The following is a 144179-nucleotide window of genomic DNA, read 5'->3' as shown; positions in this document are numbered from 1 at the left end:
TACGACCACACTCATATGAAAATATTCACAGTATTAATGGAGAATGCTATAATATATTTGGAGAATCTCCGGAAAAAAAGGATGACTATCTTGTAGCAATAGTCCAATTGGAAGTTTATTGAGTCCTGCTAATTAAAACAATGTCTGACTCGAAATCCCCGCCGCGAGATCATGATGGTGTCTAATATCCACTTGCTAGGAAAACTAACATTAGTACACAATTAATCATTTTAAAACCAAATTTGAAAGCAATTTAATAAGAAATAAAGTTGTAGCAATTCAAAATAGATATAACAACTCCAAACGCCGACTAATCAAAGTCCAGAATCTGGTGTCACAAGTACATGAGCATACTAAAAGTGCTACAACCAAATATCTGAATAAAAATATAACTATTTGAAATGAAATAAATAGTAAAACTAGATAAAGAAAGTGACTTCAGGGCTGCAATCGTCGTGCAACTATACTTCAAGTCTCCATGAAAAGCTAATCCGAGTAAGCCTCCACTAACTGCTGCTGGGACCAATACTAGAATCTGCACAAGAAGTGCAGAAGTATAGTATCAGTACAACCGACCCCATGTACTCCGTAAGTGCCGAGCCTAACCTCCATAAAGTAGTGATAAGGCTATAACAAGGCACCTACTATAAACCTGTGGGAATATGAATGAAATAATAGCAGAAATAGAGGAAACACAAGAAATTAACATAAAACCAGTACCGAAAACACATAACTATGGTCCCCGGAATAACACATATGCTCAACTCCTCAATTCAATATGGATACAATAACAACAGTTAAACACAGTAATAAATATCTTTTTTGTTGTGGCGCGCAACCCGGTCCATAATACGTCTTCTCCATTGCAGCACGCAACACGATACACAAAATATATATTAATAATAAGTCTTCTCTGTTGCGGCGCGTAGCCCGATTCACAAATACATACAATTAGCGTTGCAACGTGCAACCTGATCCCAAACAGTAATATCAATATCCGTTGCGGCATACAAACTAATCCCACATAATAATACCAATTACCATTGTTGTGTGCAACCAGATCCCATACAATAATAATATAAATGAATATCTACAACCAACTACGGTATAACTCAAATAAAACACAATAAAAGAATGTTATAATTAAAGACATAGAGTGGACAAGAGTAGATATCTGTTAATTCACAAGGTCAAAGCAAGCAAGGATGTCAATAAATAAATACACAAATACATCCTAGCTATTTGATAATCCGTCACCACACATATATCAAATAGCAAATAATCCAATCAAGTCCTAAATCAAGCCAAATATAGTTCAAATAATTCAAAATAATCTTTAGAAACTACCCACGAGTGAAAAAGATTCAATCTATAATGAAATTAAAAAAAGTCAACAAATGTTCACCCCGAGCCCGCTTGGTCAAAATCCAAGATTCCGACCAAAATCCGATTATCCATTCACCGTGAGACCGGTTATTTGATTTGTTTCAAAATCTTACCTTAATTTGAGGTCTAAATCTCAATTTTTGCACAATTCCTAATTTCTACCTAAAATCCCTAATTTCTACCATGAAATTCATAGATTAAGGTTAAAAATTAATGTGTTATTATGGAAATAAATCAAAGCTAGTTAAAATTTACTAACCCATGAAGTTGGGATGAAAATCACCTCAAAATCCTCTCTAGTCTAAGCTCTAGCTTTCAAAAATAGTGTTGAATGCAATAATCCGACTTTCAGCTTTTAAAATAGCTGGGCGCCAGGTGTTCTTCGCGTTCGCGAAGCACCTAACGCGTTCAAAAATAGCACTGGCTTAATGGCCTTCATCTTTGTGAAGGATTATTCCCAGCCTGCCTTTGCATTTGCGTTCCCTGGTCCACGTTCACATTGAAGACCCCTGCCATCCCCCCAGGTCATCCCAAAGCTTCACGTTCGCGAGATTCCTGTCGCGTTCGCAGGATTTCTACCGCATTCGTGAAGGGTAATCTCCCTATTTCTTCGCATTCACGAAGATCAACTAGCCCAACCCAAAGTGTTCCCTTCGCGATCGCGAAGCCCTATGCACCAGAAGAAAAACCAACAGTCTTCTAAATCCAAAAATTATCTGAAACTAATTCAAAACTCACCCGAGCCCCCTCGGACTCCAAACCGAACATGCACACAAGTGTAATTACATCATATAAACTTGCTCGCCACTTCAAATCATCAAAAAAACATCAAAAACAAGATTAAACTATCAAAACTCAAGATTTCAACTTGAAAACTCATTTTTCATAATCTTTCACAAAATGCATCGAAACTCGCTAGGGTCACCTTGGACCCCAACCAAATGCGCGTAAAAGTTTAAAAGCATCGTACGAACCTACTAAAATCGTCAAAACACCGATCTGAGGTTGTTTACCAAGAATATTGATCGTGGTCTACTCAAGTTTTTCTTAAAGTCAAAAATCACATATTCTTTAAAACTTCAGGTAAATTATTTCGAAAAATAACACGGGCCACACACGTAAATCAAAAATATCAATTAGAGCTAATAGAGGTCTCAGAACATAGAAATAAAGGATAGTATTCAAAACCACCTATCGGGCCGTCACATTGTTACACCCTATATTTTCGTATGTAAAAATGCGTCGTAAGCAAACTAATGTAGGACAAAAAAATGAGATAATATTTAAAAGTATATAAAGTAAGTTAATCATGTTACCTCTGAGGTTACAAATATTGAAGATCATGAACAACAAGTACAAAGAGGGTTGGACAGTTCAGAAGCTAAAGCAATTAAATAAAATAATGTTTCATCGAAAGTCGACAAGTTGGGAATGTTATAACATGTACCTTTGGGGTGAGACTAGGGTGATTAACATGATAAAGAGATTATGTTATGATTTATATTAGTCGTATTACATCCGTGTGTTATGTTTTTAAGTCAAGCGAGTTGTGGAACAAAAGTCGATGAAAGTCATCACAAGTTACATTCATAAGTTTTACTGAAACTTTGGGTCAAATATAACTGCAATTTTCTCCCAATATACTTAGAGTTATGGTGTGTTCCACACATCAAATTAAAGATCTATGAGTCTATTTTCCAACGCATTAAACCATTTGTCAATACGACATCGGAGTAGAGAGATATGTGCATTTTTGCGATACTGCGCAAGCTGCTAGGTGACAAGTAGGTGTGTCACCTACTTGCTTAAATGAAAGCCCAAAAATGGGCCATTTCGGGTCGTCCAAAGAGGCCTTTTTAAGGGCCTATTTTCTTCATATATTAGACTCAAAATAGAGCATAATAACCATACATAAGCTCTGCAAAGAATCCTCCCAAAAATTTCCCACAAACCCTAATTGATTTTCTCTCCCTTTCAAGTTCCAATTGGAGGTAAAACTTAGAGTTTGAAGAACCAAGATAGGAGCTGAGTTATCCAACAAATAAGGTGAGTTTACTGCTCTCTTTCATCCATTTTTTCTTCTGTAAATTCATGGTAAGTCGTTCTATACTTGTAAGAACTCACGGGATGGTGATCGGAAGCCGTGAGTTCGAGTTATTCACTTGTAGCGGACTGTTTTGTGGACTGTTTTGTGTTGCTGTTGGGCTGCGTGTTTTATTACTATTTTGTGGAGTTTTGGAGGAGGAAGGGGGTTTATAAACACCATATAAATGTAGGGTGGTTGGCTGGTCGTTCGTCATAATATTTTCGGGTCGTTTGACACTACTACAGTGGTCGTTTTGTGTACGAAGAGATTGGGGTGTGTTGGGCTGTTTTGTAGTATTTGATGGTGTATATAGGGCTGGAAAATGATGTATATATGTTGTTATTGTTCTGTCCTTGTATTGTTGGTGTTATCTTGAAGTTGGAGGAAGGGCATATTATAGGGGAGATGCTGCCCGTTTTAATACAAAATAGGTTTGTCGTTCGTTGTGCGATAGTTGTACCTTTCGTAACTTAACGATAGTATTATTATCATTCTTGTAGATTAAGGTGCGAAGAGGTGAGTTCAACTTGGTGATTGAAAAGATTGTGATAAGGTATGTTAAGGCTAAGCCTTCCTTCATTTTGGCATGATCTCGTAGCTACATGTGTTAGTAATGAGACAAAAAGAGAAGTTCATATTCATGAATTTATTCACACTATTCTAGTCTCATAAGTTACAATATTATTCCTTATCGAGACTCTATATTCAATTTTAGTATTGTCTTCTTTCAGTCAAGAGAGCAGCAAGCCTATATATACAGTATTACAGTATTTTCATTACCATCGAGCTATAATCGATGGGCAGGCCCCTATTGGGCAACCTCTGATCAGATGGAAAGTTATATACCGAGCCTACTGTGGCCGAGCGCCTATGAGCGAGCCCAGCATGGCCGAGATACATAGCCTAGTATGGCCGAGCGCCTATGAGCGAGCCTACTATGGCAGAGCAGTTATATATATACCGAGCCTTATAAGGCCGTACAATTATTTTACTTACTATATTGAAGGAGTTGAGTCAGTATCAGCAGGTAAGTATATCTCCAGATCATCTTTGACTCCCAGTTAATTTCAGTTATCATATTATCAGTTCAGTTTCAGATTTCAGTTATTTTATTGCCTTACATACTCGGTACATTATTTCGTACTGACGTCCCTTTTTTGGGGCGCTGCATTTCATGCGTGCAGGTTCAGACAGACAGACGGGTAGACCTCCTCAGTAGGTGTTTTCCGAGTTCCGCCTGATCGGTAAGCTCCACGTCTTTCGGAGTTGCCAGGACTAGAGTTTTGTGTACATCTTATGTATATCTGTATATATGTTATGGGTAGGTCGGGGCCCTGTTCCGATCACAGTACATCTATCAGTAGAGGCTTGTAGGCATATCCTGTTGGTTAGTGCAGTATGTTGGGTTTGTATAAATTGGTGGTTTGTCAGCTGTAGTAGCTATGACGGCCTTGTCGGCCTAGCTTTATATTGATATTTAGTTAGTGCTAGTTTCCATTCAGTTTTATATTTTGCTTCGCAAATTGTCTTGCAAGGTGGCCCCATGGCCAAAGTATGACATTATGTGTTCAGAGTCCCTTAGTCGCAATTTGGTACGCCAGGTTAGGTGAGGCACGGGGTGCTTGTCTCGCTCCTAGGTTCGGGGCGTGACAAACTTGGTATCAGGGCAGTTCTGTCCTAGGGAGTCTACAAGCCGTGTCTAGTAGGGTCTTGTTTATAGATGTGTTGTGCACCACATTATATAAGCAAGGAACTACATGGCATTTAGGAGTTGGTTACACTTCTTTGAAATCTAAATCGTGCTATAGAACTGAGTTATAGGAAATTTGAATTAAACTTATGTGTTGGTGTTTGCATGCACAGATGACGGTGACTAGGAAGACTACGGCTAGCCAGAGGAGAGATACAGTAGTAGGTGAGGGGACCAACAGGGTACCCCCAGTAGATGGGGCCCAGTCTGAGGCTCAAGGGGAGACCCCTACTCAGCCATTACCGGCTCCTCCACCAACTACGGAGATTCCTAGGGAAACCGCACATCCAGTTCCCCCTCCACTTCCATCAGATCAGGACTTAAGGAGTGCGGTGCATTTGTTGACACAGTTGGTAGCTACCCAGCAACATGCTAGGGCATCAGCTAGTGCAGGAACTTCTGAGGGGTCTGGGAGTTCAAGGGTCCGAGAGTTTATTGCTTTGAGTCCCCCAGAGTTCACGGGGACAGATCAGAGGGAGGACCCGCAGGATTTCATAGATCAGCTTCACAGGATCTTTCGTGTTATGCATGCCACGGAGAAAGAGGCAGTTGAGCTAGCAGCTTTTCGACTCCGAGATATAGCCATCCTTTGGTATGAGGGATGGGAGAGGTCCAGGGGACGTGATACACCTCCAGCTATTTGGGAGAATTTTTCAGATGCTTTCCTTGACCAGTACTTACCGCGGGAGATCCGACAGGCTCGAGTCGATCAGTTTCTAGCCCTCAAGCAGGGTAATATGAGTGTTCGAGAGTATAGTCTCCGTTTTGACTCATTGGCCAGATATGCACCATCCATAGTTTCTACTATGCGGGACAGGATTCACAGGTTTATAGCAGGGTTAGCCCCAGAGTTAACCGAGGCATGTGCCACCGCTGCATTGCAGGATAGTATGGATATCTCCCGGATTCAGGCATTCGCCCAGAATATAGAAAGGGGTAGGCGTCGGCAGCAGGGTACAGAGAGGGCTGAGCAAGGGCAACGTAAGAGGATGAGATTTCCCAGGTCTCAGGAGCAATCTCAGGGTAGTTATAGGACCCAGTACTTCGGACGGCCACCTAGGCCTCCGCCACCTCAGTTACAGGGTTACGGGTATGACCGCTATACTCAGTCAGGACCAGGTGAGAGCTCACGGGCGTCGGGTTTGCAGCGACAACGAGGTTCTGCGCAGACATGGTCATTTCCTCCGCGGTGTGACATCTGTGGTAGAGGACACTTGGGTCAATGCCGAGCAGGTTCTGATGCTTGTTATACATGTGGGCGTCCGGGGCATATGATGCGAGATTGCCCAAATAGAGATTCTGGGGGAATGGCACAACCAGCGAGTTCAGCAACAGGATCGTCTATGTCCGTGCATCCTTCAAGGCGTGAGTCTCAGTCTTCGGCTGGTAGAGGTCGAGGCAGAGGTAGAGGTTCCAGTTCAAGTGGTAATCAGAACCGTATCTATGCTTTAGCGGGTCGACAGGACCAGGAGTCTTCACCAGACGTTGTGACAGGTATATTAACCATTTTCTCTCACGATGCTTATGCTTTGATAGACCCAGGATCTACTTTATCGTATATTAACCCATTTGTCGCGAGGAAGTTTGGTATAGTGCCTGAAATACTAAGTGATCCTTTTGCGGTATCTACACCGGTCGGAGAATCGATTATTGCTAGACGGGTTTACCGAGGTTGTACGGTGACAATTTGTAGTCGTCAGACCTCAGCTGACCTAGTTGAGCTAGAGATGATGGACTTTGATGCTATCATGGGCATGGACTGGTTGGCAGCTTGCTATGCCACAGTTGATTGCCGAGCAAAGGTAGCCAAATTTCATTTTCCGGGTGAGCCAGTCCTTGAATGGGTAGGTAATACACCAACACCCAGAGGTAGGTTTATTTCCTATCTGAAGGCGAGGAAAATGATCGCAAAAGGGTGCATTTATCATATTGTGCGAGTTAGAGATGCAGATGCTGAGATACCTACACTTCAGTCTATTCCCATAGTCAAAGAGTATGCAGATGTGTTTCCAGATGAGCTTCCAGGTATTCCTCCAGAGCGAGAGATTGATTTTAGCATCGATTTGCTTCCAGGAACTCAACCAATATCCGTCCGTCCGTATAGAATGGCACCTGCCGAATTGAAGAAGTTGAAGGAGCAGTTAAAAGATTTGCTGGAGAAAGGTTACATTAGGCCCGGTACCTCACCTTGGGGTGCACCGGTACTATTTGTGCGGAAGAAAGACGGCTCGCTGAGGATGTGTATCGATTATAGGCAGTTGAACAAGGTAACTATTAAGAATAAGTATCCACTTCCAAGGATCGATGACTTGTTTGATCAGTTGCAGGGAGCTAGATGCTTTTCCAAGATTGATTTGAGGTCGGGGTACCACCAGGTCAGAGTTCGGGAAAAAGATATTCCGAAGACAGCCTTCAGGACCCGATATGGCCACTTCGAGTTCCTTGTCATGTCCTTCGGGTTGACTAATGCACCCGCTGTATTTATGGACTTGATGAATAGCCTATTCCGGCCATTTTTAGATCTGTTCGTGATAGTATTTATTGATGATATTCTGGTTTATTCCCGTTCAGAGGATGAGCATGCGGACCACCTGCGAGCGGTACTCCAAACCCTCCGTGATCGTAAGTTGTATGCTAAGTTTTCTAAATGTGAGTTCTGGTTGAAGTCTGTAGCATTCTTGGGGCATATTGTATCAGATGAAGGGATAAAGGTGGACACTCAGAAGATTGAGGCCGTGAAATCTTGGCCTAGACCTACCACTCCGACAGAGGTTCGTAGCTTTCTAGGCTTAGCAGGATACTATCGGAGGTTCGTAGAGGGTTTTTCTTCCCTTTCGGCACCATTGACGAAGTTGACACAGAAAGAAACTAAGTTTCAATGGACAGAGGCTTGTGAGCGGAGTTTCCAAGAGCTTAAGAACAAGTTGACCTCAGCTCCAGTTCTAACACTTCCAGAGGGTCTAGAGGGTTATGCCGTGTATTGTGATGCATCAGGTGTCGGGTTAGGATGTGTCCTGATGCAACATGGGAAGGTAATTGCATATGCTTCAAGGCAGTTGAGGAAGCACGAGAGGAATTATCCGACCCACGACCTCGAGTTAGCTGCGGTTGTCCATGCACTTAAGATATGGCGGCATTATTTATATGGTGTTCATGTTGATATATTTACTGATCATAAAAGCCTACAATATATTTTCAAGCAGAAAGAGTTGAATTTGCGACAGAGGCGATGGCTTGAGTTATTGAAAGATTACGATGTTAACATTCTCTACCATCCAGGGAAAGCTAATGTTGTAGCAGATGCCTTAAGTCGCCGATCTATGGGTAGCTTAGCACATGTAGAGCCCGAGAAAAGACAATTAGCTAGAGATATTCATCAATTGGCTTCGTTGGGGGTTCGGTTAGTAGATTTTGAGGATGGTGGAGTTGTAATCCAAAACACTGCAAAATCATCCCTCATAGCTGAAGTCAAGGAAAGGCAGTACGAGGACCCAGAGTTGGTCTAGTTGAGAGAGCGAGTTCCGCAGCAGAAGAAGCCATTGTTAGAGCTCAAGGGAGATGGGGTTCTCAGATACAAGGGTCGTTTGTGTGTTCCAGATGTAGCAGGGCTACGAGACAGGATTATGTCAGAGGCACATTATTCATGGTATTCCATCCACCCTGGATCGACGAAGATGTATCATGACATTAAGGATATGTACTGGTGGAATGATATGAAGAAGAACATTGCTGAGTTTGTCGCCCAATGTACTAGTTGCCAGCAAGTGAAGGTAGAACACCAGAAGCCCGGAGGGCTAATGCAGACTATAGAGATCCCGACATGGAAATGGGAGGCGATAAACATGGACTTTATCATGGGTTTACCTCGTTCTAATCGTAAGTTCGATTCCATATGGGTGATAGTCGATAGGCTCACGAAATCAGCTCACTTCCTACCGGTCAGATCTACATATACAGCAGAAGATTATGCAAAGTTATATATTAAGGAGATAGTGCGGCTACACGGAGTACCAGTTTCTATTATATCTGACCGTGGGGCTCAGTTTACAGCACATTTTTGGAGGTCATTTCAGAGAGGTCTAGGGACTCAGGTGAATCTCAGCACAGCTTTTCATCCACAGACTGATGGACAAGCCGAGCGCACAATTCAGACGCTCGAGGATATGTTACGAGTATGTGTGTTGGATTTTAAAAGAAGTTGGGATGAACATCTACCTCTTATCGAGTTTGCATATAATAACAGTTACCACTCCAGTATCCAGATGGCTCCGTACGAGGCTTTGTATGGGCGTAAGTGCAGATCTCCTATAGGGTGGTTTGATGTTGGAGAATCTGGGTTACATGGGCCAGACCTGGTCAGCAGGCCGTAGAGAAAGTAAAGGTTATCCGGGAACGACTGTTGACAGCTCAGAGTCGTCAGAAGTCATATTTTGACGTGCGGCGACGAGACTTAGAGTTCAGGATTAATGACTGGGTATTCTTAAAGGTATCACCTATGAAGGGCGTGATGAGGTTTGGCAAGAAAGGAAAGCTTAGCCCACGGTATATTGGGCCTTATAGGATCATTCGGAGAGTGGGCCAACTAGCTTATGAGTTAGAGTTGCCCTCAGAATTGGAGTCTGTCCATCCGGTTTTTCACGTATCTATGCTACGGAAGTGCATTGGTGATCCTACCCGAGTGGTGCCCACGGATGATGTACAGATTACAGAGGACTTGTCATACGAGGAAATTCCAGTTGCCATCCTAGACCGACAAATCCGCAATCTACGAAATAAGGAGGTAGCTTCCGTAAAGGTTTTATGGAGGAGCAAGAATGTAGAAGAGATGACGTGGGAATCGGAGGAAGAAATGAAGTCTAAATACCCCCACCTATTTCAAAATGAAGATATGGTTCGAGATGGGACGCTACAACATAGCTCTATGTAGGCTAGCAGGTCATCAGGTAAGCTTTTATTTTTCACTTTCAATATTTATGATTTACGGTCGGTGAGGCAAATTGCTGCTATTTATAAAGATTGGCCATGTGTGGCATGCATAGTATGTTTCTGGCTACGTGCAGGTTGGTTTTAACCTAGTGTACGAAGGATACTCTGGAAAAAGTTTCCAAAGTCTCCAAGAGTAAACATTCGAGGACGAATGTTCCCAAGGGGGAGTGATGTTACACCCTATATTTTCGTATGTAAAAATGCGTCGTAAGCAAACTAATGTAGGACAAAAAAATGAGATAATATTTAAAAGTATATAAAGTAAGTTAATCATGTTACCTCTGAGGTTACAAATATTGAAGATCATGAACAACAAGTACAAAGAGGGTTGGACAGTTCAGAAGCTAAAGCAATTAAATAAAATAATGTTTCATCAAAAGTCGACAAGTTGGGAATGTTATAACATGTACTTTTGGGGTGAGACTAGGGTGATTAACATGATAAAGAGATTATGTTATGATTTATATTAGTCGATCCGTGTGTTATGTTTTTAAGTCAAGCGAGTTGTGGAACAAAAGTCGATGAAAGTCATCACAAGTTACATTCATAAGTTTTATTGAAACTTTGGGTCAAATGTAACTGCAATTTTCTCCCAATATACTTAGAGTTATGGTGTGTTCCACACATCAAATTAAAGATCTATGAGTCTATTTTCCAACGCATTAAACCATTTGTCAATACGACATCGGAGTAGAGAGATATGTGCATTTTTGCGATACTGCGCAAGCTGCTAGGTGACAAGTAGGTGTGTCACCTACTTGCTTAAATGAAAGCCCAAAAATGGGCCATTTCGGGTCGTCCAAAGAGGCCTTTTTAAGGGCCTATTTTCTTCATATATTAGACTCAAAATAGAGCATAATAACCATACATAAGCTCTGCAAAGAATCCTCCCAAAATTTCCCACAAACCCTAATTGATTTTCTCTCCCTTTCAAGTTCCAATTGGAGGTAAAACTTAGAGTTTGAAGAACCAAGATAGGAGCTGAGTTATCCAACAAATAAGGTGAGTTTACTGCTCTCTTTCATCCATTTTTTATTCTGTAAATTCATGGTAAGTCGTTCTATACTTGTAAGAACTCACGGGATGGTGATCGGAAGCCGTGAGTTCGAGTTATTCACTTGTAGCGGACTGTTTTGTGGACTGTTTTGTGTTGCTGTTGGGCTGCGTGTTTTATTACTATTTTGTAGAGTTTTGGAGGAGGAAGGGGGTTTATAAACACCATATAAATGTAGGGTGGTTGGCTGGTCGTTCGTCATAATATTTTCGGGTCGTTTGACACTACTACAGTGGTCGTTTTGTGTACGAAGAGATTGGGGTGTGTTGGGCTGTTTTGTAGTATTTGATGGTGTATATAGGGCTGGAAAATGATGTATATATGTTGTTATTGTTCTGTCCTTGTATTGTTGGTGTTATCTTGAAGTTGGAGGAAGGGCATATTATAGGGGAGATGCTGCCCGTTTTAATACAAAATAGGTTTGTCGTTCGTTGTGCGATAGTTGTACCTTTCGTAACTTAACGATAGTATTATTATCATTCTTGTAGATTAAGGTGCGAAGAGGTGAGTTCAACTTGGTGATTGAAAAGATTGTGATAAGGTATGTTAAGGCTAAGCCTTCCTTCATTTTGGCATGATCTCGTAGCTACATGTGTTAGTAATGAGACAAAAAGAGAAGTTCATATTCATGAATTTATTCACACTATTCTAGTCTCATAAGTTACAATATTATTCCTTATCGAGACTCTATATTCAATTTTAGTATTGTCTTCTTTCAGTCAAGAGAGCAGCAAGCCTATATATACAGTATTACAGTATTTTCATTACCATCGAGCTATAATCGATGGGCAGGCCCCTATTGGGCAACCTCTGATCAGATGGAAAGTTATATACCGAGCCTACTGTGGCCGAGCGCCTATGAGCGAGCCCAGCATGGCCGAGATACGTAGCCTAGTATGGCCGAGCGCCTATGAGCGAGCCTACTATGGCAGAGCAGTTATATATATACCGAGCCTTATAAGGCCGTACAATTATTTTACTTACTATATTGAAGGAGTTGAGTCAGTATCAGTAGGTAAGTATATCTCCAGATCATCTTTGACTCCCAGTTAATTTCAGTTATCATATTATCAGTTCAGTTTCAGATTTCAGTTATTTTATTGCCTTACATACTCGGTACATTATTTCGTACTGACGTCCCTTTTTTGGGGGCGCTGCATTTCATGCGTGCAGGTTCAGACAGACAGACGGGTAGACCTCCTCAGTAGGTGTTTTCCGAGTTCCGCCTGATCGGTAAGCTCCACGTCTTTCGGAGTTGCCAGGACTAGAGTTTTGTGTACATCTTATGTATATCTGTATATATGTTATGGGTAGGTCGGGGCCCTGTTCCGATCACAGTACATCTATCAGTAGAGGCTTGTAGGCATATCCTGTTGGTTAGTGCAGTATGTTGGGTTTGTATAAATTGGTGGTTTGTCAGCTGTAGTAGCTATGACGGCCTTGTCGGCCTAGCTTTATATTGATATTTAGTTAGTGCTAGTTTCCATTCAGTTTTATATTTTGCTTCGCAAATTGTCTTGCAAGGTGGCCCCATGGCCAAAGTATGACATTATGTGTTCAGAGTCCCTTAGTCGCAATTTGGTACGCCAGGTTAGGTGAGGCACGGGGTGCTTGTCTCGCTCCTAGGTTCGGGGCGTGACACACATTCTCCACCTTTAAAAGAAACGTTCTTCCTCGGACGGACATAGAAAATTACAGTGACAGGTAAAAAGGTGGGGGGTAACTACTCCGCATCTCGGACTCAGATTCCCACGTAGCCTCCTCAATCGGATGGCCCCTCCATTGAACTTTCATATAAATAAAACTCTTGGATCTCAACTTTCGAACATGCCGGTCTAGAATAGCCACCAGCTCCTCCACAGAGGCCAAATTCTCATGAAGTTGAACCCTGCTGAAATCCAAAACATATGACATGTCCTCATAGTACTTCCAAAGCATAGAAACATGAAATATCGGATATACCCCTTTTAGGCTAGGAGGAAAATCAAGCATGTAAGAAACATTCCCAACTCTCTACAAGATCTCAAACATGCCAATAAACCTCGGGCTCAACTTGACCTTCTTCCCAACCGCATCACGCCCTTCATAGGAGACACTCGGAGAAGAATCTTCTCACCCACCATGTAACCTACATATCGAACCCTTCGGTCTATATTACTCTTCTACCTAGACTGAGATGTACGAAGTCGCTCCTGAATCAACTTATCCTTCTCCATAACATCACGAACCAAATCAGTGCCCAACAACCTAGCCTCTCCGGGGTCAAACCAACCAATCGACGATTGACACCGCCTCTTATATAAAGCCTCATACAGAGCCATCTGGATACTCAACTGATAGTTGTTGTTGTATGCAAACTCTGCGAGCGGTAGCAACTGATCCCATGAATCCCCAAAATCCATAACACATGCGTGTAACATGTCCTCAAAGATCTGAATAGTGTGCTCGGACATTCCGTTCGTCTAAGGATGAAATGCAGTACTCAGCTTGAACTGCGTGCCCAACTCACGCTCTACGACTTTCCAAAAATAAAATATGAACTACGTGCCTCGGTTAAAAATGAAGGAAATTGGCACACCGTGCATGCAGATAATTTCCCGGATATAAATATGAGCCAACAACTCTGAAGAATAAGAAGTCGCCACCGGAATGAAGTGTGCTGACTTATTGAACTGGTGCACAATAGCCTATAATGCATCATATGTACTCAAGGTCCGTGGTAAGCCTCCCACAAAATCCATAGTGATGTGCTCCTACTTCCACTCTGGTATCTCCAATCTCTCAGTCAATCCACCTGATTTTTGATGTTTACACTTCACCTGTTGACAATTCAAACGCCGAGATACATAAACAACGATGTCTTTCTTCATCCTTTGCCACCAATAGTACTATTTCAAGTCATGGTACATCTTCGTGACACCTGCGTGAATGGAATATCGCGAACTGTGAGCCTCCTCAAGGATCAGATCTCTCAACCCATCAATATTTGAAACATAAATTTGAGCTTGAAGCCGCATAACACCATAAACACCAATCACAAACTCCTTAGTACCACCCCGTTGCATCGTGTCCTTTAATACCAACACGTAAGGATCATGAAACTGGCGAGCCTTGATATGCTCCAAAAATGATAACTGTGCCACAACACAAGCAAGAATGCGGCTAGGCTATGAAACATACGATCTCACAAATTGATTAGCAAAAACCTAATCATCCATGCCTCTCTGCTACCGGTAAATATGCCAATTTGCCCATGCTCTCAACCTTCCTACTCAATGCATCAGCCACTATGTTGGCCTTTTCTGGATGATATAGTATGGTGATATCATAGTCTTTTAGCAACTCTAACCATCTCTACTGCACAAATTGAGGTCTTTTTGCTTGAATATGTGCTGGAGACCTTGATGGTTAGTATAGACCTCACATGGAACGCTGTATAGATAGTGCCTCCAAATCTTTAGTGCGTGAACAATGGTTGCCAATTCTAAATCATACACATGGTAATTCTTCCTCAACTATTTAGATGCGTAGGCAATCACCCTACCATCCTACATCAAAACTGCACCAATCCCAATATGTGATGCATTACAATACACGGTGTAAGATCCCGAACCTGTTGGAAACACCAACAGTGGGGATGTAGTCAATGCAGTCTTGAGCTTTTGAAAGCTCAACGCACACTCATCCGACCATCTGAAAAGTGTACCCTTCTGGGTCAATTTTGTCAATGGAGCTGAGATAGATGAAAACCCCTCCACGAACAGGCGATAATAACCCGTCAAACCCAAGAAACTCCGAATCTATATAGCTGAAGTAGGTCTAGGCCAGTTTTGAACTGCCTCAATCTTCTTGGGATCCACCTTAATGCCTTCAGAAGATACAACATGGCCCAAAGAGGCAACTGAGTCCAACTAGAACTCACACTTAGAAAACTTGGCATATAACTAACGATCCCTTAGAGTCTGAAGTACGATTCGCAGATGCTACTCATGCTCCTCTTGACTGCATGATTAAACCAAAATATCATCAATAAAAATGATCAAAAAATAATCCAGATATGGCTTGAACACCCGCTTAATCAAATCCATAAAGGCTGCTGGAGCATTAGTCAAGCCAAATGCATCACTAAGAACTCATAGTGATCATACCTGTCATGACCCAAAATTCTACTAGTCGTGATGGAACCAAACCCAACCCTCTAGGTAAGCCAGTTTAACAATAATCCAATTCCACGTGAGATCTACTGAGAGAAATAATGATAATATAACGAAACTTTTATAGAAAAAATCCTCAAGGACTGGTAGTACAAATCATGAGCTCCTAAGATTTAGAGTTTACAAGGTTGGTATGAAATAAATACATCATCTGTTCAAAATATACATAAACAGATTATTTTACAAATCTAAAGCTACCATGAACAAGAGGCAGCTACAACCGGAATGCAGGTACATTTTCAATGCCAGCTCCCGCCATACACAGCAACATCAGCTCCAAAATATACACGCAAGGTGCAAAAGTGTAGTATGAGTACAACCAACCCCATGTACTCAAATCCTAACCTTAGTTTGAAAGCATTGATGAGCTTGGACAACAGTCAGAGTCCAACACCCATAGCCAAGAACAATTCGTAACAATATAATGAAAACAGTACAAGTAATACTCAAAAATATGATGCTCAGCTCATTCACAGTTACGGAAAATAGGTATGCTTCTCAGATATAACAGTAAAAACCCCATATCTTTCAGCAAAATCACCAAAATATGAGTATATCAAAAAACTATGATTTTTTCCAAATAGTTTCAATAATAGATAAGATGTTTCATTATCAGACAACATGAGGAAAGTACATCGTTATGACTAAATGTCAATGTGCATGTGAAGTCATGAATGTCACAATACCGTACAACATGAGGAAATGCATCTCTATGCCTATATACCAAATGTAATGCACCACAGTGATAAACTCATGTGCTCATGCTCTTAGAGTAGTCAACCTCACTTAACACGCTCAATCACTCATAACCTCCAAATCACTCAACACTCTCAATCACCCGACACTCGCCCTTAGCACTCAACGGTACCTGCGCTCACTGCTGGTATGTCAGACTCCGGAAGGGCGGGTCCTACCCAAGCGCTAATATAAAACCAATCTGGTCTGCTGCGTCGTGCAGCCCGATCCCATTAAGGCTTGCTGCGGCATGCAGCCCGATCCATATAATAATATTATATATAAAGCCAATATCGTCTGCTACGACGTGCAGTCCGATCTTATAATCATCACTCACAATTAGGCCTTCGGCCTCACTCAGTCATCACTCTCTCTAGTCTCTCGGGTTCACAAATCTCATGCCAATCACCCCAAACAATGATAACATGATGTGACAACAAATGGTAATAGAGACTGAGATATGATATGCAAATGAATGAATATGATCGAGTATGTAATTGATATTTAAGCAAATAACTCAACAATAAAAATGACCTCAGTGGGTCCCAACATAATAAGTATATGGACTGAACATGATTTCTAACATGGATTACCCCCAAATACTCTAACACGTAGGAATTTCATTGATAGAAAAAAGATAGATAACTACACAGTACCACAGAATCAACCGAGTCATAATTCACATGGTGCACGCCCACACGCCCGTTAGCTAGCTTGTGCGTCACCTCAACACCAACACATAACACGTATATTCAGGGATTCATACCCTCGGCACTAAGTTTAGAAGTGTTACTTACCTCGAACAAGCCGAATCCAATACCGAGCAAGCCAAACAATACTCTAGAAATGCCATCCTGCGCGTACCGACCTCTGAACGACTCAAAACTAGCCAAAGCAACTCAAGAACATCAAATAATGCCAAAGAAAACAAACCCAATCGATAAAGGTCGAATCTTTAATCAAATGTCCAATGTCAACCAAAAAGTCAAACCGGGGACCGTACCTCGGAACCCGACAAAACTCACAAAATTCATACAACCCATTCAATTACGAGTCCAACCATACTAGTTTCACTCAAATCTAACTCCGAAGATGTTCAAAATTCAAAAATTCACTTTATGAAATTTTAGACAAATGCTCTTTGAAATTCATAATCCAAATGACAAAAGTGAAGATAGATTCATGAAATATAATCAAACCGAATAGAGAATACTTACCCCAATCTATGTGGTGAAAATCGCTGCGAAAATCGTCTCAATCCGAACTCCATAGCTCCAAATATGTAAAATCGATCGAAACCTCAAAAACAGAATACTTAAAATCACTTGACGAATCAATAAATTGCGTTCAAGGAAATAACATTGCGATCGAGAAGAAGAAAATGCACTTACCCCCGGAAATACTCTACGCTATCGTAGCAAAAGCCTCCCGAAAGCGATACACAAGGCTGATAGAGCTACGAGATTACGGGAACAACATCGCGAACGCGAAGAGGAAACTAGCATCCTGCCAGCCCAACTCTACGAGAACGCGAAGATGACCAGCCCCCAACTCTACGAGAACGCGAAGATGACCAGCCCCCAACTCTACGAGAACGCGTTCATCCTCACGCGAACGTGAAGAACAAATTCAAAACAGATCAAAACACCTTTTAAGATCGTTGTTGGACCTTCGCGATCGCGAAGAACACCAGAAGCAACATGTAACAACAGAAAACCAGCAATGCAAAACCATTTAAAATGATCCAAACCACGTCTGAATCTCACCTGAGCCCCTCAGGACCCCGTCCGAACATAACAACAAGTCCCATAACATAACACGGACCTACTCGAGGCCTTAAATCATGCATAACAAAGCTAAAACCACAAATCGCGACTCAAAACGAACTTAATGAAAATTTGAATTTTCAACTTTCAAAACTCGCACCGAACCATATCAAATCAACTCGGGATGAACTCAAATTTTGCACACAAGTACCGAATGACATATCGAAGCTCATCCAATTCCCGGAACCACAATCCGAACCCGATATCACTAAAGTCAAATCCTGATCAAACTCATAAACATTCCAAAACTTTAAATTTCCAACTTTCGCCAATGACTGCTGAAACCTTCTAGAAATATCCAAATGCAAATCCGGGCATACGCCCAAGTCCAAAATCACCATCCGGACATAACGGAACCATCAAAACTCCGATCCGATTTCAAATACTCAAAAGTCAAACTTAGTCAACTTTTCCAACTTAAAACTTACTAGTTGAGAATCATTCTTTCAAATCAATTCCGAATCACCTGAAAACCAAAACCGACGATTCACACAAGTCATAATACATGATATGAAGCTACTCAAGCCTTCAAATGGCTGAACGGGATGCAGATGCTCAAAACGATCATATGTTTAAGGATGACAACACAACACAACATACTGGGGGTGATCCCACGTCATCCCAACATATATAAGGATGACAACGCAACATAATTGAAGATCTTTAATTTAACCTTAGCTCATAAGCGTTAGAACCCAATTTTCAATATTCGGAATTCCTTACAAGGCTCGAATCTCGCATCTACACACTGTATAAATATGAACAAGCTGTATCAAGCTATAACCATAACCCAAGACGTAATCACATGATATACCACATAACTCGCATACTCGTAGCAATAATTCTCGATCACAGTAGCTGCTCAAAACAAACCCAATACAGTTAATAAACCTCATATCAAGTAAAACCTTCGTACACTGCCGATGATGAAATAAAGATACATAAACTCATAACTACTCATCAGATCAACAAGTCATAGAGCCCTCTCTTGTTCGACAAGAACCAATGCCAAATCCTAAGTCGACTTTCGATATTATTCCTCCATACATTCCTTAATCAAATCCCATAGCATCCATTCTAGGTCCAACGACCTTATCTCATCAATACAACCACTCTACTGACATGCCACACCAATACAACTTTAAGCCACAAACCATGCAATCCGTGCACCGATACACAATAATTCAAATGTACCCAAAAATGTAAAATGACTTAAATGATAGAAACAACCCGCAAGATCAACAAGTACCACCACAAACGAAATGCTATGAACCCATCATGTATAGTAGAACCAAGACACAAGAATCTAACACAAAGGATCATATCCCAACATAACTCTGCTGCAACGCGTGACCCCATCCAACACCGTCCTATGAATTACCTCAAGCCACAATGCTCAAAGTCAACAACCACATGCAATTCAACATCAAGTACACAAAGTGCATAACCATAACTATGGAGAAGCAAATAACACAATATACCATAGCCCGAAAAGACCATGACGAAGGCACAACCAACCATTTCACACCCCAATCACCATCGCTCGAATTCCGCTATAAGGCCCAAATAGAATTGCACCATGTGTGCATATAACCAACAAGTCACACCCTCTCGTAGCATCGAAGAGTAGTATAGAGAACATATCTGACCCGGTGTAGAATACGCATCCTCATTGAACCTACCAATGGGCCCCCAAATCAACTCTGGTCATCCCCAAATGAATACATGGCCCTCCAAAAGTCCACAATGACCTAACCATAGCACGTACCACCATCTAGCCAACTTTGGCCACATCTTCATAGTTTGCAACCCCAAAATAAACTACTTTTGAGGACTCCCAGTCTCCAAATCCATATAACACATGAATCACCACAGACGATACCAACTCCACCACTCGAATGACTAATACATCTCTCATACACAATCGTCCCATGAGAAATACTTCAATAATTCTTCTATGCCACATAGCAAAATCTGAACATCAGCAGTCGATCAACCAGGCAAGTATTGAAATACAAATAAAGCATCCATAAGTCAAAACATAGTGCGCCTTCTGAAATGCGCATCCTTCTCAGGTAATACCAAGTAGTAATAGAATTCATCCAATCATCTGAAACCGACCATGCTGTTAAAATTCCTGACCTCCCCTCCAAAACTGAACCGCCACCTTCTACATGAAGATCTCAATCCCACACGATGCACCGCGTCTATCATGCCATCATATGAAAACACGAGAACCTCATTGTTAACTCTGAGAAACAAGAAGAATACATACTCAATTATCTAGGAACCTTTCACTTGATACCATCCAGGAGAAAATCACAATACGCAACATGTTCCTCATATCGGTAGGAAATATCCATCTCAAACCGAGGTAGAAACCATCAGAACTGAATCTCTCTAACTCAACCAAGCCACGCAGATTGCCAATCCCAAGAGTATTTCCACAAAACACTTGTAGAGACTCACCACATCATAAGTACCCAAAGAACTGATCATATCCATTACTGTGCTGATCCAACCTACTACCAAGCTGTCCTATTTCTCCGAGTTCCTTCTGAATTACCCTCAAGCTGGCACTTCTCCTTACTATAACACCAGAATCCTTACCTAAAGCTCACCACAAGATATCCTAGCATAAAACCATACCGTCCTAGGGCCCATAAGCCGTTGTATTCCCTCTTAAGCACCCCAAAAGTACAACAATCGAGACACTCACTCTGAAGAGACATTCTGTGAATCTAAAGTTGTTTCCTTCACCTTCCTAATACTGAAATGTAGAATCCATAATGATATAGAAATACCGCGAGTCTTGACACCATCCAATGTAAACCTCAAATTCTAGCCATTTACAAATCGAAATAATTCTCAACTGCTACATATAAATCTTGAATCCATTAGAACCTTTTCGAGAGTCATCCACTCCTCTCAAATCTCAATTGCCCGCCCAAATGGGCCGAACGACGTGTGGCCCATTAGCATAACAACACCCAAAGAAGTAACCCCGCCTTAAGGCAACCGAGCAAATTCCTACTCCATGCGCACTACATCCTTCACGAATAACAACGTAATCATTCCATAATTTCAATATACCTATAAAGTGTAATACATCATGCATCCAAAAATTCTTTACTCAAGTCATACTCGATCTCAATCTCCGTAAGTCATAACTGATCCATAAGTATGCCTCAAACCGAAACCAATACAACACATAACCATGCATCAAATCGTCGTGCTCAAAGCTATAGATCAAAATATTCGATAACTCTTAATGCCCATATTCTATTACTGCCATAATACCATAGTGAGATTCAACTAAATCCTTCATAAGCTCATGTAATGCAAACCATATAATACCTCAAATCCTCTGCTAAGCCTGCATTCATCCTCGTGACAGTCAGGTCAACATTCTCAACCGATCCAAACTCAAATCGCAACACATATAACCCACTGGTAGAAAAGAAACCCTCCACACAACATCATAAGGATCACACATCCGTAGATTACCCCGCAGGTGACAACCCACCTGCTTAGCCTCAACTGACATCTCTCTATACCCTTTCACAGCCACAATTACTATGCAATTACTTAATCTCCCTGAGTCTGAACTCATCAACAAGACATGAGAATCTACCTCGTTACACAATCGAAATATCATGAAAGAATCCCTCAAAACTCTCATAACTCCAGGTTGTTAACACATCCACATAAATCGAGCACCCAATAGTCCTTTTAACATCTTAAGCAAACTCTTCTCGTCACATTCAAACCATCCAAACACATCCCGTAAACGCATCATACTCATCATGTAATCATCCACACCGAGCCGTAAATTCCACTCATAGGGACTACCAGACATATAAGTCCAAAAGTAGATGCTCACATAACTGAAATTATTGAGTCTAAGCTGCGGTCTAAACCTGGCCTCAAGCCCTCCAGACTGTCCCATCACCAAAATAGAGAAAACACATCTCCTACCTCATCCATGGAATCCACAAGCCGTCGATGTACAACTGATATTGAGCGCTCACATGCGCTCACATGCGCATATAAGTGAGTGGAAGGAATTCAAAGAGATATGCTTCAAGCTGAATCAATACCGCATGATAAGGAAAGAAAGATGGGAAGTTTATCCTAAATGCCATGTAGCCTATCGAAGAAAGGTATGGACATCATCGTACCAATCCGTAAAACTCTACTAGACACCTGTTCATGACTCATACAACCTATGAACCTAGAGCTCTAATACAAACTTGTCATGACCCAAAATCCTACTAGTCGTGATGGCACCTAACCCAACCCGCTAGGTAAGCCAACTTCAGAAGATATCTACTGAGAGAAATAATGATAATATAACTGAACATTTATACAAATAATCCCCAAGGACTAGTAGTACAAATTACGAGCTCCTAAGATTTAGATTTTATAAGGCTGTTATGTAATAAATACATCATCTATTCGAAATGTATATAAACAGATTATTTTATATATCTAAAGCTACCATGAATAAGAGGCAGCTACAACCAGAATGTAGGTACATCTTCAATGCCAGCTCCCACCATAAACAGCAACATCATCTCCAAAATCTTCACACAAGGTGCAGAAGTGTAGTATGAGTACAACGGACCACATGTACTCAATAAGTAACAAACCTAACCTTAGGTTGAAAGCATTGGCAAACTTGGACAACAGTCAAAGTCCAACACCAATAGACAATAAAAATATTTTATAATATAATGAAAACAGTACAAGTAATACTCAAAGGTATGATTCCCAGCTCGTTCACAGTTACGAAAAATAGGCATGCTTCTCAGATAGAAAACTATGATTTTTTCAAAAAGTTTCAACAACAGATAAGATGTTTCATTATCAGATAGTATGAGAAAAGTAATGTAGAGATTGTTGCAAAAGTAATGAGGTTACTCATGCAAAAGTAATGGAGTTACTGGAAAGTTGCACATTCTTGGAAGTTACTCATGTAACTGTAGAGATTGTTGCAAAAGTGTATTACTTCCTATTGAGTGAAGGGGTGGAAGAGATCGCCTTCTATCAGCCTTGGTTTATGCAATTCTTGAGGTACATAGATTGCCTTTACTATTAAGGTTTTTTGATTGGATTTTAACTGAGGTGGTTAGATACTCACAATATCCGTTCAGTTGTACTGAGAGCCCTTCATACTTGACAGTTTACATAAGTCGAGCAAACTTGTGCTCAAGTCCTAGCCTCTGTTCTTTTTCTGGTGGATCAATACTATTGTCAACTCATTTTTTATTTGAAGGAATGTCTATGGAGGGAGAGTTAACTTTTATTCTCTGGTGCATTTCAAACTATTTGTACCTTGAGGGTGAAGTGTGTATGTTATTTGTTGGTTCAAGTACACTTAGCTTAGTGACAGTTCTGTTGTTTTTCCAGCCAGTTATTGGTGATCTGCTTCCAGAATATGCAGTGATTCTCAAAGTTTTAGCTCTAATTTTGCTAAAAATGTCATTAGAGCCGGGAGAAGAACATAACAGGAACGAGATGAGCATTTTCTTCTGTGATCCTGGTGGAGGAGATATTAATGCCAGTATTTTGTCCAAGGAAGACAGATCTTGTTCTAGCGCTAGCTATTTTCAACCTATAGATACATTGGTCTTTTATGTTTCGAAGCAGATCTTTTCAGCAGAGTCTTTGAATGATCTTTCTGCGACACACATTGGTCTTAAACCTATATTTAAAACTTCATGGGAAGTTCCATGGATAGCACCAACTATTCTATCAGTCATCTTGGCAGCTATACACAAAACCTATTACTATATGCTTGAATTTTTGCACAAGATTCAAGTTGCACTACTCTCATCCATTGGTAAGAAACATTTTGGCACCATAAGCATTGTGAGACCAACTGGACAAGAATGTGAGAATTTGCTATACTTTGGCGAAGTTGATAACTTAACGGTGGAGCTGGTGCATTCTACAGGAGGAAATAGTGGAACCTGTTTTATTCATCATCATGGAGGAGACATTTGTGGTACATCAGTGAGGTTCTTCAAAAACAATTAGTTATCACAATAGATACTTGTGATTTAATGATAGCATTCTTGGTTATACTCCCGCTGCATATAAAATGTGTTTTAGAATTAAGAGTCGATGGAGCATTGATGAAAATGGAGCCTATAGAGGAAATTTAGTTTCTACCAATGGGCAATTTTCAAAGTCAAGCACATTGTGGGTGTTGATTTATTAGTCCTTTAAGAATTAAAATTATTAGTGAACTCCTTTTGTTAGTCTTCTTTATATTCACTAGTAGGGTATTGTAAGAAATGTCTTGAATGAAAATCTGAATTTTATCTTTTAATTTCTTTTCCCTTTCTCTTAATTTCTCTTTCCTGTTTTAATGGTGAATTCATCGTGGGATTCTCTACAATTGGACGTTTCTCGGACCCGATTCCACATTGCTTATTCACTAATACTCCCATCCGCAAAATTCCTACAAAGCACATAGAATGGAATAGCAAACCCATTTCTTCCACGCTCCAATTTCCGAGAAGCTTTCATGGAGTTACCAAAATTAATATTTCCATATCCATTCACATGATTCATATAATCCATTCGAGGTTTATGATGGTGAGACTGGGCAATATATTTCAACTGAACCTAGTGTAATCAGCAATGAACAGTCTGATTTCGATGAAATCCTCTCGTTGGTGTGAGAGAACATTCGTTGGTTAGAGAAATTTCATAGTGAGTGTGAAGTCTATCGACAATGGACTGCCACTTCTCTGGATTCCCCTAATATCGAGTTTAATGGTGGTTCCCCTAACATTCCACTTTTCCTATGAAGTAAACCAGATAAACATCTCTAGACTTATTTCCCTTGCGCAAAGGAGAAATAATCTTTCCTATTTTCTCATCAAAGGGAAACATATCATCACTTAGCATCTTCTCGAGAAAAATAGAAGCCTAGTCATAAATTGAATGCCTATAAGGATCTAATTTTGAAAACATAGAAATCAATTCATTGAAAATTTTAATACTTAAGATCTCATTATCCTACACCAAATTCCAAAAAGCATAAGCATCCCCACATTCCACACAAATTGCGGTAACCAAAAACTCTATTGCTCCCATCGTCCATGAAAACTGGGGTTTCATCAAGACCCATCCGAATAAGGAAATTTCCCTAGGAACATAAGGTGTCTCCATCACTCTTAACAAGCTTCTCATTCAAATACAACATGATTTCCTCCGAACTAGACTGTCTAGATCTATGAACAATACAATTACTCTGCAACAGGGACCAAATACTCTCCAATTTCTCCAAATTTACTTCCATTACTTCCTCCTCTTTTTTATCATCTTCCACTACAACCTCGTTGTCTCGAAAATCATAACTATTGTCAGTTGCAATGTTATCCTCAATTTGATCAAAGACAGAGGAACTTCCATTGGAAAACAACGAAATGGCATGCCAACAAACCCAATAGAGACATCTCTCCTACTTTTAAAGGTTTTCTCATCTTCATGTTTTCCAGAATCCACCATTTCAAAGATGAATGAAGGATTGAGATATTGATAATCATCCCCTGAGAATGAAATGCTTGGCCTACAAATGACCATTGTTAGAATTGAGAATAATGTCATATGGAACTTGAAACATTGCAATCCCATCCCAATTGTAACCAAGTGACAATACAGTGGGATTAAACGGAAAAAACTAAAAATGTTACTAATCAAATTTTCTGTCAACTTAGTGTTAACCTCAGATTCATCGCTAGGCTTTAGCATGTTATTTAGGCATAGAGAACCTATTTTCTCACTGCTCTCTTCTTCCATTTCTTTCATGGACTGAAGTTCACCCAAAAATTATGTTTCTTCCTGTTGGAGAAATTCATCAAACACCTCATCCATGTTATTTTCTGAATTTTCCTTGATCTCATATTTTTATACCTTACCTTAACCATCTATTTGGCATAAAGAAAAATCACCAAAAATAATTTTAGATCCTATCAATGGTGAGGGGTTAGGCTTGATCCTGACCTTATATATTAATACCCAAAAATGAAATACATGATCAAGACGACTAAAGTGCCTAACCTCTTCAAAATATTTAAGACAATGGACAAGCCTATTGCTATATGTCTTTGTAACTAACCAAGGCCTATACTTGGTATATTCACAAAAATTACAAGCATAAGGCTTTCAGTAGTTTATGAGAATGATCATTGTTAAGCAGACAAAAAGTAAAAAATAGCTTATACATTTGATACCAGATCAGATAGCTTTATATATTTGATGTTGACCTAAGTGGTTTTGGTTTTGATGATTGACAAAGAAACACATATATGAACCAGGTCCATGGATAGTGTACACAGGTCACGGTCAGATTCAAGCACAAGACATGCACGTGAAGGAGATAAGTATAAGTAGTTATATCTGATATTCCTTGAACAAAAAAGGTAGAATAATTGATAAAGAGAAGGACTCCTTACTTGAAAAGAACTCTATCCAAGATAAGGAAAGAGTTAGAGATTGAAGTTAACTAGAAATCTTCCACCAAGGAAGAGCAAAGCATTAGAACTCTAGTTAATCCTAATCCTACTAACTCTATATATTTCAGTTTGTTCTCTTTTACAGGTGATGCACAAACTCTGAAGTTAAGCAAGAATTAAGAGCAAAATAGCAAGGCATTTTGCAAGCTATTCATGTGTGTTTCAAGTGTGTGAACCTGGAGCTACATGAACCAGAAAGAAGAACTAATTCCATGTGTTTATCTTTTATTCTAGTTCAATTGTAATAGGGCTTTTGAGTTGTACCTTTTAATCTTTTATTAGAAGTATTTGTACTAGGTACTTTGAGTTGTATTATTCAAGTTAGAGTTAACTTGAAGTTGTCGCAACATCCTGTGTCTAGTTGCTACAAGGCTTAGAGGTAATCCTTAAGTTTACAACAGGTTTATAGACATTATTGTTTTGGCTCAAAGTTCTAGTAAAGTTTTGGAAAAAATCTTACGGGGAATCTAACACTCCGTAAATATGAATTTGTTGTGGATGCATTAAATGAGTGTTAATGTGACCTTATAATATGTGAAGTTCTATCGGGATGAGTATGGGTGGAAATAGTTATTTTGGAAACAAGACCGAGAGTGAGGTGCATAAAATTCAATTCAATTAACTAAGTATATAGGAGGTCCGTCTTACAGCCTTAGACAATGCAAGTCCACGAAAATTCACAGCCTTAGATAGTGCAAGGCCGTGAAAACTCACGACCATAGATAGTGCAAGGCATTATTAAGGGCTTTAACCTCAGCGCCCCTAACAGTGCAAGGCACTGTCCATGGTATTAACCTTAGCGCCCCTGACAATGCAAGGCACTATAGTTTTGGTCCCTCTGATGGCGCCTTGCACAGTTATTTTGGCGCCACTGATGATGCCCCATGCCAACGATATTTATCCGAGCTACTTTTATTTCCTCCTCAATTTTTGGAATGCGTACACTTATTTAACCATACCTTTTTCCCTACAATCCCAAACACGTACATTTGCTCTAGAAAGGGGAACTCTCAAGAACCCAACTTTTCCAAGGTCCCTACATCATTCAAGATAAATTCTAACGATGATTCTAAGTTAATTTCAATTCCCCAACACTTTATTAACATGGGTAAATCCTTCAAATCATTAGATATTCGATCGAGACTTCATTGTTGAGAAACGAAACCTTAGAACTCGAATTCTAGAGGATTGAACATCAAAAAGGTAATATTTCTACTCCCTAATCATTTTATGAATTGATGAGTTCTTAGGAGAATAGTAATTGGGTTTGATAAAGAGAACCACATGAACTATGCTAGAGTTTTGGGTTATTGACTTATGATTGTTGTAAACATTTGGGTGATGAAAAATGGTGTTAATTACATATATTTGGGATTATACAATCACCTAGAAGTAGTAGAATGAGAACTTGGTGAAGAAAAGACCAGTTACTAAGGGCTATAAGGCTTTACACCCATAAGATGTTTAATAAAATGTCTAAGTGACTAAACAATGAGCATTTATGCTAATATTGGTTCCTCTTGATATATGTTTCCATAGATTATCGTTGAAAGAGGTGACGAATATTGTGATACACTTAAAAAGGACCAGAGTCAAGGTATGTGAGGCTAACTCTCTATGTTTGGGAATGTTAATGATTCTCCCTACACTATGTTTCTTTCACGATGTTACTAATTCCCTCGGAAATATAGTTAAGCCTAGTTCCTTGAATAGTTGTAGAACTTCTATTCTCTAGCTTCGTAACTCGTTCATGACTTTCATTCTGAATGCTATATGAGCTTAGTGCAAAATCAACATAGACATGGTTTTGATGCCCATAAGTCTTAGTCTAGATTACTCAGCATGTCATAAATAGTTGAAATTTCAATTTCATAATCAATTCATGAATACATGTCTCAGTCTAGTCCTACTCAGTATTCTAGTATCATGTAACTTAGAATGATTCAGTATTTCAATATCATGTATTGTAGTATGATTCTCAGTTCATGATTTTAAATCCTTGAATGTTGAACACCTGTATTGGGTCTGAGGCCGCAGTTTATGCTTTATGCATCTTTGGACATGGGGTCGTAGTTATGTATACGTATACTTGGGCCTGAGGCTGCAACTTGTGCACATAAACATGTGGTTCATTATTCAGAAGAGGAAGTATTCATAACCTTACTTCCTTTGTTTAGTTCAGTTATCAGTTATCATTTATAATTTCAGTTTCAATTCCAGCAGTTATCATTTCAGTTATCAGCTCAGTTTCAGTTTCATCATTTATAATTCATTCTTTTAGTTTCTTTACATACCAGTGAAATTCATATTAACTGACGTCCCTTTTTTTCCCGGGGCCTGCATCTCACAATGCAGGTAATGATTTATATGTTGACGATTCAGAGCGCTAGGATTCTCGTAACAGCTATTTGGTGACCCCCTGTTCTTTCGGGGCATTATCATCACTTTGCAGTCTTTCATTATATATAGATAGTCAGTGTTTTCAATACTTCATTAGAGGCTTTATAAACTAGAGTAAAAATTAGACAGAGTCACAGACTTTTCATGTTAAGCGATGTTGCTACATATATGTTTCAGACTTATATTAGTATTTTCGCACTTGATTTATATCATTCAGACTTTCAGTATATCAGCATGTGTTAGTTTATCTTCTGCTGCATTCAGTATGTTATAATATCACATGTTGATTTAGCCAGTCGATTGGTTCGCTCGGTCACATGTAGTCAGGCACCGAGTGTTGTGTTACGTCCAGACCTACGTTCGGGGCGTGCCAAAGCTTGGTATCGGAGCGATATGTTCAAGTTTCCTAGAAAGTCTATGAAGCCGTGTCCATTGGAGTTTCCCTTATATGCATGTGCCAGTCACACATACAAAGGGTTAACTACCAATACATTCAGTGTTGTCTCATTTCTTTCTATTCTAGATCGTGCTATTAAAATTAGAGCAATAGGTAACCTTCTCTTTCTATAGAATTCCATATGTATTGAATGCCTAAGCGACATGCAGGAAAAACCTAAGGTCCTAGAGATGATGATTTCCCACCGGTGTATAATTTTGGAGTACAGGTTGGTAACAAATGAGATTTGAGAGGATGTTGAAAGTGGGATACAATCGATAGTAGTACAAATTAGAGCATAATCTTATTAGAAAGTACGAAAACAATTATCATGCTTTATGGTTATCAGTTTACCTCAATTACCAATTATACAATCTTTGGTTAGCAGGTTTATGGTTATTCAGTATGCCAGTTATTAGTTATTCAGTTACTAGATCTCCAATTTTTAGTGTATCCAAATTCTGGTGACTTCTAAGTATACGATGATGCCTATGGGTGATAAAAGAAAATGTAAGTAATAATTATTATAGCAAAATCTTCGCGTGTTTTAGGTCCAGATTAAGACCCAAGACTCGTTGAATGGTGCAAAAAGTTATTTATCAGATGATGGTATACTCTGAAGGACAAGTTTGTGTATGGTAGTGTATCCGTATGTGTTTCACCTCACAGAACAATTTCGTTTTAATTCTTAAAAATAGATCCATAGGTTGGATGATGATAGTTTAGATGTCAGACCGTACGGTGTAACATGTTATAAATTTGACCGCAACCAGCATAGACTTGGTCACTATAGTTTTGGACAGAAAAGTGCCGAAGGGCAAAATACCTAGGAGTCAGAAACGTTTGATATTACCAAAGATGTGTTTTTCGTACGATTTATGCATATGACTAAGAAGATATGATGTATGGAATGAGAACCGAGAGCAACTGATATTGAATTTTGGGAAATGATTTTAAGTTTTTCAAATTTATTAATTAGAACTAGAAATTATCACATTAGTAAGTTACTATAAGAAGCAGCTATTATTATGAGATAAAAGATATGACAGTTCCCCCTTATGTTATATGATTGAGTATTTACCCTGGATGATTATAGACTGATATAATTTTGAATTGTATAGAAAGTTTGGGGTTAGATATTCCAATTTCGTTTATGACGGTGTGATCCATGTACATAGTTTTAAAAAAAAGAGATAGTAGGCAACCGTAGAATAGGGTCGGATGGTGCGGGATGTTAGGAATAACCTTGTGCTTAACGTTAGTTATTCAAAGCAGAACAAGAAAAATATGATGCTAGAAGGTGGTTAGTAAAAGAATAGTAAGTAAGGTTTGAGTAGATACAATGAATTAACAATTTCAGCAGAGCTAGTAGAGGTACGATTTTATTTACTTAGCTAGACTAACAGTAGTGAGTGGGTAACAGTTTGAAAACCGAACACATGTTAGAACCCAACGAGTTTAATTTAAACCCAAAGTACAGTGACATTGGAAGGAAAAAAAATCAGCTAGGCAGTAAGAGAGCAAACTACAGAAGAATAGCCTTTAAGAATTATTGAAAAGGGTGTTTCCCCAGGATTGACTGTGTAAGCAAGGTTAAATCATTAAGATTGTGTACGATAGTTGTGAATAAATTAGCTTTTTATTTATGTAAGTAATTTAGTTTTTTCCTTGTAAGAAAGACTGCTTAGGAGTAAGTTGGAAAATGAGTCATCATTAACGTAAAGTGCAAAGAATTACAGAAAATAAGAAAAGTTGTTCAGATCCCAAAAAAAAGAAGGATCCGCAAGTACAAGACATTTACCTTTGGTCTAAGGTGGAGATGTGCAAATCATCATTAAGTCCAGTTGGAGATTTGAAACCCGAATAGTTAGCATGGGATATGAAAAAAAATCAGTTCGGTAATGAGGGAAAATGATATAATTACCACAAGAAATGTGTCTAGAGTGTGTAAAAAATACAAAGTGAGTACAATGATCACCGAGCTTAGTTATTTATTATAAAGTGATCACAATAAATCTATGAAATCATGCCCAGTTATGTATTACGAGGGTAGTGCCATTGCACGAGAGTGTAATATTTAAACTACTAGTCAAAGACTTAGCTCACAACAATACTATAAGTATTTTGAGGAATTGACTTAAAAAGATAATCAATTATGGGAAGTATAGCTCATGATTAGGGCATACAAGAGAACGATGGTGAAAGAAGTTCACTGCTTAGTCAAGCTAGGAGTTTGACTTTTCGACTCCAAAGGTGGCAGAGTTGTTGTCCAGAACTGGACTTGTTCCTTCTTAGTAGCCTAAGTGAAGGATATTTATTGGTGGAACGACATGAAAAAGAACGTTGCAGATTTTGTGGCCAAGTGTCAGAATTTTCAGCAAGTGAAAGTCAAGCAACAGAAAGCCCAGTGTTTTACCACAACATACACATATTCTTTAGTGGAGATTATAAATATTGACTTTATAACAGGATTATCTCACTCATTTTGAAATCATGATTTGATTAGGTGATTGTAGATCGACTTACCAAGTCATAGAACTTCTTGCTAATAAATACCATAGATTCAACAGAAGATTATGCCAAGTTCTACATTCAGGAGACCGTCTGATTACACGCGACTCTATTGTCCATCATTTTCAGATCGTGGTGCTCAGTTTACAATGAATTTCTAGAAGTCCTTTTAGGAAGGATTAGGTACAAGAGTAAACCTCAACACAAATTTTTATCCTCAGGCAGATGGTCAGGGAGAGTGCACTATTCAGACACTTGAGGATATGTCCTTGATTTTAAAGGTATTTGGGATGATCACATACCTGTCATTGAGTTTACTTATAATAACAACCACCATTGTAGTATGAAAATGACACTGTACGAAGCTCTGTATGGGCGAAAGTGTAGATCGCCAATTGGTTGGTTTGAACTTGGCGAGGCAGAGATGTTGGGCCTAAATTTGGTCAATTTGGATATGGAGAAAGTAAGTTGATTGAAGATCATTTGAATACAGCTCAGAGTCGCCAAAAGTCCTATTTGGACGTGCAGTGTAGAGACCGAGTGTTTCAAGTTGATGATTAGGTGTTTCTGAAAGGTCACCTAAGAAGGGTGTTGTATGATTTGGGAATAAAAGAAAGCTCAAACCCAGACACATCGGGATGTATAGGATCCTACAAAGGGTCAGGCAAGTAGCTTATGAGTTAGAGTTGCCACCAGAATTGGCATATGTACACCTAGTATTTCATGTTGTCATGTTATAACATTCATGACAGTTCAGTACTAAGATACTAATGTTAGTTTAGTACTCATTCATGCCAGCTTATTACTCATATATTGATGTCAGTTTAGTGCTCAGATATTCATGTCAGTTCAATACTCAAATATCTGTGCCAGTTCAGTATTCATATATCCATGTTTGTTTAGTATTCATGTATATGTTTCATGTTATGTATATTATGATGCCCTGTGAGGCTTGTGTTATGCTCTGTTTTCTAGCATGTGTTTTGGAAAAATATTGAAGGTAACCAAGATTCTCATTCAGACCATGTATTATAATATCCATGTCATTCAGTATTCAATCAATTCAGTAGTCATTCAGTCTAGTACCTATTCAGTTCAGTATCTCAGCAGTTCAGTAATCATGTATTCATTCAGTTTAGTATGCACGTGTTCATGACATTTCAGTGTTCACATGTTTCCATCTATCATGTTTAAGGTCCAAAGTTAGCCGTAGTTAAAATTAGGACAATCATTCGAGGACAAATGATCCCAAGGGGGAGATAATGTAACACTCTGTAAATCTGAATTAGTTGTGGATGCATTAAATGAGTGTTAATGTAACCTTTTAACATGTGACGTCCTATCGGGATGAGTATAGGTGGAAACAGTTATTTTGGAATCAAGACCGAGAGTGAGGTGCATAAAATTTAATTGAATCAACTAAGTTTATAGGAGGTCCGTCTTACAGCCTTAGACAATATAAGTCCACGAAAATTCACAACCTTAGATATTGCAAGGCCATGAAAACTCACGGCCATAGACAGTGCAAGGGATTGTCCAGGGTATTAACCTCAATGCCCCTGACAGTGCAAGGCACTGTCCGGGGTATTAAACTTAGCACCCTTGATAGTTCAAGGCAATGTAGTTTTGGCACCTCTGATGGCGCCTTGCACAGTTATTTTGGTGCCCCAGATGATGCCCCGCGCCGACGATGTTTATCTAAGCTACTTTTATTTATTCCTCAATTATTGGGACGCGTACACTTATTTAAACCCTACCTCGTTCCCTACAACCCCAAACAACATTTTGCTCTAGAAAAGGGAGCTGTCAAGAACCCAACTTACCCAAGGTCCCTCCATCATCCAAGGTAAGTTCTAACGATGATTCTAAGTTAATTTCAATTCTCTAACACCTTATTAATATGGGAAAATCCTTCAAATCATTAGATATTCGATCGAGACATCATTATTGAGAAAAGAAACCTTAGAACTCGAATTCTAGAGGATTGAGTGTCAAAGAGGTAATATTTCTATTCCCTAATCATTTTAAGAATTGATGAGTTCTTGGGATAATATTAAATGGATTTTATACAGAGAACCATTTGAACTATGCTAGGGTTTTGGGTTGTTGACTTATGATTCTTGTAAATATTTGGGTGATGAGAAATGGTGTTAGTTACATCTATTTGGGATTGTACAATCACCTAGAAGTAGTAGAATGAGAACTTGGTGAAGAAAAGACCAATTACTAAGGGCTATGAGGCTTTACGCCCATACGATGTTTGATAAAATGCCTAAGTGACTAAAACATGAGAATTATTGCTAATATTGGTTCCTCTTGATATATGTTGCCATATATTATCGTTCAAAAAGGTGACGAACATTGTGATACACTTAAAAAGGACCAGAGTCAAGGTATGTGAGGCTAACTCTCTATGTTTGGAAATGTAAATGATTCTCCCTACACTATATTTTACGATGTTACTAATTGCCTCAGAAATATAGTTAAACCTAGTTCCTTGGATAGTTGCAGAACTTCTATTCTCTAGCTTTGTAACTCGTTCATGACTTTCATTCTGAATGTTGTGAGCTTATTGCGTAATCAATGTAGACTTAGGTTTGATGCCCATGATTCTCGGTCTAGATTACTTAGCATGTCATAAACAGTTGAAGTTTCAATTTCATAATCAATTCATGAATACATGTCTCAGTCTAGTCCCATTCAGTATTCCAGTATCATGTAACTTAGAATGATTCAGTATTTTAATATCATGTATTGCAGAATGATTCTCAGTTCATGATTTTAAATCTTTGAATGTTGAACACCTGTATTGGGTTTCAGGACGCAGTTTATGCTTTATGCATCTTTGGCCGTGAGGCCGCGGTTTATGATTTATGCATCTTTGGCCCTGAGGCCGTAGTTTATGCTTTATGCATCTTTGGCCCTGAGGCCGTAATTATGTATATGTATACTTAGACTTGAGGCCGTAACTTGTACACATATATATTGGGCCCGAGGCTGCAGTATAATATTCAGATAAACAGGTGGTTTATTATTTAGAAGAGGGAGTATTCATATCCTTACTTCCTTTGTTTAGTTCAGTTATCAGTTATCAGTTATTAGTTATCAGTTATAATTTCAGTTTCAATTCCAGTAGTTATCATTTCAGTTATCAGATCTCAGTTATCAGCTCAGTTTCACTTTCATCATTTATAATTCATTTTTTTAGTTTCTTTACATACCAGTGTAAATCAAATGTACTGACTTTCTTTTTTTCTGGGGCCTGCATCTCACGATGTAGGTAATGATTTACAGGTTGACGATTCAGAGCGCTAGGATTCTCGTAACAGCTATTTGGTGAGCCCATATTCTTTCGGGTCATTATCATCACTTTGCAATCTTTCAGTATATACCGATAGTCAGTGTTTTCAGTACTTCATTAGAGGCTTCATAGACTAGAGTGACGGTTAGACAGATTCACATGCTTTTCTTGTTAAGCAATGTTGCTACATATATGTTTCAGACTTATATTAGTGTTTCCGCACTTGATTTATATCATTTAGGCTTTCAGTATATCAGCATGTATTAGTTTTTCTTCCGCATTCAGTATGTTATGATATCACATGTTAATTCAGCCAGCCAGTTGGTTCGCTCGGTCACATGTAGTCAGGCACCGAGTGTCGTGTTACGTCCAAGCCCAGGTTCGGGGAGTGACAAAGAAGCAAGTTGTGATTTTTTTACCTTTTGAGCTGGGTGTTTTTCACGTAAAAATACTTGCGTTCTTTACTTTCTGCATTTCTTATTCCACAACCGTAGTATAAGGAACTCGTAGAAGAACCAGGTCCTTATATAATCACTGCACACAAAAAATTAGATACCAGATAAATCACTCCCCGTCTTGTGTGGTATTGAAGTATAAAATATCAATTGGTATCAGAGTAGGTTATCCTTGAATAGGCTAACACCTTAGGAAAAGATCAAGATGAGTGCACCACCTAGAAATTAGGAAGGGTAATCCACTGCTAGGCCACCACTCTTCAATGGCCAGTACTACTCTTGGTGGAAGACAAGGATGAAAACAGTACAAGTGATACTCAAAGATATGATGCTCAGCTCATTCACAGTTATGAATAATAGGCATGCTTCTCAGATGTAACAGTAAAAAACCCAAATCTTTCAACGAAATCACCAAAATATGAGTATATCGGAAAACCATGATTTTTTCCAAAAGCTTTCAACAACATATAAGATGTTTCATTATCAGATAGCATGAGCAAAGTACATCTTTATGGCTACATGTCAATGTGCATGTGAAGTCATGAATTTCACAATATCGTACAACATGAGGAAATGCATCTCTATGCCTACAAGCCAAGTATCCATGTCAAATGTAATGCACCACTGTGTTAAACTCATGTGCTCATGCTCCCAGAGTAGTCAACCTCACTCAGCATGCTCAATCACTCAGCACCTCCCAATCACTCAACACTCTCAATCACTCGGTACTCATACTCAGTGCTTAATGGTACTTGTGCTCACTATAGCGGCGAAAATATTTCGGAACAAACAGGGCTATCATAGAGTGGTTTGATGTATATGATATCCCTTTACATTTTAAAATCTATAAATATCCTTAACATCTCTGCATCACAAATCACTTGAGCAAGAAAAAACCACTTCAGCACAACAATGGCTTCCTAGAATACTTTCCCAAATGTTGCTCTTTTCCTTTGCCTTAACCTTATCTTGTTTTCCATGGTTTCTAGGTGTGGTACTTGCCTAAACCTAAGCCAAAACCAAAGACTTCATGTGCTCCTCCTCCTTCTTCAGAAATAGCTACATGCCCTATTGATACCCTTAAACTTGGAGTGTGTGTTGATGTTCTTGGATTGATGAATGTTGTTATTGGCTCACCCCCAGTCACTCCTTGCTGCAGCCTTCTCTCTGGACTTGCTAATTTTGAAGCTGCTCTTTGCCTTTTCACTGCTATTATGGCTAACATTTTGGGAATTAACCTTAATGTTCCTATTTCATTTAGTTTTCTTCTTAATGCTTGTGCTAAAGAGGCTCCTTCTGGCTTCCAGTGCTCTTAATTACTTTCCCTTAATTATTACTCAAGATTGTTAAAGTCTGACTTACGTTTAATTTCCTTATATTTTCTTGGAGGGCTTTTATTCTCTTTTATTTATTTTTTTATCCTGTTATTTCGGGGTTCTGGAGATACTTTGGGATGGAATTTGAAGATATATATTGTACCTATGTATTGGTAAAATGGTAAGCCTTTCACTTGCCATTTTCAAGTTCCTTAATTATGTTGATATGGCATTTTCAAGTTTATGTTCTACGGTTCTTATTGTTACCAAGTGTTCTTTGAGTTGAGAGTTTGCTTTACATTTTTTAATTCTATTTCCCCACCTTTTCTATTATATATTGTTGACTTTGTGGAAGATATTATTTTAATTGCTTATCAAGAATTGTGGCAGAATGAATGAGTTATCTCAATCATATTTCGGTTTCAAGCTCTAAAAAGCTCTTAGTAGGAAGTGTTTCCCCTTTGTGCATATTGCATAACACGATCTGGAACATTAGCAGATAAAAAACAAAATAACATTATCATACTGCATTAGGTAACATTTTTTGGTTGTGATTATCCCTTATGAGTACAAACTGAACCCATGTACTCAATAAGTAACAAACCTAACCTTAGGTTGAAAACAGTGACGAGCTTGGAAATGGTAAGAGTCCAACACCAATAGCTAAGAATAATTCGTAACAATATAATGAAAACTGAGTCCAACACCAATAGCTAAGAATAATTCGTAACAATATAATGAAAATTGTACAAGTAATACTCAAGAATCTAATGCTCAGCTCGTTCACAGTTGCGGAAAATAGGTATGCTTCTCAGATATAACAGTAAAAAACCCATATCTTTCACCAAAATCACCAAAATATGAGTATATCGGAAAATTGTGATTTTTTCCAAAACTTTCAACAACAAATAAGATGTTTCATTATCAGGTAACATGAGGAAAGTACATCCCTATTCCTACCTGTCAATGTGCATGTGAAGTTATGAATATCACAATACCATACAACATGAGGAAATGCATCTCTATTCCTACATGCCAATGTATGCATGTCAAATGTAATGCACCACATTGATAAAATCATGTGCTCATGCTCCCAGAGTAGTCAACCTCATTCAGCACGCTCAATCACTCAGCACCTCCCAATCACTCAACACTCTCAATCACTCGGCTCTCGCACTCAACAGTACCTACGCTCACTGCTGGTATGTTAGACTCCGAAAGGGCGGATCCTGCCTAAGCGCTAATATAAAATCAATCTAGCCTGCTGTGGTGTTCAGCTCGATCCCTTAACAATAATGCCTATAAGGCATGCTGCAGCATGTAGCCAGATCCATATAATAATATTATATATATATCCAATATCGCTTTCTACGGTGTGAAACTCAATCCCATAATCATCACTCACAATCAGGCCCTCGGCCTCACTCAGTCATCAATCTCTCGAGTCTCTCGGGCTTACGCATTGTAGCGACCCAACCGATTGTTTTGAGTGTTGTAGCCCCGTTCCCCCATTTAATGCTTATTCTATGCTCAATTTTTATATGTGACTTTCCGGGGTAGTTGGTTTGGTTTCGGGGACGCTTCGGAATGAGTTGGGACATTTAGTCCCAAGGTTGGAAGTTTAAGTTGAACGGTTGACCGAATATTCATTTGCATGTAAAAGACTTCAGAATAAAGTTTTGATGGTTCCAATAGTTGCGTAGGGTGATTTTAGACTTGGGAGTGTGTCCGGATAGTGATTTGGAGGTCCGTAGTTGATTTTGACTTGAATTAGTTAAAATTTGAAAAATGGAAGTTTGGAGAGTTTAGAGGTTTGACCGACAGTTGACTTTGTGGTGAATGGGCTTGGATATTGGTTCTGAAAGTTGGAATAGGTCTGTTGTGTCATTTATGACTTGTATGAAAATGTGAGCACAATCGGAGTTGCATTGATAGGTTTCAGCATCGATTGTAAAAGTTGGAATTTTTAGTTTTCATTAGGCTTGAATTTGTGCTCGATTCGTGTTTTTGATATTGTTTGATGTGATTTGAGGCCTCGACTAAGTTTGTATCATGTTTTAGGACTTATTTTTGTATATTTGGTTGAGGTCCCAGGGGCCTCGGGTGGATTTTGGATGATTAACAGATCAAATTTTAAACTTAAGGTAAGGCTGAGCAGTCCTGGACTGGTGTGATCGCACATGCGAAGGTCTTGGTCACAGGTGCGAGGCTACAGGTGCGTGGATGGCATCGCTGAAGCGAGTTTGGCTGGGCTGCTGACGGGTCGCAGGTGCGAGGGAAATGCCGTATATTCGAGCCTGCAGATGCGTGTTAGGTTTCGTAGAAGCGGAGGGTGAGCTGGAAATGATAGTTCGCAGAAGCGAACCTTTTTGCGCAGGAGCGAACCTTGTTTTGCAGGAGCGAGCCTGCAAATGCAGGATTAGGGCCGCATAAGGGATGGAGTGGAGTTTTAAGTGAGTTTCGCAGATGCAGCGATTTGACCGCAGAAGTGAAGAAAGGGCCACAGCTGCGAAAAGCACTGGGTAGAATATATGTCGAAGGGTTCCGAGGTTTTTATCATTTTTTGACTTTGCAAACTCGGATTAAGGCAATTATTGAGAGGGGTTTCGAGTGATTTCTTGAGGTAATCCACTTTTGATCATTGTTATCAATAATATTGTTTACCTATTGAATTTCTCACCTAGTTTATATTTTTTTAGGTGGAATTTTGGGAGTTTTGGGCTAGGGATTTTAGAGTTAAATTTGGAGAATTGAGTGACGATATGGTGTCGGAATTTGGTTAATTTTGTATGGTTTGACTCGTGGTTGAATGGGCTTTTGGATTTTGTAACTTGTATTGAATTCCAAGATGTGGGCCCGGGGGTTAGCTTTTGAGTTGACTTTTTGACTTTTGATTAAGAACTTAGCATTTTCATATTGAACTGATTCCAATAGCTTGAGGGTATGAATCCCTGAAATTTCGTGCTATGTGATTGGTGTTGAGGTGACGCGCATGCTAGGTGATGGGAATGTGGACGCGCACTATAGTAATTGTGATTCAGTCGATTCGGTGGAATAATGTAATTATCTTATCTGAATATTATTATTGTACTATATGTGTTAGAGCACTTGAGCTGTGATTTATGTTAGAAAGCATGGTTAGGCTATGTATTGGTGCTATTGGGACCCACAGTGATCGTACTTTACTGTTGAGTTATTTGCTAAATTTCAGTTATGTACTCAGTCGCATTCATCATTCCATATCATATCTCGGTCTCTGTTAACATACATTGTCAAATCATGTATCATCGATTTGGGCTGCTTGGCATGAGTGTTATGAGCCCGATAGACTGGAGAGATTGATAACTGAGTGAGACCGAGGGCCTGTTTGTGACTGATATTGATAGGATCGGGTTGCACGCTGCAGTGGTTAATATTGACTCATGATGGGATCGGGCTATACACCGCAACAGGTATTATTGATTCACAATGGGATCGACCTGCGAGCCTCAACAGGTTTTATTAGTGCTTGGGAAGGATCCGCCCCTTCGAAGTCTGTACACCCACAGTGAGCGCAATTTCTATTGATTCATGATGGGATCGAGCTGCACTCTGCAGTGAGTATCATAGAGTGCTGAGAGATTGAGTGTGATGAGTGAGAATTGAGACAGTCAGGTTGAGTACTCTAAGAGTGTGAGTACGCGAGGCTTTCATTGTGTTGCATCACATACGATATGCATATTGGCATGTAGATATAGAGATGTCATATTCCTCATATCATTTAGACTTGGAATATTTTATCTATGTTGAGCTTAACTGTTAAACCTGGAAATATGTCTACATTCCTGTACTGGTACGTGCAGATTATGAGTTCTCTTTCAGATATTATTGTTATATTTTCTGTCATTTCCGTACTGCTTAATTCTGTATACGGTCTGTATTGTTTGAGCTCGTAACTGTTGTCAGCCCAAAGGTTAGACTTGTTACTTATTGAGTTGGTTGTACTCACTCTACACTCTGCACTTCCTGTGCAGATCCGGGTATTTTTGGACACGGTGGTTGCTGATTTCTGGAGCTTCTTCAGTCAGAGATTATCGAGGTAGCTGCCTTGACGTCCGTAGACCTTGAACCTCCTCCTTTATCTTTTAGTTTTGTTTATATTGCTCTACTTTCCTAGATAGTGTTTCATTTGTTAGAACGTGTTATTATATAGATGCTCATGTACTCCGTGACACCCGGATCTTTTGGGGAATTATGTATTGAGCTGTTTCGTTGTCATCTAGTTTTTATGAGATTTTTTCTTACGTAAATCTATTTCAGTATATTTTGAATTTAAGATGTTGGTATGTGTGAGTTGTTGGCTTGTCTAGTATCATGATAGGCGCCATCACGGCACATGTGATTTGGGGGTCACAAGTTGGTATTAGAGCCTAAGTTACATAGGTCTCATAAGTCATGAGCAGGTTTAGTAGAGTCTTGCGGTTCGGTATGGAGACGTCTGTAATTATCTTCAAGAGACTGCTGAATCCTTAGGAAAACTTCACATTCTTGTATTCTTGTCGTGCAAATTTGTTGGTTCCAGAAACTAAACTTTTGTTATTATATTCTATCAATAAATGGTGCGGACACGTGCTACCGAATCGGGCGAACAGCCACCAGTACCACCATCTAGGGCTACAAGAGGTCGGGGCTGCAATAGAGGCCGAGGTGCAGCTCGTACAATGACTAGAGCAGCACATGTAGACCCACAAGTTGCTCCAACTCAGGAGCAAATTCCAGATGTGGTTGAGCCGGTGGGACCAGCTCAGGTACCAGCTGTGCCTATTATGATTCTAGGCCTCCAGGAGGCTTTGGCCCAATTATTGACTGTTTGCACTAGCCTTGCTCAAGCGGTTTCAGTTCAGGCTGCATCAGCCACTTCTCAGGTCAGGGGAAGTGCTCATACTTCCACCGCCCGTACCCCAGAACAGGTGGTGCAGGCACTACAGATATCAGGGGCACTACCAGCCCAGCCGGTTTTAGTTGCTCAGGCTCAAGTAGGTCCCGTTATGAATGATGATGAGCATAAGAGACTAGAGAGATTTGGGAGGCTCAAGCCTCTATCATTTAGCAGAGCCGATTGACAGGATGCTCAAGACTTCTTGGATAGGTTCCAGCGGATTCTTCACACAGCGGATATTCTGGAGACTGGTAGAGTCTCTTTTACTACTTTTCAGCTATAGGGGGCTGCCTTCAGATGGTAGGAGGCATATGAGAGGAGCAGGCTAGTCGGTGATACACCACTTTCATGGCATGAGTTATCCATTCTCTCTTTGGAGAAGTTTGTGCCACCAACCCGCAGGGAAGAGCTACGTAGGCAGTTTGAGCAACTACGCCGGGAGGGCATGTTTGTGACCCAGTACGAGATGAGATATTTTGAGTTGGACCGTCACGCAGTTTGGTTAGTTCCCACTGAGAGGGAGAAGATTGGGAGGTTCATTGATGGCCTTAGATATCAGTTGCATTTTGTTATGACTGGGGAGAATGTATCAGGTGCTAGGTTCGATGAGGTGGTTGATATTGCTCGACGGATAGAGTTGGTCCGTAGTCAGGATCGTGAGGAGAGGGAGGCCAAGAGGCCTCGTGGTTTGGGTGGTTTCAGCGGTGTTTCTTCTGGGGGTCAGTCCCACCACAGCAGGGGTCATCCTTATAGGCCCTCTTAGATGGCTCATCCAGTTCCTCGTGGTGCATCAGCTAGCCATCGTTCATACAGTGTTCGCTCGGGGCAGTCATCCCTAAGTGCACTCCCAGCTCAGAGTTCATCCCGTGCTCCTTCAGTTCAGGGTTCATCTGCACCAGGTTCTTCTGGTAGTTATTCTGGTTCTCGGGGTCTGCTTCAGTAGTTTTCGCCATTGTCAAAGCGGGGTTATTTTGAGCGTGGAGAGTTTGGTCATGTGAAGAGGCATTGTCCCCGCCTTTCGGGAGGTCCAGTTCAGAAGAGGAGTCATGTTGCAACTTCTGCACTAGTTACTTCACCACCCGCTCAGCCAGCTCGAGGTGGGGCTCAGGTAACTAGAGGTCGCCCTAGAGGGGGAGGCCGATCAGTTGGGTGTCAGGCTCGATACTATGCTATTCCTGCTAGTCCAGAGGTTGTTGCTTCAGACACAGTGATCACAGGTATTGTCTCAGTATGTCACAGGGATGCTTCTATATTATTTGACCTTGGTTCCACTTATTCGTATGTATCATCATTTTTTGCTCGTTATTTGGATATGCCTCGTGAGTCCTTAGTTTCACTTGTTTATGTATCTATGCCGGTGGGTGATACTATTGTTGTATACCGTGTATATAGGTCGTGTGTAGTGACTATTGGGGGATTAGAGACTAGAGTTGATCTCTTTTTGCTTACTTTGGTCGATTTTGACGTGATTTTGGGTATGGATTAGTTGTCTCCATGTCATGCTATTCTGGATTGTCACGCTAAGACTGTAGTGTTGGCGATGTCGGGGTTGCCAAGGATCGAGTGGAGAGGTTCTCTAGATTATGTTCCTAGCAAGGTGATTTCAAATTTGAAGGCCCAACGTGTGGTTGTGAAGGGGTGTCTGTCATATTTGGCCTTTGTGAGGTATCTTGGTGCTGATACTCCCACTATTGATTCTGTTTTGATGGTGCGAGACTTCTCGGATATGTTTCCAGCAGACCTACCAGGCATGCAACCCGATAGGGATATTGAATTTAGTATTGACCTAGTGCCGGACACTCAACCCATTTCTATTTCTCTGTACCGTATGGCACCAACAGAGTTGGAGGAATTGAAAGAACAACTTCAGGAGCTTCTTGATAAGGGAATTATTAGGCCTAGTATGTCGCCTTGGGGTTCACCGATTCTTGTGAAGAAGAAGAAGGATGGTACTATACGGATGTGCATCGACTATAGGCAATTTAATGAAGTTAAGATCAAGAACAAGTATCCTTTACCGCGCATTGATGATCTATTTGACCAGCTTCAGGGAGCGAGGGTGTTCTCTAATATTGATTTGTGATCTGGGTATCACTAGTTGAAGATTCGGGACCCAGATATTCTAAATACGACATTCAGGACCCGCTATGGTCATTATGAGTTCCTCATGATGTCTTTGGGGCTGACCAATGCCCCAGCAAAATTCATGCATCTGATGAACAATATATTTTAGCCATATCTTGATTCGTTTGTCATAGTATTCATTGATGATATACTGGTGTACTCACGTAGCTGGGAGGAGCATGCCCAGCATTTGAGGATTATACTACAGCGGTTGAGAGAGGAGAAGCTTTATGCCAAGTTCTTCAAGTGTGAGTTTTGGCTTAGTTCGGTGGTGTTCTTGGGGAATGTGGTGTCGAGTGAGGGGATTAAGGTGGATCCAAAGAAGATACAGGCGGTTCATAATTGGCCCAGACCGTCTTCAGCTACTGAGATTTGGAGATTTCTCGGTTTGGCTGGATTTTACTATCGCTTTGTAGCGGGTTTATCGTCCATTGCAGCGCCTTTGACCAGATTGACCCAAAAGGGTGCTCCATTCAGGTGGTCGGATGAGTGTGAGGAGAGCTTTCAGAAGCTCAAGACCACCTTGACCACATCTCTAATTCTAGTTTTGCCTTCAGCATCAGGCTCTTATACAATGTATTGTGATGCTTCTCGGATTGGTATTAGGTGTGTCTTGATGCAGGAGTATAGAGTGATTGCTTATGCTTCGCGCCAATTGAATCCCCATTAGAAGAACTACCATGTTCATGATTTGGAGTTAGCAGTCATCGTTCATGCATTGAAGATTTGGAGGCACTATCTCTATGGTATGTCTTGTGAGGTATTTAAGGATCATCGGTGTCTCCAGCACTTATTCAAACAAAAGGATCTAAATTTGAGACAGCGGAGATGGTTGGAGCTGCAAAAGGACTATGATATTACCATTCTGGATCATCCAGGGAAGGCCAATGTGATGGCCGATGCCTTGAGTAGAAAGGCATGAGTATGGGTAGCCTTGTATTTATTCCTGTTGGTGAGAGACCTCTTGTAGCTGATGTTCAGGACTTGGCCAACCAGTTCGTGAGATTAGATGTTTCGGAGCCGAGTCGGGTTCTATCTTGTATGGTTTCTCAATCTTTCTTATATGATCACATCAGAGAGTGCCAGTATGATGATTCCCATTTACTTGTCCTTAAGGATACGGTTCAGGACGGTGATTCCAAGGAGGTTACTATTGGGGATGATGGGGTGTTGCAGATGCAGTGTCAGATTTGTGTGTCCGATGTGGATGGGCTATGTGATTTAATTCTTGAGGAGACACACAGGTCGTGGTATTTCATTCATCCGTGTGCCGCAAAGATGTAACAGGACTTAAGACAACACTATTGGTGGAGGAGAATGAAGAAAGACATAGTAAGGTTTGTAGCTCGGTGCCTAAATTGTCAGCAGGTGAAGTACGAGCATCAGAGACTGGGCGGATTGCTTCAGAGGCTTGAGATTCCGGAATGGAAATGAAAGTGTATCACCATGGATTTTGTAGTTGGGCTCCCACGGACTTCGAGGAAGTTTGATGCTATTTGGGTGATTGTGGATCGGTTGACCAACTTTGCGCATTACATTCCAGTTGGGACTACTTATTCTTCAGAGCGGTTGGCTGAGATTTACATCCGCGAGATTGTTCGCCTTCACGGTGTGCCAGTGTCCATAATTTTAGATCGGGGCATGTAGTTTACATCGCAATTTTGGAGAGCAGTGTAATGAGAGTTGGGCACACAAGATGAGTTGAGTACAACATTCCACCCTCAGACGGATAGACAGTCCGAGCACACTATTCAAATATTGGAGGATATGCTACACGCTTGTGTCATAGATTTTGTGGGTTCTGGGGATCAGTTTCTGCCGCTTGCAGAGTTTACCTACAACAACAGCTACTAATCAAGCATTCAGATGGCTCCATATGAGGCTTTGTATGGGAGGCGGTGTCGGTCTACGGTGGGTTAGTTTGAGCCGGGTAGGTTAGGCTATTGGGTACTGACTTAGTTCAGGATTCTTTGGAAAATGTTAAGTTGATTCAGGATCGGCTTCGCACGGCGTAGTCTAGACAGAAGAGCTACGCCAATCGGAAGGTTCGTGATGTTGCATACATGGTTGGGGAGAAGGTACTGCTCTGCGGTACATTGGTCTGTTTGGGGTGTTTAAGAGGATTGGAGAGGTGGCTTACAAGCTTGCCTTGCAGCCTAGTATGTCGAGTGTTCATCCAGTGTTTCATATTTCCATGCTCCGGAAGTATGTCGGCAATACGTCTCATGTTTTGGATTTCAGCACGGTTCAGTTGGATGGTGATTTGACTTATAATTTCATTTTGGAACAGCAGGTTCGAAAGTTAAGGTCAAAGAACATAGCTTCAGTAAATGTGTTGTGGAGAGTTCAGCTAGTCGAGGAGGCTACTTGGGAGACCGAGCGGGAGATGCGGAGCAGATATCCACACCTATTTAAACTCCAAGTATGATTCTAGACCCGTTCGAGGACGAACGTTTATTTAAGAGGGGGAGGATGTAACGATCTGGCCGGTCATTTTGTGTGATGTAGCCTCGTTCCCCCATTTACTGCTTATTCTATGCTCAAGTTTTGATATGTGACTTGCCAAGGTAGTTGGTTTGGTTCCGAGGATGCTTCGGAATGAGTTGGGACACTTAGTCCCAAGGTTAGAAGCTTAAGTGGAAAAGGTTAACCGGATGTTGACTTCCATGTAAATGACTTCGGAATAGAGTTTTGATAGTTCTGATAGCTCTGTAGGGTAATTTTGGACTTAGGAGTGTGTCTGTATAGTGATTTGGAGGTCCGTAGTAGATTTTGTTTTGAATTAGCTTGAATTGGCGAAAGTTGGAAAAATGGAAGTTTGGAGAGTTGAGAGGTTTAATCGAGAACTGACTTGTGGTTAACATGCTTAGATTTTGGTTTCGGAAGTTGGAATAGGTCTGTTGTGTCATTTATGACTTGTGTACAAAATTTGAGGTCAATCGGAGTTGAATTGATGGGTTTCAGCATCGATTGTAGAAGTTGGAATTTCTTAGTTTTCGTTAGGCTTGAATTGGGGTGTGATTCATGTTTTGGATGTTGTTTGATGTGATTTGAGGCCTCAACTAAGTTCATATCGTATTTTAGGAATTGTTGGTATATTTGGTTGAGGTCCCGGGGGCCTCGGGTGGATTTCAGATAGTTAACGGATCAAATTTTAAACTTAAGCCAAGGCTGAGTAGTCCTGGACTGGTGTGATCGCACCTGCAAAGGTCTAGTCGCAGGTATGAGGCCGCAGGTGTGTGGATGGAATCGCAGAAGCGAGTTTGGCAGGGCTGCTGATGGGTCGCGGGTGCGAGGGAAATGCCGCATCTGCGAGCCCGCAGATGCGTGTTTGGTTCCGCAGAAGCGGAGGGTGAGCTGGAAATGGTAGTTCGCATAAGCGAACCTTGTTGCGCAGGAACGAGCCCGCAGATGCATGATTTGGGGCCGCATAATCGATGGAGCTGAGTTTTACATGAGTTCTACAGATGCGGAGATTTGACCGCAGAAGCGGTATCGCAGAAGCGAAGAAAGAGCCGCAAGTGCGAAATGCATTGGGCAAAATATAGGTCGAAGGGTTCCGAGGTTTTTATCATTTTCAGACTTTGCAAACTCCGATTAAGGCGCTTTTTGAGAGGGGTTTCAAGTGATTTATTGAGGTAAGCCACTTTTGATCACTTTTATGCAATAATATTGTTTACCCATGGAATTTTCCATCTAGTTTGTATGTTTTTGGGGTGGAGTTTTGGGAGTTTTGGATTAGGGATTGGAGAGTAAAATTTGGGGAATTGAGTGACGATTTGGTGTCGAAATTTGGTAAATTTGGTATGATTAGACTCGTGATTGGATGGGCTTTCAGATTTTTTAACTTTTATTGGATTCTGAATGTGGGCCAGGGGGTTGACTTTTGAGTTGACTTTTTGACTTTTGATTAAGAACTTAGCATTTTCATATGGAATTGATTCCTATAGCTTGAGTTGATTGTAGCAAATTATTTATGGCTATATTCGAGGCGTTCCGAGGCCGATTCACGAGGCAAAGGCTTGTTGGAGTAGAGATTTGCACTATTTGAGGTAAGTAACACTTCTAAACTTGGTTCTGAGGGTATAAATGCCTGAAATTTCATTCTATGTGATTGGTGTTGACGTGACGTGCATGCTAGGTGACAGACGTGTGGGAATGCACCGTAGTTATTGTGATTCAGTCGATCCCGTGGAATTGTGTAATTATCTTATCTGAATATTATTACTGTACTCTATTTGTTAGAGCACTTGAGCTGTGATTTATGCTAGAAAGCATGTTTAGGCTATGCAATGGTGCTAATTGAACCCACAGTGGTCGTTCTTTGTTGTTGAGTTATTTGTTAAACTTCAGTTATATACTCAGTCGCATTCATTATTTCATATCATATCTCAATCTCTGTTAACATACATTGTCACATCATGTATCATCGATTTGGGCTGCTTGGCGTGAGTATTATAAGCCCCAGAGACTGAAGAGATTGATGACTGAGTGAGGCCAAAGGCCTGTTTGTGAGTGATATTGATGGGATCGGGCTGTACGCCGCAGTGGTTTCTATTGACTCATGATGGGATTGGGTTGCACGACACAACAGGTAATATTGATTCACGATGGGATCAGGTTGCATGCCGCATCAGGTTTTATTAGCGCTTGGGCAGGATCCGCCCCTCCGGAGTCTGCACACCAATAGTGAGCGCAGTTTTTATTGATTCATGATGGGATCAGGCTGCACGCCGCAGCGAGTATCGTACAGTGCTGAGAGATTGAGTGTGATGAGTGAGAATTGAGACAGTATGGTTAAGTACTCTAAGAGTGTGAGTACGCGAGGCTTTCATTGTGTTGCATCACATACGCTATGCATATTGGCATGTATATATAGAGATGTCATATTCCTCATATCATTCAGACTTGACATATTTTTATATGTGTTGAGCTTAACTGTTAAACCTGGAAACATGTCTACATTCTTGTACTGGTACCTGCAGATTATGAGTTCTCTTTGAGATATTATTGTTATATTTTCTGTCATTTCCGTACTGCTTAATTCTGTATATGGAGTGTATTGTTCGAGCTCGTCACTGCTGTCAGCCCAAAGGTTAGACTTGTTACTTATTGAGTTGGTTGTACTCACGCTACAATTTGCACTTCGGTGCAGATCCAGGTATTTTTGGACACGGTGGTTGCTGATTTCTGGAGCTTCTTCAGTCGGAGATTATCGAGGTATCTACCATGACGTCCGCAGACCTTGAACCTCCTCATTTATCTTTTAGTTTTGTTTATATTGTTCTACTTTCCTAGACAGTGTTTTATTTGTCAGACCGTGTTATTTTATAGATGCTCATGTACTCCGTGATACCCGAATTTTTTGGGGAATTATGTATTGAGTTGTGACGTTTTCATTCAATTTTTATGAGATTTTTACTTACCTAAACCTGTTTCAGTATATTTTGAATTTAAGATGTTGGTATCTGTGAGTTGTCGACTTACCTAGTATCATGATAGGTGCCATCACAACACTTGTGATTTGGGGGTCGTGACACAAATCTCATACCAATCAGCCAAAATAATGATAACATGATATGACAACAAATGATAACAGAGACTGGGATATGATGTGCAAATGAATGAATTTGACTGAGTATGTAATTACAATTTAAGCAAATAACTCAACAGCAGAAATGACCTCAATGGGTCCCAAAAGAATAAGTATATAGCCTGAACATGATTTCTAACATGGATCGCCGCCCAATTACTCTAACATATAGGAATTTCATGGATAGAAACAAGATAGATAACTACACAGTACAACAGAATCAACCGAGTCATAATTCACACGGTGCACGCACACACGCCCATCACCTAGCATGTGCGTCACCTCAACACCAACACATAACACGTATATTCAGGGATTCATACCCTCAGCACCAAGTTTAGAAGTGTTTCTTACCTCGAACAAGCCGAATCCAATACCGAGCAAACCAAACAGTACACTAAATCCCGTGCGTACCACCTCTGAACGGTTCAAAACTAGCCAAAAGCAACTCAAGAACATCATAATGCCAAAGAAAATAAACCCAATCGATAAAGGTCGAATCTTTAAACAAAATCCCAAAGTCAACCAAAAAGTCAAACCTGAGCCCGCACTCCGGGACCAGACAAAACTCACAAAATCCGAAAACCCATTCAGTTACGAGTCCAACCATACTAGTTTCACTCAAATCCGATTTTGTATCGATGTTCAAAACTCAAAAATTCACTTTATGAAATTTTAGACAAAACCCCCCCAAATTTCTATTTGAAATTCATAATCTAAATGCCAAAAACGAAGATAGATTCATCAAATATAATCAAAACCGAGTAGAGAACACTTACCCCAATCCATGTGGTGAAAATCGCCTAGAAATTCGTCTTAATCTGAGCTGTATAGCTCCAAATATGTAAAAATGGCCAAAACCCCCGAAAATAGAGTACTTAAAATCACTGGACGAATCAATGAATCACGATCGCGGAAATAACACTGCGATCGCGAAGAAGAAAATGCACTCCCCCCTGAAATACTTTACGCGATCGCATCAAAATCCTCGTGAACGCGATACACAAGGCTGACAGAACTATGCGATCATGGGAACAATGTCGCGAATGCGAAGAAGAAACCAGCATCCTACCCAGCTCAGTCCAATCACTACGAACGCGTAAAAGCAGATGCAAACGCTATGAAGACCGGCCCCCAACTCTTCGCGAACGCGTTGATACACATGTGAATGCGAATAACAAATAGACAGCAAACCGAAACACCTTTCACGATCGAGGCTTGACCTTCGCGATCGCGAAGAACACCAGAAGCAACAAATAACAACAGAAAACCAGCAATGCGAAACCATTCGAAATGTTCTAAACTACGTCTGAAACTAACCCGATCCCCTCGGGACCCCATCCGAACATACCAACAAGTCTCATAACATAACACAGACCTATTCAAGGCCTTAAATCATGCATAACAACATCAAAACCACAAATCACACCTCAAATCAAACTTAATGAACTTTTGAACTTTCAACTTTCAAAACTCGCGTCGAACCATATCAAATCAACTCGGAATGAACTCAAATTTTGCACACAAGTCCCAAATGACATAACGAAGCTCTTCCAATTCCCAGAACCATATTCTGAACCCGATATTACCAAAGTCAACTCCCAGTCAAACTTATGAACATTTCAAACCTTCAAATTTTTAACTTTCGCCAATGAATGCCAAAACCTTCTAGAAATATCCAAATACAAATCCGGACATACTCCCAAGTCCAAAATAACCATTCGAACCTAATAAACCCATCAAAACTCTGATCTGAGGTCAAATACTCAAAAGTCAAACTTGGTCAACTCTTCCAACTTAAACCTTCCTAGTTGAGAATCACTCTTCCAAATCAATTCGAATCACCTGAAAACTAAAACCGACAATTCACACAAGTCATAATACATCATAGGAAGTTACTCAAGACTTTAATGGTTAAACGGAACGCAAATGCTCAAAATGACCGGTCGGGTCGTTATAATACCGAGTTCAAAAAGTTATCTTAAGGACATCTAATGCCCTAATCTTGAACTCATGGTAGCCAGATCTCAAGTCAATCTTGGAAAACACCTTGGCACCCAGAAACTGGTAAAATAAGTCATCAATCCTCGGCAAAGGATACTTGTTCTTGATAGTAACTTTGTTCAACTGCTGATAATCTATACACATCCTCATTGTCACATCCTACTTCATCACAAATAACACTGATGCACCCCAAGGAGGGATACTGACAAGCATAAAACACACACTTAAATTCTGCTCGCTAATCAAATATAGTATAGTATATCGTATCCACTGGGGTTGGATTTAAATGGTATTCTCGTAATTTCTAGCTTGATTGATATCCTAGATGATCAACAATTGAGATTTATAATATTTCTAACTATAATTAACTAAGAATCTAAAGCTATTGACTAATGACAAGCGAAGCAAGGAATAAGCAAAGAAGGTTATCAGTGGGAGAAAATAAGGTTTTCATAGGATAGGTGCAAGATAATTATTTGGGATCTAACTCTAGATAATTCACTTCTAATGTTCAAGTGAGTCTCTCGAATTAACTTTGTTATTAGTTCAAACGTTCAGCAAAACTCCTCTCTCGATTAAGTCTTAATCTCACGAGATGAACTAAGTTAAGAACTGTGAAGATATGAAAGAATACGTAGTGGATTGGTCTTTAGGAAAACCTCTTTCGATTATTCTCCTAGCTAGGTTTAATCCATGATTCAACTAGCCTCCTTCGATTACTTAGAAGAATCTATAAACTCAACAAATAATACAATGCAAAGATATTACAAGTTAGGCCTCTCTCGATTACATGAACAAGTGAATATCGATGCAACAATTAAATCATCCAAAACTGCTTCAATACATAAAACTAGAGTTATAATCCACAAACAATCATCAATACACATCAAACCCTAAAGGGAACTACTCCATAAATATGGAGAAATTCATCACAAATATAAGTAAAGTATAGGAAAGCATAAATTTGATCCAAACTTGGGTCTTGGGTGAGGAAGGAATGATAAAAGCCTTGTGCTTGTGTTCTTCCAACTCCTCCTTAGCGTCCTTAGGTCTAAAGTATGTCAAAAGTTCATAAAATAATATTTTTCCATGTATTTGTACCAAGTAGGGTCGGACCCAGATGAAATCACCCTTTCCTAGCCGAAATAGGAAAATCACTCTAGGAAAAATTCACAGGCGCGACGCATGGGGCGACGTGCCATGCCACGCGCTAATGGGACTTATCAAGGAGCTCACACTTTTCATCAGGCTGCCAAAACACAATGCTATGATGCACCACGTGCTTCCCCGCGTGTCGCAATAGTGCAAATTCCTCAGAGTATTGCTTTTTGCTTGATTTTTGATGTCCAGACGTAATACTCGACCCCCGAACACAATTCTGGCTTAATCCCTTGGGCATTTACTCAGACTTTAGAGCTCCAAATAGCTCGAATTAGTTCCACAACATCTACATAGCTCAAAATTATTCCTACAAGGCATAAAACACAAAATAAGGGCAAAACACTACTAATTAAAGCTCAACACAAGTAAAGTGCAGTGAATTAGAGTGCAATAAGCGACTAAAACACACAATTATAGCCTACCATCAACACCCCACACTTAAACCATTGCTCGCTCTCGAGAAATCAAACTACACATCACATAGACACCACCTTTTTAAATAACTCTCCTAACTCATCACACCAAGAATATTTAAAACAACTTAAGCACAATAACGTAATATCCTCGCCTCAAGATTTGACTCAAAGCACCATGCATTTTTCACCACCTGCTCACTTACTCTAACACAGAGGTCAACGACATTACCTTTCCTTCATGAATAAAGTGCCCTCACACAACAATAGAGAGTAGTTCCACACATAATAAAATTTAAGCACAATTAGGAACTCAAAATAGAAATAATTTGCTCACTCTCAAAAACAATATTCATGTGCCACAAAAGACGTACCATAGGCTTGCCCGTAGTGTACTCCTCTACTAACTGAGCTCATTCAGTCAATGATCAAGTATGACTTTATTTGGTTGTAATGTAGGCTGCATGACGGGTAGGATACATTTAGATATAAGAGTGACTACACCTCCCTAAACACTTTAATACATACAATTTACCGTTCAAAACCCCACACTTATGTCAAACCATAACTCCACCTTCACAACAATATACATAAACTCCCTGCTTCTTTAAGCACAAATACATCAAGAATTACCACTACAAGGGGGTGGTTTTTAACAACAATACAACTACTTTTTCTTTTCTTTTCTTTTTTACTTCACGTGGCTCTTACTTTTTCAAAACAATGCACCTTTCTCTTTATTTCATTAGTTCCACTCAAAAGCCAAACCAACACCCCACACTTCAACTTTTACAAAGTTCATAACAACTTCAAGTGCTCGCTGGAGGTAAAAGGCTCAAATAGAAGGTCAATTCAAACAAATGGGTAAGGCTTGTAATATGGTTGACAAAGAAACAGGATTACCTGCTTAAAGGGGTTAACTAAGATACATAATAATTAGGTGGGTAAAAGCATATAACTGGCTCAACAAAGAAACGCCTATATCACTTCCAAGACAGAATAAACTATTATTCTGCTTCGCAAACACACGGGAAAAGTTCTATACATCAAATACAATGCACATAATAACACAAAACCTCACACACACATGGCACATAACTCACTCAGGATCAGACTATCAAGACACTCTAGTAAAAGCAGTTAAGCCAAGTTAAAATCATACAATTTAAGGTACTTATACAAGAGTCAAAAACTGAGCCTAAGCGTCACAACTAAAGCACTTACTATTCTCAAGGTATAATAAAGTTAAGAGATATTGCCTTCAATTCAAATCACAGCACAAGGTTTCCTACTCCTGAAGAAAAATAAAAACTACTACTAACTACACCTAGTTCAAATAAAACCCTTGGAAAAGAACCGCAGCACGAAGAAAAACCAAGGGGGACTTGTTACACTACCTAACAAAATAAATTTGTTTTGTCTTTTTCCTTCGACATTAATCCCTCAAGAAACCTGTCGATGATATCCATCGTCGGGAAAAATCGAAAACTTTACAAATTTTATGTTTTTTCAAATTTTTTTGTAACTACTAAAACTAACAAAAAAGAAAACTAATAAACATACATACATACATACAAATATCCCCCACCCCACACTTTAAGTTGTGGCATGTCCCCATGACACACAATTAAAAAGCATAAGGTAAAGAAAACTTCCCTGAACATCTAGTCAGGTTCTGAGTCGAAGTCGGGCTCCATTCCTTGCGCCAGAACTAATGCACACATCCATACAGACAAAGTCTTATCCTTCTTTGGGTACACCCCACACTTATCATTCTCTCTCCCCGTAGCCTTCTCTTTCGAGCCCTTTACTTTCCACTCAACACTTGTAGCTGGTTTGTCTTTTTGTGCCTCCTTTTCTAGGATGAGGGGGACCTCTTTATTTTCCTCCATATTCACCACTATAAAATCCATAGGAAATACTAACTTATCCACCCAAACTAACACATCTTCCACTATCCCCTCGGGTATTATAGTCGTTTGGTCTGTCAGCTGCAAAGATATGGGTGCAGACCTTATCTCTCCAATCTCCTTCTCCAGTTTCCTGTAGATAGATAAAGGCATTAAATTAATTGAGGCGCCAGAATCACATAAAGACTTATCAAAATTAATAGTTCCTAACGATCAAATTATAGTAAAATTCTCTGGATCTCCACACTTTTGTGGAAACATATTTTGCAATATCGCACTGCAATGCTCTGTGAGCTTCACCACTGAAGTCTCCTCTCTTTTTCTCTTCTTTGTAAGGATATATTTCAAAAATTTGGCATAAGCAGGCATCTATGAGAGCACTTCTATGAATGGTAAGTTTACATGAACCTATTTTAGCACATCCAAAAATCTCCCAAACTGCTTGTCCATCTTTTCTCTACTTTGCTTTTGGGGGAAAGGTAGAGCAGGCATATGCTTGCTCTCGTCAGATTCCTCCCTTCTCAATTTTTCTTCCTTCTTCTTTTTCTCAGCTACCTTCTCACTTTTGTTCTTCTTATTATCATCATTTTTTAGTTACTCCACACTTTCTTTTTCAAGTTTCACATCTTTATGGATCGGGGTGGAGTCTTTCAACACTTGCCCACTTCTCAATGTTACAGCATTCTCTATTTCTTTGGGATTTCTTTCGGTATCAGCAGGGAGAATTCCTGGAATCCTCTTAGATAATAGAGTCGTCAGCTGCCCAACCTGTCTTTCCAGGTTTCAAAAACCAGTGCCCAGTTCTTTGATAGCTGCTCCATGTTCCCGTATAGTTGAGCTATGAGTTTCAAGCCTCTCATCAGTTTTTAGAATGAAAGCCTTCATGAGATCATCTATGGCATACTGAATGGGCTGTTGAGGCTGATATTGCTGCCTCTGTTGATTCATAAAGCCAGGAGCTCCTTGTCCCTGGGGTATGGGGTTGTTTTATTGCCATGCATTCATAGTACCCCCAGGTGAACTCAATGAAAGACCCGAGTACCTCTGACTCATTGCATTAAAATTATAATTTCCCACAATATTTACTTCCTCAGTTGAGGCTTGACACTCATGAGTAGGGTGTCTTCTTACACATATATCACATGTTGCGTGAGGATCATTTTGTATTGAGACCAAGGTCAGCTTTCATATTTCATTAGCCATAGCATCAAGTTGTACCTGCACAGATGTATTTGTATCAACTTGGTGAACACCAGTTGATCTTCGTCTTTCAGCACTCTCAAAGAGCCACTGATTAGCATCTTCAGATAATTCATCAAGAATTGTAACTATCTCCTCTGGAGTCTTCTCATCAAAGTGCCTCCAACTGCATTGCTCAATGTTCTAAACGAGGTCGATGTCAATCCTTCCCAAAAGTCCTGGAGTTGCATCCAGAGTTCAATTCCGCTATGTTGATACTTTCTAACTATCTCCTTAAACCTCTCCCATGCTTCACAAACAGTTTCAGTCTCTTTCTGACAGAAGTTATGGATTTCTCTTCTAATCTTTCCCGTCTTAGCTGAGGAGAAATATTTATCAAGGAATTTTCTGGTCATCTCCTCCCAAGTTCTAATCGATCCACTAGGAAAACTTTGAAGCCACTCATTCACATCATCTTTAAGTGAAAAGGGGAATGCCCTTAAGTACACTGCATCTTGTAACACCCCATTGTAATCAAAGGTGTTCATAATCTCCTTGAAATCCATTAGATGTGTGTTTGGATTTTCGTTGGCTTCCCTATGAAGACACAACAATTCTGAAGGGTTTGAAGCAACCCTTACTTCAACTCAAAATTGTTTGCTGCAGTTGGAGGTGGTCTAACACTTGATAGTCCTTGATTGTAGACCGGTCTAGCATAATATCCAAGTGTTCTCCCAGGACCGAGAGCTATATTTCCGAACTGGTCTGCAACCAAGGGTTGATTTTGAGCAATTCTTCAACCCATCTCTTCTTCATAGATAATTTGTGCATCTCTAATAGATGCTTCATCAGCATCCCATGCAGCTTTTTCTCATCGTTAGGCAGCCTCTCTTGCAGCCAAATCTACATTATCATCACCGTTTCCAGCCATAGTTTCTTTGGTTGAGGACTGCCCAACATTTCCTAATTTCTCAGTGAAATCTTTTTCCTTCCTCAATTGTCGCAATTTTGTTTCTAACTCTGGCTCGTATGGTAGCACTTCTTTCACAGAAACTCGAGTAATGCACCTGTAACATGCGCAAAGTCAAAGAACACCAAACGTAAAAAGGGAAAAATAAAAAGAAAAAGAAAAAATTCCTAAATTAGCACTTCAAACTATTTCAAACATTATTGATTGCCAATCCCCGTTAACGACCCCAAAATTTGACAAGCGCAAAACACATACTTAAATTCTGCTCGTTAATCAAATATAGTATAGTATAATATCGTATCCTGTGTGACAAGAGAGTGCCACCGATACTCAAAGGTAAGTTTTATAAAACGGTGGTTAGACCGGCCATGATGTATGGGGCTGAGTGTTGGCCCGTTAAGAACTCACATATCCAGAAGATGAAAGTAGCAGAAATAAGGATATTGCGGTGGATGTGTGGGCACACTAGGATAGATAAGATTAGGAATGATTATATCCGGGAAAAGGTGCATATGGCTCCCATTAATGACAAGATGCGGGAAGCGAGGCTTAGATGGTTCGGACATGTTCAGAGGAGAAGCCAAGATGCTCCGGTACGGAGGTGTGAGCAGCTGGTTGTGGATGGCACAAGAAGAGGTAGAGGGCGACCTAAAAAGTATTGGGGAGAGCTGATCAGGCAGGATATGGTGAGGCTCCAGATTTTCGAGGACATGACACTTGATAGGAAGATGTGGAGGTCGAGTATTAGGGTTGTAGGTTAGGAGGTAGTTGAGTCCTGCCTTACTTCATACCATTGTAGGACTAGCCATGTAGGGTTTTTGTCTAATATAGCTATTGGCAATGTTGTGGCTTACTATTTAGCTTTTCAGTGCATGTCCTATTACTAGCTATCGCTTTTGATTTGCATCTTTCAACTAGATTTCATGGTGTTCCTATCTTTCTTATGATTGTTGTGGTGATACTAATATTTACTAATATTGTCTCCCTTTGTTTTGCATCTTTCTTCTAGATTTCATGGCGTTCCTATTTATCCTATGATTGTTGTTGTGATACTAATATTGTTTCCTTTTTGTCATTTTGTCTTTTTATTTTTTTTGAGCCGAGGGTCTTTCGGAAATAGCCTCTCTACTCCTTCGGGTAGGGGTAAGGTCTGTGTACACACTACCCTCCCCAGACCCCATTAGTGGGATTTTACTGGGTTGTTGTTATTGTTGTTGTATAATATCGTATCCACAGGGATTAGATTTAAACAGTATCCGCGTAGTTTCTAGCTTGATTGTTATCTAAGATGATCAACAGTTGAGATTTATAATATTTCTAACTAAAATTAACTAAGAATCTAAAGCTATTGACTAATGACAATCAAAACAAGGAATAAGTAAAGAAGGTTATCAGTGAGAGAAAATAGGGTTTTGATAGGATAGGTGCAAGATAATTGTTTGGGATCTAACTCTAGATAATTCACTTCTAATGTTCAAGTTAGTCTCTCAAATTCACTTGGTTATTAGTTCAGACGTTCAGCAACAACTCCTCTCTCGATTAAGTCTCAACCTCACGAGATGAACTAAGTTAAGAACTGTGAAGATATGCAAGAATACGTAGTGGATTGGTCTTTAGGAAAAACTCTTTCGATTATTCTCTTAGCTAGGTTTAATCCATGATTCAACTAGTCTCCTTAGATTACTTAGAAGAATCTATGAACTCAACAAATAATACAATGCAAAGATATCACAAGTTAGGCCTCTCTCGATTACATGAACAAGTGAATATAGATGCAACAATTAAATCATCCAAAATTGCTTCAATACGTAAAACTAGATTTATAATCCACAAACAATCATCATTACACCAAATCCATCAAACCCTAAAGGGAACTACTCAATAGACATGGAGAAAATCATCACAAATATAATTAAAGTATAGGAAAGCATAAATTCGATTCCAAATTTGGGTCTTGAGTGAGGAAGGAATGATAAAATCCTGGTCTTTGTGTTCTTCCAACTCCTCCTTAGCGTACTTAGGTCTAAAGTATGTCAAATGTCAATAAAATAACGTTTTTCCATGTATTTATACCAAGCAGGGTCAGGCCCAGACAAAATCACCCTTTTCTAGCCGAAATAGGAAAATCACTCTAGGAAAAATACACAGGCGCGCCGCATGGGGCAACGCGCCATGCCACGCGCTAGTGGGACTTATCAGGTAGCTCACACTTTTCATCAGGCTGCCAAAACACACTGTTGCGGTGCGCCACGCACCGCAACAGTGCAAATTCCTCAGAGTATTTCTTTTTGCTTGATTTTTGATGTCCAGACGTAATCCTCGATCCCCGAACACGATTCTGGCTTAATACCTTGGGCTTTTACTCAGACTTCAAATCTCCAAATAGATCAAATTAGCTCCACAACATCTACATAGATCGAAATCATTCCTACAAGGCATAAAACATACAATAAGTTCAAAACACTACCAACTAAAGCTCAACACAAGTAAAGTGTAGTGAATTATAGTGCAATAAGCGACTAAAACACGCAATTATAGCCTATCATCAGACACGCAATCTAATGAATCCCTTATCAAGCAAACACTTCAACTGCTCCTTCAATTCTTTCAACTCAACTGGGACCATACAGTTTGTTACGATAGAAATGGGCTGAGTGCCCGGAACCAAGTCAATGCAAAAATCAATATCTTTGTCGTGTGGCATCCCCGATAAATCTGTAGGAAACACCTCTGGGAAGTTGTGCACAACTGATACTGAATTCATGGAAGGAACCTCCACACTAGGATCACAGATATAGGCCAAATATGCCAGATACCCCTTCTCGAACATACACTGAGCCTTCACATATGAAATGACCCTACTAGTAGAATGGCCAGGAGTCCCTCTCCACTCTAATCGAGGCAACCCCGGCATGGCCAATGTCACAATCTTGGAGTGACAGTCCAAAATGGCATGATAAGGTGACAATCAATCCATGCCTAAGATCACGTCAAAATCCACCATGTCAAGAAGTAGAAGGTCTACCCTAGTATCATAGCTCCTGATAGTGACCTAACAAGCACGATATACCCGGTCTATCATAATAGAATCTCCCACAGGCATAGACACATAAATATGAGCACTTAAAGAATCACGAGACCAATTAAAATATGAAGCAAAATAGGATGACACATATGAATAAGTAAAACCTGGATCAAATAAACTAAGGCATCTCTATGGCAAATCGTAACATTACTTGTGATGACCGCATCAGATGACTCTGCCTCAAGTATAGCTGGAAATGCATAGAAACGGGGTTAAGCCCTACCAGCTAGACCTATACCTCTCGAACGACATCTCTCTCGCTTGCCACCACCTCTAATGGTCTGACTACCACCCCGGGCTGCATGTTCCCCCCTCTAGCTGGCTGAGCAAGTGCGGTGGAGTAACTATTGTCGGAACCATGGCACAAAAAACCTGTTGTGGCACGCTGCACTAATGTCCGGGACAGTACCTCCTGATATGACCCATACCGCCACACTCAAAGCACTTTCTCGACTGCTGTGGCTGCTAAATTTGAGACTAACTCTGATGGCCCGGATAACTACTGTCATAGCTCTGAAATAGTGGTGTATTGATGAGAGTTGGAGGTGCATTGTAGGCTAGCTGCTCAGGACGAGACCCATAAGAACCACACTGCCTGAAGCACTTTGTGATGCCTGAAGTGCTAACTTGACCAACCTGATAGAATGGCCTCTACTAAAAGAACTTGTCGCCATTGAAACAACCGAAATGGTGAGGCCTCTTCTCAGAGGTCTCCTCTCTGCCCTGACCATGAACTCTCTCGATCCGTCTAGCAATTTTTACAACCCGTTGGAAAGAAATATCATCCTCTATCTCTCTGGCCATCTGTAGCCTGATACCAAAAGTAAGGCCATCAAAAAATCTCTTCACCCTCTCCCTCTTAGTAGGAATCAAGACAACTGCATGGCGAGATAAATCCACAAATTTGGTCTCATACTGGGTAATAGTCATGCTACCTTACTAAAGGCGCTCAAACTGGCTGCAGTACTCCTCTCTCAAAGTAAAAGGAATAAACTTCTCAAAAAATAGCTTTGAGAACTGATCCCAAGTGAGTGGAGGTGCTACATTTGACTGAGTTGCTGCTACAAATACTAATGGAGTTGGTCAAAGATCAGATGTTATTAAGGCCCAACATGTACCAACTGTTTCTGGTGTTGCAACAGTTCCAGTGACTATTGCACTTGCTAGAGTTTCTAAGGAGTTGAAGGCTGATTCAAATACTGTGTTTGATAGTGATTTACCTGGGGTTAAAAAGGGACCAGGTACATCACAAAAACATGATGAATATGGGCAGCAAGAAGGTAATGAATAGGGGAAAACTGATGTCCTGCTGATAACTGATGGGAAGGAGAATAGAGCTGGGCAGGTACCTCATTCTTCAGGCAAAGTTGGTATAGACCCAGCAAAAAAAACTAAAATTTCTGAGGGGAAAAAGGAGACTGCTAATGAGCGAGAATTTTCATGTAATACTGAGATTGCAGTAGCTATGAATAAGGTTTCGCAAGTGTTGGAGGGGGAAAAACAGACTGCTATAGCTGCTAAAGATAATACTGCATTATTTGATCTAGTTCAAAAGAAAGCAGCATTGGTATCTACTGTTGTGCAAGTTGGGCAGTTTAATTCACCAGGCACAACTGGACATTTTTTTTATACCAAGTCAGTTACACTGGACACGGGAGATACTCAAAAGCCTGATTTCCAAACAATGCAAAAATCAAATGCTCTTCTGAGAGATGAAAGAACTGTTGTTCATATAGATGTTATGGAATGGGAGTATGCAGTTTCTACAGATCCTAAGGAAGTGATTACTAAGGATTTTCTTTCAAAACTGGAGACTACTTTCTCACAGAAAACAGCAGGTGTGCATGCAACCACTGGGGTTGTGAATCCTACTGTAAATTTGAGTGTTAAGGTATCGAGGTATGCAGCTTCAACAGGCACTAAGTTGGGGAATGCAGAGACTAAACAACTTTAAGGTTCAGCTGGAATTGTCCAGGCAGCAAATGGGGAATTTAAACATACTGTTTCTGTGAAACAAAGTGTGAATCAACATACTCCTACGCAAGCTCATTCATTGGGTACAAGTGCAGGGCAGGTTCTTGATAATATAGTGCACTCAACTAATGCTCCAAGAAAATCAAATACAAAGGGTAACAACTGCACAGGGGTGACTAGATCACCTAGCAAGAAGCAATCTCCAGTCATTCAAAATAAGATTGTACCGTAAACAACAATTGGGATTTCGAATTTTTTCGACACTTTAACAAACGAGCATTCTATAAATGGGTCACACAATGAGGAGCAACAGATTGATGATGAGATAAAATAAATCATGGATACAGAAGGCACTACAGCGAGTGAAAATAAGAAGAAAATTTTAAAGGGCATAGGTTCACGACTTGAGATCGTATCTGTTAATAATCGCACGTGTGAGGCAAGTCAAGAACATGCTGCAGTTACTCCTACAATGCAAATTTCCAATCAGGAGCTGGCTAAAATGGTAATGGATGCACATGCAGCTATGATAATGAACACAACTACAAAGATTAATGCACCTCTGGTCACACTGAATACTTCAGTCTTTGAGATACCATCCCAATCGATGGAATCTTTTGGTGAACATGCTGATGATTCTAGACTGCAGCTAATCTCAACGGGTAATAACCAACAGTCAAATACAGGTATGATCTCACTCTCTCAAGCATCAACAAATGATATAACAGGCTATAAGGAGCAACAAGGAGAGACGAGTGCACTGACAGCTAATAAAAAGATTTGGGATAACCAAGTTGAGGAGGAGGAACACGATTCTGCAGAAATGTATTTAGGTACTAACGAATATGCAGCAGCATTATTACCTGCCACCCCACGATCAAAGGAAGCATCAGAAAAGGTACAAAAAGAGCAGGTTTCTAACTCAATATCAACTGCACCAAAGAGTAGAGGTTTGAGTCCAAACACTATTGTATTTGTACCTTCGGGATAGCAACATAAGACAAATAATTCAGTAGATTCAAAGGAGATCTAAATTTCATCCTCGAACATGGCAGCAGCTACTGGAATCAGCACTTCAATAACTGCAACATACAATTTGACACCAACAAATATCATTCACGCTCTTGTTTCACTTGACATGGAAACATTGAGAGGTCTTGATAATCAGAGGAAAGATCAAATAGCATTGTCGAATGAGTACAGACATATTGACGATTTTGGGATGCATATGGGTCAAGATGTTTATGAAGAAGGAGAAGAGGATGCACTACTGGATGCCACCTTCAACATTATAGCTAGGGAGGGAGATCTTTCACCAAGACATGTGCAAAGCGGATCCAACAAATACAAGAAGAAGGCACCATACAGGCAACATAGTTGGGACGGCAAAGCAATACAAGAGGTTATCATTAGGAAACCTCCAATGAGAAATGCAAAGCAAAAGGCAGTTGTACCTACAACCTCTACAAGGTCAAATAGGTCAAAGAGAAAATGATAAAGTTTGAAGAATTTTTGAAGACGGTGGAAGAGGGAGCCAATGAGCTACAAATTGAATAGTTCACAAGGTTGAAGAAAGAGGGGCAAGACTCAATTTTTAACATTGTTTTACTTTATCACTTTTTAAGTATTATCAATTGTAATATCATCACAGAGTATGTTATAAACTTTGTGATGATCATAGAGTACCTAGTTCTTTCCAGTTCATTTTTTCTTCATGCTTGTTAGTAGATGAGGTTTATTATGCCTCAATAGGATTTGTAAGGTAAGGTCTAGCACAGTATGTGTGAGCTATATTGCTATGCCTTTGGGAAGATCCAAGCGGCTGTGAGGTCATATGCCCTCGTGAGACTTTTGCCAGCAGCTACACCATGATCCTCTACATGAGGCTGTCATCTTAAGGCAAAAAAAAGCGCAGATGAGTGATTATATAGCCAAGGCATAGAGGCAACACTACTATATCTTTTGCCCCCCTTACTTGTACTCTTAAGTTGTGGTTTTTATTTTCTTTTGTTATTAATAAAATAGCTACTAGGCAACCCGCCTAGTAGTATATTTTCCAAAACAAAAAGTGAGTGGAGGTGAACCTACTGGTCTGCCTCAAACATAGCAGTGCCACCATCTCTTGGCGGAACCGTGCATCTGAAACACTGTGAAGTCAACTCCATTGGGCTCCACAATACCCATGTTGCGCAATACCTCATGGCAACGATCTATGAAATCTTGTGGGTCCTCAAAAGGTATGCCACCAAAGCGAACATGAAATAACTTAGTGAACTCGTCCAACCTCTTCAGGCCCTCAGACGACATATCGGTCCTTTCCATGGACTGAGTAGCAATGACAGGCTGAACTACTCCAACTACTGGGGAGGTCTAATATATGGAAGCCATCTACACCCGAGTGTGAGTAGTGGGAGTTTGGGCTCCTCCCCTAGCCTGAGAGACAATGGGGGTCATAGAAAATACTTCGGCATGTGCCACACTCTCCATAAGTCCGACCAGGTGGACTAAAGTGTACAGAAATATGGGAGACGTTATGAACCCCTCGAGAACCTGAGCTGATCTAACTGGTGCAATGTGAACAGGGACCTCCTCCTCCTGCTCAATCTGAGGCTCTTTAATAGGAGTTGCGGTGCGCGCTCTAGGCTGAACTCTACCTCTACCTCGGCCTCGGCCCCGACCCCTACCCCTGGTAGTGGTTGCAACTTGGGGCTCCGGCTCCTGATCCATTATGGATGTTGTAATTGTCCTTGCCATTTGTGTAAGAAAGAGTAGAATAATTCAAATCAATGATAGAATAAAATTGCACTATAGAGAAGGAAAGAAGTGAAATTTTCCTAAATCCCTATAGCCTCTAGAAGATAAGTACAGATGTGTCTGTACCGATCCTCCAGACTCTACTAAGCTTGCTCATGAATCGTGAAACCTAGGCAACTTAGTACTCTGATAGCAGCTTGTCATGATTCCACGGTGGAGATTTCGGGTCATGACAAATAATTATGGTAAAAGTTTGAGGATTGAATATCCGAAAACTTATAAATGTTTCTCAAGTATTGAAGCAAAGAGTGTCTGGTATAAGATTTTAATTATTTTCAAGGTTATCTTATATTTTATGATGCACAAAACAAATCAGTATAAGCTTGTTCTAGAGAATATTAGACTTTTTGAAATTGCAAAATACGCAAATAATTGTTTTTTGAAAGAAACATAATTGTCAATGAAGAAGACTTACTCTTAGGAAAGAGAACAAACGTTTCCGTACCGATCCACCAGACTCTACTAGACTTGCTCATGACTCGTTAGACCCAAATAAAACTAGAGCTCTGATACCAAGTTGTCATGACCCAAAACTCACTATAGGCCGTGATGGCACCCAACGTCGCCGTTATGCAAGACAATGGTGAACTACCAACTTAATTATGCATTTTATTACTTTCGAAATCGTGAATTTTATTAGACAAGGAAATCAACGCATTAAAATCATGAAAACTTACTGTTTAAATATGAATGATATTGGTTTTCAGGTTATTCTGGATTGATTTAGAAGAATAAATATCATTGTTGAAGCTTTAAGTTGAATAATTGACCAAGTTTGACTTTTTAGCATTTGAGCTCGGATTGGAGTTTTGATGGCTCTGTTAGGTCCGAATGGTGATTTTGGACTTGGGCGTATGCCCGAAATGGTTCTATAAGGATTCGGCACTAATTGGCGAAAGTTAAAAATTTGAAGGGTTGAAAAGTTTATAAGTTTGACCGGAAGTTGACTTTGAGGATATCGAATTCGGATTGTGGTTCCGGGAATTGAAATAGCTTTGTTATATTATTTGGGACTTGTATGCAAAAATTTGGGTTAATTATGGGTTGATTTTATATGTTTCGGCACAAGTTTTGGAAGTTGAAAGTCCAAAGTTCAGTTAAGTTCGAATTGAGGTGCGATACGTCGTTTCGATGTTGTTATGTGTGATTTGATGCCTCGAGTAAGTCCATGTTATATTATGGGACTTGTTAGTATGTTCGGACGGGGTTTCGAGGGGCTCGGGTGAGTTTCAAATAGGTTTGGGTTGTGTTGCGCTCGTTTTTTATGTTTCGACGTCGTTTCTTCAAGCATAAATGGTACCACATTAAGCAAATGAGCTCCAAATTTTGTTTTGATTGAAGCATTAGATCTGTATCGTAATTTTGGAACTATAGCAGCTGGAATCATCATGTTTCGACATTGTATGAGGAATGTATAGTCATTTTACTGAGAAGTGGGTTGCCAGATTTTTCAGATTAATTACGAAATTGCCACTGAATTCGTATTTAAAAATCTGCACTATTTGTAAATATTAAAACCAACATATCTCCTTCATTATAAGGTCAAATTGAGTGATTCAAAAGTCGAACTTGACTGGAATTTCACAAGGAATCCATTGGAGGCATCAAAAGTAAATTTTGGGATTGTTTGGCATGAGAAACGAGATAGAACAGCTGGACGGAAGCATATAAATCAAGGGTTTGTTTATTTTGTCATATTTTGAGTTGGGGAGCTCGGATTTGGACGATTTTTGAAGTTCTTTTCACCACATGGATTGGGATAAGTGTTCTCTACTCATTTTATTATATTTCATGAATCTATCTTCGTTTTTGGTAATTGGTTGATGATTTCAAAAGTGAAATTTGGGGGGTTTTGTCTAAAATTTCATAAAGTGAATTTTTGAGTTTTGAACATCGATTTGGAGTCGGATTTGAGTGAAACTAGTATGGTTGGACTCGTAATTAAATGGGTTATCAGATTTTATAAGTTTCGTCGAGCTCCGAGGCACGGGCCTAGGTTGGACATTTTGGTTGATTTTGGGCTTTTGAGTAAATATTCGACCTTTATCAATTGGAATTGTTTCCTTAGGCTTTATTTAATGTATTTGATTTGCTTTTGGCTAGTTTCGAGCCATTCGGAGGTCAGCACGCACAAGATGACATTTTTGGAACATCGTTTGGCTTGCTCGGTGTTGAATTTGACTTGTTCGAGGTAAGTAACACTTCTGAACTTGGCGGTGAGGGTATGAACCCCGAATATACGTGATATGTGTTTGGTGTTGAGGTGATGCACATGCTAGGTGGTAGGCGTGTGGGCGTACACCGTATGAATTGTGACTTGGTTATTTCTGTGGTACTGTGTAGTCACCTAATCTTATTTGTATCCATGAAATCTTTACGTGCTAGAGTAATTGAGCTGTGATCCGTGTTACAAATCATGTCTAGGCTATATGTTTATCCTGTTTGGACCCACTGGGGTCATTTTTGTTGTTGAGCTATCTGTTTATATTGACATTTCATACTCAGTCATACGCATTCATCTACATATCATATCTCAGTCTATGTTACCATTCTTTGATACATCACATCATTTTTTAGGGGCTGATCTTTCATGACATTGCGAGCCCGAGAGACTGGAGAGATTGGTGACTGAATGAGGCTGAGGGCCTGATTGTGAGGATATTGATGGGATCGGGCTGCACATCGCAGCAATTATTATTGATTAATTCCATGGTTGGCCTATTTTAGCGCTTGGGCCAAATGAGCCCCTCCGAAGTCTGTACACACCCCCAGTGAGCGTAGGTACCTACTGAGTGCGAGTGTCGAGCACGAGTGCCAAGTGATTGGGAGGACTAAGTGGTTGTGAGGACTGAGTGACTGTGAGGACTGAGTGACTGGGAAGACTGAGTGAATTGATACTCTGAGAGTATGCATATGGTTTTATCACTGAGTTATATCGCAATCGACATGCACACTTGACATACAAGCATAGAGATGAATTTTTCTCATGTTGTACAGTATCACGTCATTCATGACTTCTCATACATATTGACATGTAGACATAGAGATGTATTTTACTCATGCCATTTGAAAATGAAATATTTACTTGTTGAAAGCTTTGGGAAGAATTACAGTTTTTCAAACTTACTCATACTTTTGGTGTTTTCGATGAAAGATTTGGGATTTACTGTTTTACTTGAAAAATATGCCTATTTTTTCATAAATGTGAATGAGTCGAGCATCATATCTTTGAGTTACTTCGTGTACCTTTTTTTGTTATATTGTTATGCACTGTTGCTAGTCATTAGAGTTGGACTTTGACCCTTGCCCCAGCTCGTCACTACTTCCAACATAAGGTTAGTTTTGTTACTTATTGAGTATATGGGGTCGATTGTATTCATACTATACTTATGCACCTTACGTGCAGATTTGGATGCTAACGTTACTGTGTATGACGGGAGCTAGCATTGAAGACGTACATGCATTCCGGTAACAGCTGCCTCTTGTTCATGGTAACTCTAGACTTATGAAAAATCTGTTTATGTATAATTCGAACATATGATGCATTTATTTTACACTAGCTTTATAAACTCTAAATCTTAGAAGCTCATGATTTGTGATACATGTCCTTGGGAAAAGTATAAGATTCAGATATTTTCTTTTATTTATTTGTCTCATTAAATTTCATTGGAATTGGTTTATTGTCAACTGGCTTACCTAGCGGGTTGGGTTAGGTGTCATCACGACTAGTTAGATTTTGGGTCATGACACAAGTGCATGAGTATTAACTAAGGAGTACGATAATAATACAACATCTGTCCATAATGTAAATAAGACAGGATAGAGTAAATAGTACGATGGAGACTCAGCGGGCTGCGATACGTAGCCTGAAATGTAGCTCACCATAAAGTCTCCTCAGTAGCTGCACCTACGCACCAAGATAACCATCAATTGAACTTGTCAGATCCAACAGATTTAGTGCAGAAGTGTAGCCTAACCCCGGAGAAGTAGTGACATGGGGTCGACATCGATACTTACTAGAGGTCCAATAAAGCAATATAATAAATCATAAGCAGTTATGAAGCACACGGTAATATGGGGGTAAATCTGTAAGTTAGATAATCTTCCAAAACTTTCTTTTAAAGGTATGAACTTCTCAGTCTTATATTCTATCTCAACATCTCAGATTTATCAAGTGGCAGTATCAAACGGATAAGAAATACCATATAAAATGCTAGGCATCAGAGGAAGGATAACCTTATGAATATTCGGACTGTCAGCGAAATAACACACGATTATGCCGAGGTCATTCGGCACGATCCAGAATAATGTGTACATTGCCGAGGGTCGAGCGGCACGAACCATAGATGCATCTATTATACTGCCGAGGCGTTCGGCCCGCTCCACAAGAAAGGAAGAAAATTATCGAATTATGAGACACATGCTTACAATACAGTACATGACCACAAAGTTAATATAACCTTTACCGTTTCTCAAATAACTTGCCAACTCCGCTCGAAAAGTCAATAAAGTCAACCCTCGGGCCCACATGCCCGGATTCTTAAAATATTCGAAGATAAACTTTACCCATGACGCCACGAACTCAAATATATTATTTATTCAAAATTCCATGTCCAATTTTGTGGTCAAAATTCAAAAATATTAATTTCTAGGTTTTCTATCAAAATCCCACAAATTCTACTAATTTCCATGTTTAAATCCATATATAAACCATGTATTTAACTCATAATATGCGGAAATTACTTACCTTGACATGGATGACGAAAATCTTCCCTCCAAGAGCTCCAAAAATATCCCAACCAAATAAAAATGTGAGAGAAATGGGCTAAGTCTCGGAATAAAACCAGCGACTTTCGTACCAGCGGACCCTTAGCTGCACCTGCGGCTCTGCACTTGCAAAAAAATTCTATCCCAGGTGCGGTTCTCCCTAAGCCCAGGCAAATCCACTTCTGTGGACCAAATTTCTCTCCTGCGTGACCGCTTTTGCGGTCCAACCCTTGCTCCTAGGCACTCATATATGCAAAGCTCTTCTGCTTTTGCGACTCCACCCTTGCCCAGCTCCTCTCCGCTTCTGCGATCACTTCTCCGCATCTGCAACTTCACATTTGCGGAATTTCCTCGCACCTGCGCCCCCAGGTCCCTTCAACCAAAATTGCACCTTCAATGGCCCCTACGCACCTGCGTGACCGCACATGCGACCACTTCCCACGCAGGTACGATTGCACCAGATCTCAACTGCCTCAACACTTCTTCCAAGTCCAAACTTGATCCGTTTTCAATCCGATTCGCACCCGGGGCCCCCGGGACTCCATCCAGCCATACCAACGCATCCCAAAATATGACACGAACTTAGTTGAAATCTCAAATTACGCCAACAGCATTAAAACTATGAATCGACGATCGAAACCCTTCTTTAATCTTTCAAACATTCAAACTTTATCGAACGTATCCGAATTATGCTTAAACATCCCGAAATAATGCCAAATTTTGCGTGCAAGTCACAAATCACGATACAAACCTATTCCAAGGCTCGAAACTTCAAACAGACATTGATAACACCAAAATTCATTCTAAATCAAACTCAAGAAATTCTTAAACTTTCAAAATGCCAACCTTCCATAATAGACACTGAAATGCTCCCGGACCACCCAACACTCAACCCGAATATACGCCCAAGTCCGAAATCATCATACGAACCTATTGGAAGTTTCAAATCCAGATTCCGAGGTTGTTTACTCAAAAGTCAAACCTTAGTCAACTCTTCTAACTTAAAGCTTCCGAATTTAGTATTTTCCTTCCGAAACCACTCCGAACTTCCCAAAATTCAATTCCGGCCACGCATATAAGTCGTAAAATGTGAAGTGAAGCAACTCGAGACCTCAAACTATCGAACGACATGCTAGAGCTCAAAACAACCGGTCGGGTCGTTACATTCTCCACCACTTAAACATGTGTTTGTCCTCGAACGTGCTAAGAACTGCTCCGGAGTTGTCCCAAAATCACTGTTCAACACCTTGTGCATCTACGTGTGCCACCACAACCCAGTTGAGTATATTAGCTCGAGCCAGACTAAAGATCCTCCTTTTTATTTAGTCAATAAGCCTTAGAACCAAATTTCGACCTCTGAGTTTCTCTACAAGACCCGATTCTAACATACGGGCACCGTATCAATCTCCACAAACCCACATATGATCATGCACCCATGCTGACATCACATAACGCACCACATACTCATTTTCCCAAGGCAACCTCCTCCAGCTCAACAGTTGCAAATTCACGAACCTGACGCCCGTAGTATACCTCATAACATATATAAAACCGGTTTCAATCCTCACAATACTGCAACGATGAAAGAGATGCGCAGGAACTCATAACCACCCATCAAATCAATAACTCACGGAGTTTCTCCGCTCGACAAGAACTGTTACCTTATTCTGAACCGAATAGTGACATTTTCTCTTTAATACACCTTGCATAAATCTGATTGCACCGATTTTAGGTCCAATAACCTTGTCTCACCCAGTACAAGCGGCTCGGGCAATAAGCTACCTCGAACACCGACCAAGATCTCATATGAAGCCATCAATGCGCCAACAAGCTACAACTGGAATATGACACATAAGGAAGAACAAACTCTGTAAAGGAACTACCCAGCCGCGTAATAAATAACACAGCCGAAAAGATGCTATAAACCTTTCTTAGAGAATGAGAAACAAAATATACAAGAATGGATATAGGGAACCGTACTCAACATCTCACTGTTACGGCATGCAATCCGATCCAGTTATGATATTGTTGCGACCTGCAACCTGATCCAAACATGACTGTTGCGGTGTGCAACCCGATCCACACAACATACCTGTGGCGGCGTGCCACCCGATCTAAATAACGTATCTGTGGCGGCATGCCACCCGATCCAAACATAACAATTAGTAAGGAAACACCCAACAAGCCGTAATGCTTATACTTATGAAATACCCGAATATCAACCACAAGCACGCCAAGTTCATAATACAATACATAGGGCGACGGATAGCGCCATACGCTACAAAACCCAAGCACGACTAAGGCGCAATAGATGACATGTATCTCGAGAATCATCTTGCTTATATAACACCACAAGCTATAGGGGATCACAACACATGTGCGAATAATCAAGTCGTCTCATAACCCACATGGCATAATAGAGTATTACATGGAATAGCTAACTACGGGAATAACATCCAATGCTCGAAAACTCCTCCTTAAACAATGCTATGCCGAATGAACACATCCGACCTGATATAGAGCACACATTCACATTAGACCCACTAACAGACCCCAAGCTGATTTCGATCATCCCATACTGGGCCAACAACCCTTCAAGGATCCACAATGGCCCTATTCATGACACATAAGGACAACCGTCAAGTCCGGAACAAACTCACACAGTCCATAACCAAAGGAATAGAGCGCCTCCCGATCATAACCTCTCCCATTGGCGAGAGTACCAAAATCTACATACCTGATTTAAATCTCTAACAATCGAATGACTAACACGTCACATTTATACGATCATCTAATGGGATATACCTCCACAACATTCCACACCATGTAGTAAAATCTGAACATCAATGGCCATCGACCATGGTACATCTATAGTGCTAGTCAAGTAGCCGCATTTCAATACCCAACACTTCTTTCCCAACCAGACCATCCTCAGACTGCCCGAAAATAATGCCAGCATACTCTGAACATCTTAAATCTTCACCCGCTCCTTCGAGCTCGTGACATTCTTATCAATACCAAAACTCGACTTTGGTCTTCAATCTCTAAATTTCCATACCGCCTGCTGCACTTACCATGCCGGTACACGAGAGTACCAGAATTTCATCATAACTCCTTAACCACCAAAAGAATAAACACTTCATCACCTAGAAACTTTTCACTTTACTCATTTTTGAAGAACTATTGCAACACGCGACTGAATTCTCAAAACCGTAGAAAATACAAACCTTATATCATGGTCTAAACCGCCAAAACTCTTCCGGAAATCCATTTACACAACAAGGCCATTTGAATCAAATACCTCCCAAATCAGTCAAATTATGGTGGATGTCAAGCCCGCAGGTACAACTACAAACCACCTGTATAACTTAACACGCCGAAGGAACTGACCATTGCCACAATCATGTTGATTCAACCATTACTAACCGACCTAACTTCCTTCAATTTACTCTTGACTTGCCTTAGAAATAATAATAGCTCCATTCAAGAACATAACGAAACTCAACAATACTCCTTTCGAGTGACCCAATCCACGAGACCACATCATCTCAATACCCATGAACCATCTCATAGCTCCTCATGCGCATAATAGCATCTCCAACTGGTACACCCATTCTGAAAGATCCTCTACGAATCCGAAGTTTTTCTCTCCCATTTCTACAATACTGCACCGCAGACCCGATGATAACATAGAACACTCCAAGTCCCTTTCATAACCCACTGCAAAAACTCGATCCTTAACCACACAACGGACCTAAAATCCTTAGGCACTACACTTAGTTCTTGAACCCACTATAACCGTTGTTGAGAGTCACCCACTTTGACCCAGTCCCGAATATAATCAAACTCAAACACGTTGTTAGCACATGAACACTCCCAAAGAAGCTATTAGTAATCTGAAATTAGAATATCATATGGATATTGCTTTTGTCTTAATAACCATGTATATTATAATTCGCCATGGTTAGATATGTAGAGATAAATAAAAATAGACAATTAGGTTATTCAGTTAGGTATTAGTTATAATTGCCGAAAAAGATATAGTGATGCTTAAAATATTAATAATTTGTAGTAAATTCTTTGGGTGTCCTAAAACTAAAGATATGGTACCGAAATTCTAGAAAAATATTTATATAAGGTAAAACTTTTAATAAATTGTAAATTCTTAAATATTAGGATTTTTTTAACATATTAATAATTTAATAAATAAAATTTTATTTGATCTCAAAGTCCTAAATATTAGAAATATAACTTCAATTGCAATTATGTCCAATGTGATGAACTATCGAAATGCCATTCGCCTTTTTTGCCCTTTAAAAAATCGATTTTACATTATAAAAAATAGTAATTTAATTATTCTAATATTTACGATTTTAAAATCAACTAAAATCTTGCATATTAAATAATTACCTTTTTTGGAACTATTATGTAGGAAAACTGAATATTTTGAACTTAAATATCAATTAAAATTTTACCTTATAGAGCTATTAGATAAATATAGTAATTAAGTAATATATAAAAGCCTAACCTAGAAACTTCCGTTAACCTATACTTTCTTTATGGTGTGAAATTGAACGGTAAATAAAGAGTTGAAATAAAAAAAATTAAATTGATATTGATTTTGTTTATTATAGGTCCTGTATAATTTTTCTTCCTTTAGTTTTTGGAGTATCTTTACCATGAATCCATCATAACTAAGAATAAGTTGATCAAAAGTTCTATGAAAAGACTTTTTTGTGGAGTAAGTACGTAATAAATAATAGTAATTGACATTGAGTGTATTAAAAATAAAAGTATTTTCATCTATTACTCATTATAAATATATTATCTATTACTCTTAATCTACTAGAGAAGGCACGGGCCCAGTATAGGCTAACTATTCCATAAGTGTTTTGAGGTACTACTTTAATAATTCAATTTAAACTACTAACTTGTCTTTCTGTTCATAATGTGCAACATAGACATCATTCAAATTGAAATCAAAACAGGAAACAAAAGAACCTTCCAGTATAACATGTGCAGAACATGCATCTTCTGCACATACGCAATTAGGTCATAAGAATTAGTTCCGATCGAGTTGTGTTCTACAAAAGAATTGCCAAATATCAAACATACACTACAGGACATGCAAACGAGTTGGACCTTGAATTACAACATTGTGGCCATGGCCGATTGTTTGGTACCAAAAAAGTTAACATGGAAGACTCTCCATATCTTCAAGCACATCGATGTGTAAGATCAATTGGTATAATGGGAAGGAGTATCTTGGTTGTAGAATGGAGTCTTGTAATTGATTGATTTAGAAACATCCAAGTCTTGTAATTGCAGGGTTGAGCAACATCCGCCATCTCCGATCCACTCCTGGTTGCGCTAAAGTGGCTAACTGTACAACACGTTTAGGAATAACACACCACAACCAGTTTCTCTATCCTGGAGAGAGAAAGAAACCACGGTAGAATATGTACCCTTAAACATTGCAAGGAACTTGTTAATACAGAATAATATAAGAACTTTCTCAGCTATATGTGGACTATGGTTGTCACATTATATGAGATAGCGGTCATCGAGGATAAAGTTACTCACCTACTGAAAACGTAAATGCAAGTAGTAATATATTCCTCTATGTATTCGTACAAATAATCTCTTCTAACTATTTTAACCTTGTCATATATTGTTGATAACCTCATAATATTAAGGTCATAACCACACTCTATCTTAATAAACGACCACCTTTATAGTCATCAAAAAGCAGTTGAGGAAAAGCTGTATATCACCCTTAAGAAAAGGTAATAACATCAATCTCACAGTAAGAATTATGTTAAAAAAGATTATAGAACATTATCATCATCAATATAGTAATTCAAATGAATGCAGGAAAGATAGTAACACTTAAAACAAAACTATAAACAATTGTTAACTTAAAAATGTTGCTTCATGTTATTTCAAAGAGATAATCAACTCTTGAATAGACATTAGTTAAAGTAGACAACTAAAACATAACAGGCACCAATATTATGGATTGGCAAAGGCAGCGAGGAGCTTCAGTATTAGCAAGCCCTGAAAGTAAATAGTGATATTTTCAAATTACTCTAAGAAGCTAACTATCACACAAGGAAAAGAATGAGCAGAAAAAACATGAAAGATTTAATGAGTCAATGTCAAATTGGACAGGTTTTCGCTACATCTTTGATGAGTTTGTGACTCCAAGTTCTCTTTCTTGAATCAGTTACTCTTGCTCTCACTTTTAGCAAATATTGAAACTCAATGACATCGCTTCCAGGACCCCAACTTTGACTCTTAAGAAGAGGTATAAAGGAACATGAAGAGTCTTGAGAAAGGACAAATGAACATGACACAAGGACAAACGAACATGACACCCTTGATTTTTGCATCAAAATCCGCACCCAATACATCCACAACTCAAAGGTATCCACCCCAAGTACCAAGATAAAATAGAATCACATACAGTGACATCAAGTCCTTACAGTCAGATTCGCATCAATGGCTAAGATTGCCACACCAATTAGGTATTTAGCTTTTTTTTTTTCTTCACCAGATACATTTTTGTATTGTTCTTTATAGCCCGTTTGGCCAAAAAATCAGCTTATTTTGATAAGTGCTTTTTCTCAAAAGTGCTTTTTCAAAAGTACTTTTGATGAGAATCAGTTTGTGTTTGGCTAATTAATTTAAAACGTACTTCTAAGCAGCAATTAGTGTTTGACCAAGCTTTTAAAAAATGATTCTAAGTGTATTTTTCTCAAAAGTGCTTCTCAAAAAAGTGTTTTTGGGAAGAAGCTACTTTTTTCTGCGTCTCCAAAACTGCTTCTACTTCTCCTCGAAAGCACTTTTTTTTTTCCTAAAAGCTTGGCCAAACACTTCAAATTTAGAAAAATAATACTTTTTTTGAAGAAAAAAAATGTTTTTGAACTTGGAGAAGCTTGGCCAAACATGCTATTAGACTTGTAAGTGTTCACGGATAGTTCTGCTGCATCTTCAAGTAATACAGGTGAAATTGGAGTTATGAGTTCCTTGTTGGTTGTAAAGATATTGAAACATATATTATATCCTGAAAAGTAGGTAGATTCATTTCATCAACATTTTATGCGATGAGATGCACATATATATTGAGGATTTAGATATCATTAAATACTAAATGGTTTACTTTATTTGAGTGAAGCTGCATTCTCTCTGATCTTTAAATAGTGTAGGACATATCACCATATAGATCATGAAATGCATAAAAAACTTTGTGAATGGATGAAGACTAATGTAGTGAAAACTTAAAGCCCTCTCCAATCTATATTTTTCACTCAAAAACATCATGATTCAGGATTCGAAGTAGAGCGTTGTAAATATCCTTTATTTTGAGTAATCAAGTGCACCAATACCTTATCCTTTAAAAAAAAAAAACAGTTTCAACTAGTAGTTAACCTCTTTTTATATACCTGAATAAACTGCTTGACATAAGTCTCACGCCTTGCACTATTCCTTTCTCTAATTAGTTTGGTATATCATAACAACTCTGGGACGGTTTTAAACCACTACACAATGTCATAATCATAATTGAAAAAGTTCTAGAAAAATAAAATATCAGAAGTGGAACTAATGTCAGACCACCTTTTTTAAGCATTAACATCACTTGTCTTAACTCCTCATCAGAAAAGAGATTTCACTCAATAGCACATATGAAATACGGAAAAATTAAAGCATATAACAAGTTGCTCTCCTTCTCCTCTAGTACACTTGTTTTCATGCCTATCCTTTTATCCCCAAGAGTTATGATCTCCATGCTGCAAGACACTAAAACTTAAGACACCATCCTAAGAACGTAGCTCCAATTTTCTAAACGATTATTTGATTTCTATATGTAAAAAAAACCAGAAGAACTAAAACAAATATGGTTATAACCATTGAAAAATATGTACTCAAGTTTATTTTGTATGAAAACTAATTAATGTAAGAGAATATTATCGTTTTGCTTAAATTCTATCAGAGAATGTCAACTATAGATGCAAAAGTACCTGGCATCCAATTTCTTTACGCTATTCTATATGAAAACTCATGAATTTAAGAGGTGATTGTTCATTAAATTCTATCAGAGAACATCAACTGTTGATGCCAAAAGAATTCAGCATATTGCATACGACATCTTAGTTCCTCATTGACCTTTGTTTTATTACTTTTTTCGCAAGATAATACAAATATTTTTCACAGAAACTATATTGAACATGAAAATGTGCATATAACATGTTTAGGGACGGAAATGTAATGTAAGTAATTTTCCGCGAGAAAGCAGTAAAGACCAAAAATCACAATAGCTAGCAATTTTTTTTTTATCGAAACACAAGACATGATTTCTTTTACAGTTGTGATTATAATAGTGTAATATCAGTAGAGATGAATTTAAACAGTGAAATTTTTTCTTCTCGAAGTTCATCAACTACATATCTTCTATGATGTCCAATTTCAAATGCAGTGACCTAAAAAGTTTCATTTACCGGTAAAATCATTAATGTTTTATCAGGCATTTCATCAAACATCTTAGAGTCATCTGTATCATGTCAAGTAATTAAGAAAGAAAAAGATTAGATAACTGGAAATTTAAAGCAATAATAAAATAAAATTAGACATTAGGACAGAAACTATCACTAACTATAACATTTACACATACAGAACACCATGAAAGTATGCCTACCGATACTGAAGTGTGCTTACTCGTATTGTCAAGACTTAATCTTCTAGCGACAAATTTGATGCTTCAAAGCACTGAAGGAGAAAGAGAATCGTAATTTCAGAAATGAATAAACATTAAAAGATATGCATGTGCCGGTTAGATAAAATTATTGACATATGTAAATCTAGCAAAAATCTACCATCAAATAAGTGCAATAAAAGCAAATGATTAATTAGACAAAAAACTTGCCAGAACTTCGAACCGAAACGATAAAAAATAAGCCAAAAGGGAGAATCTTTGAAGAAATACACAAAATAGAAAAGCTTTGAGAGAAATTTAGTGAAGACCACAAAGATGCAGAAGGAATTCGAAGAAAATTGAAAATAGGTAAGAAGGTTCAAGAGAGATGAGCAAGCAGCATAACTGTGTAAAAAAAGTGGGTGAATCTTTCTGAGTGGAATATACGTGTGATTGAGAGGTGTGTCTTTCTGACTGAGTGGAGTACAATTCACAATAGCATTTTGTATCACTTCTATGTGCAGTGTTCGTCCATCTTACTCACTTATATATAGTAGACTAGATGGTCTGTACCCGTGCACAGCCACATGCCTAACAACACTGCAGAAAATAGGTTCCACACTAAGAAAGATAATTTCATACTACTCCCAAAAAAAAATACTGTCGACTAAATATTATACTCCAAAGTTTCAATTTATGTGAACTTATTTCCTTTTTAGTTCGTGCTAAAAAGAATGACCACTTTCCCTGTTTGGAAACAATTTACCTTTATGCAATGATTTATAGCCACACAAAATATATGTGCTTCATTTTACACCACAAATTCAAAAGTCTTATTTCTTTTCTTAAACTCCGTGCCCAATCAAATAGGTTCACATAAATTGAAACGGAGAGAGTAACAAAATATGCAATATTCATTTGTTCAAGACACACTAGACCTATTGAAATGCCACCATCAAAGGCATATTCTAAATCAGCTGAATTATGTATCTTCTTATATGTAATTTATAGCTAGCTAAGTTGCTCGGACACGGGTGTAGGTGTCCGACATAGGTGCGGATCTAGAGGTCTGATCCTTCGAGATGTAAATTCTAAGATTCGTGGATACGGATCCTAGAACGGATACGGGTGTAAGGATCCGGCTAAAAATAATTCAAAAAATAAAAATATAAAAAATATTTATAAATTATGATAAATTTTGGAGAATACTTATGTATAGCTTGTAAAAGTATGAATTTCGTTTTTATTCTCAAGTTGTAGATAATAAAAGGATTGATTTCCTTGATAAGGTATGCTATTTTATTTAAATTTATCCTAATTTTGGTTTTGATTTCGGGAATTAAATTGTATATCGTCTCAAATTTTTTCATCCGTCGTGGTCAAAGTATCCAAAATCATTTGACCAGATCCGGTACGGATCCCATACCCACACACATACTAGTGTCGTGTCGACACGGGCACGGCACCTAAACTGCCATGTCGGAGCAACTTAGATAGCTAGGCAGTGAAATAATATTTTACAGCCTTGGAAGACCTATTTAGGCATATGAACCTTAAACCTATTTCAATGGAGAAGACTATCGTCATTGTTTTTGGTATTTGTGTAAAATTGAAAAGTGATAATCACTAAATTTAAAATTTAAAATTTGCAATAGAAGCAAAGATAAATATATTCACTATCATTATCACAACCATACTCACATATACCGTGACTTAGGAGAGATCAAGTAGTGGTGTTTCTATTTCTATCATCTGGCCCTACTCTACGAATGGGCATAATTGCTTTCTATGTTGAATGAAGACTTCAAGGTTACACTAGAAATTTCTAGGTAGATTCAATCTTCTGCAAAAACTACTTCAATTGCTTTATTTCTATTACATAAACAGTGAGTTATCATATTTGAATCGAATAATTTATAGTAAAAAGATCAAAATGTTAACAATAATAAATAGGCTAAGCATACTTACAAGCAACGACCACTCTCATCATGACCAGTTAGAAGATGAGATACACCAAAAAGGTTTGAAATGCATAAAGCAGATGAAGGAACATTCAAAATAGAAATTTTGAGTTGTATTTAAACACATGTTAAAGGATAAAATCGAGATAAGCATATTGCCAACGACAAGCCTATCCCTTTTGTTTTTCCAAAAAAAGCTTACTAATCTTGTTGTTTCATTTCCTTGGATCTCTTTCATTATTCGTTATATTATTTGCCTACATTGTCTTATTACATTGTTGTTGCTATTGTTTCTCTATTGCTCTATTTTTTTTACGTTCTTGAGTCGAGGGTCTTTCGGAAACAGCCTATCTACCTTCATAGATAGGGGTAAGGTCTGCGTACACACCCCCCTCCCCAAACCCCACTTGGGAATTCCACTGGAATTGTTGTTGTTGTTGAAAGCTTACTAATGACAAACTATGTGAATGCCTGGGTTAAAGATGCTGCAAACTGATGTCTCTTGATATGTCCATATTATTGTCCTTAGTGGTGCTTCAGGGAGAGTTCTTAATTTAAATTTTACTGCTTTTGAGGCTAGTGGAAAATTTTTCACATGCTGTGCAAGAGTTTTAAAAATGATAATTATCACTTATCAAATGCCATCAGTTCTTGTTTGATCCTTAACTATATGAAATGAAGTGTGTGTATATACCGAAAACTAATTAGGGAAAAAAGATTTGATATTTTGGATCAATTCAAAATACCATAATAAACATATCCCCTCACAACTTAAGAAAAATAAAAGAGTGAAGCACAAAAAAGGAAAATGGAGAAACAAAACTCACATGCAGATATCCTCTCATCGAACAAATCAACACTCAAGGAACTAAATCAGCGAAGAGAGCTTACCAATTAATACAATCTCAGCACACCAGGTAGATCGGCAATCGGAGCAGCATCGCGGACTGACAATCTAGCTAAAGAAGATATTATCGTGTGACAGAAGCATTAATTTGAGAGCTATTGTTGAAATGTGGGACCAATTGGGCCATAAATCACTTTTGGGACAGGGAACCAGCCCCCAAAGAAAAAAGAGAGACGATACATATACATTGAGATGGATCAACAACGCAATATTATAGGGCACCGCTATTTTTATTTCTAAAGTAAGAAATAACGACACCACCACTCTTCTATCAATTTCTAAATTGATTCTCAAATAAAAATTCAGTGCACTTTTATCAACTCTCAATGCAATTCTAATCTGCAAAAAGCAAACCAGTAAAAGTAAGTGGTTTTTACTCCCATATGGTCTAAATACTTCTTTTCTTATTGTTTTCTTCAATCCTCTATTTTCTCTCTTTGTGCTAGAATAAGTACAACTATAGATTTGTTGTCTAACATAAATATTCCACAGCATTCACCCACGAATCAAAGAAGGCAAATAACTTTAATCCCTTCCTGATCATGTATAGTCCAATCGGTCGACCTCCATTCAGTATCTCATCTTATTTTTTTGGATGCTGTCGTAGGCAAAAAACAATGACAAAATAGGTAGTAAATTTTCCTCTTCCATTGTTGTCTTATAGAAACAGAGTAAGAGAGTCAGACGCTTAGAAGGTTTAAAATGAAGTTTCATATAGATACCCTAAGCCCTGGATTTCTTTCGGCATTCTAAAGATGCCAAGTGAATGTAGAAATTCAAAAGTTCTAAAAGATGGATCGCCACTCTTTGTTCCGAGTTGGCTGATTTTGGTGTTATAAATATAGTTTATTGTATAATATGTGGTATAATTTGAAAAGTGTTTATGAAGCTGGTAAGATGATAGAGCCCGTAGTATTGTATGTAATAGCAGAAGGAATTGTACTCTAGCTAGCTTGTTGGACATATTGTAGTTTGTAATTAAAAGATTTACCCTTGTAATCACAAGAAATATAAGGAAAAAATATGATCAAAGTATAGAATCAGATCTGCTTAGCACACTTATCCTGAAACAAAAAGAACTCAACTTAGTAAAAAATTTGATTCATATCTGCTCAAGCTCAACTTGAAATTAAACTTTCCTAAAGTAGGATTAGGATTGTTCTCCACATCACGTGATTTAAAAAAGAATATCTTAATTTTTCAAATACTTCATTGGTCACTTTTCCCAAACAAAGTTTTTTACATACATAAGTATGTAAAAGACAAAAGTGAAGGAACACATAAGTATTTCTCTTGGCTATACATTAAACTATATAATAAACATTAGTATGCTAATTTCAATACTGTTGAAGAAGCCTTGCAAAACATTGAATTATGATAGCCTAATATACAATTATTTCATGTTAGTACCGTGAGCATGTAATTTTTACCCTACCAAAATATTTCTACAAAATTAATAAATAAATTATTCATATTTATTTTTTTAGATTTATTTTTTTTAGAATTTTTGTTAATTATTTGAAATTATTTGTATTTAGTTGCATTTCTCATGCATTTTTAGCATTTTTTGAAATCATAGAAAACAACAAAAATATTTGAATCCTCATCATATAGCATTATTAGGTTTTAATTGAATTTAGTATTTAATTACATGATTTGATCATATTATTAGAAGAAAATCACAAAAATAGTTTATTTTTAACATTTTTAGTTTTAGTGTTAAAATTAGTAATTTTTCATTTTAATAATTGAAGATTAACTAATTGTGTAAATAATACAAATAGATAGTTGGTTTAATTTTACAAATTAAGATAATTTAGCACTTAATTTAGGAATTGTTTAAATTAAACAGATTTATAAAAGTTAATTAAACAAAATGGGGTTTAATTAGCCTAAAATCGGATTGGGCCAGTGTAAAAACCAGCCCAATCCCCAAAATCTAGCCCAAATCACCCGAGCCCAATACCCAGAATCTGCCCAGCCCCACACTAATCCAAACGACGCCGTTTAAATGCCAGGCGATACTGGCCGTTGATTTTCAAAAGATCCAACGACTCGCAACTTGCCTGCCACTTAATATATAAGTGTCCAAACCCTCTCCTACCCCCTCATTTCGTCCCTCCCCCCTCTACATCTCTCTCTAACCCCCTAGAGACGACCCCGTCTCTCACCTCTCTCTAACCAAACCCTAGCCGCCCCAATATGCTCCTCCCACGCCGCCGCAGGAAATCGCCCTACGGCGGCGGTGGACTTCCAAAACCACCCAAACTTACCCTATACACTCTCCTCACCTCCCTGAACCTCACTTTACCAGCCAAAATCCCCACCAATAATCATAGATCTTAGATTTAGGGTCTCCGAAACCCTAGATTTATTTTTCAAAACCCTATATCCAACCTAGTCCGTTTAATAATCCTCCTGCCAAGATCTCCCGTCAAGGATCTCAGATCCCAGATGGGAGTCTTGGCATGAGGGTTTTTAGCGGCTAGATCTATTTTTTTGGTATACTTTATGATTATTTCCTGTTTTTCATCTTTATATTTTGTGTCGATTACTGTTCTTCTTTCTTTATTTTATTTATTTATTACTGTCTGATATTCTGTTTAAATCGTTTAATTAAAACAAACTTATATATATATATATATATATATATATATATATATATATATATATATATATATATATATATATATATATATATATCAGTACTTAGATATATTCTGTTTTCCTTATATTATTACGCGTTTTATTCTGTGTTGTTACTGTTTTGTATCCTTTTTTGCTTTCTGTTTTTTTATTATTTATTTTTTATCTTTATTAGTTCTGAGTTTATTTTTAGTATTACTGCTGTGTTATTTATTTTTATTAAATTAATTTTCGTTCTTTTTTATTTATTTTTACTGTTATTTGGTTTGGTTAAGAACTGGCCTCACTGAAGTGGCCCGTTCTACTTGGCTCATAAATTGGGCCTGTCTGAATAGACAGGCCAATATCTTTGTAAAAAGCTTAAGAGCCCAAAGTCCTTAGGCCCAGAGTTACCTGACTCAGGCCCAGAACCAGATACCAATCTGGTTCTGAGATAATTCCAAGAACCTTTAAGGGTTAGTTTTGGAATCCTAATTCTGAAAATTATTTAGAAAATACTAGAAACTTATAGAATATGGACAACTGTCCCAATGTTGAGTAGGAAAATATGGATAAGATCCAACAATATCCAGAAATTGGACACTTGTCCATTTTCTGAGATAAGGAAGTTACTAGAAATTGGACATATGTCCATTTCTGTTAAGAAAGATGTCATTTTCCTAATTTATGGGAATTTTGGAAGATTCTTTTGTACCCTAATTCTGATCCCTTTTCACTCCCTCACTCTATAAATACACTCCTCTTTTTTCATTAGATATATATGAATACACATTTTGAGAGACTGAAATAGCTACACACACATATAGACAGATATAGACCTAGATCCGAATACACTTACATACACAAAAACAAAACAAAAAAATAGTTTCTACATTGCCTTAAGATTTTTTTCTTTCAAAAAAGAAAAACTTCTGAAAATCAATCTTGATCTTTCAGAATCAAAAAATACATTCCTTTTTTTCTATTTTTGAAATCTGGACGTCTTTCTTATTCTACTGGATTTTATTGCGGTTGCTTTGCTTCAAGCTTTGTTCAGAGACTTATTTTCCTGTTTGTTTTGTTTCTCTTGCTGCTATCAAGGTACTTTCTTAACAATGTAGAAATTTCCATTTTTGTTATTATTATGTTTCCTTTGCTGTTTATCAAAGTGTGTGGTTGGTTTGAATGTGAGTTTGTGCTTAAGCTAAGTTATTACATAAATCATGTTAGTAAAAGTTGTATGGTTAGAGATTGTGTGTAAATTCATTTAGAGTTAATTATTTACAACGTTTTAGGCAGTTTAAGGTATATTAGTTGTAATGTCAAAGTGCTCTGAAAAATTATAAAACTTGTTTAAAGCTTCATGTATTTATAAGACCTGTATGTTTGTATGCAATAGTATCACATAAATCATTTCTAGAAAATTTGATAGAATAATAATAGGCAGCTTGTTTATCATTGTCCAGTTAATAAAAAATGTAATAATTTAATTTTACTGCATTTCCTTGTGCGATAAATTAGTTTAATAGACTATTCGTTTTATCATACTGTTTAAAACAATTAAATACAACAACTCAAAATTTATTAATTTTGGGTCATAAAACTAGGCTTTTACAAGCCAACTAAGTAGCAGGCCCTAATACAGTTTCAGGCCCAAACCAATTGGGTCCATGGAACTGTATCTTAGGTTTCAGTCATTAAATTAAGCAAACAACTTGATTAGAAACGTTCACTTTAAATTTTTAAATGCAAATAAGTTTTAAACTGAGGCAATCAGTAGGAAAAATTATTCAAATTTAGTTTTTGATTCACGTTCTCAGTCCCCTTTAATCTTTTGCTTTAAAAGATAAACAAAGTATGGGCAAAATTTTATAATTGTTATTTCAGATTTTAATCTCAAACTCATTCACACAAATATGCACTGGGCCAGAATCACTTGGACTCATTATCATCAGGTCCAAATCTTTTTTTAAGTAATTTTATTTATTTGTCCACAAATGGATATTGGGCCAGAGTCATTCAGACTCATTATTAGGCTCAAACCTTCTTGAATTAAATGTGTTTAATTGATTGAATGCTTAATAACATTGTACTAGGCCAGAGTCATTTGGACTCCTTGATCATTAGGCCCAAAATCATTTGTTTTGGACTGAATTCATTTAGCTGCCTTAAAATATGCATTGGGCCAGAGTCAATTAAACTCAAGCAGGCCCAAATCCTTTTCAAACTGAATTCTTTAGCTAAATTCAATAACGGATAATATATGTATTGGGCTAGAGTTCATTTGGACTTAGCCCTTGTCAGGCCCCAAGCACTTTTAAATCTGGGCATGTTTAGAGTTAATAAATAAACTGCCCCAATTGATTCAAACAAATATATCACCTAGTATTGAACCTTTATACTTAGCCATATGACATAGAGTATTTAGTTTAGAGACATAAGCATAACTTAAGGTATTTATAATCAACTTAATTATTACAATTATGTACACGCACGCATGACATAATTGTGATGCCAAAAACAAACCAAGGTACATGTTCGTGTGACCATGGTCAAACAATTTTTGTAAATAAAACGCCTTAATTAAACACTTGTAGAAATGCTTTAGGCGCGGATTTTAAACTACTATCGTGAATTGTGTACATGTCCCGTGACGTGATCCCGATATCCAAAATTAAATCGAGGTATGCGTTCGCGCAACTTCGGCCAAACAATCTTAAATTAATAACGCGCAATTAATTGTGTACACGTTTGCGTGACATGATTTTAGTGCCCCCAACAAAGCGGATTTACACACATGTAGTCTGTTTCAAAGATTAAATCCATAAACGCCAAAATTAAGAGCAATAAAAGGTAAAATGCACTTAGGTTTAAAATACATAATTAAACAAATTAATTAAGCCAGGTATATGATTGTAAAGAGACCGTGTTAAAATCACGAAATAAGGGAGTGCCTCACACCTTCTCTCGGGTTAACAGAATTCCTTGCCCGATCTTCTGTGTTCGCAGACTAATAATGGAGTCAATCTTCCTCGATTTGGGATTTAAAATAAATTGGTGACTTGGGACACCATAAATTATTCCAAGTGGCGACTCTGCAATTAAATAAATAATCCCATTTCGATTAATGTCACTTCAATTGAAAAAACTCCCTTACCCCATATTTCCCTCGGGAAAAAGGAGGTGTGACAGCTCTGGCGACTTGCTGGGGATCGAACCCAAAATCTCTGGTTCAGGGTTCAGAATTCGAGCTTGTAATGTAATCTGTATTTGGCTTTATTGTTTGTTGATATTACTGTTTTTGTGGGCCTAATGTGCTAATTGCCTCTCATTTACTGCTTTGATTATTTGAACTGTATAAACTGTCTTCTTACGCCTCCCTTCCGAGTCTTCTAAAAATATGGTGCACACGTACGCGTGGCCCACTTTTCTGTTAGAAGTCATACCAAATAGAACGAGGATGGATCAACCACTAGGCCGGGTACACTTTCGTGCTCCCGGTACGTCGCTTCCACCTCGACTCAGGTTGTCCGCTTGGGTAAGCCATGTCTTGAACACACCCCAGGTTTAAACCTAGAATAGCATAGCCTCATGCCGGATCCCTAGTAAGAACGTAATGATGTCAAAACTAGCCGAATTATGCGGGTCTGATTCTCACCGGATGTGAGATACATAGGCAAACCTCATCGGTGCCGACCCCAATTTTTCTAATCAAATAAATAAAGTATATCCATTGATCAAAAAATAAAACCGACCCAGCTTCGGTTAAGTCCTGCATCATTTTTACCGGAATAGCCTTAGAATACCTTTAAATTATCATAGGGCTATTTTCGCTAAGAACGGACGTGTCTGTCAATAAATCATCACTTTTCCTAGAAAAGTGCCTTACTTTGGCCTCAAAACTTTTTTTCAAAAGTATGAAGGGGCCACTATTGCAAAATGACCATTTTGGTCGAGGTTGCACAAATATCCACCTTTACTTCTACTGGTCTTGTCTTTCAAAATTAGAGTCAACCTTAACCCTACCCGCTCACAGGTACAAAATGAATACCGTCCAGAATCCACCATTGAATGCCGTAGAGCAAGTTCCGCTACAGCTCCAAATGTGGTGGTATGATTTAGACAAATAGGGTCAAGACTGGGTAGTCGAACATCTCGGTGCTCTGACCGATATCATGAAAGTTAAGCCACGAAATGATCTAATCAAGGCTTTAGTGACCTTTTGGGATCCTATCCGTAATGTCTTCCGCTTCTCAGACTTCGAGCTCACTCCCACCTTGGAGGAAATAACGGGGTATACAGGTTTTGGTCGGGGTCTGAGAAATCAACAGCTCATATTCCCGAGGCCCATGTCAGTGCGCCGTTTCTTTAATATCATGAACATCAGTAAGCAAATAAGAAAGAATCGTGTGAACGAGGGCAGCTGCTCATTCTACTTCCTATACTGCCGGTATGGGCATCCAGAGGGATTTGAAACGCATAAAAAAGGTTTGAACAACAAACAAAGCAAAGATACTTGGAAAGTTCACCGTCGTTTTGCCTTCATCGTGGCATTTCTGGGTGTCATAGTCTTCCCAAATGAAAAGGGGATAGTTGATATTCGTATGGCTAGAATTGCACAAGTCCTAACTGACAAGGGAGATCACACACTCGCTCCACTAATATTGTCGAATTTCTATCGGGCATTGACGCGGTGTAAGTCGGGGGCGACATTCTTCGAAGGTTGCAACATTCTTCTACAAATTTGGTTAATTGAACATCTTTGCCATCATTCGAAATTTATGAACTACGGTCCAAGCAAGAGCAACTTCATTGAAAACTATGAAGAAAGAGTGAAAGACTACAAGTCCCCGGAAGGGGTTGAATCTTGGATCGCCCACTTGAGAGCTTTAAAGGCAAATCAGATTGAGTGGACTTTAGGATGGCTCCCGGTGAGGGAAGTTATATATATGTCAGCCACAAAGAATTATTTACTATTGATGGGCTTGCGAAGTGTCCAACCATATACACCCCATTGGGAAGATATCAAGTAGTACCTAAGGATGAAGAGTTGAGTGTCCAAGTTATTGAGTTACATCCCGAAGCTCCACTTCCCGAAGCTTTAATTCAACAAATCTGGAATGGGTGCCGATACTTGAATTGATACTCAAGTACCCGATCTTGCCAGAGGCGAAGTAGATCCGGGCTATGCCACATGGTTCGAGAAAAGGAATTGCATTGATGAGGAACCAGAGCCCGAGCCAGAAAGGCCTGCCAAAAGGCCTCATGTTCAAGCTTTTGATGACAAGATCCAAGAACGGTTGGCCTGGGGAGAAAAAGAAAGAAATATCAAGCCACTATCCATGCCTTGGAGGAAAAATTGAGAAACCTCGCATTTGACAATGGTTTGCAGGCGCAGGTAGCTGAAGGTGAAAAGAGAAAGTTAACTCGAGAGAATGAGGCGCTCCGAGCCCAACTCCGAAATATGAGGATAGCCGCCGAAACGCCTGTAAGAAGCGAGAGAGATGAAAAGATCATCAACAACTTAAGAATGAAGGTCCATGACTATGCAGCTGACTTGATAAAAATCGAAAAGGATTTGCTAGATGCTCAAACAAAACTAACTAAGGGAGCAGAAGAACATGCCCACCATTTGAGACAGAAATACTGGGGTAGAAAGTTTCGTTCGTTTGTTTTGATTCCTGAGCAGGTTATACCTTAAAGTACTGGGTTCGAGACGACCAAAAGAAGACGTCTCAATCCAGAATAAAAAAAAGAAGAAAAAGAAAAACCCACGTACATAAGCGGAGAAGATATGGGCTGCTCAAGACGAGATTGAAGTCCCAAGTTTTGCATGTCCCATCTTGATCTGAAAAGATGAAGAAGATTGAACCAACACCTACAGCTAACAAGCATCAAGATTCAGATCAGAGTCTGCATAAAGAGCCACCCAAGACTCAAGACCAAGCTTCGAAAAATTTACAAATAGGAATCTTGTAACTCGTATCTGATAGGCTTAGTTAGTTTTCTTCATTTTTTACTTTGGTGTAATACGGAGTTCAGCAACAGTAACAGCAGCAACAAAGTGAAATCACAATTTTCCAGTAATCCCAGCTAACAAAACCTCTAGAACTACACTGACCTTATTCTTTTATAGCCAAGGATATGTAGGCAACCTTTGAAGCAAGGTTCGGTCAAATATTTTCAAAACGCTTCCCATGAAGTATCAAAACGGGTAAAATTGGTCCATGACTGCTCACTTTGTCTTTGCCCGAAAACTCTTCGTTTCCGAGCAAAGAGGGGCAGCTGTGAGCATGTAATTTTTACCGTACCAAAATATTCCTACAAAATTAATAAATAAATTATTTTTTATTTTTTAGATTTCTTAAGGATTTTTGTTAATTATTTGCATTTAGTTGCATTTCTCATGCATTTTTAGCATTTTTTCAAACCATAGAAAACAACAAAAAAATTTAAATCCTCATCATATAGCATTATTAGGTTTTAATTGAATTTAGTACTTAATTACATAATTTGATTATATTATTAGAAGAAAATCACAAAAATGGTTTATTTTTAATATTTTTAGTTTAAGTGTTAAAATTAGTAATTTTTCCTTTTAATAATTGAAGATTAACTAATTATGTAAATAATACAAATAGATAGTTGGTTTAATTTTACAAATTAAGATAATTTAGGATTTGTTTAGATTAAATAGATTTTTAAAAGTTAATTAAACAAAATGGGGTTTAATTAGCCTAAAATCGGACTGGGCCAATGTAAAAATCAGCCCAATCCCCAAAATCTAGTCCAAAACACCCGAGCCCAATGCCTAGAATCCGCCCAGCCCCACACTAATCCAAACGGCGTCGTTTAAATGCCAGGCGATCCTGGCCGTTGATCTTCACAAGATCTAACGGCTCGGAACTCGCTTGTCATTTTGTATATAAATGTCTAAATGACTCCTACACCCCCTCATTTCGTCCCTCCCTTCTCTCACATCTCTCTCTAACCCTAGAGACGACCCCGTCTCTCACCTCTCTCTAACCAAACCCTAGCCGCCCCAATATGCTCCTCCCACGCCGCCGCCGAAAATTGCCCTACGGCGGCGATGGACCTCCAAAGCCACCTAAACTTACCCTATACACTCTCCTCACCTCCCTGAACCTCACTTTACCAGCCAAATCCCCAAAAACCCCACCAATAATCATAGATCTTAGATCTAGGGTCTCCGAAACCCTAAATTTATTTTTCAAAACCCTAAATCCAACCTAATCCGTTTAATCCTCCTGCCAAGATCTCTCGTCATGGATCTCAGATCCCAAATGGGAGTCTTGGCATGAGGGTTTTTAGCAGCTAGATCTATTTTTTGGGTATATTTTATGTTATTTCCTATTTTTCATCTTTATATTTTGTGTCGATTACTGTTCTTCTTTCTTTATTTTATTTATTTATTACTGTCTGATATTCTGTTTAAATCGTTTAATTAAACAATTTTAAATATATATATATATATATATATATATATATATATATATATATATATATATAAATCCAAAAAGTTTTTCTTTATTTCCAAAATTTTTATATTATTACGCGTTTTATTCTGTGTTGTTACTGTTTTTTTATCCTTTTTTGCTTTCTATTTTTTTTATTATTTATTTTTTATCTTTATTAGTTCTGAGTTTATTTTTAGTATTACTGCTTTGTTATTTATTTTGTTAAATTAATTGCCGTTCTTTTTTTTATTTATTTTTACTGTTGTTTGGTTTGGTTAAGAGGTGAGCCTCAATGAAGTGGCCCATTCTACTTAGCTCATAAATTGGGCCTGTCTGAATAGACATGCCCATAGCTTTGTAAAAAGCTTAAGAGCCCAAAGTCCTTAGGCCTAGAGTCACCTGACTCAGGCCCAGAACCAGATAGAACCAATCTGGTTCTGAGATAATTCCAAGACCCTTAATGGTCAGTTTTGAAATCCTAATTCTGAAAATTATTCAGAAAATACTAGAAACTTCTAGAATAGGGACAACTGTCCCAATGCTGAGTAGGAAAATAGGTATAAGATCCAAAAATATTCAGAAATTGGACACTTGTCCATTTTCTGAGATAAGTAAGGTACTAGAAATTGAACATCTGTCCATTTCTGTTAAGAAAGATGTCATTTCCCTAATTTATGGGAATTATGGCAGATTCTTTTGTACCCTAATTCTGATCCCTTTTCACTCCCTCACTCTATAAATACACTCCTCTTTTTTCATTTTATATATATATATATATATATATATATATATATATATATATATATATATATATATATATATATATATATATATATATATATATATATATATGAATACACATTTTGAGAGACTGAAATAGCTACACACACATATAGACAGATATAGACCTAGATCTGAATACACTTACATACACAAAAACAAAACAAAAAAATGTTTCTACATTTCCTTAAGATTTTTTCTCTTTCAAAAAGGAAAAACTTCTGAAAATCATTCTTGATCTTTCAGAATCAAAAACTACATTCCTTTCTTCTTATTTTTGAAATCTGGTCGTCTTTCTTATTCTACTGGGTTTCATTGCGGTTGCTTTGCTTCAAGCTTTGTTCAGAGACTTATTTTCATGTTTGTTTTGTTTCTCTTGCTGCTATCAAGGTACTTTCTAAACAATGTAGAAATTTCCATTTTTTGTTATTATTATGTTTCCTTTGCTGTTTATCAAAGTTTGTGGTTGGTTTGAATGTGACTTTGTGCTTAAGTTAAGTTATTACATAAATCATGTTAGTAAAAGTCAGTGTTGTAAATAGAGAATGCTACGTCGCTAATAGCGTGTGACGAAGCGGCGCGAGGCAGTAGCGTTATTTTGGTCTGTTGCGGTGCGATTCTGAAAAAGCGTATGCCTCTGCCTGTGTAGCGAGAGGCGTAGCGTAGCGACGCTATTTGGAGAAAAAGAAGTAAAAGGCAGCGATAGTGTAAAATACAAATATTAGGGCTTGGATTTTAACTTCTTCTCCTTCAGCGAATACAACTAAGCAACTTCAAAAATTAGGGCTTGGGATTCATCTTCTCCATAATCAAACATCAGCATAGTAAACCAGGTATGTTACTTTCTTTTCTTTTCTTCTTCTCCTTTCTTTTTCTTCTCCTTTCCTTCGACAGTCGGCACTTCGATTGGTCTTTCTTTCTTTCTTCCCTTCCTCTTTCTTCTTCTCTCATTTTTTTTTGGGGTCTGTTTTTCGACAGCAGAGGCGGTAGCAGTAGTCTCTTTTTAGGCTCTGTTTTTTTTGCTATATTTTTTCAATTATAAACTTAGTCTTATAGAGTAGAATTAATTGCATATTGACTTGATAATTTTTTTTCTATAAAACAGCATTGAAAAAGCGTCATCCGATAGTAATAAACGAAATAATATAGCTTGGAATTATGCTATAAAAGGCTCATCAAGATCCGCAATTAAATATTTGTGTTGTGAATAAACATATCATGGTGGAATAACTCGTCATAAGTAACATTTGATAGGTGGATTTAAAAATATAGTACAATGTCCTCTTTGTCCTCCCGAGGTTAGGGAGGAAGTAAAAGCATTTGTTGATAAGAAAAATGTGACAAAAACTCAAATGAATTAAGAAGCATCGGTGAATCTAATTGATGAAGATGATGAAATGGGACCCTCCCCCCCCAAAAAAAAAAAAAACTCAAAAGATATCTTCAAATAGTTCTAGTGGGTCATCCACGGCACGTACTGTGACAAAAGGTCCTCTCAATCTTTATTTTTCGGCAAAACAACAAGAAAAGGGAAAAGGTGATTCTAGTTCAGGTTTAGAAGCCAAGAAGATTTTGAGGGATCGCGCTGTAAGTGCCTTTGCAGTATGGATGTACGATGCAGGGCTTCCTTTCAATTGTGTTAACTACAAAACTTTTGATAAATTCAGTGAGGTCGTAGGACAATATGGCCCATGAATAAAGCCTCCTAGCTATCATGAAGTTAGAGTAACTCATCTTTAAAAAGAGGTGAAGAAGATAGACAAAATTATTGAGGAGCATAAAGTGGAATGGAACAAGTTTGGATATTCCATTATGATGGATAAATGGACAGCGCGGAATGCGAAAATGATCATAAATGTGTTGGTGAACTCTCCAAAAGGGAGTATTTTTCTTGAATCTTATGATGCTAGCAACTCTTCTATGGATGGAAGCAAAATGTATAGCTTGTTTAGAAAGACTATTGATAAAATTGGAAAGAAAAATGTTGTACAAGTTGTTACCGATAATGCTAGTGAGAATGTTAGTGCGGGTAAGATGATGGAAGCTATGTATCCACACATTTATTGGACTCCATGTGCTGCCCATTATATCAACTTGATGTTTGGTGACATATTCAAGGAAAACTCATATGCTTCAGGTAACTTTAATATAGTTATCTTTAAAGCTTTAACTTTATTGATAGTTTTATACTTATGTCCTATTAAGTATTAACTATAAAATTATTATTGTTACTTTTATAGTTTTCACTAAGGCCGTCAAGATATATTCTTATATCAGTCAGAGGCCGTTGTTGTTGAATTTGATGAGAAAATTCACAAATAAAAGAAATTTGGTGAGACCGGTCAAGACTAGATTTGCAACGGCTTTCTTAACTTTGCATAGTTTTTACTTGCAAAAGAAAAACTTGAGAAACCTAGTTCTTTCAAATGGATGGAAAGATAATAGATATGCAAAGTAAGCTACGGGGAAAGAAGTTGCCAAAGTTCTTATTTCTCCATCATTTTGGAATGACGTTGTTCGGGCTCTTAAAGTTGGTGGTCCTTTGATTAGGGTGCTTCGTATGGTGGATGGAGAGAGAAAACCACCAATGTGCTATCTTTATGAAGCTATGGATAGAGCCAAAGAGACTATTGAAGCGTCATTTGAGGGAGATGTTATGAAATATGAGAAATATTTTGAGATTATTGATAGCAGGTGGTCGAATCAACTCCATCGACCTTTGCATGCAGCAGGCCATCTTCTGAACCCAGGATTATTTTACAAGAACACTAGAGATGACACTTTGGATTCAAAGGTTTGGGTTAGATACCATCAATGTCTTGAGAAGTTGGTCCCTGATTCAGCGATTTGTAGATCAAATAAGGAAGAAATTTGATAGGTACTCACAAGCAGATGGCCTTTTTGGTTTACAGGCGGCCATTAGAGCCAGAGACATAAGGTCGCCAGGTAACTAACTTTAATATAGATATCCTTATAGCTTTAATTTAATTTATTTGATTTATACTTATTAACTTTTAAAATATTTTTCTATAGTTGAATGATGGATGAAATTTGGACATCAAACTCCAAACTTGCAAAAGTTTGCCATCAAAATACTAAGCCTAACTTGTAGTGCATCCGGATGCGAGAGAAATTAGAGCGTATTTGAGCATGTAAGAAGCAGACTTATTATATTAAAATATTCTATATTGTATTATTATTAGTATCTATTAATTAATCTAAATAATTTATGTGCAGATTCACTCCAAGAAAAGGAATAGGCTTGAGTTATCGCATCTCAATGATCTAGTGTATATTAAATACAATAGAACATTGAGGCGACGTTATGAAGCTCGCGATACCATTGATCCAATTTTGTTGGATAACATTGACGAGGCAAATGAATGGTTAACTGGAGCCCCCCAAAATCATAAAGAAGAACAAGTGTATGTAGGAGATGATCTTGATTGGGGTACTGTTTCTATGGCGGCTGGAGTTGAGGAGAATATCTATGGTCTTAGAGGGAGTTCTTCAAGTTCAGATTACAAGGGAAAATGAGTAGCAAGTTCAAACCGGTCCCTAAATAATGAAAACTCCGAGGATGAAGAAGATGATAGCCAATATAATGCTAACATTCATGAAGTTCTAGAATTTGAAAATCTTGAAGAAGAATAGATGTTGCGTGTTTTACACTTTAGACTTTAGTTTATGAATCTACTATGACTATCTGTTGAGTTTAACTTTTGAATTGATATATTTATTAATATATATAATATTTTATGTTTTTGTATAAATTGTCGCTTCACATCAAAAAGGCGAGCGCTTCGCTGCACGCCTCTCGCCTCAGTGAAGCGGACCCTCGTCGCTATTTGCCGCCGCACGCTATCCAAAACACTGGCAAAAATTGTATGGTTAGATATTGTGTGTAAATTCATTTAGAGTTAATTATTTACAATGTTAGAGGTGAAGCCAGCTGTATTACAGAAAAGGACTATTACTGATACCAAAGTGCCCTTAAACAATAAACGTATTACTAAAGTTCCCTTCGTCGTACGAGAAGAGTATAAATCACCCGATTACCATAATGCCCCCAGAAAATAAATTAATTACAGAAATACCCTTCGTCGTACCAGAAAAGTTTCACTTATTATATAGTTAAAAGTTAAAATTACTGAATATTTTTTCATCTGGTTTTGAATACTCTCTTTTTTTAACTTTATTTTATTTTATATTATTTTTCTCAGTTTTATTTAACAATCTAAGCTTGCTATTAATATTTATCATTTTCAGAAACTTATATGACTGAAACATATTTTATTTATTTTTATTATGTAATTTTAAAAAAATATGTGCTCAGAGACTAATAATTTTATTTCAACTAAATTTTGTACATTAAATCCTTCTTTGAATTATATAAGATTCTATGTTAAATATCTTGTATAATATCAGTCGATATTCCTTCAATTTTTCTTATTCTCAATTATAGATTTATAAATCGAACATAGAATTAAAACTAATTAATTTTGTATAATATAATTATTTTAGTGTAATAAAATAGAAAATATAGATAAAGACTTTTTGTGAAAAATTATGTTTCATTCTCTGGTTATATACAAATACAAATACTACTAAATACTATTATTAAATATACCTTATCCCAATGTTCATAATTATTAATCTCTTCAACTCAATTTCAAATTTTAAAAATACTATCGAATGACAGTTAATAATTGCACGCAACATATACAAAATTTAATAATATTTATATAATTTTTTAAAAATTTATAATACGCACAAAGCGCATATCCTAAGACTAATATAGATTACAACAACAACAACAACAACAACCCAATATAATCCCACTAGTGGGGTCTGGGGAGGGTAGTGTGTACGCAGACCTTACCCCTACCCTGGGGTAGAGAGACTGTTTCCAAATGACCCTCGGCATCCTTCCCTCCAAGAACTCCTCACCTTGCTCTTGGGGTGACTCGAACTCACAACCTCTTGGTTGGAAGTGGAGGGTGCTTACCATCAGAGCAACCCACCTTGTGACTCGAACTCACAACCTCTAGATTAAAATCATGAAACCCTTTAGCAAAGTATCGTTCATCCTTTTTATCCCTTAAAAATAAAATTTACATTTGATAAATTTGTAATTAATTCATTCCCTAATATTTAGGATTTTGAAAGCAATTAAAATTTTACTTATTAAATTATTCCTTATTTGAGTATATTAGGACTTTAAAATCAACTACTAAAACTTTTACCTTACATAAACTGCTTTTTCATTGTCTCTAATCACGAAATACATGTTGATGCTATATAAATTTTCATTACTAAATTCTTCATTATTTAAAATAAAATTTAAAACACGATAGATAAAGCAACCAATCTATTAATATATAAAAGGAGAAACAAATCCATGATATTATGGCAAGTGTCAAAACGAAATATCAACACGTGTCATGTTTTAGGACAAAACTCCAATAAATTTGGAGATTCAAAAAGAAAAAAAATACAAATTTAAATAATTAACCAATTTAGTTATTCAACATCATGGAGTTCCACATTTTTGGACAGATACTTTTTAAAACTGAAAACTACAAAAATATAATTACTCCAATTCTAAAAAATAAACTCCCACGTTTTTTCATTAGTTTTTTAGTTAGTTTATTATAAACCTAAAAATTCGTCAATTTTTTTTTGGCATAGAATTTTACATAGAAATATTAATTTGAACAACACTCCACGGTCGTCTACTCAAAACAATGGACTCCCACATTTTTTTATTAGTTTTTTATTTAATTTGTTATAAACCTGAAAATTCGGATACAAAAATTTTACAGAGAATTTTACATAAAAATAGGAATATATTAATATATAAAAGGAGAAGCAAATTAATGATATTATGGCAAGTGTCAAAACGAAATATCAATACGTGTCATGTTTTAAGACAAATATTTTTAATAAATTTGGAGATTCAAAAAGAAAAAAATATAAAATTTAAATAATTAACCAATTCAGTAATTCAACATCATGGAGTCCCACGTTTTTGGACAGATACTTTTTTAAAACTGAAAACTACAAAAATATAATTACTCCAATTCTAAAAAATAAACTCCCACGTTTTTTCATTAGTTTTTTTAGTTAGTTTATTATAAACCTAAAAATTCGTCAATTGTTTTTTTGGCATAGAATTTTACATAGAAATAGTAATTAAATAAACACTTCAGGACCGTCTATTCAAAACAATGGACTCCCATATTTTTTCGTTAGTTTTTTATTTAATTTGTTATAAAACTGAAAATTCGGATACAAAAATGTTTACAGAGAATTTTACATAGAAATAGGAAGAAAGGAAAAAAAAAAAACATCCACGATGTCTTCCCAAAATGTGGGCATAAAAAACGTTGGTAAAATTTTTGAAACCTTCCGTAGTTAACTACAATACGGAATCCCATATTTTTTGGGCAGTTAATTTAAATTATTTATTAAACCAAAGAATTAAAAAACTAACTTGAACTGACTCCTTCTCTCATCTTTTCGGATACAAGGTTACCCTATAAGTAAATTAGAAGTGAATAGATTTGTACTCCAAACATGTAAGATCGATTCTTTGGGATTATATCGATTGACTTACGCTTTTAATTTTTTTTAATTCTCATTAATAGTTGATGATTAATATAAAAGGAGAAGCAAATCCATAATATTATGGCAAGTGTCAAAACGAAATATCAACACGTGTCATGTTTTAGGACAAAATTCCAATAAATTTGGAGATTCAAAAAGAAAAAAATACAAAATTTAAATAATTAACCAATTTAGTTATTCAACATCATGGAGTCCCATGTTTTTGGACATATACTTTTTAAAACTGAAAACTACAAAAATATAATTACTCCAATTCTAAAAAATAAACTCCCACGTTTTTTCATTAGTTTTTTAGTTAGTTTATTATAAACCTAAAAATTCGTCAATATTTGTTTGGCATAGAATTTTACATAGAAATAGTAATTAAAAAAACACTCCACGACCGTCTATTCAAAACAATGGACTTTCACATTTTTTCATTAGTTTTTTATTTAATTTGTCATAAACCTAAAAATTCGAATACAAAATTTTTTACAGAGAATTTTACATATAAATAGGAAGAAAGGAAAGAAAAAACATCCACGATGTCTTCCCAAAATGTGGGCATAAAAAACGTTGGTAAAAGTTTTGAAACATTCCGCATTTAACTACAATATGGAATCCAATGTTTTTTGGGCAGTTAATTTAAATTATTTATTAAACCAGAGAATTAAAATACTAACTTGAACTGACTCCTTCTCTCATCTTTTCTGATACAAGGTTACCCTGTAATTAAATTAGAAGTGAAGAGATTTGTACTCCAAACATGTAAGATCGATTCTTTGGGATTATATCGATTGACTTACTCTTTTAATTTTTTTTTTAATTCTCATTAATAGTTGATGATTTTTAGCAAAATCACATTTTATGTTAAAATATTACATACAAAACACGTTTTAGACAGTTAATTTAATTATTTATTAAACCTGAAAATTAAAATAAAATTACCATAGAAAAGCTGTTGGTAAAATTTTTAAACCTTCGGCAGTTAACTAGAACATGGAATCCCACATTTTTTGAGCAGTTAATTTAAATTTTTTGGTGTACTTCATCTAGATGTTACAATTTTCGAAAATAGATTTAAAAAAATTATTCATGTGTTAAAATGAAAATATTACTTCTCTAAAATGGACTTAAAATACAAAAACCCCAAATATAAACCTTAAAAAGAGGCACCGCATATATGCCCTGTTATCGTCAACTACTCTATCTTTTCTACCAAATTCAGTTCCTCAACCCCAAAGTTCCACCAATCTCAATGGCTGCCAATTTCCGTAACATGTGTCCAAGGTTATCATCCTTCTAGGTTTATCTACACTAACTTGTCGATTGGTAGGATGTATAAGAATAGTGCGGAATAAGGTGTATTAGTAATGCATAGATTAATAATGCATGTGTTAGTAATGCAACTATTAGTTATGCAGATATTATTTTTTATCTACTGTTTGGTGTGGTGTATTAAAATTATAATGCATTGTATAATTATTAAGAAAAATAGTTGTTTACAAAAATTTCCTCCATATTCTCAAGCTTTAAGGGACTTTAAGGATAATTTTATCTTTAACCAACCTAATGCATGCATTAGTAGCCTTGGTATTACTAATGCCATGGTTTTCTATGCATTACTTATACATAGGATAATACCAAGTATGATGTATAACTAATACAAGTGTATTAGTTATACACATGTTGAAAAAATGTACCAAATAAGGTATTAGTAATGCATAAAGCTAATGCTTGCATTATTTTTTATAATACCTCCTACCAAACCACCCCTAAGAGAAAATAGTGGTGTTCTTATGTAATGACCCAACCGGTCATTTTTAACTTTTAGAATCCCGTTCCCTAAAATAAAACTTTATGTAGGTGCTTGTAATGATTTATGACTTGCGGGGATGGTTGGTTCGGGATTTAGAAGTGTTTGGGGTGAAACCAGAACACTTGGTTTCTTAAGTTGGCCTTAAAGTGCTAAGTTTGATTTCGGTCAACATTTTGAGAAAACGATCCCGGAATAGAATTTTGATGATTCCAACAGCTCTGTATGGTGATTTTGGACTTAGGAGCGTGTTCAGAATTTTATTTGGAAGTCCGTAGTTAAATTAGGCTTGAAATGGCTAAAAACAAGAATTTAAGTTTGGAAGTTTGACCGATGAGTTGACTTTTTGATACCGGAGTCGGAATCCAGTTCCGAAAATTTTTATAGCTCCGTTATGTAATTTATGACTTGTGTGTAAAATTTGAGGTCAATCGGAATTGATTTGATAGGTTCCGACATTGAATTTAGAAGTTGAAAACTCTTAGTTTCATTAAGCTTGAATTGGGGTATGATTCATGGTTTTAGCGTTGTTTGATGTGATTTAGAGGTTTGACTAAGTTCGTATGATGTTTTAGGACTTGTTGGTATATTTGGTTGAGGTCCCGAGGGTCTCGGGGGAGTTTCATATGGTTAACAGATCAAAAATTTGAGTTAAAAAGATGCTGCAATTTTTCCTCTTCTGTTGGACATTTTGGGCTGTGATCGAGCCCAGATATCGAGCCGGATATCGAGCCCAGGGTTGACGAGGTACAGGCTCGAGCTAGTGTATCGAAGCCATGATCGAAGGTCCAACTCGAGGGCCATGATCGAAGGTCCAACTCGAGGGCCATGATCGAAGGCCCATGCTCGATGCCCTAATCGAAGGCATGCTCGATGCCTTAATCGAAGGCCCAACCTCGATGTCCTGATCAAAGGCCCAACCTCGATGCCCTGATCGAGGCCATGACCGAGGTCCAGGCTCGAGCCTGTGATCGAAGCCGCGATCGAGGCCCAGTTCGAGGACCAGTTCCGAAGGCTGCTGGGCAGTTTTATAAAAAGAGGGCATTCGTCCCATTTGCCATTTTTGACGAACTTGAGCTTGAGCAGAGACGACTTTTGGCAGATTTTCAAGGGCAAACATTGGGGTAAGTGATTCTAACTCAGATTTGGTTTACATAGACAAGTATATCATTATTTTCACCATAAATTAGTGTTTTGAGATTGAAATTTGGAAAAAGTTTAGAAATCTCATAAAAATGAAAATTTGAGATTTCGGTATCGATTCGGAGTCGGATTTGAGTGAAACTGGTATGGTTGGATTCGTAGTTGAATGGGTTATCGGATTTCATAACTTTCGCCGGATTCCGAGATGTGGGCCCCGCGGGCGAATTTTTAATTAATTTCAGGATTTTTATTAAAAATGTAGTATTTCCTTATAGAATTTATTTCCTATAATTTTTAGTGATTGTATCGAATTATTTTGGCTAGATTCGAGCCAGACAGAATTGGATAATCGTGGAAAAGGCAAAATTTTGGATTAAATTGGAGCAAGACGAGGTAAGTCTCTTGTCTAATCTTGTGAGAGAAAAATTACCTCATAGGTGATTAAGATTAAATAATTGTTGCTAATTGTGGGGGCTACGTATGTACGAGGTGACGAGAGTCCGTGCGTAGCTACTATTAATGCTAAAGTCCGGATAGTTTAGGATTCAAAGCATGTATTACTTGTGTAAATTGTATTCTTTGATTAATTAATATTAATTGATATATATGAATATATTGTGAATTGTTTGATAAAGATATTAAAGGATGGAAATCTCATAGGCTTGATTTTCTATTTAAATCAATTAATTGTCAAAAGAAATTGTTCTCCTCCCAAATTTATCTTATAATAAACATACTGTCCTTCCGGAGGCACATAAGAAAATGTCCTCCTTTCTTGTGGAGCGGGCCGAACGCCTCAGCAGGATAGATGCATCTATGGATCGCGCCGCACGTCCCTCGGCAGTGTACACGACACTCTGGATCGGGTCGTACGTCCTCGGTAGAAATCGTGCTTAATAATAATAATTACACGATACTTTAATAATTTATTTTAGCTTGTGAAGCTAATTAATAAATTGAAAAATCCTTGAAATTTAATGAATTATTATTCTTGTTTTGTTTAGGAATTAATTGTTACTCCTGTAAATGAGATTTAATTGATAAATTGGAATTTATTTGAATTGAAGGAATTTGATTATTTTCGCTGATTAAATAAATTATTGTAAATTCTGTAAATCATGCTGATTTAAATATTCTAGTTATATTTCAGTTATTATTATTGACCCATAATGAGTGTCAAAGTCGGTCATCTCGTCTCTACCACTTCGAGATTAGGCTTGATACTTACTGGGTACACGTTGTTTACGTACTCATACTACACTTGCTGCACTTTTTGTGCAGGATCTGAGACAGGTACTAGTGGAGGACCTATCATCACATACCCACGTCATCCCGAGGCATAGTGGTGAGCTGCCTTTCTGAGCCGTTCTGCAGCTACCAGTGTCTCTTCTTATATTTATATTCTGTCTATTTCATTTCAGACAGTATTTGGAGTTTTGTATAATCTACTAGATGCTCATACACTTGTGACACCGGGTCTTGGCACACACATTGGTAGAAGTTGGTATTTTATTATTTTCTTGGAATAAAAGTTTAACCAATATACGATTGACTTATTAGTTGGCTTGCCTAGCTGTAGTGTTGGGCGCCATCATGACCTATAGGTGAAATTGGGTCGTGACAATATGGTATCAGAGCACTAGGTTCACGTAGGTCTCACAAGTTATGAGCAGACCTAATAGAGTCTTGCGGATCAGTACGGAGACGTCTGTACTTATCTTCGAGAGGCTATATGGTGTTAGAAAACTACGTTTCTTCATATTCCATCGTGCAATTGATGTAGTACTAAATATCCTTCTCTTATTCTCTCACAGATGGTGAGAACGCACTCTAATGAGGTTTCAGACCAGGGAAGAGCTACTCCCCCAGTTGCTAGAGGCTGAGGGAGGGCTCCAGCCCGTGGTAGAGGGCGAGGACGTCCCAGGACTATTCCAGTTATGCCGCGAGTGGATCCAGCAGAGAATCCCATTATTGAGGAGCAGAGTGAGGTGCCTGTGGCAGAGCCAGCTCCGGTGGACTTCACATCTGCACCGGGATTTCAGGATGTCATGGGTCGTATGCTGCGATTCATGGACAATATGACTCAGGCTGGTTTATTTCTGGCAGACCCAACCATATTTCAGGAGGGCGGGGGAGCACAGACCCCTACCGCGCAGGCTCATGGACAGGCAACTGTTGTATATCAGACCCAGGGTGCACTACCCGTGGGTAGAGTCCAGCCAGTGGCAGCAGCTACACCTGAGCCCAGGCCAGCTGTAGCCGCCGATCCTCAGAAACTATTGGACAAATGAACTAGACTACATCCTCCTGTCTTCGGGGGTGAGCGACATGAGGATCCACATGATTTCGTTGATCGTTGCAAGGATAGACTGTACAACATGAGGATATTGGAATCCCATGGGGTTGATTTCGCTACTTTTCAGCTAGAGGGTAGAGCCCGTAGATGGTGGCAGTCTTATGCTCTTGGTAGACCAGCAGATTCTCCTCCCATGACTTGGGACAGGTTCACCCGTATCTTCTTGGACAGGTATATTCCACCCTCCCAGAGGGAAGAGTTGCGGTTTCAGTTTGAGCAGCTCCAGCAGGGTCAGATATCAGTGACTGATTATGAGGCGAGGTTTTCTGAATTATCTCGCCATGCACTAATGATACTCCCTACTGAGGCGGAGAGAGTGCGAAGGTTTGTAGCCGGTTTACATACTGGTATTCAGGCTACTATGGCTCGAGAGGTTGAGATGGGTACTTCTTATGAGCGAGTTGTGGAGATAGCCCGGAGGATTGAGGGTGTACGTCAGCGGAGCCGAGAGCAGATTATGAGAGATAAGCGGTTCAAGTACTCTGGAGAGTTCAGAGGTGCTCTGTTCGGGGGCAGAGGTCAGTTCGTGAGGGGGCAGTCCAGCAGACCCCCATATCCAGTACCACTACCTCCCCGAGGTGCTCCAGTACGACCTTATTTCAGTGCTATACCAGAGAGTTCTTATCGCCCACCAGCTATTCAGGGTTCTTTATGTGGGTATTCAGGTCCCCAGGGCCAGACACTTAGTCAGCAGCCCATCGCACCGGAGAGTTGTTACGAGTGCGGGGATCCCAGTCACATGCGGAGGTTTTGCCCCAGGCTTCGGGGTAGACCAGTACAGCAGGGTCAGCAGCCTATGCTTACCGGACCAGTTGCTCCACCAGTAGTCCGACCACCCAGAGGTAGAGGATAGGTGGGTAGGGGCCGTCCTAGAGGTGGAGGTCATCCAGGCGGAGGCCAGACAGTTGGTGCTCCAGCTCGGTTCTATGCTTTTCCGGCTAGACCAGATGCAGAGGCCTTAGATGCCGTGATTACATGTATTATTTCTGTTTGTGGCAAAGATGCCTCAGTATTATTTGATCCAGGATCTACGTATTCATATGTGTCATCTCTATTTGCTCCACTCCTAGTCTTTCTCGTGAGTCCTTGAGTACTCCTGTTTATGTGTCCACTCCTGTGGGTTATTCTGTTGTTGTGAACTAGATATACCGGTCCTGTATTATTATATTCTGTGGTTATGAAACTAGATCAGATCTCCTATTGCTTGAGATGACCGATTTTGAAATTATTCTGGGTATGGACTGGTTATCTCCATATCATGCTATTCTAGATTGTCATGCCAAGACTGTTACCTTGGCTATTCCAGCATTGCCTAAGCTGGAGTGGAAGGGTTCACCTGTTAGTTCATTTAATCGAGTTATTTCTTTTATAAAGGCTCAACACATGGTTGAGAAGGGTTGTTTGGCTTATCTAGCCTATGTTCGGGATACTACTGTAGAGACTCCAACTATTGATTCAGTGCCTGTAGTTCGGGAGTTCCCCGATGTGTTTCCGTCAGATCTTCTAGGTATGCCACCTAATCGTGATATTGATTTTTGTATTGACTTGGCTTCAGATACCCAGCCTATATCTATCCCACCGTATCGCATGGCTCTGAAAGAATTGAAAGAATTGAAAGAACAACTTGAAGAGTTACTAGCCAAATGGGTTGTCAGACCGAGTGTATCGCCTTGGGGTGCACCAGTATTGTTTGTGAAAAAGAAGGATGGAACAATGCGGATATGTATTGATTATCGCCAATTGAACAAAGTCACTATTAAGAACAAGTACCCGTTACCACGTATTGATGATCTATTTGACCAGTTGCATGGTGCTAGGGTATTCTCTAAGATCGACTTGAAGTCGGGGTACCATCAGTTGAAGATTCGGAATTCGGATGTTCCGAAGACTGCTTTCCGTACTAGATATAGTCATTATGAGTTTCTGGTAATGTCTTTTGGTTTAACTAATGCCCTGGCAGCATTTATGGATCTGATGAACAGGGTATTCAGGCCATATATTAACTCATTTGTCATTGTCTTCATTGATGACATTTTGATCTACTCACATAGTAAGGAGGAGCATGAGCAGCATATGAGAGTAGTGCTTCAGACATTACGGGAACAAAAGCTATATGCTAAGTTCTCTAAATGTGAGTTTTGGCTAGAGTCTGTAGCATTTTTGGGACATATCGTATCGGGCTAAGGTATTAAAGTTGATCCCAAAAAGATTGAGGCAAGTCAGAATTGGCATCGTCCCACTTCGGCGACGGAGATCAGGATTTTTCTGGGTTTGGTAGGTTATTATCGTCGGTTCGTGGAAGTTTTTTCATCTATTGCAGCACCTTTGACCAAATTAACCCAAAAGGGTGCTCCATTCCGATGGTCCGATGATTGTGAGGTGAGCTTTCATAAGCTCAAGACATCATTGACTACAACACCAGTGTTAGTGTTGCCTTCTGGTTCGGGGATGTATACAGTGTATTGCGACGCTTCGCGTGTTGGCTTGGGTTGTGTATTGATGCAAGAAGGGCAAGTTATTGCATATGCTTCACGCCAGCTGAAGCCCCACAAAAAGAATTATCTGGTACATGATTTGAAGTTAGCTGCGATTGTTCACGCTCTTAAGATTTGGAGGCATTATCGTTATGGGGTTTCTTGTGAAATTTACACTGATCATCGCAGTTTGCAGTATTTGTTCAAGTAGAGGGACCTAAATTTGAGACAGCGCAAATGGCTGGAGTTACTAAAAGATTATGATATTACTATTTTGTATCATCCGGGCAAAGCAAATGTGGTTGCAGATGCCTTGAGCAGAAAGGCAGAGAGTATGGGTAGTTTGTCTTTCATTTCAGCAGAGGAAAGGCCATTAGCCTTAGATATTCAGTCCTTGGCTAACAGACTTGTGAGGTTGGACATTTCAGAGCCCAGCCGAGTTCTTGCATGTGTTGTGGCCCAATCTTCACTATTTGAGCAGATCAAGGCTCGCCAGTATGATGACCCACACTTGGTGGTTCTTCGTGAAACGGTAGTACGAGGTGGTGCTAAGGAAGTCACTATTGGTGCAGATGGTGTTCTATGACTCCAGGATCATCTGTGTGTTCCTAATGTGGATGAACTGAGGAAAACGATCCTGGAGGAGGCACACAGTTCTCGATATTCTATTCATCCAGGTGCTACGAAGATGTATCGTGACTTGAGGCAGCATTATTGGTGGCGACGAATGAAAAAGGACATAGTTGAGTATGTAGCTCGGTGTCTAAATTGCCAGCAAGTTAAATATGAGCACTAGAGGCCAGGTGGCCTACTTCAGCAGATGACTATACCAGAGTGGAAATGGGAACGAATTACTATGGATTTTGTAGTTGGGTTGCCGCGGACCTTGAGGAAGTTTGATGCAGTTTGGGTGATTGTTGACAGGTTGACTAAGTCGGCACATTTTATTCCTGTTGTGACTACGTATACTTCAGAGAGGTTGGCTCAGATTTATATTCAGGAGATAGTTCGGTTGCACGGTGTGCCAATTTCCATCATATCAGATAGAGGTCCTCAGTTTACTTCACATTTCTGGAGAGCAGTACAGAGTGAGTTGGGGACCCGTGTAGAGCTCAGCACAGCCTTTCATCCGCAGACCGATGGATAGTCAGAGAGGACAATTCAGATTTTGGAGGATAAGCTCAGGGCATATGTGATCGACTTTAGAGGTAAGTGGGATCGTCTCCTGCCTTTGGCCGAGTTTGCTTATAATAACAGTTACCAATCCAACATCGAGATGGCTCCATTTGAGGCTTTATATGGTCGGCGATGTCGTTCACCTATCGGATGGTTTGAGCCAGGTGAGGCTAAGTTATATGGTACTGATTTGGTAAGGGATGCCTTGGAAAAGGTAAAGTTGATTCAGGAGTGACTTCGTACAGCATAGTCCAGACAAAAGAGTTACGCGGATCAGAAAGCGCGTGATATATCATATATGGTAGGTGAAAAAGTTCTCTTGAAGGTTTCGCCGATGAAGGGAATTATGAGATTCGGGAAGAAGGGCAAGTTGAGCCCAAGGTTTATATGCCCATTTGAGGTGTTGAAACGAGTTGGGGAGGTTGCTTATGAGCTTTCATTGCCTCCCAGCCTATCGGGAGTTCATACGGTTTTTCACGTATCTATGCTCCGGAAGTATCATGCCGACCTATCACATGTGTTAGACTTTAGCACAGTTCAGCTAGATAATAGCTTGGGTTATGAAGAGGAGCCAATTGCCATTGTTGATAAACAGGTTCGCTAGTTGAGGTCCAAGAGGATTTCTGTAGTAAAAGTCCAGTGGAGGGGCCAACCAGTCGAGGAAGCGACTTGGGAGGCCAAGGAAAACATGCGGAGCAGATATCCGGACTTATTCAGCACTTCAGGTACAATTCTAAACTCGTTCGAGGACGAACGTTTGTTTAAGAGGTGGAGAATGTAATGACCCAACTAGTCATTTTTAACTTTTAGAACCCCGTTCCCTAAAATAAAACTTCCTGTAGGTGCTTGTAATGATTTATGACTTGCGGGGATGGTTGGTTCGGGATTTGGAAGTGTTTGGGGTAAAACCAGAACACTTGGTTCCTTAAGTTGGCCTTAAAGTGCTAAGTTTGACTTCGGTCAACATTTTGAGAAAACGACCCCGGGCTTGGGTTGATGGAGTAACGAGACTTGGTATTTCGAACGTGGTGGAATTTTCGTTTGTGATGTGCTGCCATCATCTTTGTTTGAACGCATTAAGGTTCAACGGTGTTATTGCCTTTTTGATTTGTCTCTGGGGCAGGGTGTTGTGAAATGGTGTCTGAAAAACGGTTGTCAGAGATGGTGGTGTATGGCAATTTCAGAATCGAATTGGTGTTTCTAATGCCGATGGATCGAGAAAGATGACCTTCAAGGAGGCTTAGAGTTGGTAGCAATTTATTAGTTTAGGTGCTACATGGATGAATCTTAGTTTGAGGTAGGAATTGGGTATCGAAGGATGAGGAAGGACATGGTGAGAGGTGTCTCGCGGTGGTTGAATTACTAACGGTTCAAAGTATGAAGAGCAGAGGTCGAGGAGTTGCTTAAGGGAGGTGGTTTGATCGAAGTGGGAGTGGCAGAGTAGCATATGGATTCGGTGGCAGGAAAGCCACTTGCCTTGAGAAAGTTTAGGGCGATTTGGGAGATGGTGCATGAGTATTGGGACGATGTGGTCTCGTGATTCGGGCCACTCGGGATGAGTGCGGATGTAGTTCGTTATGTTTCGAATGAAGCTATTAATATTTCTAAGGCAAGTGAGAGTAAATTGGAAGAAGTTGGGTCGGTTAGTAATGGTTGAATCAGCAGGATCATGGCAATGATCAGTTCCTTCGGCGTGTGAGGTTATACATATGGTTCGTGGTTGTACGTGCGGACTTGACAACCACTATAACTTGATTGATTTGGGATGTATTTGATTCAAATGGCCTTGTTGTGTAAATGGATTTCGGAAGATTAGACCATGACTTGAGGTTTGTATTTTCTGCAGTTATGGAAATTGGAGGTTGAGGATCAAGGTTACGGTTCAGTTTTGAGGAGAGTGTCCCGAGCTCGGAGGAGTTGGGAAAAGGATTCAGAAGTTCAGAGTAAGCCCGTGTTACCTTAGTGTCACCTGAGAATGGTGTCCTATGTAAGAGGCTTTGGGGTATTGATTTGCGGATTCTTGATTCGCTTTACAGAATTGGTACGATTGGTAGTATAGAGTGCAGACTTTGCTACCTAGTGCGGAAGGTCGTGGGAGTGTATCCCACGGGGAAATTTGTCTAAGTGTGACATGTTAGTCATTTGGTTGTTAAGGATTGAAACCAAGTATGTAGATTATGGTACGGTCGCTAATGTGGGAGTTTATGCCTGAACGACACTCTATTCGGTTGGTTGTGAACTGTGGAAGTTTGTTCTGGATTGGACGCCTATTCGTGTGTGTCATGAATAAGGCCATTGTGGATCCTTGCAAAGTTATTGGCCCAATATGGTGTGATAAGAATCGGTTTGAGGTCCGGTGGTGGGTCTAATGTGAAGGTGCGCTCTACGTCAGGTCGTATGTGTTCATTCGTCATAGCATAGCTTACGGAGGAGTCGTCGAGCGCTGGATGTTATTCCTGTCATCAGCTATTCCGTGTATTAATCTATTGTGCCATGTGGGTTATGAAATGGCTTGATTTTTCACACATGTGTTGGGGTCCCGTGTAGCTTGTGGTGTTATATGATCAGGATGGCTCTCGAGATGCAGGTCATTTATTGCACCTTAGTCATGCTTGGGTTTTGTAGCATATGGCGCTATCCGTCTCCCCAGGGTTATACTTTTGCACTTGGCGTGCTTGTGGCCGATATTCGGGTATTTCGTAGGTATGATCATTAGGGATTGATGGGTATTCCCTTATTTATGGTTATGTGTGGATCGGGTGGCACGCCGCCTTGGGTATGTTGTTGGATCGGGTTGCACGCCGCAACGGTATCATGTATAGATCGGGTTGCATGCCGCAACAGTGAGATGTTGAGAACGATTCCCTACATCTATTCTTGTATATTTTGATTCTCATTCTCTGAGAAGGGTTCATAGCGTTTATTCGACCATTTTATTCGTTATGCGGGCTGGGTAATTCTTTTACAGAGTTCGTTCTTCCTTATGTGTCTTATTCAGGTTGTAGCTTGTTGGTGCATTGATGGCATCATATGAAATCTTTGATAGTGTTTGAGGTGGCTTATTGCCTTAGCAACTTGTACTGGAGAAGATGACGTTATTGGACCTGGGATCGGTGCGATCGGAGTTATGTAGGGAATATTAAAGAGAAAATATCGTTATTCAGTTCAGAATGAGGTAATGGTTCTTGTCAGGAGGAAAGACTTAGAGATTTGTTGATTCGGCAGGTGGTTATGAGTTTCTACACATCTCTTCCGTCGTGGCAGTATTGCGAGAGTTGGAACAGGGCTTATATGTGTCATGAGGTATACTACGGGCTTCGGGTCAATGGAATTTCAGCTGTTGTGCTTGGAGGAGGTTTCCTTAGGAAAATAAGTTATGCAGTGCATTGTGTGATGTCATCATGGGTCCATGATCATGTTTTGGTACAATGTGTAGTGATTGATACGATGTTCGTATGTTAGAATAAGGTTTTGTAGAGAAATTCAGAGGTTAGAATTTGGTTCTAAGGCTCATTGACTAAATAAAAGGGGAGAATATTCAGTCTAACTCGAGCTGATGTGCTCAACTGGGTTGTGGTGGCATGGATAGGTGCACGATATGTTAAACAATGACTGTGGACAACTCCGAAGTAGTTCTTGGCATGTTTGAGGACGAATGTATGTTTAAGCAGGGGAGAATGTAATGAACCGACCAGTCGTTTTGAGATCTAACGTGTCGTCCGACGGTTTGAGGCCTTGAGTAGCTTCACCTCATATTTTATGACTTGTACTCGTGGTCGGAATTGAATTTTGTTAAGTTCAGAGTTCATTCGGAAGGAAAATTCTAATTTTGGAAGCTTTAAGTTGGAAGAGTTGACCAAGTTTTGACGTTTGAATAAATGATGACAGAATCGGTATTTGAAGGTTCTAACAGGTTCGTATGATGATTTCGGACTTGGGTGTATGTTCGGGTTGAGTATTGGGTGGTCCGAGAGCATTTCAATCCTTCTATATCATCCGGGGAAGGCTAATATTGTGGCGGATGCTCTTAGCCGGAAATCTATGGGTAGGTTAGCACACTTGAAGGCATATCAAAGGCCATTGGCCAAGGAAGTTCACCGATTGGCTAGTTTTGGAGTTCGTCTTGTGGACCTTAGTGAAGGTAGGGTGATTGTGCAAAATAGGGATGAATCATCACTTGTTGTAGAAATCAAGGAGAAGCAATACAACGATCCATTGTTGGCACAATTGAAAGAGGGGATTCATAAACATAAGACCATGGCCTTTTATCTTGGCATGGGTGATGATACACTAAGGTACCAAGGGCGTCTATGTGTTCCAAATGTAGATGGTCTCAGGGAGAGCATCGTGACCGAGGCTCACACTGATAGGTATTCCATGCACCCGGGCTCTACAAAAATGTATCATGATCTTAAGAAATTCTATTGGTGGAATGATATGAAGAGGAATGTAGGGGACTTTGTGGCGAGATGTCCAAATTGTCTGCAAGTGAAGGTCGAACACCAAAGGCCTGGTGGGTTGGCACAGTACATAGAAATTCCAATATGGAAGTGGGAAATGATTAATATGGACTTTGTGGTAGGACAACCTCGCACTCCTCGTAAGTTTGACTCGATTTGGGTGATTGTGGTTCGACTCACGAAATCAACACACTTCTTGCCGATTAAGGCTACCGACACAGCAGAACAGTATGCTCAGTTATATATCAAAGAAATGGTCAGGTTGCATGGCACTCCAGTTTCTATCATTTCTGATCGTGGGGCACAGTTCACGGCTAAAGTTTGGAAGAACGTTCAGCAAGGTTTGAGTACTCAGGTGAATCTTAGTACATCCTTCCATCCACAGACCGACGGGTAGGTAGAGTGGACTATTCAGATGCTTGAGGATATGTTGCGCTCTTGTGTTCTTGACTTCAAAGGTAGTTGGGATGACCATTTGCCACTCATAGAATTTGCTTACAACAATAGTTATCATGCTAGCATTCAGATGGCACCGTTCGAGGCTTTATATGCTAGGCGATATAGATCTCTCATTGGGTGGTTCGGGATTGGGAAGCAGAGTTGATAGGGCCAGACCTAGTGCATCAGGCTATGGAAAAAGTTAAGATCATTAAGGAGCGGTTGAAGACTGCTCAGAATCGTCAGAAGTCCTATTCGAATGTTCGTCGTAGGGATTTGGAGTTCAAAGAAGATGATTGGGTATTCTTTAAGGTTTCCCCCATGAAGGGTGTAATGATATTTGGTAAGAAAGGGGAATTGAGTTCGTGGTATGTCGGACCGGATAGAATCATTCAAATGATCGGTGAGGTGGCGTCCAAGCTTGAGCTACCACCTGAGATATCATTAGTTCACCCGGTATTTCATGTGTCTATGTTGAAGAAAGCAGTTGGAGACCCAACACTCATTGTTCCAGTTGAGACTATTGAGGTTAATGAAGAATTGTCTTATGAAGAGATTCCCGTTTCTATGGGAGGCCATCTGGGAGGTCGAGGAAGAAATGAAGAAGAAGTATCCTTATTTGTTTGAATAGCCATATATTTATAAAGTTGTGTTCTATGAAAATGCTAAGAGTTACCTTCTATGAATTATGTATCATTTGTACAGTTGATATTACGGGTGTTCCTTTTCTGGTAATATATTGCTTATGAGGCCACAGTTGTTGTTGTTTTTATTTTATATTACGTCATCGGATTATGTATATATTGTTAGGATTGGTTTCTGGTATTCCACTCCTGGGGTGACATTGGCTCTCTGGCCAGTTCTTACCTTTTTCTTAGGTGCCATGTACTGAAAATTAGAGCAACGCACGAGTTAAAGAAGGAATAATCTTACAATCAGCTTTATCACACGTTCGAGAACATAAAAAAAGGGTATTATTCTGAAATGCCCAAGTAGCATCCTAATTATAGATGTTGTCAACAACATATCGATAAGAAGGACTCTACTAGACACGGCTCCGAGATATCCCAGGACACTTTAAAACCTTAGGCTCTGATGCCAAGTTTGTCACGCCCCGAACTCGGAGAGTGCGACCGGCACTCAACCGAGTGAATCCAGTCAAGCAAGCCTGTTAGATACTTTCTACCCAAACTCACTTATGAATAAAGAGAATACATATTTTCGTTGATTAGACCATAAAGAGATCATGTATACAATACTAAATTATTACCATTAGTTACTTCATTTTAAAGTCTCAAATTTCACACACATTTTTCATGGTCTGAAATGGAACAAGTAATTCAAACACAAAATAACATTGTTTAACTTCCACAACACCAATATACAACCCACACTATGTCTACGGAGCCTCTTTATAGATACAGAACAGTACTATGATAATGCCGGCAATAAGGCCCCGGCTATACCTCAAACACAATACACAAGGAACAAAAGATACATGACCCCGAAATGAAGTGGGGCTCACCAAGTCAGCTGGGAAGAGGGTGTACCGCTATCATTGATCAATGTCTCCTATTGTGGAATCACCTGCATCTATTGAAGCTGCAGTGCCCCCAGCAAAAGGGACGTTATTACATATGGAATAGTACTAGTATGAATGACAAAACACCCTCTCAATAAAATGAGCAATAATACAAGTAAGAATAATATCAGTGGAAGCCACAACAACATCAAACCTCAAATTAGGATCAAGATAGTGTTCAAATAAATTTTCATATCTTAAGTTGGGAGATCTTTAGTACCAATATACTACCGTTCACAATACCAATATTCACAATATCAATACCATCGTACTTTTAACACAGAGTCCGATAACAACCCGATGGGCTAGGCCGTCTCATCCAAGACATCAACCACAATTACAATTTCAATTACAATTTTCAGCACAATCACCACCATGTGTGCGACATCGCGTCCGATCATGACACGGTCGGCTAGGTCGTCTCATTCGAGGCATCACCCATTTTATACCAGTCATCTCATTTCATACTTCTTTCACATCTTTTCATTTCATTTGCACTAGTGGCCCCAATTATAAAATCATTCTTGGCATGCCGGTCGTATTTAGTAGTTCATGCTCATCATTTTTACTTTCAAACATCACCATAATAATCAACAACAAGTAATTTCAAATCAAGGTTTTCAGTACACATGTGAGCAATTAAGAGTCTTAGACACAGAGATTTTTTACAAAATTTGGCATAATAGCTTTCGTTTGAACTTGACTTGAAGTCAGAACATCCTTAATGCACAACCCATACTTTGAAAATATTCTCAAATGCTAACATAACATGATAAAAGAATTTGGTATACATATTGATTATATATCTTTCAACACAAATTTATTCAGAATAGCCAATTTTATAATGAACACCTCGGGACTTACATAAATTACATGAATACCGTGGGATTCAATTATAGGAGAGGAGTTTAGCCAACATACCTAGATTTGAGCTTTTCTTAAATTACTACAACGTTCCGAAAATCCTAGAAATCCCAATCTATTTTGAGACATAACAAAATTGAATACAAATTAGGAAGATATTCATGGTTTTAGCTCATTTGAGCATTTTATCAAACAATAGGTGCACAAATTAGGCTACAAGATTCTTCTACAAGATTTCCTTCATTTCACAACCCAATCTTTACTTATTTGAGCTCAAAAATATTCCCACAAACCTTATTGGTACATGCATGTATACATAATACTCTCATACCCAAGAATCGTACTCCCAATCACCCATCATTTACCCCAAACTCGATATTGAAGAACTGGGGGAAGAAGTTCTTACCTCTTTGAAGCCCTAGTAAGATCCTTACGAAATCTTCAAGCCTTGAGCAAGAATTGATGAACAAATGGCTAGGTCTCCTCTTTATCTCTCTAAGATACTCTCACCTCTCTCTAAAAATATCAGATGAAACCCTTAAAAATGACCCCCAGAGGCTATTTATCAAAATGTGGTCGGGTTACAAAAAATCAGAAAAATGAAGCTCTGAAACACAATATGCGGTCGCATAGTGATCGCGGAATGGATATGTGGTCCACATATCGGCCGCACAATTTGGTGCCCCTGAATTGGAAAATACTAGTTGGGTCTGCGTCGGTTCTCCGGCCCGCAGACATGTTCTGTGGTCGCATAATGCACCACAGACCTTCCTCCAAGCTTACCGTGTCACTGCTTCACTCTGCGGCCATTCTGCGGTCCGCAGAGTGATTCTGCGGTCCGCAGAGTGATTCTGCGGCCGCATAGTGGGCCACAGATATGTCTTTTTCTGCAAAAAATTTTACTTTACTCCCCAGTGCATTGTTCAACCCAAAAAGTCTGAGCCTTCTACAATCCTCAAACACGTAAGCCTACTTTGGCACCATGAAACCTTAAATTCCTTTGCGAACTTTTACGGGGCCATACATTCTCCCCCACTTATGATTATTCATCCTCGAATGAGGGTCAAAATCCGTCATTAGCATTCAATGTGACTTAGCTGCTGTAACACTCACCTACAGTTCCAAATTTTTGACTAACTCCCTAAATTTCCAAAACTTTCGCCAGAGCCTCCCCTGTAACTGGGCCTATCTACCCCAAGTAGTGGTCTAAACCACCATAACCCTTCCGGGATCCATCTACACATAACATGCCATAATAACTCAAATGCCTCCAAGTAAAATCAATTACGGTGGCCGTCAAACCTTGCGCGTACCGCCACAACCACCTATAAAACTTAACACGATGAAGGAACTGATCATTGCCGCATTATGCCGATTCAACCATTGCTAACCGATCCGACTTCTTCTAATTTACTCCGGACTTGCCTTAGGAATAATAATAGCTCCATTCAAAACATGACGAACCCAATTCGCACTCATCCAGAAGGACCCTATTTCACAAGACCACGTTGTCTCAAAACGCACAAACCATCTCATACCCTCCTTGTGCGCACATTCGCATCTTCAACTGGTACACCCATTCTGATATTTCCTTTATGAATCCAAAGTTATTTTCTCCCATTCCTACAGTGCTACACCACAGACCAATGATAACATAGAACACTCCAAGCCCCTTTTCGTAATCCGCTGCAATGCTCGATACTTAACCATACTACGGACTCGAAATCCTAAGGCACCACACTTTAAATTATTTTCTGAATCCACTAGGACCGTTGTTGAGAGTCACCCACTCTGACTTGTTCACAAATGTGATAAAATTCCAAGGCTCTGCTAGCACATGAACGCCCTCTCAAACAAGCACCCGGCTGAATCACCTTTCTTGTACATCACATCTACACGAAGCATAAATCCCGAGTGTTCCCAAAGCCTGAACATGAATCGATAAGGCCAATTATAGCACATATTCCTCAAATCCTTTGCTCAAATCACCACTGATGTTCTCTTTCCTTTAGTCATAACAACCCACTAATATGCTGATAACCAGAAACCTCACAAGTAGACAACCATGCAATCCAATCGTAGCCGGAGGGGCACTCCCACTTAGCTTGAAGCTATAATTACATAACCCCGGAACCGACCAAAATTCCTTCTTCCTCATTAACACGATCTCACACAATCGGCCCACCAAATTCCTCGGAATCTTCATATTAAACATTTCATGAACATTCTGAATCACTAGCCACATTCACATATTCAACCTTTTACTGGATAGCCAGTAAAATTCTTCGTAGAAGCTCATCAACACCACACAACCACTAGCCTGCTCACATGAGATAACCCACCTGTGGAAAGTCCATACCGACACCTTCCAATGACGATGCACCGAGTACAATTACCACGAAACCAATAAACCATCCTGAGCTCGTGCTCATTCACCAGCTGTACAAGTCCATTCACTCCTCATGGACATCAACTAAAGGTACGATAATACATTCCACTCCAAAGTCATGTTGTATCCTTCTTCATATCAAGCAACTCCTTTCCGTCGTATCAAACCTTCATACGTATAGTAGCCAATATTCAAAATTAAGCCGGTAGACCTAGTCACTATCCACCATGAATCTCCAAGTCACTCTAAACTTTCCTCAAGGCATGCAACTATCCTACCACATAACCCATATGCTACTCTACCACTCTCCCACTTTGGTCAAACCCTATCCTTTAGGCAACATCCCGACTTCTGCTTTTCATACGTAACCTACTAGTAATCCAACCACCGCGAGACTCCTTCCACCATGTCCTTCCTCATCCTTCGTTGCCCAGCTTTTGCCTTAAATCAAAATCCATCTCTGTAGCACTTGGACTAATAGATCGCTACCAACTTTAAACCTCCCCGAAGATCACCTTTCTCGAGCTTTCAACACTAGGGACACCGATTTGATTCTGAACCACAGCACACTGCGATCTCTGACAGCCGCTTCCCCGAAACTATTCCACTATACCCTGCCCTGAAGGCGAATTGAAGAAAATCATAACACCAGCGAACTTAACAAATTCAACAAGGACAACGACACCACATCACAGATGACAATTTCGCTATGCTCGAAAATACCAAGTCTCGTTACTCCATCAACCAAACCCTGAACATTCATAGTCCAATTGCCTTTCCTCCGCTGGGAATAAAGCGTTGAACCTCTGAATTATGCACGGAGAAAAACCTCATTTCAAGTCATTCACTGCACCAACACATAGACAAGCATTTTACCATTATATCAATACCATGCGATAACAACTCATGAATTATTATAACAACCAGTGCCCAACTTCAAAATCATAGGAATTACTGGTACTAAGCTGAAACGACAAGACAGCCTTCCTCAAGGAAACGACCATAGCCCAAGCAATTACGCAGGGAGAAACATCCTGCACCACATCTGTAGTACCATTAAAATTCTTTGATATCCAATTGATAACAAGTGTTTCACGTCGCATAAGATTGAGTAGGAAAGAAATAAAGGCACAAGCCTCAAAGGGATCAAATCGCACGATGAGGAATCAAGAAGGGAAGTGCTCCTATCAGCCTTGTAGCCTCTCGAAGATAAGTACAGACGTCTCTGATTCCAAGTTATCACGGCCCAAATTCCATTAGAGGTCATGATGGTACCTAACACCGCTGTCAGGCCAACCAACAACAATTGATTAACTTAATTACTCATTTCAGTATTTTTGAAATCATAATTTCCTTCAATTAAATAGTACGAGATAAACTTTACAAAGTAAATGATAGTATTTTCACAACTACAATACTGAAGAGCCCATAATCACCCCTAAAACCCGATGTCACAAGTACATGAGCATCAACTAGGAAATATACTAGAAATACAACATCTATTTGAAAGTACAATTAGATATGAGAGGATAGATAACTATGATGGAGACTCCGTGTGCTGCGAATTCGCAGCATGGGATGCAGCTCACCTAAGTCCCTAAAATAGCCGCGCCTCTGCTCCCACAAGTCTGCTGGACATATATGCACCTGCACAAAACTGTGCAGCAAGTGTAGTATGAGTACGTAAATCAACGCGTACCCAGTAAGTATCTAGCCTAATCTCAAAGAAGTAGTGACGAGGGGTCGACTCCGACACTTACTATTGGCTAACAATAAATACATATATTGTGGATTGTACGAAACAGTTGTAAACTCAATAACAAGAAGTGAGTGGACAATTCTTTTATTAATAGGAATTGTTTTTTCCAAATTTATTCTCGTCATTTAACAATTTATATCTCAAGCCAAAGAAGCTATATCAATTATAATTGGTTCCAAAGATTTATCATGCACAAATTATGCCAAGGTCATACGGCCCGATCCAACATAATATTTAAACTGTGCACTGCCGAGGGTCGAATGGCACGAACCATAGATGCATCTATCTGCTACCGAGGCGTTCGACCTGCTCCACAGATAGAAAATATTTTAAGGAAAACACAAATTCTGAATAACAGTCAAGTGTTCCATTCACAACTTCAAGTAAGTGAAATTTAATTCTTTTATCAGGTTTCAAAAGACTTAAGCAATTAAGTTAACAAGTAGGGTACAAACATTGTAAGTATAGCATGATATGGGTCCTAGACTACCCAGACAATAGCATAATTAGTAGCTACGTACGGACTCTCGTCACCTCGTGCGTACATAGCCCCCAAAAATAGAAGCACATTTTAATTCAATTCACCTATGGGGTTAATTCCCTCTTACAAGGTTAGAAAAGAGACTTACCTCGCCTCAAAGCCTACTTTCCGGTCCAAGATTATGCTCAAACCCCCAATTTGATGCCGAACAATCCAAAACTAATCAAATAGTAAATAAAATAATCAATACATGTTTAAAAGTTCATATTTCAACTATTAAAGTGATTACCTAACCCTAAATATAAGATTCCTAAAATTCACCCCCAGGCCCACGTGCCCGGATTCCGAAAATATTTGAAGAAAGTTGTTACCCATAACCTCACGAACTCAAATATATGATTTTTACTACATTCTATAACAAAATTCGTGGTAAAATCCTATTTTTATCCAAAACTTAGGTTTTCTTCTAAACCCTTGATTTTTACCAAATTTTAACATGTTAATCTACCCATAATCTATGTATTTTACTCATGTTGTGTTGAAATTACTTACCTCAAAATGCTAGGTGAAAACTTCCTTCCAAGAGCTAAGGAATCACCCAAGAGATGAAATACAATGAACTAAATGGCCTAAGTCCCGCATTTAATAGAGCTGTGCACAGGTCTCAGATGTCACATTTGTGACCTGGTTCGCAGATACGACAAACTCATCGCAAATGCGAACCTAGGCTCCCACTGCCAAGGTCGCAAATGCGAACACTGCCAAGGTCGCAAATGCGACCAAAGTGTCGCAAATGCGACCAAAGTGTCGCAAATGCGACCAAAGTGTCGCAAATGCGAACACTGCCCAGCTCGGGCTTCTTCAAAATTGCGAAGACTTCCTCGCAAATGCGAACAAATTCTCGCATTTGCGATACCTGCAACAGCTGCCAAGAAACACTAGAAAAACTGAAGTTTTTCTCATCCTCCCGAACGTCCGAAACTCACCCGAGTCCTCGGGACTCCACACTAAACACCCACACAAGTTTAACAACATCATGCAAACTCGCTCGAGCAATCAAAAAATCTGAAATAACATCAAAAACCACGAATCGAATGCCAAAACGCATGGATTAAATCATGAACTCAAAAAACAACTTCTAAAAAAAACTTCCGCGTGTCCGATTCCTATCAAATCAACTCGGAATGACGCCAAATTTTGCGTGCAAGTCTTAAATGACATTAAGGACCTACTTCAACTTCCAGAACCAGAATCCGAACCTGATATCAAATAGTCCACCCTCGGTCAAACTTTCCAAAAACTTCAAATTTCCATTTTTTGCCAAATGACCCCGAAACGACCTATGGACCTCCAAATTCACTTCCGGACGCGCCTCTAAGTCTAGAATCACCATACAGAGCTATTCCCAGGCTCGAAATCCTAAACAGACATTGATAATATTGAAATTCACTTCAACCCAAATTTATGAAATCCTTCCAAAATGCCAACTTTCCACAATTGGCGCCAAAACGCTCCAGGGTCATCCAAAACCCGATCCGGACATACGTCCAAGTCCAAAATCATCATACGAACCTGGTGGAACCTTCAAATCCCAATTCCAAGGTCGTTTACGCAAAATCAAACCTTAGTAAATTCTTCAAACTTAAAGCTTCTAAAATGAGAATTTTCTTTCTAAATCAACTCCGGACTTCCCAAAATTCAATTCCGACCACACGTACAAGTCATAATACCTGAAGTGAAGCAACTCATGGCCCCTAACTGCCGAACAACGCGGTAGGTCTCAAAAAAACTGGTCGGATCATTACAATAAGCTTCTCATAAGACGCATTACCCCAAGGATAATTAAGACAAGCCTCATCGTCTTTAACAATAGCTGCATACTCCTCCAACACAGTTGATTCATGCTTTCTCCCAAACAAAATAGACTCCACAAAATAAATTTCCATAAGCTTCACAGCATCTTCATCACTCTCGCATATGTGTTTGAATTTCACATTATCGTTTTTAATTTTATTCTGTATCATATACTCACGAATGTCCTTCAAGGTCACACCCTTAAATTTCCAAAATAGGGCTTCAGAATTTTACTCTCTCGTTTAATTGGTTTTTTAAGATTATGTGTTGTGATCCTCAAACCGCATATAATGTGAAAGTCTTCAAGGCTGAACGACACATCATGACCAAAAAATGTTGAAACTAATGGAATCTTGATCATTGGTGAATACACGAGAAAGAATCAAATAATAAACCAACATCAAGCTTCAATAGAAATTCTCCATAGCCATGATATACCAAAATGTATCACTATTCAGCTTCTCCTGTTGTTCAGGAGTCAAGAAAGAAGCAATTAAACCATTCAAATCGTGGTTCTCCTTCCAGTAAGCAGAATAATTAAACCAATCTCCAAACTCATAATATCTATCCCCTAATTTTGTAGGTAGAGCAACAGGGACTGAAGGAGCTTTACGTATTCAAGGTGCTTTAGGTACTTTTCCCAGATGCCATCTGTTAAAAAATATTACAGGTGGGAAAAATAACATCAGAACAATATCAAAAGAATCATTACAAACTTCAGCACAATTTGGCTTAAGTTATATTTTAAAGCCCTCTAACTTCAGAGAAATACATAACAAAACTTCAGCTCTAAGAATTCCGAAGTTCAGTAAATATAGAACAAAACTTCAGTTCTGAGAATACTGAAGTTCAGCATTTACAGAACAAAAACTTCAGCTAAAACATACTGTAGTTTTACAAATACAGAATACAACTTCAACTCCAATAATGCTAAAGTTCATCAAAAGCAAAACAAAAATTGTAGACAAAACATACTTTACTTTTACAAAACATAAAACAAAACTACAGCTCCTAGAATTAAGTTATCCTTGGAGTATTATAAACTTAACACTTTAATAACACCATCTATTAGAGTCCCAAAGTTTTTAAAAAATTCAACATCTCCAACAATCACTCAAGAATATATAGAATTTTTATCAAAAACGCAAACACAGTTTCAAAAAACCTCAAAACACCAATCGTAAAAGTAAAACCTACAAAACTAATGCACTAATCACAGTAAAACCTAGAAAACTATTTTAGCACAAATAAAAAAAGAAAAACGATTCAACTAAGATTACTATCAACAAAAACCCCAGAAATTAAATCATAAAACTAATCCTAAATTAAAACCCCATACAAAATTAATGCAATGTACAAAAACAACCATTAAAATCGTACATGTGATTATACTTAATTTTGTTGGAGAAGAATTAGTTGCTAATCAAGCAGAATGCAATGGCAAAACCCATTTGATTTCAAAGAATAATCAAAAATCGGGAAGAAGGATAGAGAGACTGTGTAATGACCCGATCGGTTATTTTTCTTTCTAGATCCCCGTTCCCCTAAATAAGACTCCCCGTATGTGCTTTTATTATTTTATGACCTGCGGGGATGGTTAGTTTTGGATTTGGAAGGGTTCAGGTTGAAATCGGAACACTTGGTTCCTTGGTTTGGCTTTAAAAGGCTAAGTTTGACTTTGGTCAGTATTTTGAGTAAACGACCTTGGAACTGAGATTTGACGGTTCCAATAGGTTTGTATAATAATTTTTGATTTGGGCGTATGTTCGGATCGAGTTTTAGATGACCCGGAAACGTTTCGGCACTTAATATTGAAAGTTGGCACATTGAAGGTTTTAAAGTTCTTTAAATTTGGTTTGAAGTAGGATTTGGTATTATATAGGTCCAATTGGGATTTCGAGCCTGGGAATAGTTCTGTATGGTGATTTAAGACTTGCACGCAAAATTTGAAGTCATTCCGAATTGTTTAAGTAAGATTCGACGCGTTCAGAATAAGTTGAAAAAACTTGAAGTTCATAAGATTATTCTATTGGTTTTGGTGTATGATTCTTAGTTTTAATGTTGTTATCTGTGTTCTAAGGATGCGAGCAAGTCCGTTTTATGATTTCAAACTTGTTGGTATGTTAGAGAGGGGCCTCGAGGGCTCTGGATGTCATTTAGACGATGCGCAAAAGTCATTTGGACTTAGTTGGATAGCTGAAGCACCCAGCTTCTGGTGCAATCGCACCTACGTAGGGCCGGCCGCAGGTGCGAACTCGCAAAAGCGATCCAGCAGCCTCAGAAGTGGCCTAGTGTAGGCTGCCCAGTGATCGCAGAAGCGACGAAGGGAATGCACCTGAGGAGGCGCAAGTGCAAAGCGGGTGATCGCTGAAGCGGAATAGGGTCGCATGTGAGACGCGCTCACTGCAGAAGCGGGATCGCAGAGGCGAGCCATTGGTTGCAGAAGTGGAGGAGTTCGACCTGGACTTGGTCCGCACCAGCGTGGTTTTGTCCGCAAAATCGAAACCGCAGGTGCGGCAGTGTCATCGCAGGTGCAAAAAATCACTTGACAGTGAGGTTCATTTAAGTCGGGAGTTAAACCATTTTTGACTCATTTATTTCATTCATTAGGAAATTTTGGAGCCTTTGGAGAGGGGTGTTCACCTAGCACCTTGAGTAAGTCATTTCTATACAATATGAGTTTAAAACATAGATTATGAATAGATTTTAACATGTAAAGGTGTGAAAACCATGGTTTTAGATATAAAAATAAACCTAGGTTTTGATGAAAATGGGATTTAACCACGAAAATAGTTGTGGGTTTGAGTGAAAAATTATATATTTGAGTTTGTGAGGTTATGGGTAACAATTATCTTTGAAAATTTCTTGAATCCGGGCATGTGGGCCTGGGGTAAATTTTAAGAATATTCCAATGTGGGTTAGGTGATTACTCTAATAGCTAAATCATTAACGTTTGAGCGTATATTGATTAATTATTATAACATTTGACTAGTTTTGGGTCATTTGACACCTAGTTGAGGATTTAAAGCATATTTGTGGATCGAAAGTGAGCTTGAGAACGAGGTAAGTCTCTTTCCTAACCTTGTAAGAGGGAACTCATCCCCTTAGGTGTATTAATTTTGTAAATTACTTGTGTGGGGAGCTACGTACACACTAGGTGGCTAGAGTACGTGCCTAGCTAAATTCCATGAGATATCCGGGTAGTCTTAGATTTACATCATGCTTTGTTTGCACTGTTATGTTGATTATGCATATTAATTTTTTTAAATAGAGTTGAGGTTTAGTATATTTAGATTTAAAGTCTCCAGTTTAGACTTCTCATTTTTGGGAAGAATTGAAGATTTTTATAATAAGTCTGAGAAATTCATGTTCACTCGTGTCACAAGTATTTCCGCGAGCGAGGTAAATTTCCTCTACTCTTATGGGAGCGGGTCGCTCGCCTCGGCAGGTTAATAGATGCATCTATGATTCATATCGTTCGACCATCGGCAGTGCACACAGTATATTTCTAGATCAGGTCGTACAACCTCGGCATAAATCGTGTGTGGTAATACTCAAAGCCTTATTATACTTGATATCAATTTATGGCTTGAGCGGTTATAATGATTTAAATGATAATAATGACTTGGAATTTATTTTTAATGAAAGAATTATTATTCACTGCTTGTTACTGAGTTGTATTAATTATTTACATAATCCGTGCTTATTTATAATTCCTGCATTTTATTGTTAGCCCATAGTAAGTGTCGATGTCAACCCCTCTTCACTACTTCTTCGAGTTTAGACTAGATACTTACTCTGTACATGTTATTTATTTACTCACGCTACACTTATGCACTAATCGTGCATGTTCTGAGGCAGGTGCATCTGGTGGTTATCCTGGCGCGCACTCCTGATACTCCGAGACTTAGCGGTGAGCTGCTTTCCGATCCTGTTCTGCAACACCCGAAGTCTTTCTTTTGTGTTTTGATTTTTGTCTACTTTATTTCAGACAGTAGCTTAGTGTTTTGTATATTCTACTAGTAGCTCATACACTTGTGACACCAGGTCATGGAATTTCGCTAGTAGACACTGGATGATTTTGAGTATTTATTTTACCACACTTGTTCTTATAAATGTTTACATTTTATTTTATTGAATTTCTCACCTTACTTATTTAATAATTGAAAATCATCTATTTCTAAAATGTTAAAAGAATAAATACATGGCTAGTTCACCATTGGCTTGCCTAGCGGCGACGTTGGCGCTATCACGGCCTATAGGGAATTAGGTCGTGACAACATGGTATCATAGAACTAGGTTCACCTAGGTCTCACAATATATGAGTAGGCCTAATAGAGTCTTGCGGATGGTTGCGGAGACGCCCGTACTTATCTTTGAGAGGCTATAGGGTGTTAGGAAACTACTTATTTCTTCATCTACTATCATGCAGTTGATGTTATGATAAGTATCATTCTCTTATTCTCTCACAAATGGTGAAAATTGCGTGACAGATGTACCCGATCTTTGAGGAGCTGCTCCCCCTGTTGCTAGAGGCCGAGGAAGAGGAAGAGGGAGGGCTCCAGCTCGTGGTAGAGTGCGAGGGCGTCCTAAAGTTGTTCCAGTCATGCCACTAGTGGATCCAATAGAGGATCCTATTATTGAGGAGCAGGGTGAGTTTCCCGCAGCAGAGCCAGCCCAGGTGGATTTCATGTCTGCACCGGGATTCCAGGAGGTCATGGACTCCTCACGAACTGACCCCTGCCCCTAGTCGGGGCACCACTAAACTCTCCAGAATATCGAAACCGCTTATCCCTTGTCACCTGCTCTTGGCTCCGCTGACGGACACCATCAATCCTCTGAGCTATCTCCATAACTAGCTCATAAGAAGTCCCCATCTCAACCTCTCGGGCCATAATGGCCTGGCTACCAGAGTGCAAACCTACAAAAAACATCCGCACTCTCTCTGTATCGGTCGCAAGTATCATAAGCGAGACAACTCAGAGAATCTTGCCTCATTGTCGGTCACCGACATCTGGCCTTGTAGGAGCTGCTCGAATTGAAATCACAACTCTTCCCTCTGAGAGGGTGGAATATATCAGTCCAAGAAGAGGCGTGTGAACTGGTCCCAAGTCATGGGAGGAGAACCTACTGGTCTCGTATGCTACAGTTCATGGATTCTATAACTTAGGCTGGTTTATTTCTAGTAGACCCAGCCACATCTCAGGCAGGAGGAGGAGCACAGACCCCTACTGCTCAGGCTCCAGGGAATGCAGCTGCCGTGTATTAGACCCCCGTCGCACTACCCTTGGGCGGAGCTCAGCCAATTGTAGTAGCTATACCTGAGCCTAGACTAGATGCGGCTGGTGATCCGCAGAGGCTATTGGACAGATGCACCAGGCTATATCCTCCTATCTTTAGAGGTGAGCCACATGAGGACCCCTAGGACTTTGTTGATCAGTGCAGTGACAGACTGCACAACTTGAGGATATTGGAGTCCCACGGGGTGGACTTTACCACCTTTCAGTTGGAAGGTAGGGCCTGTAGATGGTGGCAGTCTTATCTTCTCATATCCAGAACCGCCACCTCCTCGGGGTGCTCTAGTGCAGCCCTACTTCAGTTCCATGCCAGAGAGTTCCTACCGACCACCAGCTATTCAGGGTTCCTCTTATAGGTATTTAGGCTATCAGGGTAAGACTTCAGGTCAGCAGTCCTCCATTCTAAGGGGTTGTTACGAGTGCGGGGATCACATGAAGAGGTTTTATCCTAGACTTCGGGGCAAGGCAGTACATCAGGATTACCAGCCTATGATTACAGCACCAGCTTCCGCACCATACGTCCGGCCGCCCAGAGGCGGAGGGCAGGTGGGTAGGGGCCGTCTTAGAGGTGGAGGTCATATAGGTGGAGGCTAGTCAGGTGGCACTCCAACTAGATTCTATGCTTTTCCGGCCAGACCAGATGTAGTGGCCTCAAATGCCGTGATCACATGTATTATTTTTATCTGCGGCAGAGATGCTTTGGTACTATTTGATCCAAGGTCTACGTATTCGTATGTTTCATCTCTGTTTGCTCATTTCCTGGGTGTTACTCATGAGTCCTTGGGTACTCCTATTTATGTGTCCACTCCAGTGGGAGACTATATTGTTGTGGATCCAATCTACGGGTCCTGCATTGTCACTTTCTGTGGTTCTGAGACCCGAGCGGATCTTCTGTTGCTTGATATGACCAACTTTGAGGTCATTCTGGGCATGGATTGGTTGTCCTCATATCATGTCATCCTTGATTTCCATGCCAAGACTGTTACCTTGGAGATGCAGAGCTTCCTAAATTGGTGTGGAAAGGTTCGTCTGTCAGTGCATCTAGTCGGGTTATCTCTTTTTTGAAGGCTCGACACATGGTCGAGAAGGGTTGCTTGGCTTATCTAGCTTATGTTCGGTATATTACTTTCGAGACTTCAGCGAATTACTCAGTGCCCGTGGTCTGGGAGTTCTCCGATGTGTTTCCTTTTGATCTTCCAGGCATGCCACCAAATCGTGATTTTGATTTCTGCATTGATTTGGCTCCATGCACCCAGCCTATCTCTATTAAACCGTACCTCATGGACCCAAAAAAGTTGAAGGAATTAAAGGAAGAGCTCGAGGAGTTGCTAGCAAAAGGGCTTGTCATATCGAGTGTGTTGCCTTGGGGGTGCACAAGTGTTATTTGTGAAGAAAAAAGATGGGACTATGCAGATGTGCATTGATTACTGCCATTTGAACAAAGTTACCATTAAAAACAAGTACCAGTTGCCACGTATCGATGATTTGTTTGACCATTTGCAGGGTACTAGGGTGTTCTCTAAGATCGACTTGAGATCGGGGTACCATCAGTTGAGGATTCGGGATTCGGATGTTCCGAAGATGGCCTTCCGGACTAGATATCGCCATTATGAGTTTCTAGTGATGTCTTTCGGTTTGACTAACCCCCCGATGGCATTTATGGATTTGATGAACCGGGTGTTCAGGCCATATATTGATTCATTTTTCATTGTCTTCATTGATGACATTTTGAACTACTCACATAGCATGGAGGAGCACGAGCAGCATCTGAGAGTGGTGCTTCAGACCTTGCGGGAACAGAAGCTATATGCTAAGTTCTCCAAGTGTGAGTTCTGGTTAGATTCTGTGGCATTCTTGGGACATGTAGTATTAGGCGAGGGTATTAAGGTAGATCCCAAGAAGATCGAGGCAGTTCAGAGTTGGCCTCGTCCTACCACTAGCGACTGAGATCAGGAGCTTCTTGGGGTTAGCAGGCAACTATCGCCGGTTTATGGAGGGCTTCTCATCTATTGTAGCACCTTTGAATAGATTGACCCATGAGGGCACTCCTCGATGGTTCAATGATTGCGAGGCGAGCTTTCAGAAGCTGAAGACCGCCTTGACTTCTGCACCACTGTTAGTGTTGCCTTTCGGTTCAGAGATGTATACAGTGTATTGTGATGCTTCACGCATTGGTTTGGGTTGTGTATTGATGCAGGAGGGGCAATTTATCGGATATGCTTCACGTCATCTAAAGCCCCACGAGAAGAATTATCCTGTACACGATTTTGAGGTAGTCGCGATTGTTCATTCTGTTAAGATCTGGAGGCAATATCTTTATGGGGTGTCCTGTGAGGTTTACACCGATCATCGCAGCTTGCAGCATTTTTTCAAGCAGATGGATCTCAATTTGAGGCAGCACATGTGGCTTGAGTTACTAAAAGATTATGATATTACCATCCTTTATCATCCAGACAAGGCGAATGTAGTTGTGGATGCCTTGAGCAGAAAGGAGGAGAGTATGGGTAGTTTGGCATTTATTTCAGTAGAGGAGAGGTCACTAGCTTTGGACATTCAGTCCTTGGCTAATAGACTTGTGAGGTTAGATATTTCAGAGCCCAGCCGAGTTCTTGCATGCGTTGTCGCCCAGTCTTCACTATTCGAGCAGATCAAGGCTCACCAGTTTGATGATCCGCACCTGTTGGTTCTCAGAGAGACAGTAATGTAGGGCGGTGCCAAGGAGGTTACTATCGGTGAGGATGGTATTCTGTGACTCTAGGATCCCCTATGTGTTCCAAATGTTGATGGCTTGAGGGAGAAGATCCTAGAGGAGGTACATAGTTCTCGGTATTCTATTCATTCAGGTGCTACGAAGATGTATCGCAACCTAAGGCAGCATTATTGGTGGAGGCGAATGAAGAATTACATAGTTAAGTATGTAGCGAGGTGCCTAAATTTCCAGCAGGTTAAGTATGAGCATCAGAGGCCAAGTATCATACTTCAGCAGATGACTATACCTGAGTGGAAATGGGAGCGCATTACTATGGATTTCATATTGGGTTGCCGCGGATCTTGCGGAAGTTTGATGTAGTTTGGGTCATTATCGACAGGTTGACCAAGTCAGCACACTTTATTCCAGTTGTTACCACGTATTCTTCAAAGTGGTTGGCTCAGATTTACATTCAGGAGATTGTTCGGTTGTACGGTGTGCCTGTCTCTATTATATTAAATAGAGGCCCTCAATTTAATTCATATTTCTGGAGGACAGTATAGAGTGAGTTGGGGAGCCGGGTAGAGATCAGCACAGCTTTTCATCCACAAACCGACGGGCAGTCAGAGCGGACAGTTCAGATCTTGAAGGATATGCTCAAAGCATGTGTGATTGACTTAGTGGGATCGATTCTTGCCTTTGGCCAATTTTGCTTATAATAACAATTATCAGTCCAGCATCGAGAAGACTCCATTTGAGGCTTTATATGGTCGACGATGTCGTTAGCCCATCAGATGGTTCGATCCCGACGAGGCTATGTTATATGGAACTGATTTAGTGAATGATGCCTTGTAAAAGGTAAAGTTGACTTAGGAGCGACTTCGTACAGCACAGTCCAGGCAGAAGAGTTACGCGGATCAGAAGGCGTGTGATTTATCATTTATGGTGGGCATGAAGGTTCTCTTGAAAGTCTCGCCGATGAAGGGAATCATGAGGTTCGGGAAGAAGGGCAAGTTGAGCCAAGGTTTATATGTCCATTTAAGGTTCTAAGACGAGTTAGAGAGGTTGCTTATGAGCTTGCTTTGCCTCCCAGTCTATTAGGTGTTCATCCGATTTTCCACACATCTATGCTCCGGAGGTATCATGCCGACATGTCGCAAGTGTTAGACTTCAGCACGGTTCAGCTAGATGAGAGCTTGGGTTACGAGGAGGAGCCAGTTGCCATTGTTGACAGACAGGTTTGCCAGCTGAGGTCCAAGAAGATTTCGGTGGTAAAAGTTTAGTGGAGGGGCCAACCAATCGAGGAGGCAACATGGGAGGCCGAGGCATACATGCGGAGCAGATATCCATACTTATTCGGCACTCCAGGTACGATTCTAGACTCGTTCGAGGTGGAACGTTTGTTTAAGAGGTGGAGAATGTAACGATCCGACCGGTTGTTTTGCTTTCTAGATCCCCGTTCCCCTAAATAAGACTCCCCATATGTCCTTTTACTGTTTTAAGACCTGCGAGAATGGTTCGTTCGGAATTTGGAAGGGTTCGGGTTGAAATCGAAATACTTGGTTCCTTGGTTTGTCTTTTAAAGGCAAAGTTTGACTTTGGTCAGTATTTTGAGTAAACAACCTCGGAACTAGGATTTGACTATTCCAATTGGTTCGTATGATGATTTTGGACTTGGGCGTATGTTCAGATTGGAGTTTGGATGACCGGGAGCATTTCAACGCTTAATATTGGAAGTTGGCACATTGAAGGTTTTAAAGTTCTTTAAATTTGGTTTGAAGTAGGATTTGGTGTTATCGAGGTCTAATTGGGATTCCGAGTCTAGGAATAGTTTCTTATGGTGATTTTAAGACTTGCACGCAAAATTTGAAGTCATTCCGAGAAGTTTAAGTATGATTCGGCGCGTTCGGAGTAAGTTGGAAAAACTTGAAGTTCATAAGATGATTCTATTGGTTTTGGCGTATGATTCTTAGTTTTAATGTGGTTATATGTGTTCTGAGGGTGTGAGTGAGTCCGTTTTATAATTTCAAACTTGTTGGTACGTTTGGACGGGGCCTTGGGGGCTCCGAATGCCATTCAGACAATGCGCGGAAGTCATTTGGCCTTAGTTGGATAGCTGAAGCACCCAGCTTCGGGAGCAATCGCACCTACAGAGGGTCGACCGCAGGTGCGAGCTCAAATAAGCGAGTCAGTAGCCACAGAAGCATCCCAGCATAGGCTGCCCAGTGATCACAGAAGCGAGGCAGGGACCGCACCAGCGGAGGTGCAGGTGCGAAGCAGGCAATCGCAGAAGTGGAATAGGGTCGCAGGTACGACACGCTCGCCGCAGAAGCGGAGGAGGTCAACCTGGGCTTGGTCCCCACCTGCATGGTTTTGTCCGCAAAAGCGGAACCGTAGGTGCGGCAGTGTCATCGCAGGGGCGAAAAATCGTTGGGCAATGAGGTTTATTTAAGTCGGGAGTTAAACCATTTTTGACTCATTTCTTTCATTCATTGGGCCATTTTGGAGCTTTTGGAGAGGGATTTTCACCTAGCACTTTGAGGTAAGTAATTTCTATACAATATGAGTTTAAAACATAGATTATGGGTAGATTTTAATATGTAAAATTGTGAAAATTATGGGTTTAGATGAAAAACCTAGGTTTTAATGAAAATGGGATTTAACCACGAAAATGGTTGTAGGTTTGAGTGAAAATTATATATTTGAGTTCGTGAGGTTATGGGTAACGATTATCTTCGAAAATTTTCGGAATCCGGGCACGTGGACCCATGGATAAATTTTAAGAATCTTTCAATGTGGATTGGGTAATTACTCTAATAGCTAAATTATTAATTTTTGAGCATATATTGATTAATTATTATAACATTTGACTAGTTTTTGGTCATTTGGAACCGAGTTGAGGATTTAAAGCATATTTGTGAATCAGAAGTGAGCTTGAGAACGAAGTAAGTCATTTGCCTAACCTTGTAAGAGGGAACTCATCCCCTTAGGTGTATTTTTGTTGTAAATTACTTGTGTGGGGAGCTACGTACGCACTAGGTGACAAGAGTCCATACGTAGCTAAATTCCATGTGATGTCCGGGTAGTCTTAGATTTACATCATACTTTGTTTGCACCGTTATGTTGATTGTACATATTAATTATTTTAAATAGGGTTGAGGTTTAGTATATTTAGATTTAAAGTCTCCAGTTTAGACTTCTTATGTTTGGTAAGAATTGAAGAATTTTATAATAACTTCGAGAAATTCATGTTCACTCGCGTCGCAAGTATTTCCGCGAGCGAGGTAAATTTCCTCTACTCTCATGGGAGCGGACCGTTCTCCTCGGCAGGTTAATAGATGCATCTACGGTTCGTGTCATTCGACCCTCGGTAGTGCACACAATATTTTTGGATCGAGTCATACGACCTCGGCATAAATCGTGCGTGATAATACTCAGAGCCTAATTATACTTGATATTAATTTATGGTTTGAGCGGTTATAATTATTGAAATGATAGGAATTGACTTGGAATTTATTTTTAGTGAAAGAATTATTATTCTCTGCTTTTTACTAAGTTGTATTAATTATTAACATAATCCATGCTTATTTATAATTCCTGCATTTTATTGTTAGCCTGTAAGTGTCGATGTCGACCCCTCGTCACTACTTCTTCGAGGTTAGAGTAGATACTTACTGGGTAAATATTAATTATGTACTCACGCTACACTTCTGCACTAAAGCAGGTTCTAAGCCAGGTGCATCTAGTGGTTATCCCGATGCACACTCCTGATACTCCGAGACTTAGCGGTGAGCTGCTTCCCAAGCCCGTTCTGCAGCACCCGAAGTCTTTCTTTTCTGTTTTGCTTTCTGTCTACTTTATTTGATGCTGTAGTTTAGTGTTTTGTATATTCTACTAGTAGCTCATACACTTGTGACACAAGGTCTTGGAATTTCGATAGTAGACACTTGATGATTTTGAGTATTTATTTCACCACACTTGTTCTTATAAATGTTTACATTTTATTTTATTGAATTTATCACCTCTTACTTATTTAATAATTGAAAATCATCTATTTCTAAAATGTTAAAAGAATAAACACATGGCTAGTTCATCGTTGCCTTGCATAGCGGTGACATTGGGCGCCGTCACGGCTTGTAGGGAATTGGGTCGTGACAGACAGAGACAAGAAACAATATGTGTATACTTGGAGAGAAAGTAGTCTTTTATTAAACAAGGGCAAAATCTTCTTTTTAAAACGCTTTTAACAAAAATACGAGTACGGATTGTTCGCAACAAATTTTCGTAGTCCGAAAAATAAACTGCAACAAAAATAATATGAAGAAAAAGAGATTTTATTGATAAATATTTGTGACTATAATTCTATGTATCCCTTGATTCTCCTCTCTAAAATTCTCCATGATTCGAGGGCTTGACAAGCGTCTTTCTCGAATGTAGGACGATGCAGACCTCCTTGTGATGTATTTAATCACCAAGAACGTCAAGCAAAACTTTGTTGTTACGGGTTGATCTCCGGGAAGAAATCCGTTGATCACTCCTTTGTTGAAGAACTGTGCACTTGATGATTGATCTCTCTGTTTGTGGATGCCTTCACCAATTGTGGAATGTTCTTCTCCAACCCTAGATGTCCTCTGAAAGTTATGTAACCCCTCTATTTATAGTTGTAGAGGATGGACAATCCAACTACATATGAACTTTCTTGCTTGATTCTGATTGGCCCATGTGAGTCATCAAACTTATCACATAAGCTATGTCATAAGCTTGCTTGTGATTGGCCAAGATATGTCATTTTAGACACTTGGCAACTCTTGATTGGTCATTGTTTTGGTCTAGAATTGTCACATCTTTTAACACGTGGCGTCATCTTTTTGGCTTACAGTTTGACTAGATATGCCATGTCACTTGACACATGGCATGAGTCTGGGCCTTAAAATGAATGGATCTTGGGCTTAAAAATAATAAAATGGACTGATTTGATTTGTAAAGTCCAAATTAATTATTTAACCCAAATAAAATTAAGATTCAATCCAAATTTTGTATGGATTAAACTTAATAAATTTTATATGTCTACAGATGCCCCCTACTTCAAGTCTTGTCGAAGTGTAAACTTGATGAGCCTTAGCGACGAGGCTTGAAGTATCGGGTGAAGAGAATCAAATATTTTTTAACAGTATGAATAATTTCACTACTTGGATAAGTTGTAATGTTTTCTAAAAGCGCATGACTTTAGCCAAGATTCAAACATTGAGGGCTTAGCTATTGTCTTTTGGGACACATATCCTAATTTGAATAGGATACCAAAAAGTAGTGTTGGCCAAATAGCAGCTACTCACAGCTATGTATGGAAAGTCCAACTCCTTTTCCAACACTAATTCTTTAATTAACTCCTTATAGAAGTCCAAGTAATAGCCGCCTTAAGCCATTAAATAAGGAACCCTATGCGATCCTCGATCACCAAAAGAAAACTTCGAGACGGGAGTCATGGCCGGGTAAGACAATTGCAGTACCAGTCGACTAACTTTGCACCCTTGCAAAAAAGAATTCATATTTTACTGTAGGAGATTTCAAACCATGAGCTGCTTATTTATACTGAAAGTAGACTCATAGGACTAAAACATATCAAAAAACCAGCACGAATCTCTTTTTGTATCAACTGAAATTAATTTTTGAAGTTGATCTACACGTCTGGCCCGTGTTGATCTCACAGCTTTACGCACTCTTGACAAAACATTCATATCTTGAGATCGGAGAGTCCAAACGTGAGCCGCTTGATTCTACTGATTTTAGACTCAAAGAAATACAACATATCAAAAATTAAGAGCCAAATTCCTTCTGTATTGTCTGGAATTAATTTTTGAAGTTGGCGTACACGTCTGGCCCGTTGATCTCATAGCTTTGCACACTCTCGGCGAAAAAATCGTATCTCGAGATAGTATCGTCCAAATCACAAGCCGTTTGCAAAACTAAAAATTAGAATACTGGATCTACAACATATGTAGAAATCACAGTCAGGATGTACCTAGGTTTTCCCAGATAATTTGCTGAATCTGGAACACGAGTTCCGACATGCTGGCTCGATTTTTCAACTTTACATGCTCTTGCTAAAAAAAATGCATATCTCAAGATAGGAGCATCCGAACTACGAGCTGTTTACACCATTGGTAAGAAGACTAGGTGAGATACAACATCTATAAAAGTCGAAGCTCCAGCCCTTTTGATCCAGATGCAACAAATCTTTGATCAATCAAGCGCCGAAATCGAGAGGATTGTTCGGGCATGATTCTTTTTTCCCCTTTTTTTTTGTTGCAGGCTTGGAGAAGATATGCATGGGGAGTTCTCCAACCCACATCATGAGAAGAAGTGGATGATCACCACTCCTGTTTTGTAGGGAATAGGTTCATGAAGCATACGATCCATCGAGATTTGATGGTGAAGTGCATGTCACAATGCTCACCATCCGCATTGAAGCGTCGTGTCATTGACACCGGTTCTTGTTGCTGAGTGAAATCTCTGTGCCATTGTCTTTATTGCTTGCACGTGGCTGGTGGAACTTCTGGTTTAGGATACTTAACGACCTAGCTCTTGGTCGAGGCTAGAGATTAATGAGGCTCCCAAATTTTAACTTTCCTTTCCATGCTGATTAGTTTTAATCAAACTTTTTGTTACTCATGCTAGCCTTTTTCTTCTTTTCTTTTCTTAGAACGCGGGGCTATGGAGAAGTATTCATGAAGTAGCAGAACCACTAAACGAAATCAGCTATAGCCCATGAAGCATTGGTTTCTAAACTGAGCTTTGCACCGTCAACACCAATCAATCATGTGAAATCAAAAGTTTCCTGTCGTGTGCATCGATATTGTGAAATTGAAGTATCGTGTTGCTAAAACGTCATGCTATTGGCACAGAGGACTCCCAAAATATTATTTTTTGCAGGATTTTGAGAGAGTTCCAGAGATCTTGATATCCCTAGGAAGATGCATTGCGAGTGAACTACTCGTCTCTTTGTTGCGGTTGGCGAGAGAGACACATGAAGTGTCCTTTCAACATCGGCGACGAAATCTCTACTCTTGGAGGCTCGGAGAGACCCTATCTCATTATTGACGAGCGCAATATGTACCATATCGCATCGTTGTAGGTTGGCAAGGAAGACAACTGGAGTAGGCCTTTCCAACTTCGGCAAGCAAGTACCTAGCGCATCTCTGCTGTTTTGACTTCATAGCATTTCATGCTCTCATTGAAAAATTCATATCTCGAGCTTCAGGTGTCGGAATCATGATCCATCTATACTATTGGAAAGAAAACTCCAAAACTCACAATATCTATAAATAGCATGGCAAAAATCCTATCAGACCGTCCGCCATAATATTTTGAAGTTTCTACATACATCTGTCGCACTTGATTTCCAGATTTATGCACTCTAGATAAAGAAAGTCATGTCTTAGGATAGGAATATCGAAATCACTATACGTTTGCGCCAATTTAAAGAAGACTCAGAGATAAGAAAATTCTCAAAATATCACATAAGTATTCCTTCCAGATTGGCCGCAACAATTTCTTGAAATTGATCTAGACGTTTGCCTTGCTGCTTTTCAGCTTTGCGCGCTCTAGGCGCAAAATTCATATCTCGAACTAGGAGCCTCCAAATTGCGATCCGTTTGTGCCATTAGAAAGAAAACTCATAGATCACATATGAATTTCATGGATAAATACTTTTAGAATGGAAACAAAAAATTCTCAAAGTCTACCTATCTATAGTAAACTTTCAGATTTGTGTAGTACCGGCAAAACAAATCGTATCTTGAGCTAGGAGTCTCCAAATCGCAAACGGTTTGTATTATTGGAAATTAGACATCCGAATCTACAACATAAAAAATGTTAGGGGCATAACATCTTCCAGATGGACCGCGGTAGTTTTTCAAAGTTGATCCCGTCATCTGTTGAGCTCGATTTCTATCTCTATGCTCTCTGAGTTGTCCTGAGAGTGTTTTTTTTTTCTTCTTGAAGTTGACTTTACTATATTTCATGTAGTAAATTTGACCATCATGCTTCACAAATCTTATCTCTTCATTTTCTTTTGCATACTCGCAAAGACGCTCAAAGGGTCAAGATATCAGACTGAGGATTCATAAAAGATGCGGAGCCACTCCTTCACCAATTGTTGCACTTGATTTGTTGATAGTGTTGAAGTTCATTAACGGCGGCTCCCATGGTGATTGAAGATTTTTTTTCAAGAGAGACGACTTCTCATATATGGGACCTTCAACCAACACTTTCACAAGAGAAGCAAACTATCATGCTCGAGGCCTAACAAGATATGTGGTCAAGAGATCATCACAACTACTAAACGCGAGAGACATACATTGAGAATGACATTAAATATGGAGATGTCATACAGACATGGAAAAGCATTTAAGACGCGTTAGCAACAAAGCCTAGTTTACGATCATCCTCGTGATTTAGGCTTTTGTATAGAAAAATATCTAGTTCCTTTTAATATCTAGTTCCTTTTGTCTCTACATTTTTGGATGTATCAACTTTTGTACTATTGAAGCAATAAAACATCTTTTGTACTTCAATATAAATCGTCTTATTTTCCTCATAGATATGTGCCTCTACACTTGAAGAATTTATGTGATGATTCGATGAGGCCAAATTTTTATTTTTTAAAAACTCATGCGACTCAACTTAGAATGAAACTCTAAGCTACCTACGTACCTCGATGTAGAGAATTAAGTCATAACGTAGTTCAGAGGGTTGAGTTCTTTTTTTTTCTTTTTTTTATGTCCTAAGTTTTGCCTAGGACACCTCTCGCGGTGTTTTCAACCTAGCGAACTTTTTATTTTATTTTATTATTTTTGGCCGTACACAGTTTAGACTCATGCAGGCTAGGAGTGTAGCAACGTGTAATTTTGGCTCATGCATCAAGGAGTGTCATGACTTGCAGTTTAGTCTCGTACATTGAGGAGCGTAGCTGACTTTCATGGGAATTACTGCTTCAGAAATTTGCCATTGATTGGACCAACTCTGAGACCATCCTTATCAACAATTTTGTATGCGCCACTTGAATAGGCTTCCTTCACAACATATGACCCATCCCATTTTGAGTTAAACTTGTTGCCTATGCGTTTGTTGAGGATTATGGGTCGTCGAACAGCTAGGACCAAGTCTCCCACATGGAATGATCGTGGTCGCACTTTCTTGTTGAAGGCTCTAGCTAGTCGAGCTTGATAGCACTCCAATTTTTGTTGCGCTTCCAATCTTTTCTCATCCAATGCCTCTAACTCTGCTAGACAAAGTTGAGCATTCTCTTCCGAAGTGATTCCTTCTTGGATTGCGATCTGCAATGATGGAATTTGTTGCTCCAACGGAAGGACTACTTCTACGCCATACACCAAAGAGTAAGGAGTTGCTTGTGTAGAAGTTCTGAAAGTTGTCTGGTATGCCCACAAAGCTACACCAATTTTCTCATGCCAATCTCTCTTGTTCTTTGCGACAACTTTCTTCAAAAGGTTATCAAGCGTCTTGTTAAAAGTTTCGGCAAGGCCATCGGCGGGTGCATTATACATTGAAGACGTATGTTGCTTGAAAACAAATTCCTCGCATAGACTCCTCACGATCTTGTTGTCAAATGGCATTCAATTATCCGTGATTATGTATCTTGGTATGCCGTACCTAAAAATTATGTTCGACTTGATAAAATCGGTAATAATTTCCTTTTTTACTTCTTTGAGTGGAACAACTTCAGCCCATCTAGAGAAGTAGTTTGTGGCAGCCAATATGTATATTTGTCCCTTTGATGACTTTGGAAGTGGTCCAACAACGTCAAGTCCTCATGCATCAAAAGGCCATGAAGCTATAGTTGGATGAAGAGGTTCTAGAGGTTGGTGGATATAGTTGGAATGAAATTGACACACTTGACATCTTTTTGGCATGTTCCATGCAATCCTTCACCATTGTCGGCCAATAGTAGCCCATCCTATTGATGCAAAAATGGAGCTTAGGACTAGATTGGTGTGCTCCACATAAGCCGGAATGTGCTTCATCCATTGCTTGGTGGGCTTTTTCTTTGTCAAGACATCGCAAGAATAGTCCTTTAAAAGAGCGGCAAAATAATGTCCCCTTATAGAAGATGAATCGTGGTGCCCTTCGCTTGATGTTTTTTCTTTATCGCGGATCCTTGGGTAACTTTCCATGTTCAAGGTACTCTATCAATGGTTGCCTACAATCCTATTCTTCAATCACCCCAACGGACATATGATGACTTTCGTTGATTTGAAGATCAAGAAGTCTAGGAATGACCCATCGATGACACACATGTACCTTTGTTGACTCATTCTCTCTAAGTGTCATCGCCGTGGCCAAGTTAGCCAAAGCATCAGCCATGTGACTTTCTTCTCTTGGGATGTGGTTTAAGAATACTTGGTCGAATCTTTCGAGTAAACAAGAAGCATATTGGTGGTATGGAAAAAGATCTTCCTTCTTTACATCGTAAATCCCCAAAAGTTGGTTGATGATCAACTTAGAGTTGTCGTATATCTCCAACTGTAGAATCTTCATGTCTAATGCCATTTCAAGACCGATGATCAAAGCTTGGTACTCTGCAGCATTGTTGGAGCATGTTTCACCTAAAACAAAGGAGAATGGCAAGATTTGTCTATCTGAAGAGACTAACACAACACCTGCCCCCGCACTTTTCTGACGTGTGGATCTATCAAAGAACATTGTCCACAGTGACAATTCTTCAACGAACAAAATGTCTTCATCTGGAAACTCATCAGAAAGCTCCCATTCCGCGGGAAGAGGGTGATCAACTAGAAAATCAGCGAGTGCTTGTCCTTTCACAACCTTTTGAGGTGTGTATGTGATCTCATATTGGTTAAACAATATAGACCATCTTGCTAGGTTTCCAGAAAGAACAGGTCGAGTCATCACGAACTTCATAGAATCTACTCGAGAGATGAGTTTGATGGTGTATGCTTCAAAATAATGCCTTAGTTTCTTTATTGCATAAAGTAACACTAAGCATATTTTCTCAACGGCGTGTAGTTCAACTCAGCTCCTCTCAGAGTTCGACTGAGGTAGTACAAGGCTTGTTCCTTTCCTTCATCATTCTCTTGAGCAAGTAGTGCCCCAAGTGAGCATTCTCGTGCCGTAATGTAGAGTATCAATGGCTTCCCAAGCATTGGTGCCCCTAACACAGGTGGATTCAACAAGTATCTTTTGATGCTTTCAAAAGCATTTTGACATGACTGATCCCAATGAAAAGAGAATACCCCTCCTCAATAGATGATTGAAAGGTTGGCATCGTCCAGCCAGATTAGAGATGAACTTCTGGATAAATTCTAAGTTTCCCTGTAGACTTCGAAGCTCCCTCAAGTTCTTTGGCTCGGGCATTTTCTGAATGGCGTCAATCTTTGATGGATCAACTTCAATTCCACGATAATGCACAATGAAGCCAAGAAACTTTCTTGAGGTAACTCCAAATGCACACTTGAGTGGATTCATCTTTAGGTCTACTTTTCTTAACCTTTCAAAAATAATTCGAAGGTATTCAAGGTGGAAACGCCTACTCTTCGTCTTTAGCACTAAGTTATCAACGTAGCATTCAATCCTCTGATGAAGCATGTCATCAAAGATGTTTTGCATAGCGTGTTGGTAGGTGGCACCAGCATTCTTCAGACCGAAGGGCATCACTTTGTAGCAGTATATCCCTTTTGGAGTTTGTAAAGGAGTTCACTTTTCATCTTTTGGAGACATTCTGATTTGATTGTATCCGGAGGACCCATCCATGAATGACATAGTTTCATGCCCTGTTGTAGCATCAACCATGAGTTCAATAATTGGTAGCGGAAAGTCATCTTTCGGACATACCTTGTTTAGGTCTCGAAAGTCAACACAAACACGTATTTGACCATTCTTCTTCTTGACAGGTACAATATTCGATATCCATGATGGGTACTTCACCTCTCGAATAAATCCCGCCTCGATGAGCTTGTTGACTTCGACTTCAATTTGTGATACTAGCTCGGGTTGAAACATGCGTTGTGACTGCTTCATAGGGCGTGCTCCACTTTTTATCCCTAAATGATGAACGGATACCTTAGGACTAAGACTAGGCATTTCTTTATACGACCAAGCAAAACATCTTTGTACTCGGTCAATAACTTGGAGTATTCCTCCTCCTCCTGAGGCATAACAAGCGCACTAGTGAAGGTGGGGCGTGGATCTTCCGGAGTGCCTAAATTGAGTTCCTTAAGCTCAACCACAGTTGATTGATAGCCATTTTCTAGTTAAGGGAGAGCCTAGTGGACTTAATCATCAATGTCAAGGCATGGGCTATCTTCCACAATTATGTGATATGATGTTTCCACAAAATCTGACTTTTCTCTTTGACTTCCTTGGATGGTCGGCCTGTCTTCTTTCTCTTTCTCTTTCTCTGATTTTTTATGAGGCTGGCAAGTGTAAACGATGGTTCTCCTTTGCACCTTCAGTGGAACATCTGTGGATATTTACATAATAGACTTCCTCTTCATACGTGATGGGAAAGCACTATAGATTTCTTTGTCAGCAACAACTTCAAAATGATCCCGCTCCTCATGGACTTGCTCCTTATGTTTTGACAGTATCTTTCTAGATGGTGATTTCCTTATGGTTCCCATGCTAGAAAAGACAGATGTCTTTGAGGTAGTGGAAACTTCTTTTAGATGTTTGGAAGATACACGTTCACCTTTGTGACTTAGCCTTTCGAACTCCGAGACCGGAGGGGTTGAGCCTCCAATGCGATCAAACACTGAAGCCAGTTGTTTAATTTTCTTGCCTTTAACTTCCTTCATCTCCTCTACCAAGGTGTGTTGTGATGAAGCTATCTCTTTACTTCTCTTATATGAAATTCGAAGAGGCTCTGCCAAACTGAATCCCAACCCAAACTTTGGAGTAGCGACGTAGTGCCCTTGCTTTCTCAATTTTATTTGGGACTCATTGAGCCCATGTATCGTTTCACCATTGACTTCGTCTTTGAGTTCTCCTAGTCTTGATGGATTGGAGAAGTCATAACCAGACTTTTCAAGCAGTATGAAGGCCTTAAAATCATAGTGCCCTTTTATTTTGTCATCTTGGAGATTGCCTTTAGTAGACTCACAAGTCACGTATGGGATTTGTAGAACTCGGACAGTCATATTCTCCTTCAAATGTTGGATATCTTTGTAACTCATTTTCTTATTTGGAGTACATTGCTGTAGCAAAGGTTGCCCTTTCTTTCGACGCTCACGTGGAACATAGCAAAAAACTAAATGCTCCTTATCAGTCTTTGTCTGTATGTCACCTTCAGATGATGATAGCTTAATGGAGACTTCTTCGGTTCTCTTCTTAGGCAGCTTAGTGATAGTCCATTGAGCCTCATTTTCTTCTTCTGACTTGACATCAGCTTCATCGACTGATGATGGTTTCTCCACACTCGATTCACAAGAATCTAGGTAGAATTTTGCATTTGCAAAGTATGACTCCGTCTTTGTAAAAGGATTGATGTCTGCGTCAATTTTGACTATCTCCCCATCCCTTATGTACTTCAGACATTGATGCAAAGTAGACGATACCACTCCATTCTCATGAATCCAAGGATGTCCGAGCAGTAGGTTGTATGATGTTTTAGCATCTATGATGTGAATCAAGGTGTTTGACTTCATATCACCAATAGATAGTCCCACGCGGATCATACTTATGGCTCGTTGTCCTCCTTGGTTGAAACCTTGGATTGTTAGGTTTCTTTTCGATAGATCATCGATAGAGATCCCAAGCTTTTTTAGCACCATCTTCAGCATGATGTGGACAACCAAACCATCATCAATAAGTATGCGATTGAGATATTGTTCCCTAATGCCCCCTACAATGAACAAAGGTTTGTTATGTGGCTTAGACGCCAGTAGCAAGTCATCATCTGTGAAGGAAATTGTTGCACAAACTGTGACAACTTTTCCATTATCATGATGTTCTTATGTTTTCATTGGAGCAAGTTCATCGTTGCTTTCCTTTGTTTCATCAGTACTAGAAACTACATGAGTTGCACCAACTTGACCTCCATGAAGGATTTTTTCAGGAAAGAATTCATGCAATCTTTTTGCTAGTAGAAGATTTCAGAACTTTGGCGATAAGGCACTATTAATCTTCTTGCTAGTAGAAGATTTGATATTTCTCGGTGGTTGTAGCCTATCTGAATTGCTCATCATCGCTCTTGGCTTAGGAATTCGTAGCCTCAAAACTGCCTGATGTTTTCGCTTCTTGTGAGTGACTAGAATCCAACCCTCATCATCTTTGTCTTTGGAGTGATTGTCTAGCTCTAGTGAACCTTCAAGAGTTTTCCTTGGAAGATCAACTTCAACGGGCTCGAAACTACCAAATTGTAAGAAGGCAGTGCTTGACACGTTCTGCAACCTTGAACACGTATTTTACTTGAGCGC

General features: G+C 39.2%; 1 protein-coding gene, 3 long non-coding RNA genes and 1 other non-coding gene across 5 annotated transcripts; 3 read left to right on the top strand and 2 right to left on the bottom strand.

Moving 5' to 3' along the window:
- The first annotated feature begins 56550 nt into the window (after positions 1–56550).
- On the top strand, positions 56551–56657 carry LOC142177772 (small nucleolar RNA R71). The gene has a single exon (XR_012706328.1). It is a non-coding gene; the product is annotated as a small nucleolar RNA R71 (small nucleolar RNA).
- An 18188-nt stretch (positions 56658–74845) lies between these two features.
- LOC107800164 (uncharacterized) lies at positions 74846–78991 on the bottom strand. The gene is made up of 3 exons (XR_012706079.1): positions 78823–78991; positions 78595–78665; positions 74846–75329 (listed from the first exon to the last, which is right to left on the bottom strand). It is a non-coding gene; the product is annotated as an uncharacterized LOC107800164 (long non-coding RNA).
- A 5807-nt stretch (positions 78992–84798) lies between these two features.
- LOC107800162 (uncharacterized) lies at positions 84799–90435 on the top strand. Its single transcript, XR_012705772.1, has 2 exons — positions 84799–85185; positions 88121–90435. It is a non-coding gene; the product is annotated as an uncharacterized LOC107800162 (long non-coding RNA).
- Positions 90436–92439: 2004 nt separating this feature from the next.
- Positions 92440–96013, top strand: LOC107811846 (uncharacterized). Its single transcript, XR_001654006.2, has 4 exons — positions 92440–94479; positions 94583–95288; positions 95376–95494; positions 95580–96013. It is a non-coding gene; the product is annotated as an uncharacterized LOC107811846 (long non-coding RNA).
- A 43940-nt stretch (positions 96014–139953) lies between these two features.
- On the bottom strand, positions 139954–140655 carry LOC142177234 (uncharacterized). The gene has a single exon (XM_075245705.1). The coding sequence runs from the start codon at positions 140653–140655 to the stop codon at positions 139954–139956; it is 702 nt and encodes a 233-aa protein (XP_075101806.1).
- Positions 140656–144179: the final 3524 nt, after the last annotated feature.

This window comes from Nicotiana tabacum, chromosome 23, assembly GCF_000715075.1.
Source record: "Nicotiana tabacum cultivar K326 chromosome 23, ASM71507v2, whole genome shotgun sequence".
NCBI lineage: Eukaryota > Viridiplantae > Streptophyta > Magnoliopsida > Solanales > Solanaceae > Nicotiana > Nicotiana tabacum.
The sequence above is the reverse complement of the archived record's forward strand: the minus strand, read 5'-3'. Positions and strand labels throughout refer to the sequence as shown.

What these genes read in the sequence shown, in the direction of transcription:
- LOC142177234 (XM_075245705.1), bottom strand. Translation starts at nt 140,655, where the DNA reads ATGACTCGACCTGTTCTTTCTGGAAACCTAGCAAGATGGTCTATATTG.